General features: G+C 39.0%; 1 protein-coding gene and 7 non-coding genes across 8 annotated transcripts; 7 read left to right on the top strand and 1 right to left on the bottom strand.

The window, feature by feature from the left end:
• The first annotated feature begins 69,534 nt into the window (after positions 1–69,534).
• Positions 69,535–69,642, top strand: LOC148565431 (small nucleolar RNA R71). The gene has a single exon (XR_015884789.1). It is a non-coding gene; the product is annotated as a small nucleolar RNA R71 (small nucleolar RNA).
• A 6,594-nt stretch (positions 69,643–76,236) lies between these two features.
• On the bottom strand, positions 76,237–76,344 carry LOC148565430 (small nucleolar RNA R71). Its single transcript, XR_015884859.1, has one exon. It is a non-coding gene; the product is annotated as a small nucleolar RNA R71 (small nucleolar RNA).
• Positions 76,345–89,695: 13,351 nt separating this feature from the next.
• On the top strand, positions 89,696–89,799 carry LOC148565429 (small nucleolar RNA R71). Its single transcript, XR_015885349.1, has one exon. It is a non-coding gene; the product is annotated as a small nucleolar RNA R71 (small nucleolar RNA).
• A 5,052-nt stretch (positions 89,800–94,851) lies between these two features.
• On the top strand, positions 94,852–94,960 carry LOC148565428 (small nucleolar RNA R71). The gene has a single exon (XR_015885577.1). It is a non-coding gene; the product is annotated as a small nucleolar RNA R71 (small nucleolar RNA).
• Positions 94,961–99,423: 4,463 nt separating this feature from the next.
• LOC148565427 (small nucleolar RNA R71) lies at positions 99,424–99,527 on the top strand. The gene has a single exon (XR_015884031.1). It is a non-coding gene; the product is annotated as a small nucleolar RNA R71 (small nucleolar RNA).
• Positions 99,528–118,650: 19,123 nt separating this feature from the next.
• On the top strand, positions 118,651–118,758 carry LOC148565426 (small nucleolar RNA R71). Its single transcript, XR_015883836.1, has one exon. It is a non-coding gene; the product is annotated as a small nucleolar RNA R71 (small nucleolar RNA).
• A 7,770-nt stretch (positions 118,759–126,528) lies between these two features.
• Positions 126,529–128,923, top strand: LOC110268597 (uncharacterized). Its single transcript, XM_021115112.2, has 6 exons — positions 126,529–126,612; positions 127,193–127,245; positions 128,212–128,273; positions 128,371–128,416; positions 128,674–128,707; positions 128,795–128,923. The coding sequence occupies exons 1-6, from the start codon at positions 126,529–126,531 to the stop codon at positions 128,921–128,923; spliced, it is 408 nt and encodes a 135-aa protein (XP_020970771.1).
• Positions 128,924–133,982: 5,059 nt separating this feature from the next.
• Positions 133,983–134,090, top strand: LOC148565425 (small nucleolar RNA R71). The gene has a single exon (XR_015884670.1). It is a non-coding gene; the product is annotated as a small nucleolar RNA R71 (small nucleolar RNA).
• Positions 134,091–144,179: the final 10,089 nt, after the last annotated feature.

Here is a 144,179-nt window from a genome sequence, read left to right as displayed (position 1 = left end):
TCATATTTAGGGTGTTTAAGTTTCTATTTTATTTTTCTGTCTTTCAATTTGACGAATTGCATAAGCATTAATAATAATTTAGTTTTATTTCCGTCAATTAGTTATAAAATATTCCTCTTATCATCATCAAACTTGAATAAAATAATGATTTTTTTAGAAGAATTAGAGATGTACGAATTTTTGAGTTATAATAAGAATAGTCAATTATTTTGATGTGGTGGCATTACTTTTATTTTCTGAATGAATGAATGAACAATGCATATTTGAAATTGGAATTAAGAATGTTGGCTCTTGAAAGAATGATGAAAAAGAAAAAGTATTATTGGTAATCTGAAAAATAAAAAGAAATTGATTTTTGAAGCAAGAAAAAGCAGCAAAAAATAAGATGCAAAAAAAAAAAAGAAGGGATAGAAAAAGCCAATAACTCTTTAAACCAAAAGGCAAGAGAAAAAAGCCAATAGCTCTTTAAACCAAAAGGCAAGAGCATGGGTCCAAGATTTTGAGCATCAACAGTTAGGAGGGCCAAAAAGAAACAAAATCTTGGCCTAAGCACTCCAAAGGAACAATGTCCCTAACTATATGCTTGTGGTGTGAAGGTGTCAAGTAAAAAAGCTTGAGACTGAGCAGTAAAGTCATGATCCAAATCAAAAAGAGTGTGCTTAAGATCTCTGAACACCTCTATCTAGGGATTCTAGCAAAGCTGAATCATAATCTGAAAGGATTCATCCAGTTAAGTGTCTGTGAAATTTATGTATCCAGTGGTAATATTGGAAAACAAAGTGCTTAGGGCCATGGCCAAGACTCTAAAAGCTATGTTCAAAAATAAAAAAGAACTAAACTAGGAGAGTCAATAACATCATCTGGATTCTAAGTTCCTAAGGATGCCAACACTTCTGAACTTTAATGGATAGTGAGATGCCAAAACTATTCAGAAGCAAAAAGCTACTAACTCTCGCTCATCTAATTGAAACTCAACTTCATTGAAAACCCTGAGATTTATTGTATCTTACTCTTCTTTTTTATCCTACTTTATTTTTAGTTGCTTGGGGACAAGCAACAGTTTATGTTTTGTATTGTGATGAGCGGATATTCTATACGCTTTTTGACATCATTTTCATATAATTTTTGTTATGTTTTATTAACTTTTATTATATTTTCATAGTTTTTAGTGTAAAATTCATATTTTTGGATTCTACTATGAGTTGTTGTGTTTTATGGTGATTTCAGGTATTTTTTGGCTGAAATTTGAGAGTTTTGAGTTTTGACAAAGTTTGATTCAGAGGCAAAGAAAGCATAGCAGATGTTATCAGGATCTGACCTCCGTACATTCAAACAAGCATTTTTGGAGCTAAAGTTACCCAAATGGAGCGTTCTCAATAGCTATGGAAAGCTAACATCCAGGGCTTTCCAGCAATATGTAATAGTCCATACTTGTCTTGGAGATGAAGGCCCAAAACTGGCGTTCAATGACAGCCATCTAGCCCCTTTCTGGCATTGGACCCCCAAAAGGGAGCAGCTGGCGTCCAACGCCCAAAAAGGTGTCCCAAGTAGGCGTTCAACGCCCAAAGATCCTACTAGCACGTGGAGACACCCTTATATCAGCCCAAACACTCACCAAGTGGGCTCCAGAAAGTGGATTTTTGCACTACAAGCCTAAGCCTATCATATGTATGTAATCCTTAGTTATTAGATTAGTATATATAGGAGAAGATCACCCTTGTTTAAGGATCTTCACCCACCAGAGAACATTATTTCATATTTTCGAGTTTCATTGTACAGTATGAGCCACTAAACCTCTTAGGTTAAGGTTAGGAGCTATGCTGAGTTTTATGGATTAATAAAAGTACTACTGTTCTATTCCAATACGTGTTTGATTCTCTCCAAAGATGTATCTTCGTTCTTCAACCTTATGAATGAGTTGAACCATCACAAGTTATCTCTATTCTACATGGGTTCAGTGAGCGTCTTTCATCGGATATTGCTGAACCACTAGCTAGAGGATACGTCTCTTAGAAGGCTAATTCATGACTTCGTTGGAGACTTCTCGAGACATCAGTTCAGCCGAGGTATGGGGAGATTAGGGTCTTTGTGGTAAAGGCAAGAACCAAGGCACAGCATTCTCTAATCCGAAAGATTCGATCCTGTCTGTGGTGTTTTGAGTAGGATCTCCAAGGGGATGAACTGCAGGAGCTTCACCCTCATTCAGACTGGATGCGCACTAAACCTGGTGTTTAGCTTAGAGGAAGATTGGTAGCCTCTCAACCAGCGTTTATCACATACAGCCTGCTATAGAAAAAATCATTCACAATTGGAGTAGACAGTAAGAAAGGATTGATCCAAAAGAACATAGCATATCCATGGCCTTAACCATTTTCTTATCATTGAATTCACAAGCACTGAGTAACGTTATCTTTATTTTACTTTTATGCGCTTAAACAACTAAACAAATTTTCTATCCGCCTAACTAAGATCAAGATAACCACTGACTTACCTCAGGTATTACTTGGACGACTCAGTGCACTTGCTGGTTCAGTTGTGCGAAGTTAAATTTCGGGCACCACATTTCCAACGCCCAGGAATTGATTTCTGGCATTGGCTCAATTGAGCGCCCTTTAAAATGGGCGTTGCTGGCACTTGTCATGTGTACGCGTGACCACTATTCGCAGGCATCAACCATAACGACGCCAGTTAAACGTTCGCGTTGCCAACGCCAGAGTCATCTTCCCAGGGGCAAAATCTCATCCTCACACGTACACGTCGTCCACGCATACGTGTGGCCTTCACTTCTGGCATTGTTGAAAGCATAACACCAGTATAACCTGGCGTTCCCAACGCCAGAACCCTTCCTCGAGGTGCAAAAATCTGATCCTCATGCGTACGAGTCATCCACGCATACGCGTGGCCTTCATTTCTGGCATTTGTTGAAAGCAACGCCCATTCAAACTTGGTGTTGCCAATGCCAGGTCCTCCTTCCAGGGTCATGTCCTGGCGTTGTTGGAGGCAACGCCCTTTTATCTTGGCGTTGCCAGTGCCAACTTTCCTTCATGCATTGGCGTTGTTGGATCCAACTTCAGAATATCCTGGCGTTGCCAATGCCAGCCTACTCCCAGACTTCTTCATTCTTGGCGTTGTCCAGGGTAACTCCAGGAAATCATGGAGTTGCCAACGCCCTATGTCTTGCTTCAAGGCTCTGCTTTAGGGCTCTACTTTGTGCTCTGCATGCTTTTCTCATTACTGCCTCTCAAGCATTGAACATCGTGCATCAAAGTAATATACAAAATGACTTAGCATACTAAGTCTAATAATAATGTTTATGATGACAACTTCACTTAATGCATCAAATTCACCTTGTATATTCATGAAATAGCTACAAATTCCCTCATACTTGATGATTCATTACATGTAGAGATATTTCATGAATTCACTTGTTATTAACTAAATTTGCATGAAAACAAACTAAAAACTACAAAAAAACAAGTAAAAACTACCAATGATGCACATGCATCAGGATATCATTTCCACGAGAATTAATAGATTGAGATAGAAATGATTAATTGATTATTCTAATTAGACAGATTGAAAACTTGGTTGAGATAAATTAAGCGTCAAAACAAATAACTTAAAGAAAGCAATTATGGATGATTGGGGAAAGTAATTTGAATAAATATGTTAAGGCTTTGGAGATGTTTAAACTTCAGGAGAAACACCTCTTGCTATCTACTTTGATCATGTAGAGATGTATTCATGGCAAACCGTAAATAATTAAACCCTAATCCCTTGGTGATTTAATTTCTCTTAAGCTAACCAACTATCAATTCCTTGATCTATCAATTATGATAAGAGTTTAAGCATACTTTCTAATTTAAACCCCATGACGGAGGAAAATCGTCAGTTCGGAATTTCACAAAATAATTCCATTGAATCTAAACCAACAGAGAACTCTCAATCAAAGTTTAATTTGTTTGTCACTTAAGTCAAACTAATAAAAACCAAGAGTATTTAAACCTCAGGTCGTCTCTCAAAGGAATTGCAGGAAAATGTGCATATTATTGGTTATGTGAAATTTTTGGGGGGTTTTTAGTATGATGAATGAGAAATGTAAAATGCGAGAAAGTAAAGCTAGTAACTAAAATAATATAAATGCTAAAAGACACTCATGGCAAGGATTAAGAGTCAAAGTTTTCTATCCTAGATCATTGACTATAACATGGTAATTACAAAGGGTTAATTCCACTTAGTTATCCTCTAACATTGGAGGGTGAAGTCAAGTGGGCATAATTGATTCTAAAACCAACTAACAACCCTAAATTATCAATCACACTGGACATCAATGACATCAAAGAACCTAAGTCCTCAATCTCAAGCCAAGAGTGCTAAAAATCTACCATTAAACTAAGCCAAGCATTTTATCAAACACTTGGAAGGCATAAAATGAAAGTATGGTAAAATTGCAAGAGTAATAAAATCTAAAGCTACCAGATGTAAGATAACAATAATAACAACTCAATTAAACAGCAATCAACACAAGAACATCAAATTACATTAAATAAAAATTAAAATCAACAAGGGTTCATAAGATCAAAAGCAACAAAATAAAGAAAATAACAAGTAAAACTAAGAGAGAAAGGATGTAGTAATAAGAAATTGCAAGAAAAACCTAAATCTAAGAGGTAATTAAGCTAAATCTATAACACCCTAATTACCCTAATTACCCTAAGCCTTACCTCATGCTGTAAAGCAAAGGTTAATCAAAGGTTACGACAATTCTAAGGCTTGTACAATAATATATATATATATAGAAAGAAATAGTAATTCTAGAAGCCCAATGAAGAAATAAGCTCAAAAACAGAGTTTCAAAAGCGCAAAATATTCACACGAAACTAAAAGCATAAGATACAAGGTATAGATACAAGATAATAGAACATATATAGATATAAGAGTATAATAGTTATAAGATACTAGCCTCACCCCGTGGAGTTTAGGACGACTAGTTATATACAGACATACAGAGTTTCGAAAGTTAGAACAGTTTATACAATAGCTCTCTCAAAGCAAGCCTCTAAGGTAAATATAAATACAAAAATATGAGTACTAAACAAAATATCCAAAAGACTCCAAAAGATATTCAAGATCCTCCGCTCTGTCACCATCTCGCAACTCACCGAGGTGGGTTACGACCTGCATCTGAAAAACAACAACAGAATATGTTATGAGAACCGGAGGTTCTCAGTATGGTAACAGTGCCCAATAATGTAAGATGTAAGATTCTGAGACGCCAGAGGCAAACCCTAGAACTTCACATCAAGCATAAGATTCAAGCTTAAAGCATAACTAAAATTTAAAACCATAACTTTAAAACCTTAATAAAATAAGGTATTATATCTTAAGGGATTTCTAAACTAACAGATACACCGTTGTCCCACAGCCTTCACCATCCTAACTGCCATGCGATCCCATCACCACCGCCTACCGATCCTCCTCAATCCCAGTAGAAAACACAAGTAATTCATGCAAGTAAAGCACAAGTAATTTTCAAGTATAGCAGGTAAATCAAGAAGCACTTAAGCATGTTATACAATTTGGCGTATTATGCAAGTAAATAAAGCAAGCAACCATATAGAAGATGCACATGATGAATGCCTGCCCTATTGGCTGTGATATCACATTGTCGATTCAACTGCCAACCCGTCACATCCCTATGGAGATGTTGCCTTTTGGTCAAGAATAAAATGGGGTATTGATGAGTGGATATTTTATACTCTTTTTGGTACTATTTTCTTAATGTTTTTAGCTATATACATTTTAGTATATTTTAGTAGGTTTTAGTGAAAAATTCACCTTTTGGATGCTACTTTGAGTTTTTGTGTTTTTGTTATGATTTCAGGTGATTTTTGGGTGAAATTGGCAAGTTTTGGTAAAGTATGATTCAGAGGCAAAGAAAGGACAACAGATGCTGTCAAATCCTATCCTCCTTGCATTCTAACGAGCATATATTAAGCGACAGAGATCCAATTGACGCGTTCTCAACGGCGTTCAAAAGCTAACTTCCAGGGCTTTCCAGCAATATATAATGGTCTAAACGTTTCATTGGAGAGGACTACTCAAAATGGGTGTTGAACGCCGAATTTACCCCCTTTTTGGCGTTCAACGCCCCCAAGGTAGTACAAGGCAGCGTGGACACGCCCCTGATGGGCGTTCAATGCCCATTTCTAAAATTGGACGCCAAGCTCAGCCCAAACACTCACCAAGTGGGCCCAAAAGTGGATTTTCGCACCCTTAGCTTAGTTTATCTCATTTTTGTAATTTTTAATTATTAGATTAGTATAAATAGAACAAGGATCACCCTTGTTCAGAACCTTTTGATACTTTACACGTTTTTCATATTATTTCTGTAAAGTATGAGCAACTAAACCTCCTAAGTTAAGGATAGGAGCTCTGCTAATCCCCATGGATTAATATTATTGCTTTTCTACTTTAATACATGTTTGATTCCATTTTATGATATATTTTTTGTTCTTCATCTTTATGAATCTAGGGTGGAACGAGAGTATGATCCCTTATTCTACATGGGCTCTTGCGGATCCTTAGCCGGACAGTATTGAGCTGCAGCTTGAGAATACATCACAGGTTCCAAGAGAGTATTTGGGCTAATTGGGATACGTGACATAAAATCTCGTTAGTTATGGGTAGTTGAGGTCTCTGTGGCGCTAAGGCTAGAATCATAGAGTTTCATTCTCCGATCCAGAAGATCCGACCTTGTTTGTAGCGTTTTGAGTAGGATCATCAGAGATTGAATTGTATGCGCTTCACCCTTGTTCAGATTGGATGACCATTAGCATCGGCGTTTGATCTGGATCAGAGGAGATTAATGACCACTAGCCCCGGCTTTAATCACTTACAGCCTTACCATTGAATGAATCACTCATTGTTAAAGTAGTTAGTAAAAAGTATTAATCCGGAAGGATAAGCATCTCCAAGGCCTTAACTGATTTCCTATCATTGTTTCTACACCAGTTTGGTATTGCTTTCTTTATTATTCTGTTTTAAGCGTTTACAACAACTACCTTTCCTATTCTCCTGACTACGTCCAGCAAGATAACCATTGCCTGCTCAATTCGATAATCCTCGTAGGATTGACCCTCATTCACTTGAGGTATTACTTGGACGACCCGGTGCACTTGCCGGTTCAATTGTGAAAAAATCAATTTTTCTGCACCAAATTTTTGGCACCATTGCTGGGGATTGTTCAAGAGTGACAAACTACCGGTTGTCTTGCTGCTTAGATCAGGTACTTTTTACTGTTTTTTTTCTTTTTGTATTTCTGATTTTCTTTTTTTAAATTTTTCAAAAATATTTCATCTTTAGTCCTCTTTTTCTTTTGTTTGAGTCTTGTGTCATGTCTTAAGTTTGGTGTCCCTTTGGTTTTTGTTTCTTTTCTTGAATCTTTGAAAATTGTTCTTGTTGTCTTTTTTTGAGTTCGAATTTTTCTTTGTATTTTTCCTTGTTTGATTTCAAAATTTTTAAATTTGGCATCTTTTAGTATTTTTCTCTTTCTATTTTTGAAATTTGTGTCATTTAATTTTAAAATTTTTAAGTTTAATGTCTTTTAATATTTTTTATAAGACCCAAAATTTTTGAAAATTAAATAATTAGCTATTTATGAGTTAATATATTACATTGATATTTTATTTTTAAAAAAATTATTTTTTAACAAAAATAATTAAATATAATTTTATGATTATTGAAGTTTAATTTAATCATAATTTATTCTATTAAATTTGAATTATTTAATAAAAAATATTTTGATAAAACAAAAATTATTATTATTATTATTATTATTATTATTATTATTATTATTATTATTATTATTATTTCTATATTATTATTACTAATATATAACTAATTTCCTCAATTTATTATCATTACTATACTATATTATTATTTATGCTTTCTATTTGGCCGAAGAAAGAGAAAAAGAAAGGAAGTAAAATAAGATGGCTAAGATTGCTTATATGAATACATGTGTGCATATACACAACGGTGGATCATATTAAGCATGGCACCTAATCATTCCCATTATACTAATCATTATCATCTAGCCTAATTTGGATTCATTGCATGCACGGTGAGAAAGAAAGAAAGAAGTGACCAGAAGGGAAAGAGAGAAAACCGTAACACTCTTGAATCTTCCAATTCTAATTTTTTGTGATATGTAATTTCAATAAAAAATTTAATCTGATAAAAATGTTTGTATTCTCCTCTTCTACACATTAGAGTTATTTTTGTTCGGTGGAAGCTAATGGTGATATAGTTCTCCTTCCTCTTGAGTTCGGCCAACTGAAGTTTTAAAAGGTACAGACGATTTCTGACATTTTCTTCTTCAGCGGTTCGGTCAGAAAACTTCTCCGGTGTATCCGTTGATTTGATTTCACACGGAGGTAGGGTTTGGTAATTTTATAATAATTAAATGTGAATTTGATAAGTGAATGTTGATTTGGTTGATAATTGTTTGAGTTTAAATAAGTTTATGTTGAATTATTGTTGTTGCCTGTAATTTGATGGTTTGGCTTTGAAAAATAGCTCAGCGGTGGTTGTTCTAATGATTTTGAAACTGTTTTGATATGATATTTTTGAAAAAATTGATGAGATTTGGAAGTTGAAAGATTAAATTAAAAACTGAGAAAAAATTGGTAATAGAAAAGCTTAAAAAATGGACTTAAAACTCAAGTTGAAAACTTGAAGAATTTTAAAAATGAGATTCAGTTCTTTGATAAAGCTATAATCAAGGAATTAAGATTATATTTGAGAATAAAATAGTAATTTAATAAAAAGTTGAAGTTAATTTTATAATTATATACGTGTTTCGGAAATTTTAGTATGCATATGCTCTTACATCTTGTTGAACCATTGATTTTTGATTGTTTTCATATATGCATTTCACTTGGTTCAAGTGTTACAATTATCTCATTGATGATTGATTGTTCAACTCATAACCTTGCTTGATCCTCTTTTCAGGATGGCAATAAGCCAAGGAAAGGAACCGGCCACCTGACCTAAGAAACCGGTCGAGAATGTGATAGTACTCTGAAGCCCCAATTTGGCCATACCGGCTCAAGATCCAATCAGATTTGCCAATCGATATTGTGCTCTACAGTATGAAAAGTTCCATGAGAACAAAAAACTGCATATGGAGCGGCAACTACAAATGCATAAGCTACCTCCCAACCTTCGGAAACTAGTGAATGAGCACATTGAAAGCCGTGGTTGGAGCTTTTTAGAGAGGGATTTGGTAGAAGCTAATAAACCTTGGGCATTAGAATTCTATGCAAACTACCACAACACCAACCTCAAATCCCTCCTCCTCCGGGGCAAGCAAATCCCCATTACTAAAGCCGCAATAGCTGATATCCTTAAAATCCCACCTAAGCTGAAGGGGTGGAGTGCCTTTGCGAAGGCACAAGCTGACTGCAAATTGGATACTTTGTTTTGGGACAAGGTGTTGGAAAAGATTGCTATTCCTGGATCGACATGGGTGAGGAGTACTGAGCAGGTTCCGAAACCTATTGAACTTCATGTTAGGCAGCTCACTCAGGAGGCTCGCATATGGCAACAACTGCTTAATACCTATGCCATACCAAGCATTCACGAGACGACCATCACATGGGAGTTGGCTGTCCTAGTTTAGGCTGTTTTGGAAGGAGAACCGGTAAACATGCCCAAAATCATCAATAACTCAATGTGGAAAGTGCTTGTTTCCCTTAAGAGGATGGCAGCCTTCCCTGTTATGATTATTGAGATGATTGCCAAGGCTGACCTTGAATGGAAGGATGACGATTTCCCACCTACCATACCCAACAAGGACTTATACATCCCCTACGACAACTAGCTGAAGGAGAAGCTAGCCACTAGTATCTAGAGGAATCGGAAGAGTAGAGTATCCAAGGAGGATCGAGCCAACCGCCGGAAGCTCCTTCCAAAATAGATGCTCTAATCCCATGATGCAATCCAAAATTGAAGTTATCAATCCCTACAAAATAATCACAACTAAACTCCAAACCAAGAGGGTGATAACTCATAGAGGAAATAGAAAATAAAAACTAAAAACATCAATTAACAAAATAAACAAAATCCTAATTACCAACAAAAGCAAACAAACAACCAAAAAGTATCTATTCACAGTATTCACATATTCACAATAACCAAAATCATGGCACTCATGGCGCTAGTTCCCCAGCAACGGCGCCAAAAACTTGATGGATGGGATTCGTGCCGGTTTGGATTTTCACACGGAAGATAACTTCCGTTGTAAGTATAGACCAAACCGGCAATTTAAATCCCAAACATCAAAGTTTAAAATTTCTAATTAACCGAGAATAATCAAACCTCGGGTCGTCTTCCCTAGGAACTAATGCCAACAAGTGCACAATTTTGGTTGCAAGAACAAAGGGGTTTTCAACGATTGAAATAAACAAATAAAGAGATAAAAGAACAAGACAAAATTTGCAATTAATAAACTAATGAAAGAACAAAAGAACTATGTGTGTAATATAAACAAGTAAGACTCAAAATTGATGGAAAATGGTTTAAAACGTAAATGAAACCTTGACTTGGGATGAGTCATGGAATCTCTTCCTTGCCATAACCACAACTATGATAATTGTGATGGATTAATCTCTCTAAGTGATGACAAGTCATCTTATGCTAGTTTTACAAGCATTTTTCATTAGTTTCATTTGGATTTTATGCACTTTCTTGCATAATAAGTAAGTAATTGGAGTGGATTTTCATCATTATGTTGAATCAATCAAATATCATTTATTTTACACAAAATCATAGGTTTTATTCAAGAATTAATTGATTTCATGAAAGATGCAAAGACCTTGTGAATTTAGTGATACTTTGATTAGTTATTTGGTTGCTTGTAAGTGAAGAAATGAGAAACAAAAGGCAGCGTTCAATGAATGAACGTAGCGTTCAAAGAGTGAACGCCCATGAAGAAAGAAGCGCTCAACCAAATCACACAAGAAGCAGCGTTCAAGAAAGTGAATGCCACGTTCACTTTAGTGAATGTTTTTGGGCTTGGAACCAAAGGAAGCAAGGCGTAGCATCAAAGCAACAAGGGTAGCGCTAAAAATTTTAAACGTAGCGTTCACTTTTGTGAACTTTCTCGTGACTCTTGGGCGAGAATGCAAGGCAACATCAAAGCAACTAGGAGCGTTCAAGGTTTTGAACGTAGCACACTAAGGAACCAAGGCGCATGCCAAGAAGCCACGTTCAGCAAAATGAACGCTACGTTCACTATAGACAACGTTTTCGTGCTTCTCTTGGGAGGAAGGCTCAGCATCAAGTGTAGCGCTCACAATTTGAGCGCGGCGTTCAGAAATTGAATGCTATAGGCAAGAAGCAATGCGCACGTGAAGAGCCACAAGAGTGAATGCCAAGTTCACTAAACTCAACGGAGCGCTCCACTGGAGCATGCCTCCAACCCAAATTTCAACAAAATCCACCCAGACCCACTTTTCTTCAAATCCAAGGATCAAAAGGCCCACTCCAAGCTTTGAAGACCAAAATAGAAAGTGTATAAATAGGAGTTAATTTGATTTGTAAAGGACCTTTTTTGCTCATTTTTAGTTTTTCACTTTTAATTTTCATTTGTTTTGAATTTGGGAATTGGGATTAGATCTAATTTGCTTTCTGTTTTCATTTTTCTTTCTTCTGCAACTTCTACTTTCTGTTTTAGGTTTTGAATTGAGATTGAAGAACTCCATTGAATTTCTTGATCTGAAAATCATCTTTGCTTTTCTTTTATAAGGTTATGAGAATTGGAGAATTGGATCTGAATTTCCTTTGCTGTTTTTATTTTCATTTCTTCTGCAATTTCTTTTCTGATTGATCAAGGGAGTAATTGAGATCTAGATCTGCTTTCTGATCTCATTGCTCTTCTTCGATCTTCAATTTCTCTTTTAGAATTTTATAATTGTACTAAGTTTTCTCACTGTTTATTTCTTCAAGTAATTTTCCATTTCTGTTTTGCTACTGAGCTGAATCTCTTCATCTCATAGCTCTCTGAATTACTTTAGTTTACATTTTCTGGTTCAATTTGAATCCCAACACCCAAATCCCTTTACTCTTAATGCAATTTACATTTTCCAGCAATTTAGATTCAGCAATTTAAGTTTCTTGCACTTTAAGTTTCAGTTATTTACTTTTCTTGCAATTTAAGTTTCAGCTCTTTTACTTTCTTGCTCTCTAAGTTTCTACAATTTACTTCTTCAGCACCCTTAGATTCAGCCAATTTTCATTCTGCACTTTTATTTTCTCGCAATTTAGCTTCTGTTAATCAATTTTCACTCAAATCATCAAATATTCGCTTAACTAAATTTATCACCTAATTAAAATTGCTCAATCCATCAATCCCTGTGGGATCGACCTCACTCTTGTGAGTTATTACTACTTGATGCGACCCGGTACACTTGCCGGTGAGTTTTGTGGGGAATCATTTTTCCCTCATCAAGTTTTTGGCGCCGTTGCCGGAGATTGATTTAGATTGACAATGATTAAGTAGGGTGATAATCTAGATTAAGCATTTTCTTTTTATTTTTACTAAGCACACTAACTATTTGAGTTTTTGTTTAAACTAACATTCATCTCACTCTAGTAGTAGAGTGAATTACTTTTGGTTTTTCTGGTTTTGTGTTTTATGTCAGGAGGAAGAAGAGGTGAATCCACATATTTTAACCTTGACAAGAGAACCCTCCGAAGATTGAGAAGAGAAGCAAGAGGGAAAAGAGTTATTGGAAAAGAGAAATCAGAGGAGGAAGATCAAGTGAAGGAGGATAACATCCCAGTTCACGCTGATGGTATGGCCAACAACAACGGCCAGCCTCAGAGGAGAGTCTTAGCCTCCTACACCATCCCCAACCCAAAGAATTGTGAGAGTAGCATCCTAACCCCCAATGTCCATGCTAATAACTTCGAACTTAAGCCTCAATTGATTACCCTGGTTCAAAATAATTGTCAATATGGAGGAAGTGCTGTTGAGAATCCAAACCAACACCTCTCTATATTTTTGAGAATCTGTGACACTGTCAAAATCAATGGAGTCCACCCTGACATCTACAAGCTTCTTTTATTCCCATTTTCACTGAGAGACAAAGCCACATGGTGGTTAGAAACCTTCCCTAAAGAGAGCATTACCAGCTGGGATGATTTGGTTGGCAAATTTCTAGCCAAATTCTATCCACCCCAAAGAATCATGAAGCTAAAAATGGATGTGCAAACCTTCAGACGGCAAGAAGGAGAGTCATTGTATGAAGCTTGGGAGAGGTATAAAGCTCTAATCAGAAGATGTCCAGAAGGAATGTTCAGTGAATGGGTGGAGTTGCAGAATTTTTATGAAGGCTTATCCTTACCTTCAAGGAAAGCTTTGGATTATTCATCAGGAGGATCTTTGCAAATGATGAAAACTGCTCAAGAGGCACATGATCTCATAGACATGATGGCCAACAATGAGTATTTCTATTCCTCTGAAAGGCAAGCAGCTCCAAAGAAAGGTGTATTTAAGCTTGAAGGAGTTGATACCATACTAGCTTAGAACAAACTCATGCACCAGAAACTTCAAACAGCAAATTGAAACAATGTCAAAGAGGATGGATGGATTGCAACTTGCAGCAGTAAGCACAACTAACCAGCCATCAGTGGTGTGGGGACAGCAGAAGGAAAGTTATGAGGAGCAGCAGCCTGAACAAGTGCAGTACATGCATAATCAAGGTTCTGAATCAACTGACTTCCATGGAGACACTTACAACTCATCCTGGAGAAATCACCCCAATCTGAAATGGGGAGAGAACCAAAACTAGCAACCTTGGTAAAGAAACTCAAACCAAAACAACTTCAGAAACACAAACTATCAAAACCATCAAAACACTAACCAAAACCAATACAGAAAACCATAAAATAATCAACCCTAATCCAACTACTATCCACCCAACAACCTATCCACTAACTAAAATAACTACCATTCACCCTCAACATCCTATAATCAACCACAACCACCCCAAGAATCTCAAAGGATCTCCAACTTGGAGATATTGATGGAGAAGATGATCAAGCATCAAGAGTTGGCCAACAAAAACCATGAAGCTTCAATGAGGAATTTGGAAAGGCAGATTGGCCAGTTGTCTAAGCAAGCAGTGGCTGAAAGAGCACCTAATGCACTACCAAGTAACACCATTCCCAATCCCAAAGAAGAATGCAAAGTAATCCAATTAAGGAGTGGAAAAACCTTGGCAAATGACAAAGAAACTACCAAGAGGCCAACTGAGAATGATGAAGCTAGCAGCAAGGAAGAAGTGACACTCAAAGCCAAGCAAGACCAAGAGAATGCCAAGAAAGAGGAACAGCCACAAGCTTCAAAGAAGGGCAAGCAAAGTATAGAGGAGCCTCCACAAGCCTCTAAGGAGGAGGAGAAGCCATACACTCCTCCCATTCCATATCCTCAAAGGTTTAACAAGGAGCTAAAGGATCAACAGTTCCCAAAGTTTTTAGAAGTTTTTAAGAAGCTGGAGATCAATATTCCACTTGCTAAGACTCTAGAACAAATGCCTCTATATGCAAAATTCCTCCAAGAGCTCATCAACAAGAAAAGGAACTGGAATGAGAAGGAGACAGTGATCCTAACGCAGGAATGTAGTGCTGTCATTGAAGAGAGAACTTTTGCATGGTCTAGAAATTCGCAGATAAATCCTCGTTGCAAGTATAGCTTCTAAACCAACAAAAGTCCTTTCTTACAAAAGTTTTGGTTGTCACAAGTAACAAACCCAATAAAATTTATAAACCGAAATATTCAAACCTTGGGTCGTCTTCTCAAGGAACTACAGAGAGGTGTTCTTATTATTGGTTATGAGTTTTGTAAATTGGGGGTTTTGAAAGTAAGGAACAAGTAATTTAAATGACAAGTAAAATAAATAAATAACTGTAAAATAAACTCTTGGCAAGATATGAAAATTCGGAAGTCCTATCCTAGTTACTCTTATGAGAATTGAGTTTAACCCCACTTAGTTAACCTTTACAAAAGTAAAGGAAAGTCAAATAGACTAATTAGTTAGATTCCCAAGTCCTAGCCAACTCCTAAGGAAAGACTAGAATTAGTGGAATTCCAGTCAATTAGAAAAATTAATTAACAATCATGATAAGTTTAATAACTCAAGAGCCTCCAGTTAATTAATTAAAGCCAAGAATATAAAAAAAAAAGCTAAATAAAAATCATAAATCTGAAATACCTCAATTTATATTAAATAAAGAAAATCCTAACATGAATGGTTCATAAGCCAATTTGGATAAGAAGAGAATCAATAAGAAAAATAAATAAACTAGAGTACTAGAACAAATAAAAGTAGAAGAGAAGTTAAATTAAAGGAACATTGAACCTGTGATGAAGAAGAAATAATCCTAATAAATCCTAAAACTAAATCCTAAGAGAGAGGAGAGAACCTCTCTCTCTAAAAACTACATCTAATCCTAAAATTATGAATTATGAAAAGCATGATTGTGAATGGATACATTCTCCCACTTTATAGCCTCTAATCTGTGTTTTCTGGGCCGAGAACTGGGTCAGAAACAACCCAGAATTCGCTGGTTTCGAATTCAAACACGCTGGTTTTTTTCGTCACTGCGATGCGTTCGTGTAGATCACGCGTTCGCGTCACTTATCATCAGGGAAACTATGAAAAATTATATATCAAATCGAATTTCCAGATGTTAGCTTTCCAACACAACTAGAACTGTATCATTTGGACCTCTATAGCTAAAGTTATATCCGTTTGAGTGCGAAGAGGTCAGGCTGGACAGCTTAGCAATTTCTCCAACTTCTTGTATTCCTTCCACTTTTGCATGCTTCCTTTCCATCCTCCAAGCCATTCCTGCCCTATAATCTCTAAAAAAAATTAACACACATATCAAGGCATTGAATGGTAATAAGAAAGGATTAAAATTAGCTAAATTAAGATCAAAGAAACATGTTTTCAATCATAGTACAAAATCAGGAAGGAAAACGTAAAACATGCGATTAGTATGAATAAGTGGGTAAAGAGTTGATAAAAACCACTCAATTGAGCACAAGATAAACCATGAAATAGTGGTTTATCAACCTCTCCACACTTAAACATTAGCATGTCCTCATGTTAAGCTCAAGAGAAACTATAAAGGGGTGAAGAGGAATGGTAGAATGTATGAAATACAACCTATCTATATGAATCCAACTACATGAAGAATGCTTTTTCCTACTTGGTTTAAAAGTAAATAAATTCTCCAAGAATAAATATGAACTGGATTTCACTAATTCAAATCATAAAAATGAAGTACAAATAGACTTGTAGAAGAAAATAGCTCATGAAAGCCGGGAACAAAGAATCGAGCATCGAACCCTCACTGGAAGTGTATGCACTCTAATCACTCAAGTGTTTTAGGTTCGATTCTCTTAATTCTCTACTAACCTTGCTTTCTAAGGCTTGCTCTTCATCTAACAATCAACATAAATTTAATGCACAGATACACATATCTAGAGGACTTTTAAGGGTTGTAATGGGGTTAGGGTCAAGGTAGGATTGTATTTGGCCAAGTGGACTAAAATCTGAATCCTTAATTAACTTAAACTTTTCACCTAACTTTAGACAATACATGTAATACATCTAACTATCCATTAACCATGTTTTCCACATATTCATGCATTTTGTCCCCTTTCTGCTTAATTGCTCTTTTTTCTTTTCTTTTTCTCATTTTTTTATTTTATATATATATATATTTTTTTTCTTTTCTTTTATTTTTCTCAATGCATATGATTAAATTATTGGATGCATGAATCATGTCCTAAACATTTTTTTTCACATTTTTAGAAAATTCTAACATACTCAATTCTCAAACCAAATGTTTCCAAATTCAATTTCTCCAGAAATAAATCATAAGCACTCTCACTAGTCTAAGCTAACCAAGGATTCAAATTAAGGGCATTATTGTCTTTCGCTTAGAGTTAATGATGTGCTAAAGTAAAGAACAAAGAGGTATAATAGGCTCAACATTGGTTTGCAAAGAATAATGAAAGGGTAAGGCCATATGGGTATGTAACCTCAGTGAAACAAAGGCCTCAATCATGTAAGTGTATGCATACATCAAATAATGGAAATATAGAATTAAGCAAGACAAAGATCACAATTTTAGAGAGAACAACACACACCAAAAATAAAATTTTGGTTGATAAAATGCAACCAATTCAAATAGGCTAAAAAATCTCACAGGTTTTGTGTGTTCGAGCTCTAAACCATGTTCTAGTATAATATTTCTTCAAACAAGTGTAACATTAAATTTTATTCAAATTAGTGGAATGCTCTAAAAGTTTTTTTTTTTTTGAAAAAAAAGAAAATATTTCTTCAACCAAGTGATAAAATATGCACAAAATCAAACAAAAATGCAATCAAATATGTAAATGCAACAACTAACAAGGAAAATAAACCATTGGTGTTGAGATAGAAGAGTAACTAACCCATGGAGATCGATATCAACCTCCCCACACTTAAAGATTGCACCGTCCTCGGTGCATGCTAAGATGTACAAGTGGATGGGTGGCTCCAACTGATGCTTTTCTCTGAAGATTTTGCAGATAGACTTGTCTGTCTCCCCATGTAAACGTCTTCCAGTTCCCTTCCGGGTGGTGATGAGCAGATAATTTATACGCTTTTTGGCATTGTTTTTAGTATGTTTTTAGTATATTTTAGTTAGTTTTTGTTATGTTTTTATTAGTTTTTAAATAAAAATTACATTTCTGGACTTTACTATGAGTTTGTGTGTTTTTTTGTGATTTCAGGTATTTTCTGGCTGAAATTAAGGGACCTGAGCAAAAATCTGATTCAGAGGCTGAAAAAGGACTGCAGATGCTGTTGGATTCTGACCTCCGTACACTCGAAGTGAATTTTCTAGAGCTACAGAAGCCCAATTGGCGCGCTCCCAATTGCGTTGGAAAGTAGACATCCTGGGCTTTCCAGCAATATATAATAGTCTATACTTTTCCCGAGATTTGATGGCCCAAACAGGCGTTTCAAGTCAGCTTAAGAATTCTGGCGTCAAAATGCCAGAACTGGCACAAAAGCTGGAGTTAAACGCCCAAACTGGCACAAAAGCTGGCGTTTAACTCTAAGAAAAGTCTCTACACATGGAAGCTTCAATGCTCAGCCCAAGCATACACCAAGTGGGCCCAGAAGAAGATTTCTGCATTAATTACCTATTTCTGTAAACCCTAGGCTACTAGTTTTCTATAAATAGGACCTTTTGCTATTGTATTTTCATCTTTTAATCATCTTTGAATCATGTTTTGATGATTGAACCCTCTTTGGGAGGCTGGCCATTCGGCCATGCCTAGACTTTGTTCTTATGTATTTTGAACGGTGGAGTTTCTACACACCATAGATTAAGGTGTGGAGCTCTGCTGTTCTTCATGAATTAATACAATTACTATTGTTCTTCTATTCAATTCACGCCTACTTCTTCTCTAAGATATTCATTCGTTCTTCAACCTGATGAATGTGATGATTCGTGACACTCATCATCATTCTCACCTATAAACATGTGCCTGACAACCACCTCTGTTCTACTAGCAATGGCTTGAATGCGTATCTCTTGGGTTTCTAATCTAAGATTGGAACCTTCGTGGTATAGTCTAGAATTATTGGCGGTCATTCTTGAGATCCAGAAAGTCTAAACCTTGTCTGTGGTATTCTGAGTAGGATCTGGGAAGGGATGACTGTGATGAGCTTGATAAACCACTGTTTTATGGTTTATAATGTGTTTAATTGTGTGGTTTTATCATGATCTTTACCCACTTATTCATATGATAAGCATGCATTTATATTTACTTCCTAAAATTATTACATGATTAAAAACTTGCCTCCTAGAGACTTTTAATTATGTATTTTAATTCTCCTTTATTCCATTCGATGCCGTGATCTGTGTGTTAAGTGTTTTAGGCTTTATAGGGCATGATTGAGTTGGAGATTGGAAAGGAAGCTTGCAGAAATAGAAAGAACACAAGAAATTAAGGAGATGACCAGCGAGAAGTGACGCGGCCACATGGCTCACGCGACTGCGCGGAAGAGAGGAAATTGCAGTGACGCGGCCGCATGGCTCACGCGACCGCGCGGATTGGAATAGCACAAGTGACGCGGAGGCGTGGACGACGCGCCCGCGTGGGAAAGCAAAACGCCGCATGACACGTCCGCATGAATGACGCGATCGCGTGACATGCGCGATCTGCATAATCTGCAGAATTCGCTGGGGGCGATTTTGGGCCCTGTTTTGACCCAGTTTTCGTCCCGGAAAAGCAGACTAGAGCCAGAGGACATGCAGAAACCAAAAACAACATTCATTCTACACAGTTTTAGTTTTGAAATCTAGTTTTACTCGTCCTCTAGGTTTTCGCTCTACACACTCATAGTTCTTAGGATTTTTATTTTCTATTGTTCTTTGCATTGGGATATCTAGAAGAGTTATTACCTCATCAAGAGTTCGTCATTCTAGTTCGTTTTCTTTACTTGGATTTACTCTTCCATGTCCTTTAATTTACTCAATTATACTATTGGATTATTTTATAATTTATTAATACAAGAGTTAATTTTATTTTTAATTGATTCCTTTGAGTTTATTTATCATGTCTTTCTTTAATTTCCTTTCCTATGTTATGTGTTCCATATTCACAATGAGCGAGTAGTCCCCTAACTTGATGGGGAGTTGATTGAAAGGAACCCTTGAGTTGGAATACTCAAAAGAGAGATTGTAATTGGGTTTACTGTTGGATGGCTCTCTAGTCACTAACGCCAGTCCTTCCAAGTAAGCGGATTGGGACTTGTGAGTAGAAACATCATTCCAACTTGTTTGACTTTCCCTTATTTAGTAAGGGATAACTAAACAGAACGACCTTCAATTATCAATTAATCTTGAGAGTACTGCAACAAGAATAGGGCTTCCAACTAATCTACTCCCAGTAAAGGCTTTTATTTAAATTACTTAATTTCCCCAATTTAATTTCCTGTTTATTCAACTCAAACTCTTTCTGAAAATATCTGATTAATAAAATAGCACACCTTTCTGCAACTCGTTGAGAGACAACCTGGGATTCATACTTCCAGTATTTTAATTTTAATTTTTGTGACAACCTTTCTAAATTGATAAGCGGATTTCTGGTTGGTTAAGAACTATACTTGCAACGCACAACTTATATCAATACTTAATTAGCCAATTTCCACCACGTCAATTTTTGGCGCCGTTGCCGGGGAGTTGCAATAGAGTGCTAAAGTTATTAATTGGATTTTATTTATTTGCATTTTATTTTATCTTGCTACCATGAGCTGCTTGTTTCTTTCGTTAGATGACGCATTCACTTCCTGATCCAAACTTGCTAGTATTCGATCCTGAGATTGAAAGAACTATTTCATGAATAAGGCAAGCTCGGCGTCGGTTAGTCCTCTCTGAGGGTGGATCTAAAATGTCACTTGAGAAAGAAACCAGCCCCCGTTCTACTGATTTGGTTGACTTACGTGTAGGTAACATGGCAGCAGCTAGGAGAGTTACTATCCAGGAGGCTGGAGCCCCTGATTTTACAATGCAACCATTTCAAGTGCATCAGCCAGCGGTGGCTACAGACTTTGAAATAAAGACTGCACTGCTCAATTTGATGCCCAAGTTTCATGGCTTGGCTGCTCAAGAGCCTATCAAGCACTGAGAGATTTTCAAGCAGCCTGTTCTACTGTCAGGCGTGATGGTGCAGATGAAACTTCAATTTTGCTGAAAGCTTTCCCATTTTCTCTTGAGGGAAAGGCAAGAGAGTGGTACTACACTCAACCAGCAGCAACTGTATCCAACTGGGATACACTGAGAAGAAAATTCTTGGAAAAATTTATTCCAGCTGAAGTTACTGATAAACTGAGGAAAGACATTTCCATGATTGTTCAGGATGAATCTGAGACTCTCTATGAATACTGGGAGCGCTTCAATAATCTTCTGGAAGCATGCCCCCACTATATGATTGATAAGATAGTATTACTCGGTTACGTCACACAAGGCATGAGGCCCCAAGATAAGACCACATTGGAAAGTGCTAGCAATGGGTCTATGAAAAAGTACAAGACCACTGATGAGGCATGGCAATTGATCAGTGACTTAGCTGAAACTACTCGGAATCACAGGCAGAAACAAGGCCGTTCAAAAGCCGTTGCAGAAGTATCCTCTAGCAGAGAGACTGCTGCTCTGACTCAGAGTATCTGTGAAATGACCAACTTACTGAAGCAGATGCAATTGAATCAATAACAGGTTCAGCAAGCTCAACCTTCTCCGCCACAGCAAAATCAACAGTTAGTCCCACAGAGGGTTTGTGGAATCTGTGCTGATTATAGCCACTATACTGATGAGTGTCCGCAGCTCCAGCAGGATGACAACACCGTAGCAGCCACTCATAACTTCTATGACCGCCCCACCCAAGGGTACAATCAAGGTGGCAACTACAACCATGGATGGCAGGACAATTCTAACCAGAATTGGAGGGACAACAACAATAACAGAGGAAGCAGAGACAATTAGAGAAATCAGAGGTGGAATAATAACAACAACAGGCAGTAGAACCAGAACCAGCCTTACAGAGCACCTCACCTGAGATAGTCCCAAGGACCACAGAATACCCAACAGTAGACCTCTCAAATTACTTATCCTTCCTCATCTTCTAATGATGATTTACTACAATCCATTGATCGGAGACAACAGACCATGGAAAATAACATTAATGCCACTCTAAATGGTATGAACACTACTTTGCAAGCTCTTGTCTCACAGATTGGATCAATGAATAACTCCAATAACCAGCCTTTGAGCTCCAGTGGAATCCCCTCTCAACCATTACCCAATCCCAAGGGTGGCCTTAATGCCATCACCCTAAGGTCCGGAACCACATTGCAGGAGAGGAATCAGGAGGAGCCAAGCCTACCAGAACATACCTCAGCTGAAGAGGTAGTGGAAATAGAAGATGCTGAAGAGGAAGAGGACATACAGGACATAGCTGAAAAAGAAGAAGTTCAACCACAGGAGGAAGCACCACGGGGCGCAGATACTGCAGGAGACACCACTGCTATTCCATTTCCACAACTTGCAAGGAAGCCCAGGAAGCAGCTGGAACCTGATCCCAAAATGGTAGAGATATTCAAAAAGGTTGAGGTAACTGTTCCTCTTTTTGATGTTATTCAACAGGTACCTAAATATGCAAAGTTTCTAAAAGATTTATGTATACACAAAGACAAAATTAATGAATTAGAAACTATTCCTTTAGGTAGTTCCATATCTGCTTTAATGGGAGGTTTATTGATAAACCACTATTTTATGGTTTATATTGTGTTTAATTGTGTGGTTTTATCATGATCTTTACCCACTTATTCATTAAATTAGCATGCATTTATATTTCCTTCCTAAAGTCATTACATGATTGAAAACTTGCTTCCTAGAGACTTTTAATTATGTATTTTAATTCTCCTTTATTCCATTCTATGCCGTGATCTGTGTGTTAAGTGTTTCAGGCTTTATAGGGCATAAATGAGTTGGAGATTGGAAAGGAAGCTTGCAAAAATAGAAGGAACACAAGAAATTGAGGAGATGACCAGCGAGAAGTGACGCGGCCGCATGGCTCACGCGACCGCGCGAAAGAGAGGAAATCGCAGTGACGCGGCCGCATGGCTCACGCGACCGCGCAGATGGAATAGCACAAGCGACGCGGAGGCGTGGACGACGCGTCCGCGTGGAGAAGCAAAACGCCAAAAGACGCGTCTGCATGAATGACGCGATCGCGTGACATGCACGATCTGCATAATCTGCAGAATCGCTGGGGGCGATTTCGGGCCCTATTTTGACCCAGTTTTTGGCCCAGAAAAGTATACTAGAGCCAGAGAACATGCAGAGACCAACAACAACATTCATTCCACATAGTTTTAGTTTTTCAGATCTACTTTTCCTCTCCTCTAGGTTTTCTTTTCTCTCTACACATTCATAGTTCTTAGGATTTTTATTTCTATTACTTTTTGCATTGGGATTTTGAGAAGAGTTATTACCTCATCAAGACTTCGTCATTCTAGTTCGTTTTCTTTACTTGGCTTTACTCTTCCATGTCCTTTAATTTACTTAATTTTACTATTGGATTATTTTAGAATTTATTAATACAAGAGTTATTTTTATTTTTAATTAATTCCTTTGAGTTTTATTTATCATGTCTTTCTTTAATTCCCTTTCCTATGTTATGAATTCCACATTCACAATGAGTGAGTAGTTTCCTAACTTGATGGGGAGTTGATTGAAAGGAACCCTTGAGTTGGAATGCTCAAAGGAAAAATTGTAATTGGGTTTATTGTTGGATTGCTCTCTAGTCACTAACGCTAGTCCTTCCAAGTAAGCGGACTGGGACTTGTGAATAGAAACAGCATTCCAACTTGTTTGACTTTCCCTTACCTAGTAAGGGATAACTAAACAGAACAACCCCCAATTATCAATTAATCTTGAAAGTATTGCAACAAGAATAGGGCTTCCAGCTAATCTACTCCTAGTCAAGGCTTTTATTTAAATTACATTAATTCTCTGATTTAGTTTCCTGTCATTCAACTCAAATCTTTTTTGAAAACCATCTGATTAATAAAATAGCACACTTTCCTGCAACTCGTTGGGAGACGACCTAGGATTCATACTCCCAGTATTTTAACTTTAATTTCTGTGACACCCTTTTTAAATTGATAAGCGGATTTCTGGTTGGTTGAGAACTATACTTGCAACGCATATCTTATAACAATTCTTTACTCGCCAATTTCTGTCACCATCATTTACCTGAAAAGTGTAGTGACCCAGGCCCTTGTATAGTTAATTGTACTATTGGTGGTGTGATAATTTCTGACTGCATGTGTGATTTAGGAGCATGTGTGAGTATAATGCCTTTGTCTATATATGATATTTTGAGGCTCCCTCCCTTAAAAAGGTCGGCAGCTCGTTTTGTGTTAGCAGATAAGAGCATTATTACAGTGGTTGGAGTTGCTAAAGATGTATTAGTGGGCATTAAGGGACTCACATTCCCCACTGATTTTTATATTCTGGAGATGCCCCAAAATGACTCAGAGAAGCCATCATCAATCCTACTTGGAAGACCTTTCCTGAAGACATCAAAGTTCAAATTGGATGCTTTTTCAGGAACATACTCTTTTGAAATAGATGGCCGATTAGTAAGTTTCAATCTGAATGGAGTTATAAAGCACCCTTCAGAAGATCATTCTATCTTCCAGTGTGACATTATAGATGAAACCGTGGCTGAATTTCACCAGGAGGAGTTAGAAGAGAAGCACACAGGACAAGGTCCAAGTGTGGGGACATTCTCAGAGGACAATGACAGTGCTTTTCCATTGCTACAAACTCCAGACAACCCAGAGCCTAACCATGATCAGAAGTTAGAATTAAAACCCCTTCCTCCATACCTCAAATATGCTTACCTTGAAGATGGGCAGAGGTTTCCAGTTATCATTGCAAGGGAACTTACTTCTCAACAAGAAGAGCAGTTACTTAGTGTGCTGAGGAGGCACAAGAAGGCGATTGGTTGGAGTTTGGCAGACATAGTAGGCATTAACCCTCAAGTATGTGAGCACAGAATATTTTTAGAAGAGGGAGCAAGACCTATCCGTCAACCCTAGAGAAGACTTAACCCCACTATCTTAAAGGTTGTCAAGAAGGAAGTGACCAGACTACTGGAGGCAGATATCATCTATCCCATCTCAGACAGTGAATGGGTGAGCCCAGTACAAGTGGTGCCAAAGAAGTCTGGAGTCACTGCAGTGAAGAATGAGCATGGAGAGCTCCTGACAACCAGAGTTCAGAACGCCTGGAGGGTCTGCATTGATTACAGACGCCTCAACTAAGCAACCCGCAAGGATCACTATCCTCTTCCATTCATTGATCAAATGCTGGATCGCCTGTCAGGTAAATCACATTATTGTTTTTTAGATGGTTACACAGGTTATTTCCAGATTCATATAGCTCCTGAGGATCAGGAAAAGACTACTTTTACATGTCCTTTTGGGACTTATGCTTACAAGAGAATGCCCTTTGGCTTGTGTAATGCACCAGCTACTTTTCAGAGGTGCATGATGAGTCTTTTCTCTGATCTTATTGAGGACTGTATGGAGGTTTTTATGGATGATTTTAGTGTATACGGTGATTCCTTTAGCCTTTGCTTAGATGGATTATCTAGAGTATTAGATAGATGTGTCAGTACAAACCTTGTATTAAATTTTGAGAAATGTCACTTTATGGTAAAACAAGGTATTGTACTAGGACATGTTGTGTCTAATACTGGCATTTTTGTAGATCCAGCAAAGGTGGATGTCATTTCTAGTTTACCTTACCCCTCTTCTGTGAGAGAAGTCCGTTCATTTCTTGGCCATGCAGGTTTTTACAGGAGATTCATTAAGAACTTCAGTAAGGTAGCACTTTCCTTATCCAGACTACTGCAGAAAGATATTGAGTTTGAGTTCAGTGAAAATTGTAAACAAGCGTTTGATAAGCTGAAGACCGCCCTGACTCAAGCTCCAATTGTGAGAGGACCAGACTGGAGACAACCATTTGAAATAATGTGTGATGCTTCCAACCATGCCGTAGGAGCAGCACTAGCTCAGCATGAAGGTAAGGATCCTTTTGTTATTGCTTATGCGTCTAAAACTTTAGATGCCGCTCAGTCCAATTACACTACTACTGAGAAAGAGCTTCTTGCTATTGTTTTTGCTCTGGATAAATTCTGAGCCTATTTACTTGGTACTAAAGTAGTAGTGTATTCAGACCACGCAGCTCTAAAGTATTTATTAGCTAAAAAGGAGTCCAAACCAAAGCTTATACGTTGGATACTGCTATTACAAGAATTTGATTTGGAAATTAAGGATAGGAGTGGTAACCAGAATCTAGTGGCAGACCACTTGAGCGGCCTTGAGCACATTACAGATGACCCCACTCCTATAGCTGATAATTTCCCATTTGATAACCTGCAGGTAGTATCTGAGATAGTCCCTTGGTATGCATCTGTAGCTAATTATCTAGTTAGCCGCACCTTTCCTCCAAACTTTTCTAAGCATCAAAGAGACAAGCTGAAAAGCGAGTCTAAATATTATATATGGGATGGCCCATATTTTTGGAGATGTGGCGCTGACCAGGTAATTAGATGGTGTGTGCCTCAATCAGAATTCCAGTCCATCTTAGAGGCCTGTCACTCATCTGAGAGTGGAGGATATTTTGGCCCTCAAAGAACTGCTAGAAAAATCTTAGACTGTGGATTCTGGTGGCCTACTCTTTTTAGAGATGCTACTGAATTTTGTAGATCTTGTTTCCCATGCCAGAAATTTGGTAATATATCCAGGAGGGATGAGATGCCTCAACAAATTATGCTTTTCTGTGAAATTTTTTATGTTTGGGGCATTGACTTCATGGGTCCATTTCCAAATTCTAATGGTTATTTTTATATATTGTTAGTTGTAGATTACGTTTCCAAATGGGTGGAAGCAATTCCTACCTGCACTGATGATGCTAACACTATTGTTTCCTTTGTGAGAAACCATATTATTTGTCGCTTTGGATCATCACGAGCAATCGTGAGCGATCAAGGCACCCATTTTTGTAACAGAAGACTAACCGGATTAATGAAGAAGCATGGGATAATTCATAAGGTTGCAACAGCATACCACCCTCAGACTAATGGGCAAGCCGAGGTGTCAAATAGAGAAATAAAGCGTATCTTGCAGAATATAGTCAAACCTCATAGAAGAGGCTGGAGCACCAGGCTATAAGATGCACTTTGGGCGTACAGAACCGCATACAAAACACGCATTGGGATGAGTCCTTTCCGCTTAGTTTATGGAAAGGCTTGTCATCTCCCTGTTGAAGTAGAGCACAAAGCCTTTTGGGCAGTAAAGGAATGCAACATGGGAATTGAGGAAGCCCGAGTTGAAAGGAAATTGCAACTACAAGAATTAGAAAGCCTTCGCCTGGAAGCTTATGAGAACTCGAGACTATACAAGGAGAAGATGAAGGCTGTACATGATCAGCACATCAGAAGGAAAGAGTTTCAACCTGGGGATTTGGTCCTCCTTTACAAATCTCGACTGAGGCTCATGCCAGGCAAGTTGAGATCAAGATGGGAAGGTCCATACAGAGTAGAGAAGGCCGAACTGTACGGAGTTTATCACCTAAGCCATCCTTCAAGCTCTGAACTTATCAAAATTAATGGACATCGTTTAAAGCTGTACCATGGCGAGCAGCTGAAGAAAAACAAGGAGCTCGAGATCTTCCTCTTGGAAGATCCCCACATAGCCGAAGACTGAGCTAGTGGAGCGTCCAACTTACGGACGTTAAAGCAAAGTGCTAGGTGGGAGACAACCCACCATGGTATGATCGTTCTTTTCCTTATTTTTAATTTTCTTATTCAATAACTCTTCTCTTTATTAGTACATTTCGTGCATCTGCATTTGCATATTTTTATTTAAAAAAAACGTTATGCGACGTGACCGCATCATTGACGCGTCTGCGTCGCAAGGAGATGGGAGAAAATAATAAACAAACAGAGAGTCACGCAGGAGCGTGGCTCGAGGTGTGCCCGTGGCACAAATCGTCCCACGCGACCGCGTCGAATGGGAATATTGGCCTCCACGCGACCGCGTGCCACACTCGGCCGCGTGACCTGGATTTCGACGTAACAGGGGTACACGACCGAATGTTATGCTAGAGTGGTGCTGGATTGGTGCTGAGCGCATAATCCTTCCCACACGGCCGCGTGAGCTACGCGACCGCGTCAAATCCTTCTAAAAGCCCACTCACGCGATCGCATGCCCCACGCGATCGCGTCACCCAAAATTTGGCACTAATATGATTTTGAACAGAGAGTTGTGCGAGTGCGAGGCTACCCTCGCGCCATTAGCCTAAAACGGGTCACGCGACCGCATGACCGACGCGACCGCGTCAATCAGTTTCAACGTAAGTCGCGCGACCGCGTCGCTTGCGCCGCACAGTTTTCCTAATTTGCCAATTATCTTATCTTTTTCTCCCCAAATCCTATTTTCTCTTTTCCCTCCTTATTTCTTTTTCTTCCCTTCTTCCTTCTTCCTTCTTTCTCACTTTTTACACACACTCTCTCTCTCACCCCATTAACAAGGTTTTTCTTTTTCTCCTTCCCTCCTTACTTTTCTATTATTCTTTTTATTTTTATATGTATCTTCTTTTCTTTACGTTTTACCTTCATTATTCATATTTTCTTTTTCTTTCTTTTTCCTTTTTATTTGGTGTTATAAATTTATGTGAGTTATTATTTCTCATTATATGCTTGTGGACTGTTATAAATTTGTTTGCCAATTATATATTACTTTTTCAAGGGATGCTTGCATGTTCAAATTCATGCTTTTATATACACAATTTTAGAATTAGATATAGTTTTAGAGAGAGAGAGGTTCTCTCCTCTCTCTTAGGATTAGGATTAGGATTTTATTTTCTGCAATCACAGGTTCAATGTTCCTTTTATTTATTTTTCCAATTTAATTTATGAATATCCATGTTAGATTTAATTTCTTTTTTGAATGCAATTCGAGGTATTTTCAGATTTAATTTTGCTTTGCTTTATTTATATGAATGCTTTTAATTTAATTTAGATATTTTTCCTTTTGGCTTTGGTTAAATAATTGGTGACTCTTGAGTTATCAAACTCATTGTTGATTGAAAATTGGAATTCTTCAAGAATTAATTCGAATTCCAATAACTCTAACTTTTCCCAAGGGAAAGACTAGGACCTGAGGAATAAAAATTAATTCAATAACTTAACCATCATGCATGCTATGTGTTTGTGAAAAGGCTCATATGGCATTAAGTATTTTTTCTACTTTATTCTACTTTTCAATGCTTGCTTTTCACAAAACCCTTTTTATATTTTATTAATTTAATATAATTGTTATTACAAACAAATTGTTAGTTTGAAAGACTTGGTAATCTCACTTGGACATTGAATTCTTGATCTATGCTACTCATGCCTTTTCCTGCATGCCAATAAACCCCTTGCATTTAATTGTCCCCACATGCACTTGCTATATTTTCATTGATGAACTTTTCACATGTAGTCATGACCATGTGTTAACGTCGTTCTTCTTTATTGTGGATTGATTACCACTTTTCCCGCCCTCTTCCTTGCTCTATCTCTTTGAATTTAATTTACTTTCTCTTTCCTTTTTCAGGATGGCCACCAAGAAAGGAAAGGAGAAAGCTACTCCTAAACAACCAGCAAGAAGAGGAATCAAGAGAGCATTAATGGCATAACCCTCTTCAACTGCAGTAAATCCCTCAACAAAGAAAATTAAGAAGATTATAAAAGTTGACGATAAAGAAAGACCCTTCCCAGCAAAGGACACTGCACGATTTCCCAATCGCTACTGTGAGCAGATGTTTCCCATCCTGGCAGAAAGGAGTTACAACAACGAATACCTTCTTCTCCTCCCGCCCAATATTGCTACCTTTGTTGAGCCACAGATTGCCCGAAGACAATGGGAATTCTTATAGAGACAGCCAAGGCAGGTCAATCTTTCTTGGGTAGTCGAGTTCTACTCCAACTTCCACCTACCAACCCTGCAGTCTGTCTATGTCCGTCAGAAACAAGTCCCCATTACAGAAGAGGCCATTCAAAAAGTTCTAAGTCTTCCCCCTATTCCAGCAGGATTGAACGCCTTTCAAGAAGCTGCACTCAAGCGCCAGATGTACCAATTTGACTGGGACGTTGTTCTCAGAGTTATCGCACTACCTGGCAGCCGATGGATCTACGGATACCATCGTACCCGCCCTAAGGGAATTTTGACTTCAGCACTTACCTTGGAGGCTCGCGTATGGGCACAGATCATGTCCCATTACATCTTTCCGAGCACTCACGAATTCTCCTTCACTGCGGACATGGCCGTTCTTCTATGGTGCATCCTTACAGACCAACCTTTGAATCTACCAAGACATATCCGGAATGCCATGGGACACGTACAAATTGCAGGCAACTTAGCTTTCCCCGCCCTGATCTCAGATCTTGTCTCAGCCGCCGGAGTCTCCTACAGAGCTGGGGACACCAAAGCCATGCTTCCCCGGGATGATCAGTATGTCCCTAACGGGAAGTACCTTAGACTTCCAGCAGCCACTACTAGCCAGCCTACTGAACCAGTTGAAGATATTCCTTCTTCAACACTACAAGTGACCTACTACTGACCAACTGCTCCAGCAGATACTTGCAAGGTTGGATCGGCAGGAACAGAAAGCTAAGATGAGAGAGCGCCATAACAAGCGCCGATTCACATACCTCAAGGAGCTGATTATGGGAAAATTCAAGGACTCAGACACCCCGGACTCCACTTCCTTTACCAGCACAGGGAGCCGTGATGGTCCCGACTGTGGAGATACTGCTACCAACCCACCTTTGTTTTTGACAGATGGCACCGAGGACGGTGCAAAGCCTTAAGTGTGGGGAGGTCGGTCAGTACCTGACTTCTGCAGGTAATTTCTCTTCACTAAACACCAATAAATTAGGATATTTAGTTAGATTTTTCTTATGTAGAATAGGATAAATTGCATAGTAATAGGTTAGTTGCATGCATGTTCTGCTTGATTGAAAAGGCAATAAGTTTCTTCTAAGTCCCTATCTTTGGAACAAAATTTCACTAATTTTAATCAAAACTTCTATGTTAAATTTGCTTGAAGTTGTATTTGGAACATAATTTTTGAGCTAAAGAACACACAACCTGTGAGATTTGAGCCTTTATGAATGGTTACATTATTTAACCATAATTGTTTTATTCATGTGTGTTTACTTCTCAATAATTGTAATTTATATTTTGTTTCATCCTATATGTCCAATGTTTATTATATTTATATGTTGGCATATGATTGAGGCCATTATTTGTTTAGCCTACTTATCCAAATTAAGCCTACCCCTTTCAATTTCCTTTGTTAGCCACTTTAAGCCTTTAAATTCCATTTGTTTTATATTTTACCACATTACTAGCCTTAAGCGGAAAAACAATTATATATCCCAAATTGAATCTTTGGTTAGCTTAAGATAGAATTGTGTGTGTCAATCAAGTATGGGAAATTGTGAGAACAAAAGATAATAAGGGAATGTGTCATGATAATATAATGGGAATTTGGGTACCTATTCATGTGAAACTATAAGAATTAAAAATCTATGCGCATTGATAAGCTATGTCATTTTTATATTTTTATGTTAAAAAAAATCTAAAAATATTCAATAAATAAATAAGGGGACAAAATTACCCCAATGCTGAGTTAAGAATTCAAGGATCAATGCATGTATGATAAAATTAAAATAAAAAGTTGAAACATGAGTATAGAATGTGAAAGAGATTTCTGGGTAGCTAGGTGTGAATTCTAAAGTTATATAGAATATATATAGGTTATGTTGAAGCTTGGGTTAAATTAAGATTCAATTTAAAAGCTTACTTAGCCATATATATATCCTTACCCTTACCTTGGCCCCATTACAACCTTGGAAAGACCTCATGATGTTTGCATTGGTGTATTAAATGTTGTTGATTGGTTAGGAGAAGAACAAAAATTAGAAAGCATGATTAGAGAAGGATAGAGTGATGACCCTATACACTAGAGAGACTAGAGTGTACATACATCATCAGTGAGGGTTCCATGCTTGAAATTCTATGTTTCCTGCTTTCATGAGCTATCTTCTTGCATTTTTATCTGTTCTTACTGTATAAGAATTGAGTTAGTGGAATTTGGTTTGTAATTATTTTGACGAGCTTACTTACTTTTGATCAAGTGGACAAGAATCATATAGTTGCATTCACATATATAGGTTGCATTGCATTGCATGAGTTCTACATGTTCCTACTCATTCATTTTATCTCCTTCAACTAAGCATGAGGACATGCTAATGTTTAAGTGTGTGTAGGTTGATAAACTACTATTTTATGGTTTATATTGTGTTTAATTGTGTGATTTTATCATGATCTTTACCCACTTATTCATTAAATTAGCATGCATTTATATTTCCTTCCTAAAGTCATTACATGATTGAAAACTTGCTTCCTAGGGACTTTTAATTATGTATTTTAATTCTCCTTTATTCCATTCGATGCCGTGATCTGTGTGTTAAGTGTTTCAGACTTTATAGGGCATAAATGAGTTGGAGATTGGAAAGGAAGCTTGCAAAAATGGAAGGAACACAAGAAATTGAGGAGATGACCAGCGAGAAGTGACGCGGCCGCATGGCTCACGCGACCGCGCGAAAGAGAGGAAATCGCAGTGACGCGGCCACATGGCTCACGCGACCACACGGATGGAATAGCACAAGCGACGCGGAGGCGTGGACGATGCGTCCGCGTGGAGAAGCAAAACGCCGAATGACGCGTCCACATGAATGACACGATCGCGTGACGTGCGCGATCTGCATAATCTGCAGAATCGCTGGGGGCGATTTCGGGCCCTATTTTGACCCAGTTTTTAGCCCAGAAAAGCAGACTAGAGCTAGAGAACATGCAGAAACCAACACAACATTCATTCTACATAGTTTTAGTTTTTCAGATCTAGTTTTCCTCTCCTCTAGGTTTTCTTTTCTCTCTACACATTCATAGTTCTTAGGATTTTTATTTCTATTGCTTTTTACATTGATATTTTGAGAAGAGTTATTTCCTCATCAAGACTTCGTCATTCTAGTTCGTTTTCTTTACTTGGCTTTACTCTTCTATGTCCTTTAATTTACTTAATTTTACTATTGGATTATTTTAGAATTTATTAATACAAGAGTTATTTTTATTTATAATTAATTCCATTGAGTTTTATTTATCATGACTTTCTTTAATTCCCTTTCCCATGTTATGAATTCCACATTCATAATGAGTGAGTAGTTCCCCAACTTGATGGGGAGTTGATTGAAAGGAACCCTTGAGTTGGAATGCTCAAAGGAAAAATTGTAATTGGGTTTATTGTTGGATTGCTCTCTAGTCACTAACGCTAGTCCTTCCAAGTAAGCGGACTGGGACTTGTGAATAGAAACAGCATTCCAACTTGTTTGACTTTCCCTTACCTAGTAAGGGATAACTAAACAGAACAACCCCTAATTATCAATTAATCTTGAAAGTATTGCAACAAGAATAGGGCTTCCAACTAATCTACTCCCAGTCAAGGCTTTTATTTAAATTACATTAATTCTCTGATTTAATTTCCTGTCATTCAACTCAAATCTTTTTTGAAAACCATCTGATTAATAAAATAGCACACTTTCCTGCAACTCGTTGGGAGACGACCTGGGATTCATACTCCCAGTATTTTAACTTTAATTTCTGTGACACCCTTTTTAAATTGATAAGCGGATTTCTGGTTGGTTGAGAACTATACTTGCAACGCATATCTTATAACAATTCTTAACTCGCCAATTTCTGCCACCATCATTTACCTGAAAAGTGTAGTGACCCAGGCCCTTGTATAGTTAGTTGTACTATTGGTGGTGTGATAATTTATGACTGCATGTGTAATTTAGGAGCATGTGTGAGTATAATACCTTTGTCTATATATGATATTTTGAGGCTCCCTCCTTTAAAAAGGTCGGCAGCTCGTTTTGTGTTAGCAGATAAGAGCATTATTACAGTGGTTGGAGTTGCTAAAGATGTATTAGTGGGCATTAAGGGACTCACATTCCCCATTGATTTTTATATTCTAGAGATGCCCCAAAATGACTCAGAGAAGCCATCATCAATCCTACTTGGAAGACCTTTCCTGAAGACATCAAAGTTCAAATTGGATGCTTTTTCAGGAACATACTCTTTTGAAATAGATGGCCAATTAGTAAGTTTCAATCTGAATGGAGTTATGAAGCACCCTTTAGAAGATCATTCTATCTTCCAGTGTGACATTATAGATGAAACCGTGGCTGAAGTTCACCAGGAGGAGTCAGAAGAGAAACACACAGGACAAGGTCCAAGTGTGAGGACATTCTCAGAGGACAATGACAGTGCTTTCCAATTGTTGCCAGCTCCAAACAACCCAGAGCCTGACCATAACCAGAAGTTAGAATTAAAACCCCTTCCTCCACCCCTCAAATATGCTTACCTTGAGGACAAGCAAAAGTGTCCAGTTATCATTACAAGGGAACTCATTTCTCAACAAGAAGAGCAGTTACTAAGTGTGCTGAGGAGGCATAAGAAGGCAATTGGGTGGAGTTTGGCAGATATAGTAGGCATCAACCCTCAAGTATGTGAGCACAAAATATTTTTAGAAGAGGGAGCAAGGCCCGTTCGTCAACCCCAAAGAAGACTGAACCCCACTATCTTAGAGGTTGTCAAAAAGGAAGTGATCAGACTGCTGGAGGTAGATATCATCTATCCCATCTCAGACAGTGAATGGGTAAGCCCAGTACAAGTAGTACCAAAGAAGTCTGGAGTCACTACAGTGAAGAATGAGCATGGAGAGCTCATAGCAACCAGAGTACAGAACGCTTGGAGGGTCTGCATTGACTACAGATGCCTCAACCAAGCAACCCGTAAGGATCACTATCCTCTTCCATTCATTGATCAAATGCTGGATCACCTGTCAAGTAAATCACATTATTGTTTTCTAGATGGTTACACAGGTTATTTCCAGATTCATATAGCTCCTGAGGATCAGGAAAAGACTACTTTTACATGTCTTTTTGGGACTTATGCTTACAAGAGAATGCCCTTTGGCTTGTGCAATGCACCAGCTACCTTCCAAAGGTGCATGATGAATCTTTTCTCTGATCTTATTGAGGACTGTATGAAAGTTTTTATGGATGATTTTAGTGTTTATGGCAATTCCTTTAGCCTTTGCTTAGATGGATTATCTAGAGTATTAGATAGATGTGTCAGCACAAACCTTGTATTAAATTTTGAAAAATGTCACTTTATGGTTAAACAAGGGATTGTACTAGGACATGTTGTGTCTAATACTGGTATTTCTGTAGATCCAGCAAAGGTGGATATTATTTCTAGTTTACCTTACCCCTCTTCTGTGAGGGAAGTCCGCTTGTTCCTTGGCCATGTAGGTTTTTACAGGAGATTCATTAAGGACTTCAGTAAGGTAGCACTTCCCTTATCCAGACTACTGCAGAAGGATATTGAGTTCGAGTTCAGTGAAGATTGCAAACAAGCGTTTGATAAGCTGAAAAACACCCTGACTCAAGCTCTAATTGTGAGAGGACCAGATTGGAGCCAACCATTCGAAATAATGTGCAACGCTTCCAACCATGCAGTAGGAGAAGCATTGGCTCAGCGTGAAGGTAAAGATCCTTTTGTTATTGCTTATGCGTCTAAAACTCTAGATGCAGCATAGTCCAATTACACTACTACTGAGAAAGAGCTTCTTGCTATTGTTTTTGCTCTGGATAAATTCCGAGCCTATTTACTTAGTACGAAGGTAGTAGTGTACTCAGACCATGCAGCTCTAAAGTATCTATTAGCTAAAAAGGAGTCCAAACCAAGGCTTATACGTTGGATACTGCTATTACAAGAATTTGATTTAGAAATTAAGGATAAGAGTGGTAACCAGAATTTAGTGGCAGACCACTTGAGTCGCCTTGAGCACATTTCAGATGACCCCACTCCTATAGCTGATAATTTCCCGTTTGATAACCTGCAAGCAGTATCCGAGGTAGTCCCTTGGTATGCACCTGTAGCTAATTATCTAGTTAGCCGCACCTTTCCTCCAAACTTCTCTAAGCATCAAATAGACAAGCTAAAAAGCGAGTCTAAATATTATATATGGGATGACCCATATTTATGGAGATGTGGCACTGACCAGGTAATTAGATGGTGTGTGCCTCAATTAGAATTCCAGTCCATCTTAGAGGCCTGTCACTCATCTGAGAGTGGAGGACATTTTGGCCCTCAAAGAACAGCTAGAAAAATCTTAGACTGTGGATTCTGGTGGCCTACACTTTTTCTAGACGCTGTTGAATTTTGTAGATCTTGTTTCCCATGCCAAAAATTTGGTAATATATCCAGGAGGGATGAGATGCCTCAACAAATTATGCTTTTCTGTGAATTTTTGACGTTTGGGGCTTTGACTTCATGGGTCTATTTCCAAATTCTAATGGTTATTTTTATATATTGTTAGCTGTGGATTATGTTTCCAAATGGGTGGAAGCAATTCCTACCCGCACTGATGATGCTAACACTATTGTTTCCTTTGTGAGAAACCACATTATTTGTCGCTTTGGATCACCACGAGCAATTGTGAGCGATCAAGGCACCCATTTTTGTAACAGGAGACTAACAGGATTAATGAAGAAGCATGGAATAATTCATAAGGTTGCAACAGCATACCATCCTCAGACTAATGGGCAAGCCGAGGTGTCAAACAAAGAGATAAAGCGGATCTTGCAGAAGATAGTCAAACCTTATAGAAGAGATTGGAGCACCAGGCTACAAGATGCACTTTGTGCGTACAGGACCGCATACAAGACACCCATTGGGATGAGCCCTTTCCGCTTAGTCTATGGAAAGGCTTGTCATCTCCCTGTTGAAGTCGAGCACAAAGTCTTTTGGGCAGTAAAAGAGTGCAACATGGGAATTGAGGAAGCCGGAGCTGAAAGGAAATTGCAACTGCAAGAATTGGAAAGCCTTCGCCTAGAAGCTTATGAGAATTCAAGACTATACAAGGAGAAGATGAAGGCTGTACATGATCAGCACATTAAGAGAAAAGAGTTTCAACCTAGAGACTTAGTCCTCCTTTACAAATCTCGACTGAGGCTCGTGCCAGGCAAGTTGAGATCAAGATGGGATGGTCCATACAGAGTAGAGAAGATCGAACCGTACAGAGTTTATCACTTAAGCCATCCTTCCAGCTCTGAACTTATCAAAGTTAATGGACATCGTTTAAAGCTGTACCATGGAGAGAGGATGCAGAAAAACAAGGAGCTCGAGATCTTCCTCTTGGAAGATCCTCACATAGCCGAAGATTGAGCTAATGGAGCATCCAACTTACGGACGTTAAAGCAAAGTGCTAGGTGGGAGACAACCCACCATGGTATGATCGTTCTTGTCTTTATTTTTAGTTTTTTTCTATTTAATAACTCTTCCCTTTATTAGTACATTTCGTGCATCTGCATTTACATACTTTTATTTAAAAAAAAAAGGGTTACGCGACGCGACCGCATCATTGACGCGTCCGCGTCGCAAGGAGATGGGAGAAAATAAAAACAAACAGAGAGTCACGCAGGAGCATGGCTGGAGGCGTGCCAATGGCACAAATTGCCCCACGCGACCGCGTCGCCGACCCGTCCGCGTCACATAGGAACATTTGCCTCCCACGCGACCGCGTGACCCACGCGGCCGCGTGCCCTAGAATTCGACGTCAAAAGGGTGCACGACCGAAAGTTGTGCTAGAGTGGTGCTGGATTGGTGCTGAAAGCACAATACTCCCCACGCGGCCGCGTGACCGACGCGACCGCGTCATATCCTTCTAAATGGCCACTTACGCGATCGCATGCCCCATGCGATCGCGTCACCCAATATTTGGTAATTAATGATTTTGAACATAGAGTTGTGCGAGTGCGAGGCTGCCCTCGCGCCAGTGGCATAAAACGGGTCACGCGATCGAGTGACCGACGCGACCGCGTCAATCAGTATCAGCACAAGTCGCGCGAACGCGTGCCCCACGCGACCGCGTCGATTGCGCCGCACAGCTTCCCTGATTTGCCACTTATCTTATCTTTTTCTCCTCAAATCCTATTTTCTCTTTTCCCTCCTTATTTCTCCCTTCTTCCTTGTTCCTTCTTCCTTCTTCCTTCTTCCTTCTTTCTCACTTTTTACACCCTCTCTCTCTCTCTCCCCCATTAACAAGGTTTTCTTTTTTCTTCTTCTCTCTTTACTTTTCTATTTTTCTTCTTATTTTTCTATTTTATCTTCTTTTTTTTATTTTTACTTTCATTATTCATATTTTCTTCCTTTTTACTTGGTGTTAGATATTTATTTGAGTCATTATTTCTCATTATATGCTTGTGGATTGTTCTAAATTTGTTTGGAAACTATATATTACTTTTTAAAGGGTTACTTGCATGTTCAATTTAATACTTTCCATACATTATTTCACCATGCATGCTATGTGTTTGTGAAAAAGCCCATATGGTATTTTGCACTTTTTTCCGTTATTCTACTCTATTATTAAATGCCCGTTTTTCACAAAACCCCTTTTATATTTTATTCGTTATAAATAATTGTCAATACAAACGTGATGGTTTGTTACGAGTGATGCTTGGTCTATGCTACTCATGCCTTTGCCAGCATGCCAATAAACACCTTGCATTCACTTGTCATCATATGCACTAACTATTTTTTATTGATGACTTTTCACACGTAGTCATGACCATGTGTTAACATCATTTACCTTTTACTGTGTATTCATAACCACCCTTTTCCGTTCTCTTCCTTGCTCTATCTCTTTGAATTTAATTTACTTTCTCTTCCCTTTTTCAGAATGGCCACCAAGAAAGGAAAAGAGAAAGCTACTCCCAAATCCACAGCAAGAAGAGGAACAAAAAGAGCATTAGTGGAAGAACCCTCTTCAACTGCGGTTAAATCCTCAACAAAGAGACTTAAGAGGATTATAAAGGTTGATGATAAAGAAAAAGCCTTTCCAGCAAAGGACACTGCACGATTTCCCAATCGCTACTGTGAGCAGATGTTCCCCATCCTGGCAGAAAGGAGCTACAACAACGAATACCTTCTTCTCCTCCAAAACCATATCGCTACCTTTGTTGAGCCGCAAATTGCACAAAGACAATGGGGTTTCCTACAGAGAGAGCCGAGGTAGGTCAATCTTTCTTGGGTAGTCGAGTTCTATTCCAATTTCCACCTGCCAACCCTGCAATCTGTCTTTGTCCGTCAGAAGCAAGTCCCCATTACAGAAGAGGCCATTCAAAAAGCTCTAGGTCTTCCCCCTATTCCAGAAGGTTTGGACGCCTTTCAAGAAGCCGCACTCAAGTGCCAGATGTACCAATTTGACTGGGATGCCGTTCTCAGAGTTATCGCACTACCAGGCAGCCGATGGATCTACGGATACCATCGTACCCGCCCTAATGGTATTTCGGCTTCGGCACTTACCTTGGAGGCTCGTGTATGGGCACAGATCATGTCCCATTACGTCTTTCCGAGCACCCACGAGCCCTCCTTCACTGCGGACATGGCCGTTCTACTATGGTGCATCCTTACAGACCAGCCTCTGAACCTACCAAGACACATCCGGAATGCCATGGGACACGTACAAATCGTGGGCAACTTACCTTTTCCCGCCTTGGTCTCAGATCTCGTCTCAGCAGCTGGAGTCTCCTTCAGAGCTAGGGACACCAAAGCCATACTTCCACGGGATGATCAATATGTCCCAAATGAGAAATATATAAGACCCTCAGCAGCCACTACAAGCCAGCCCATTGAACTGGCTCAGGATATTCCTCCTTCCGTACCACAAGCACCTACCACAGACCAACTGCTCCATCAGATACTCGAAAATATGGATCGGCAGGAACACAAAGCTAAGATGAGAGAGCGCCGCAACAAGCGTCGATTCACACACCTCAAGGAGCTGATCATGGGAAAATTCAAGGATTCATACACCCCGGACTCCACTTGCTTTACCATCACAGGGAGCCATGATGGCCCCGACTGTGGAGATACTGCTACCAGCCTACCCCTGTTCCTGACAGATGGCACCGAGGACGGTGCAAAGCCTTAAGTGTGGGGAGGTCAGTCAGTACCTGACTTTCGGAGGTAATTTCTCTTCCCTAAACACCAATAAATTAGGATATTTTAGTTAGTTTTTCTTTTATAGAATAGGATAAATTGCATAGTAATAGATTAGTTGCATGCATGTTCCACTTGATTGAAAAGACAATAAGTTTCTTCTAAGACTTTATTTTTGGAACAAAATTTCACTAATTTTCATTAAATTTTTATGTTAAATTTGCTTGAAGTTGTATTTGGAACATGATTTTTGAGCTAAAGAACACAAAACCTGTGAGATTTGAGCCTTTATGCATGGTTACATTATTTAACCATAATTATTTTATTCTTGTGTGCTTACTTCTCTATGATTGTAATCTATATTTTGTTTCATCATATATGTCCAATATTTATTATATTTATATGTTTGCATATGATTGAGGCCATTAATTGTTTAGCTCACTTATCCAAATTAAGCCTTGAAAGAGCAGAAGATTGATGGTTTAGAGGTTATAAAAACTCTCGTTGTGAGTATAGTTACTAAACCAAGCAATCAACCTTTCTTACAAACATGTTGGTTGTCACAAGTAACAAACCCCTTTAAAAATTGTTAACCGAGTATTCAAACCTCGGGTCGTCTTCTCAAGGAACTGCGAGGAAGTGTGTTCTTATTATTGGCTATAAAGGTTGTAATCGGGTTTTAGAAGGTGAGAAGCAAGTAATTTAAATGATGAGTGAATTAAATGGCAAGTAAAAATAAATAATAACTGTAAAACAACTTTTGGCAAGATAAGGGAAATTAGAAGTCCAACTTAGTTACCCTTCTCAACAATAATGAAAGTTGTATCTTAATTCCACTTGGTCAACCTTTACCGGAGCAAAGGAAAGTCAAGGGACTAATTAAATTGACCTTTGAATCCTAATTATTTCCTAAGAAAAGGTTGGGATTATTTAAGTTCAACTTAATTAGCAAGATAACGATTATCAATTATGTTGAGTTTAATAACTCTTGAGTTACTGAATTCTTAACCAAAACCAAAAGCGGAAAAAGTAATTTGCTGAAATAATAAAAGTGTCCTTAGATGGGAAGCAATGGCAACTTAAATCAAGAGAACAATCATAAACTGAAAATACCTCAAATTATCATTAATTCAATTAGAAATCTGTAACATGGAATAATTCTTAGATCAATTTATAATAATAATCAATTCAAATGTTGGAATAAATAAATAGAAGTAATACTAAAAGAACATTAAACCTGGATCCAGAGTTACTCTTAAAACAAGAAGAAATCCTAAATACTAAAAGAGAGAGAGAGAAGATCTCCCTCTCAACTAAATCTAAATCATTGAAAGGTGAAAATATGCGAGCTCTCTTTGAATGGAAGCATTCCCACACTTTATAACCTCTGGTCTATGCTGTCTGTACTTGGATCTGGGCCAAAAAGGGCTTCAGAATTCGCTGGGGACGTATTCTGTAATTTCTGGTGCGTGGTCTCTGTCACGCGTCCGCGTGGGTCACGCGGTCGCGTAATTCGGAGCTTTTCCTTGCCACGCGGTCGCGTCAGTCATGCGACCACGCCATGTGTATTCTGCGTGAGGCACGCGGTCGCGTCAGGCATGCGGCCGCGTCGCTGCTGATTCGTGCTTGGCACGCGATCGCGTCATCCATGCGATCGCGTGGATAGCAGTTTCTTTAAAGCTCCGTTTTGCTTCCTCCTTCCATTCTAGTATGTTTCCTTTTTCCATCCTTTTAAGTCATTCTGCCTTTAGAAAATCTGAAACTACTCAACACACTAATCACGGCATCGAATGGAAATAAAGGTAATTAAAATGATTAATTTTTAAAGCTTGGAAAACATGTTTTTCATTATATGACATAATAAGGAAGGGAAAGTAAAACTATGCAATTAATGTGAATAAGTAGGTGAAGAGTTGAATAAATCACTCTAATTAAGCACAAAAGAACTCATGAAATATGGGTTTATCAACCTCCCCACACTTAAACACTAGCATGTCCTCATGCTAAATCCAAGATAAATAATTAAGGTTAAAGTGATGGAGTATTATGAAATGCAACCTATGCTAAATGCATCTACCTAATGAGTCATGCAATTCTAATTCATCCACTCATATATAAAGTTTACATGTAGCTAAGTTAATTCACATTCTCAAGGGGTTAATAAAGTACTTTAGCAAATGAGATGGGAAAGAAAATATTGTACAAACTTGCAAAACAATTAGTAAATTTTGAGCACAGATATATGTTGATGAGTTATTGAACCCTCACTGGATTTTGTGTTTACTCTCTAGTCACTCAGTGTTTATTGGGTTTATTCCCTTTATTTTTCTTTTTATTCTTAATTTCTACAGCTTTGTTTTTCATCTAACCAATCAACAATTATAGAATATAGTCATACCAAAAAGTCCTGAGGTCTTAATTAAGGTTGTAATGTGGTTAAGGTAAAGGTAAGGATTTATGTATAGGGTCAAGTGAGCTAATAAATGAATCCTAAATTAGACTAAGATCTCACCTAACATACATATTCAGCAAGATAAAACTTCTTTACCTATTTTCCCATAATTTCCCACTTATTGTTACATGCTCATATTTCACTTTTTATCAATTTTTTTCCATGTGCATTGTTTTTATTTTGCATTGGGGAATATCTTTTGTATCCCCTTTTATTTAAATGCTGAAAAAATTAACTTTTTTTTTAATGCACATGATAATTGAATCATTTAGATTTTCTCATGAGCATGCTTCCCAAATTTTATTTTATTCCTTTTAACTTCTCTACCTTTTGTTTCTATCATCCCTGTTCCCAAAAGGTTTCCCACATTTAACTCTATTTATAATTTTCTATCTTAAGCTAACTAAGGATTCACTTGGGATTTTATTTTGTTTTTCTGCTTAAGGCTAGTAATTTGGCTAAATAGAATAAAGGGGTTTTGAAAGGCTCAAGGGGGCTAACAAGGGTAATGTAAAAGGTAGGCTGATTTGGGGTGAGTGAGCTAAAATCAAATGATGGCCTCAATCATTCTCTTGGTATGTATCTATTATATATTCTATAATTGGACATATAGATTAAAGCAAAGTAAAGAACATCAGAATAAAAAGAAATGTGACACACAGAAATGAAATTATGGTTTGAATGCAACCACACAATTTAAGCTCAAGACTCACAGGCTGTGTGTTCTCTAACTCAAGCATCATATATCATTCATATATTGTATGCAGGTTTAGTTAAAAATTCCCATTATTCTTTTGAAAAAATTATTTAGGGTAGCTTTTAAAGTTTTAATGTTCCTCCTTGATGAAATGTTGTCAACTAACATGTAATGCTATATATACAAGGTGTGGGTTGTTTTGATTCTGTTAAAGTTTCTAGTTTACTTCCTTTTTATATTTTTCTTATTTAAACTATACTATCTTATGCTAAAAAGGGTAAACTATACTAATTAATCCACTAATAAATCAGAATTGCAAACTAAACTAAATAACTAAAATAAACTAAATGGCTAAAGTATGAACTAAAGATGCAAAATGCAGCACATAGAGTAAAATACACAAGTAGCAATGTATAAGTACTCAGAAAATAACAATAAAAGAAAAAGAGAAAAATACAGAAAAATATCCAAAATAAAAGAAAAAGTATGTAGTGGTTCACCAAAATAAACGCCAGAGATGGCGACCTCCCCACACTTAAAATGAAGCATCGTCCTCGATGCTCAATCAAGCCTGGTGTGAAGGAGTGTCATCAATGGTAGGGATGGTAGCTGGGGTCTCCGTGGTGGTGGTGGGCTGAGGGTCTGGCTACTGTGGAGGTGGGATGGACTGGAGCGGGATCTCCGGATCTGCAGCCTCTATCTGGGGCATAACTTCCTGATGCGGGGCAGCCTGCTTTGTGGCTGCCTGCTGATGAGTCTCCGCCTAGGAATGAGGCTCCTCTTCGTGCTCATCCTCCTCCTCGTGCTCATCCTCTGATGGCTCTGAAGGGGTGTCGGACTCGGAGGGGATGTCGGTGCCCTGTCTGATCATTAGCTTCAGATGGGAATAGCGTCGCCTGCTGCGGCACTCTAATCTCTCATACCGGCGCCTGTTATGGTGCTCCATCTGATCAAGCTGGCGGAATAGACGGTGCACGAGGCGATAGACCGGCTCAGAGGTGGGTGGAGGTGCAGTGGTGGCAGCAGGGGCAGCTAGGGCAGTTGTGGATGAAGAAGGTCCAGCAGACGGAGGGGCTGTCTCATCAGTAGTAGTGATAGGTAGTGGTTTGTAGCCCAAAGCAAGGAAGTTTCTGCTGTGCGGGATGATCTTCCTGCAGTCCGCTGCTGTGGTCTGTCATCGGCATCCTCCCAAGGCACATCAGCCTGACGGCCTAGCCGTGTAACCAGGTAAGGAAAGGAGAGGGTGCCTCGTACGTGGGCCCTGGCCATATAATGCCGGATAAAACGAGGTAAGTATATGTCCTTACCCTCCAGCACGCACCAAAGGAGGGTGATCATGGTAGCCGGGATCTCCGTCTCGTGAGTACTCGGCATCACAAAATTACTCAAGATCTGATGCCATAGCCGAGCCTCATCATTTAAGTACACTCTCTTGATCCATCTAGGCATAGTGGTGTTCTGACCCATCTCCCAAGGAACAACAGGGTCGAGAGCTATCCGTGCCTTTACGGCATCCCAGTCAAACTGCATCTGGCCCATGTCCTCCTCAGCTTGTGCAAAACCATCTGGCTGATCGGACTTGGCTGGGAGCTGGAGAATGGTCTCTATGGCTTCCTCTGTGACCAGAATTTGCTTTCCCCCCAGGTTCACTGCATCTAGGGTAGTAAGGTAGTAGTTGCAATAGAATTTCCGGACCCAAGATGCATTGACCTCTGTCAGTGGTCTCTCCAGAAAATACCAGCCCCTTTGCTTGATTTGCTTAGTAGTGTACTGCTGGAGGGCTTCTGGAATCTTCAAGGTACGTTCCAGGTATAGATTTCTGGAGTTTGCAAAAGCCGGGTACTTCAGTTCACAGTACCGGTTTGCAAATTTTATAGGATCATTTGCAGGAAGCAGCTGGTTAGCTTTCTCCTGTGGTGTGAAGTTCTTCTCCCGCCATGAGGTATCGTGCATTAGAGAAATGATGGACTGGGAAGAATTTCCTCTCTTGCGCTTGCCAGTGGCCTTGCCTTTACCTTTCCTGTGTGAGGCAGACATCCTGAAAAACAGAAAATCAGGAATGGATAAAAAAATTGGAAAGCAAATAGGCAATTAAACAAAGGAAACTCAAAGCGGTAGGGGAGAAATAGAATAAGGAAAATGAGTAATTGAAATGTGATTGAATTTATGTTAAATGGAAAAAAATAAGCAATATGCCATGGTTAGAAAGTTAGAGGAAAGTGAAAATAATCAGAAAAGAGACCAAAAGGGTTGGTATGGTTAGGATTTGAAAAAGAAATTAGTAATTTAAAATCAGTGAGTTAGGAAGGTAAGTGGCATAGAAAAATTCCATGTAACAAGGATTCACAGGTAAGAATAGAAGTACTCATAATTGAACAAGCAGTTTATGAACCAGGAAATCAAAAAGGATGAGAAAGTCTGCCATAGCATGCATGTAAAGGTTTGGGTAAAGCAAAGTAAAATAGATTTCAGAAATGCCAAACCAAAACATGAATAATTTAAAAAAATTTTGGGCAGCATTCCGGCTAAAATTGGATTGTCCCGGAAAATAAACAGCAATTTGATCAGTTCATATGAATTAAAAAAAATCAAGCCGCATGTACATAGATATAAAATAAACATAAAAACTCAATGTAAACAGCAGCAACATACAAGAAAGCAACATATGAATCATGATTATAGCAGCAACAGATTTGCACATAGGGTAAAACAGAAGTAAGAACAGTGCAAGTAAACAGACCTAGATCCACTAACCACAGCCTAAGCTACCTAACAACCTAAAAATCCACTACAACATGCAAGTCTAACTATCCTAATTATGAACATAAACGGAATAAAAAATACAGAAAAGTGACGAACAGATAAAAAAAATGGTTGCTTGTTGCGGAACCTGGTAAGCGGAAGGGGTGGAACAGGGAAGAAGGTGGCTGCGGCGGCGTCCGGCACGGTGGTGGTGCACGGCGACGCGGTGGTGGCGGCGGAGGGGTCGGTGTCGGAGAAAGGGTTTAGGTGGTGGGTGGTGGTTGGAGGGAGAGGATAGGGGTGGGAGGTTGTGGTTGGGGTTGCTGGCTGAAGGGGTGGGGCGCGGTGGATAGCCGACGGTGGTGGGCGGTGGTGGCGGCGAGCAGCGGTGGAAAGGGAAGGAGAGAGGAAGAAGGAAGGAGAGAGTAGGGGAGGGGGTGGTACGGCGGCGGTGGCGGGTCGGCGGCGGCGTCTGGGTGATGGTGCGGTGGCGGCTGGAAGGTGGTGGGTGGTGGTTGGAGGGAGAGGAGGCAGAGAAGGGGAAGAGGGTTGGGGGTGAGGGCTGCGCGACTGATAGGGTTCGCGAGCTGGGGGGTTATATTTTCAAATCCACGCGGCCGCGTGGGGCACGCGGTCGCGTGGTTGGTACAAGAATAGGAGTGACGCGATCGCGTGGGGTGCGCGATCGCATGCGAGGGGGAAAGAAGGGTGACGCGATAGCATGGGTCGCGCGATCGCTTCGCTGGAAGTCATGCTAAACGCACGACTCCAGCGCCATTTTAGCGCAACTCTCTGTCTCCTTTTGGGGCGATGTGCAATCCATGCGACGTGATCGCGTCGCTCACGCGGTCGCGTGGGATTCGTATTGGGTAAGTGACGCGATCGCATGGGGCATGCGATCGCGTGGGCCAATTTGTGCGCAACGCACAAGGGCCGCACGATTCCAGCCCAACTTTCTGTTCATTGGATCCTTACGCTGATATATATATCACGCGGCCATGTGGGTCTCGCGGTCGCATGGGTGGTGTTTTTCGCGATATGACGCGATCGCATGGGGCATGCGGTCGCGTCGTGCAACCACTTTTTTTTTTATGCATGAAAAGTACAGAATGCAATGACTATCATGGATGCTTATGCATGATTCCAGGTTTAATAAATTAAAATGAAAAAGGAAAAATTGAAAGCAATTAACAAGAAATAAATTGAAAAAGAAGCGACCATACCATGGTGGGTTGTCTCCCACCTAGCACTTTTAGTTAAAGTCCTTAAGTTGGACATTGGAAGAGTATCCTGTTATGGTGGCTTGTGTTTAAATTCGTCCAAAAATCTCCACCAGTGCTTGGAATGCCAATAGCCTCCGGGGTCCCAAACTAGGCATGTAAAGCTTCTGCACAGCTTTAAACAGATATCCAGCCTCCCGGGATGACGAATGTCAGAACATAATCCATGATCCCAAGCTGTGTTTTTAGATCCGCCTCCGTTTTGATTTGTAAGTTTCCATTCGAGCGGGTTAAAGAGTAGAATCTCACCGTGGCGACCAAACGTCCTCTGTGATCCATGCAATTGAGCATGATACCAATCTGTGTACTTCGAGGTGAAGCGTGGAATCTTATTGAACCTGGTGCACCAGCTCTGAATACGAGCCATTTCCCTCTTACTCTTAAAGCCGCAGAGAGCTCTAAGCTGGCCATCTGTTTCAAGCAAACCATATTCAAGTGAATAAGTAAAATTATAAGTTAAGGATTGTACCCACTTGAAGCTTGTATTGGGTGGCAATGGCCTTGGGATAGGTGTTTTTGGTGGTTCTGCAAGTTCCGTTTCCTTGTGCTCTTCTGTGAATTCTTCCACTTCCTTGCAAAGATCTTCGATTGTATCTGTATTCTGGTCAAAGTCTTCTGCATCTTCCTCATCACTTGAGTCATAGATTGGAGGTTGAGAGAAATCTACCTCCGCATCATATTCATATTCACTTGGGGAAGATTCTTTGATCTCAGAGAATTCACTTGCGGACGCAAGTTCATCACTAGGAGCACTAGACTTGTGACTATCATCATCAAGGAAATTTGCTTCTTGGATTATTCCGTCTGATTTTTCGTAAACGACTTGCCTTGGAGATTGTACGGTATCCTCCTTAGCATCAACTGTAGTGTCTTGGACGGAGTTTTCCTCAATTCTGTATTCCCAAGGAAGTTCAGCATCGCCTAGATCTTCAACCAACTCTTCTTTTTGAACAATGACAGCTTCTTCCACTTGTTCTAGTACGAATTCATTTTCTGTCTTGTCCACTGGAGTCTCTAGTATTTCTTTCATGCTATGCTCTTCATTGGGCTGTCCACATGGAGCTGTGGTTGATCCTTGTATATTTGAGCACCTAGTGGCCCATTGAATTAGTGCTTGCTCCAGTTGTTGAATGGTTGTTTGAAATTTAATCATTGTTTCTTTCAGGCGATCCCTTGCTTCGCGGTTTGCCAGACTTGGACATGATACAAAGGAAAGTGGTGATGATTGGGAACGATTGGATTGGTATTGGGGTAAGGAAGGATCATATGATGGCGAATGGTGAAGAGAAGCTTGTGAGTGTGGTGGTTCGAGGTTATGTTGAAAGGATGGTTCATATGCACGGGGTGGGGCTTGTTGGTAGTTACAAAGTTGTCCACCATGTCTTACAGCTGGGTATGCACGGTAGAATGGTCTTTGTCCAGGATATCTCGGAGGGTGTTGCCGCCAAAAGGGTTGATTAGATCCTCTTGGTTCCATCCATCCTTGATTGGTCTGACCTTGATGCACATTCCTGCTATAACTTCTATTTCCTTTAACAATATTAGAACCAAACTCAAAGCGAGAGGGGTGAGAGTTCATAGTAGCAAATAAAGAGAAAAAGGAAAAACAACAATAATTAAACAAGCAAAAGAAAAATATTTACAATAACCAATAATAAGGCAAACGTTAGCAGTTCCCCGGCAACGGCGCCATTTTGAAAGAGCAGAAGATTGATGGTTTAGAGGTTATAAAAACTCTCGTTGTGAGTATAGTTACTAAACCAAGTAATCAACCTTTCTTACAAACATGTTGGTTGTCACAAGTAACAAACCCCTTTAAAAATTGTTAACCGAGTATTCAAACCTCGGGTCGTCTTCTCAAGGAACTGCGAGGAAGTGTGTTCTTATTATTGGCTATAAAGGTTGTAATCAGGGTTTAGAAGGTGAGAAGCAAGTAATTTAAATGACGAGTGAATTAAATGGCAAGTAAAAATAAATAATAACTGTAAAACAACTTTTGGCAAGATAAGAGAAATTAGAAGTCCAACTTAGTTACCCTTCTCAACAATAATGAAAGTTGTATCTTAATTCCACTTGGTCAACCTTTACCGGAGCAAAGGAAAGTCAAGGGAGTAATTAAATTGACCTTTGAATCCTAATTATTTCCTAAGAAAAGGTTGGGATTATTTAAGTTCAACTTAATTAGCAAGATAACGATTATCAATTATGTTGAGTTTAATAACTGTTGAGTTACTGAATTCTTAACCAAAACCAAAAGGGGAAAAAGTAAATTGCTGAAATAATAAAAGTGTCCTTAGATGGGAAGCAATGGCAACTTAAATCAAGAGAACAATCATAAACTGAAAATACCTCAAATTATCATTAATTCAATTACAAATCTGTAACATGGAATAATTCTTAGATCAATTTATAATAATAATCAATTCAAATGTTGGAATAAATAAATAGAAGTAATACTAAAAGAACATTAAACATGGATCCAGAGTTACTCTTAAAACAAGAAGAAATCCTAAATCCTAAAAGAGAGAGAGAGAAGATCTCCCTCTCAACTAAATCTAAATCATTGAAAGGTGAAAATATGCGAGCTCTCTTTGAATGGAAGCATTTCCACACTTTATAACCTCTGGTCTATGCTGTCTGTACTTGGATTTGGGCAAAAAAGGGCTTCAGAATTTGCTGGGGGCGTATTCTGTAATTTCTGATGCGTGGCCTTTGTCACGCGTCCGCGTGGGTCACGCGGTCACGTCATTCGGAGCTTTTCCTTGCCACGCGGTCGCGTCAGGCATGCGGCCGCGTCGGTGCTGATTCGTGCTTGGCACGCGATCGCGTCATCCATGCGATCGCGTGGATACCAGTTTCTTTAAAGCTCCGTTTTGCTTCCTCCTTCCATTCTAGTATGTTTCCTTTTTCCATCCTTTTAAGTCATTCTGCCTTTAGAAAATCTGAAACTACTCAACACACTAATCACGGCATCGAATGGAAATAAAGGTAATTAAAATGATTAATTTTTAAAGCTTAGAAAACATGTTTTTCATTATATGACATAATAAGGAAGGGAAAGTAAAACTATGCAATTAATGTGAATAAGTAGGTGAAGAGTTGAATAAATCACTCTAATTAAGCACAAAAGAACTCATGAAATATGGGTTTATCAAGCCTACCCTTTCAATTACCTTTGTTAGCCACTTTGAGCCTTTAAATCCCATTTGTTCTATATTTTACCACAATACTAGCCTTAAGCGGAAAAACAATTATATATCCCAAACTGAATCTTTGGTTAGTTTAAGATAGAATTATGCGTGCTAATTAAGTATGGGAAATTGTGGGAACAAAAGATGATAAGGGAATGTGTCATGATAATAGAATGGGAATTTGGATACCTACTCATGTGAAACTATAAGAATTAAAAATCTATGTGCATTGATAAGCTATGTTTATTTTTATGCTTATATAAATAATAATAATAATAATAATAATAATAATAATAATAATAATAATAATAATAATAATAATAATAATAATAATAATAATAATAATAATAAATATAAAAAATATTCAATAAATAAATAAGGGGACAAAATTACCCCAACATTAAGTTAAGAATTCAAAGGTCAATGCATGTATGATAAAATTAAAATAAAGGTTGATACATGAGTATGGAATGTAAAAGAGAAATTCTGGGTAGCTAGGTATGGATTCTAAAGCTATATAGAGTATATATATAGGTTATGTTAAATCTTGGGTTAATTAAAGATTCAGTTTATAAGCTTACTTAGCCATATATGTTTCCTTACCATTACCTTGGCCCCATGACAACCTTGAAAAGACCTCATGATGCTTGCATTGGTATATCAAATGTTGTTGATTGATTAGGAGAAGAACAAAAATTAGAAAGCATGGTTAGAGAATGATAGAGTGATTGCCCTTTACACTAAAGAGATTAGAGCGTACATACATCATCAGTGAGGGTTCAATGCTTAAAATTCTATGTTCCCTGCTTTCATGAGCTGCCTTCTTGCATTTTTATCTGTTCTTACTGCATGAAAATTGAATTAGTGAAATTTGATTTGTAATTGTTTTGAAGAGCTTATTTATTATTGACCAAGTGGACACAAAAAATCATACAGTTGCATTCATATATATAGGTTGCATTGCATTGCATGAGTTTTACATGTTCCTACTCATTTATTTTTATCTCCTTCAACTAAGCATGAGGACATGCTAATGTTTAAGTGTGGGGAGGTTGATAAACCACTGTTTTATGGTTTATAATGTGTTTAATTGTGTGGTTTTATCATGATCTTTACCCACTTATTCATATGATTAGCATGCATTTATATTTCCTTCCTAAAATTATTACATGATTAAAAACTTGCCTCCTAGAGACTTTTAATTATGTATTTTAATTCTCCTTTATTCCATTCGATGTCATGATCTGTGTGTTAAGTGTTTCAGGCTTTATAGGGCATGAATAAGTTGGAGATTGGAAAGGAAGCTTGTAGAAATGGAAAGAACACAAGAAATTAAGGAGATGACCAGCGAGAAGTGACGCGGCCGCATGGCTCACGCGACCGCGCGGAAGAGAGGAAATCGCAGTGATGCGGCCGCATGGCTCACGCGACCGCACGGATTGGAATAGCACAAGTGACGCGGAGACGTGGACGACGCGCCCGCGTGGCAAAGCAAAACGCCACATGACGCGTCCGCATGAATGACGCTATCGCGTGACATGCGCGATCTGCATAATCTGCAAAATTCGCTGGGGGCGATTTTTGGCCCTGTTTTGACCCAGTTTTTGGCCCGGAAAAGCAGACTAGAGCCAGAGGACATGCAGAAACTGTTTCGAGGGTTACCTGAAACTGGAGGTCGATCTCGGACGAGATCTTCTGTACTGGTCGGAGATAACGTGTCCGGCTGGCTGATGGCAGCCGGAGCTGTCGTATCCGACTTGTTGGATTTACAGCACTGCTGATCCTTGGTCACCGAAGGGTGGGGGATACCTGCAAGAGACTCCGATGCTTAAGTTAGCACGGGTATTAAGCAGGTTTTATGTAGAATCAGAGTATGAGTTATACCTGGGTGCTCTAGTGTATTTATAGAGGTGTAGAGTGACCTTCTTCGATAAGATAAGTTAGTTATCTTATCTTATCTTATCTTTGAGTGAGGTCATCTTATCTTCTGGGGAACCACCTTTATCTTTCTAGGCTTTGACTGCCTTTAGATTGGGCTGTGTCCCTTCGTTTGGGCCTGCTTGGGCCTCTTACGGCGATTTGGCCGAGCTCTTTGTGAAGAGGTCGGGAATTGGCCGAGCTCTTTGAGAAGAGGTCGGATAGTCTGACCTGAAGAGGTCGGTCGGCTTGTCGCTAAATATCCTGGGTCGGACATCTTGACCCAGGGTATGAACAGTGCCCCTGCTTGAGTTCGATCTTTCTGTGAGATCGTGCTTTTCAGAGCTTCGTTTTCTTTGGAAGTCGTGCTCAAGCATCTGTCTGGCTTGTTTCTTCATTTCTTTGCAATCTTTTACAGATTTTCTAGAGGCTTGGTACTTCACAGTCCGTCCTCTTTTGAGTGGTAGTGTGGGTTTTCTACCCTTGACTTCTGGATCACGCCTTGCTTTTGTGTTGACAACCCTTTGCTTTGTCGAAGTTATCCTTGCGGCTTGATATCCGGGCTTTTAGTGACTTGTCCAATGACTTTTTAGTGTTCTTTTATATTGAACCTTTTTAGCCTCGAATGACGTATGTAGCCCTGTTTGAGATTGTGCCTTCTTTGAGTGGAGTTGTATCCCTTTTAGCTAAGCACATTTGAGCCTTAAGTTGTTTCTCAACCTTTTGGCTTGTTCTTTTTTGAGATCGTACTTGCGCCTCTTCTTAGCTGACGTCGACCTATACGACTTTGCCCCTGCTTGAGTTTGGACTTTTCCGCGAGATCGTGCTTTCGGAGCTTCGATCTCTTTGAGGAAGTCGTGCTCAAGCATCCTGACTTTGGTCGATCTTGAGTAGTTTCTCCTTTGTGCTAGTCTGGTATTGCCTTTTTTAGTTTGTTGAGAGGTCTTTTCAGCCTTCTTCCCACTTATTTGTCTTCACTGTTCGGACTTTTTAGTCATAATCCAACAACTTTTTAGGCATAGTTTGTTTGGACGACTTCTTAGCTCTGTCTTTGAGGCCGTGCTTTCCGCTTTTTAAGTAGTGTCTTTTTTCAAGACTTCGTACCTTTCAGCAAAGCACTTCTGGCTTTGGTTTTTTGACCTTTTCCTTGGCCTTTGTGAGATGTTTATAGAGTGTTGATACTTTGCTGTCCGACCTCTTTTTGTTTTGTCCACTTTCTGCTTGGTCGAGGTGGTCCTTTGGGGCTAGCTTGTCTGACAACTTTTTAGTGTTCTGATGCCAGGGCATTTTGGCCAGTTTCACTGACCTTTTCTTTACTATTTTTAGGGTAGTTTCATGTATTTCCTTAGGAAATAAGCTAGTTTTGGGTAGATATTCACTTACATCTTGATTCAAGCATACATTGTGCACTTTACATGATTTCATGAGGATTTTGCATGAATTTAAGGACAAATTGGATGTTGCATTTCCCATGACTTGGACTAGAACTTTGATGCACTTTATTGCTTGATTTTAGGACAAAGGAAGCAAAGAAGAACCACATTAGTGGCTACGTTAGTTACACTAACGTTAACACTAACGTGGAATGGGAGTAACTTGCAAAGTTAATGAGAAAAGTGATTGCCAATAACGCTCTCGAAGCCATCATTACCCACGTTGAGAGTCACGTTAACTAAGTTAACATGAACTCTAACGTGGAAGAAAGGAAATGGAGCCAACGTTGGACCAAGCTCATGAGTGGCCACGTTAGTCACCACGTTAACTTAGTTAACGTGGCCTCTAACGTTAAGAAGAAAGGGGGGAAGTCAACGTTAGTGATATTCAACATTATCACTAACGTTGGCCAAGTCACACTAGGCCACGTTAACTCCCACGTTAACCTAGTTACCATGGAAGCCAACGTGAGGAAAGGAGGTGACGCCAACGTTAGTGACACCCAACATTGTCACTAACGTTGGAAGGAGCCCACACATGCCACCATGAGCCACGTTAACTCCCACATTAACTTAGTTAACGTGGAAGCTAACGTGGATAAGGGAATGTTGAGCCAACGTTAGTGACACTCAACTTTGTCACTAACGTTGGAGATGGCTAAGCATGGCCACGTAAGAAGCCACGTTAACCTAGTTAACGTGGACTCTAACGTGGGAGCTAAGTGGCACATTGGAACGTTAGTGACAATGTTAAGTGTCACTAACATTCTCGAAGGTTGGCAAGCTTACGTTAAAAGAGCCACGTTAACTAAGTTAACGTGGACTCTAACGTAGGGAAGGGGGAGGCTTCTCAACGTTATTGGGAAAGTTGAGTCCCAATAACGTGCGTGAAGGACAAAGAGGCAACGTTAGTGGCAACGTTTGTGCCACTAACGTTGAGGTTAACGTGGCTCTTACTTGGGTAAGGAACGTTAGTGAAAAAGTTGAATGTCACTAACGTTCTCGAACCCATATTTTCACTGAACGTTAACACCACTAACGTCTTGAGCTAAAGTCTCTGCCCACTTCACACTTTCTCTCTGCAAGTAAAGCCAAGCCCAATGAAGAAGATAACTGCTTCAAACTCAAGATCCAAAGGCCCAGACCCAAGACTTGAAGAACCAACTAGAAGAGTAGAAGAGTAGTATATATAGGAGTAGCTTTGAATTATTAAGGGAGGTTGAAAATATAGGGAGCCTGTTGGCATAGAATTACTCTCTGTATTTACTTTCTCTGCACTTCTAGTATCATCATGTATTCTCCATCTTTGTTTTCATTTTTCAGAGCTATGAACAACTAAACCCCTTTCATTGGGTTAGGGAGCTCTGTTGTAATTTGATGGATCAATACTAGTTTTCTTTATTCTTCTTCTATCTTTTCTCTTGATTTTACTTGAAAGCTTTCGATCTTCATCCAATTGGGTAGTTATCTTGGAAAAGAAGCTATTCATACTTGGATCTCTTCTGAATCTTGAAAGAGGAATGAAGAGATCATGCTAGAAATGCTTTCTCATGCTGAACCAAATTGGGTGTGGATGGATATGTGACTATAATCCTTTCAACACTTGATTTGGGAAATGCATGTGGTATAATCAGTGACCATACTTCATCTCTTCTCATGAGCAATTGACCAAGGAATTGGCTATTGATCAAGATTTGAGAGATTAAATTACAAGAAACTGTAATTCAATCACTTAAGATTGCCAAGGAGATCAATGAGTGCATTGATTGAGGAAGAGATGAAAATGAAATTGATCCGGAGAATGCAACATCTCCTAAGCCCAATGAACTCCCCATTTCTGATCTTACCCATTCTCTTTAATTTCTGTTATTTACTCTTATGAGCAATTCCCCCATTCCCATTTACAATTCTGCAATTTACTTTAGTAATTTACTTTCAGTTCTTTAATTCTAGCATTTACTTTTTCTGTCATTTACCTTCCCGCCATTTTATTTTCTGCAATTCTAAACTAAAATCCTGGAATCGCTCAACTAGAACATTCCTCTAATTAAATTTGCTTGATCAATCAATCCTTGTGGGATTCGACCTCACTCTATTGTGAGTTTTTACTTGACGACAAATTGGGTACACTTGTCGAAGGAAATTTGTTAAGAGACAAGTTTTCCGTGCATCAAGTTTATGGCCCCTGTTCATACCCTGGGTCGAGCTACCCGACCTGGGATGACTGGCGACAAAGTGACCGACCTCTTCAGGTCAGGCTACCCGACCTCTTCTGAGGAGGTCGGCCAAATCAACAGGAGAGCCCAATAAAGGGCCCAAATAGAGGAACACGACCCAAATCCAAAGGCAATCCAAGCCTATAGAGATAAAGACGGTTCCATAGAAGATAAGCTGACTTCACCCAAAATAAAGATAAAGATAAGATAAGATAACTAACTTATCTTATCAGAAAGGTCAGCCCCATCTACTATAAATACACTGGAGCACCCAGGTATAACTCATACTCTGATTCTACATAAAAAACCTGCCTAATACCCATGCTAACTTAAGCATCGGAGTCTCTTGCAGGTACCCCCCACCCTCCGGTGGCCAAGGATCAGTAGTGCAGCAAGTCCAACAAGTCGGACACAACAGCTCTGGTCGCCTCCAGCCAGCCAGACACGTTATCTCCGACCAGTACCGAAGATCTCATCCGAGATCGACCTCCAGTTTCAGGTAACCCTCGGAACATTAGCGCCGTTGCCGGGGAACCTGAAAGTCATCCCAAAACCATGGCGGACGGCCATGACAACGACCACGACTCGGATATAGAGAACAGAACACCGCACAAGAACGCGGACACTACGCTAAAGGATACTCCGGAATCCAACGGGAACAAAAACTCATCAAATCCGGGAGCCATGGAAGCACTTCAAGATCGCTTAAAGCAACTTGAGAAAGAAACCCAGCAACAACGAGAGATCGGAAAGGATCTACAAAGAGAGGTACGACGACGTCGAGAACTAGAAGAAAAACTATAGCAATTAGAGGCCGACCTCAAAGCAAAAGCTCCTCGGACCACTCCTGAGGAAAATTCACACAAAGAACAGGATCCATTCACCAGGGAAATCATGAAGACCAAAATCCCAAAGGATTTCAAGCTCCCGGATATGGTTTTGTATGATGGCACTACAGATCCCAACCATCATCTCAGCAATTTTAGAAGCAGAATGTACCTTACCGACGCCTCAGATGTCGTTCGCTGCAAAGCTTTTCCAACAACTCTTACGAAAACGGCGATCAGATGGTTCGACAACTTACCTCCAAAGTCCATCTCAAACTTCGACGACCTGGCCAAAAAGTTCCTGGCCAGATTCTCTATCCAGAAAGATAAGGCCAAGCACGCACCCAGCTTACTAGGGATCAAGCAAGGAGATCAAGAGAGCCTCCGCAACTACATGGAAAGATTCAACAAAACATGCATGGACATACAAAGTTTACCAACAGAGGCTGCCATCATGGGGCTTATTAATGGGTTACGATAGGGACCTTTCAGCCAATCTATATCAAAAAAGTATCCCACCTCCTTGGACGAAGTACAGGAGCGAGCAGAAAAATACATCAACATGGAAGAGAACGCTCGGCTAGGAGAAACCTCAAAATTCGGAACCTCCTACCGAGACAAAGACAAGGACTCCAAAAGGAAAGAAGATCGACAGGGTGAGAAAATAAAAAAATACCACAACTACACTCCTCTCAAAGCATCCCTGGTCGACGTGTACAAAGAAGTCTGCCATACAGAAAAAATCCCCCCAGCACGACCACTCAAAGGCAAAAGGGGAGGAGGAAATCGAAAGGAATATTGTGAATACCATCGAATTCGAGGGCACTCTACCAACGAATGCTTCGACTTGAAAAATATCATAGAAAAATTGGTAAGAGAAGGAAAATTAGATCGATTTCTGGCCACCCGGGATGATGACCAAAGAAAAAGACGGAGAGACGAAGATGATGGACGAGCTGAACGGTCACCTCGGACACTAGAAAGACACGTCCACATGATACACGGCGGATTCACAGGAGGTGGGATCTCCAAATCGTCCCGAAAGAGATATCTCAAAGAAGTATATCATGTTGAGGGAAAGGAGGAAGCACCCGACATCCCGGCGATAACATTTACTAAAGAGGACACATCCGGCATCATCTCGGGACACGACGATCCCATGGTCATCACTGTTATACTGGCAAACGCCAATCTACACCGCACACTAGTAGACCAAGGGAGTTCTGCCGACATCTTATTCAAAATAGCCTTCGACATGCTCGGTTTAGACGAAAAGGAACTTAAAGCATACCCGAACAATCTTTTTGGACTAGGAGACAGTCCGATACAACCATTGGGATACGTATCGCTACACACTACTTTTGGAAAAGGAAACCAAACTAGGACCCTCAAAATAGACTACATTGTGGTCGACATAAGTTCAGCCTACAATGCTCTCATAGGTCGGACAACACTCAATCAACTCGGCGTAATAGTCTCAACTCCGCATCTATGCATGAAATTTCCAACTACAGAAGGGATAGCCACGATAAAAGCAGATCAAAAGATGGCACATCGCTGTTACAACGAGAGCTTAAACCTCAAAGGCAGAGGAGAAGAGTTTCATACAATTGAGCTTGGCGGAGCTCAGCGTCGAGAAGAACTCCGTCCACACCCAGAAGGTGAGGTAGAGAAGGTTCAGATTGGAAACACCTCGGACAAAACGACTAATATTGGCACGGTCCTAAGAGGAGACTCAAAAGAATTACTGATACAATTCTTACGAGATAATGTCGACCTCTTCGCATGGAAAGCCGCAGACATGCCAGGCATAGACCCTAAGCTAATGTGCCACAAGTTGGCGGTCTATCCAGGATCTCGGCCGGTGCAGCAGAAGCGAAGAAACCTCGGACCAGAACGGTCCCAAGCTGTGGAAGAACAAGTACAAACGTTACTGGAGGCAGGATCCATAAGAGAAGTCAAGTACCCACTATGGCTAGCCAACGTCGTCTTGGTGAAAAAATCAAACGGGAAGTGGCGCATGTGTACCGATTACACCGATCTCAACAAAGCTTGCCCAAAAGATCCATACCCACTCCCAAGTATTGACGCTCTGGTAGATGCTTCCTCCGGATATAGATACCTTTCGTTTATGGACGCCTATTCGGGATACAACCAAATCCCCATGTATCCACCAGATCAAGAAAAGACCTCGTTCTTAACATCAAAGGCGAACTACTGCTACATCGTGATGCCTTTCGGTCTCAAGAATGCGGGAGCTACTTATCAAAGACTAATGAATAAAGTCTTCTCAGATCACATCGGAAAAATCATGGAAGTCTATGTAGATGACATGTTGATAAAAACACAAAGCGAAGATACATTATTGTGCGACCTGGCTCAAGTGTTTGACACTATAAGGAAGCATAACATGCGACTCAACCCCGCAAAATGCACCTTCGCAGTTGAAGCAGGCAAATTCTTGGGTTTCATGCTCACACAAAGGGGAATTGAAGCAAATCCAGACAAATGTCAAGCTATACTCAACATGAAGAGCCCAACCTGTGTCAAAGAAGTACAACAACTCAATGGAAGACTGGCCGCCCTATCCTGATTCTTAGCAGGAGCTGCGATAAGATCTCTCCCCTTCTATGCTACTTTAAGAAAGGGAAAACAGTTCGAATGGATGACAGAATGTGAGCAAGCTTTCCGAGACTTCAAGGAGTTCTTAGGACGGCCACCTACCCTATCTCGACCACGAGAAGGAGAACCACTCATATTATATCTCGCAGTAGGAAGCCGGGCGATAGCCTCAGCACTAGTCAGAGAAGACGAAAATGGGCAACAACCCGTATACTTCATTAGTAAAGCACTACAGGGATCCGAGCTAAATTACCAGAAAATAGAAAAATTTGCCTATACTCTCATCCTAATATCTCGACGACTCCGCCCATACTTCCAGGCTCACACCATTAAGGTTAGAACTAACTAGCCCATAAAAGGAATATTGCAGAAAACAGATTTAGCAGGCAGAATTCTACAATGGGCAGTCGAGTTGTCAGAATTTGACCTCCAATACGAAGCTCGGACGGCCATCAAGTCACAGTATCTGGCCGACTTCATCGCAGAATTCACAGATACCCTGGTGATGAGCGGATAATTTATACGCTTTTTGACATTGTTTTTAGTATGTTTTTAGTAGGATCTAGTTAATTTTAGGGATGTTTTCATTAGTTTTTATGTTAAATTCACATTTCTGGACTTTACTATGAGTTTGTGTATTTTTCTGTGATTTCAGGTATTTTCTGGCTGAAATTGAGGGACTTGAGCAGAAATCAGATTCAGAGGTTGAAAAAAGGACTGCTAATGCTGTTGGATTCTGACCTCCCTGCACTCAAAGTGGATTTTCTGGAGCTACATAATTTCAAATGGTGCGCTTCCAATTGTGTTGGAAAGTAGACATCCAGGGCTTTCCAGAAACATATAATAGTCCATATTTTGGCCAAGAATAGACGACGTAAACTGGCGTTCAACGCCAGCTTTCTACCCAAATCTGGCGTCCAGTGCCAGAAAAGGAGCCAAAACCAGAGTTGAACACCCAAACTGGCACAAAAGTTGGCGTTCAACTCCAAGAAGGACCTCTACACATGCAACACTCAAGCTCAGCCCAAACACACACCAAGTGGGCCCAGGAAGTGGATTTATGCATCAATTACTTACTCATGTAAACCCTAGTAGCTAGTTTATTATAAATAGGACCCTTTACTATTGTATTAGACATCTGGGGATTACCTTATGATCCTTTGATCACGTTTTGGGGGCTGGCCATCTCGGCCATGCCTGGACCTTTCACTTATGTATTTTTAACGGTAGAGTTTCTACACTCCATAGATTAAGGTGTGGAGCTCTGCTGTTCCTCAAAGATTAATGCAAAGTACTACTGTTTTCTATTCAACTCATCCTATTTCGCTTCTAAGATATCCATTCGCACCCAAGAACGTGATGAAGGTGATGATTATGTGTGACGCTCATCACCATTCTCCCCTATGAACACGTGCCTGACAAACACCTCCGTTCTACATGAAATAAGCTAGAATGAATATCTCTTAGATCTCCTAACCAGAATCTTCGTGGCGTAAGCTAGAATGATGGCGGCATTCAAGAGAATCCGGAACGTCTAAACCTTGTCTGTGGTATTCCGAGTAGGATTCAATGATTGAATGACTGTGACGAGCTCCTAACTCGCGATTGCAGGGCGTTAGTGACAGACGCAAAAGGATAGTAAATCCTATTCCAGCATGATCGAGAACCGACAGAGAATAGCCGTGCCGTGACAGGGTGCGTGAGCATATTATTCACTGAGAGGATAAGATGAAGCCATTGGCAAGGGTAATGCCTCCAGACGATTAGCCGTGCCGTGACAGGACATTGGATCATTTTCCCGAGAGATGACCGAAAGTAGCCATTGACAGTGGTGATGTATCACATAAAGCCAGCCATGGAAAGGAGTAAGACTGATTGGATGAAGATAGCAGGAAAGCAGAGGTTCAGAGGAACGAAAAGCATCTCCATTCGCTTATCTGAAATTCCTACCAATGAATTACATAAGTACCTCTATCCCTATTCTATTATTTATTATTCGAAAACATCATTATCAATTTATATCTGCCTGACTGAGATTTGCAAGGTGACCATAGTTTGCTTCATACCAACAATCTCCGTGGGATTCGACCCTTACTCACGTAAGGTATTACTTGGACGACCCACTGCACTTGCTGGTCAGTTGTATCGAAGTTGTAACAAATTATGAATGTGTAATCACGATTACGCGTACCAAGTTGCTCACGTGCCAGGAATAGTTTGAGCCTGGACATCACAATTTCGTGCACCAAGTTTTGACCCTTAAAACCAAAAGGCAACGGCAAATAAAAAGGATCCCAAGGCTTTGAGCATCAGTGGATAGGAGGGCTTAAAGGAATAAAATCCTGGTCTAAGCGGCTAAACCAAGCTGTCCCTAACCATGTGCTTGTGGCGTGTAGGTGTCAAGTGAAAACTTGAGACTGAACGGTTAAAGTCAAGGTCCAAAGCAAAAAAAGAGTGTGCTTAATAACCCTGGACACCTCTAATTGGGGACTTTAGCAAAGCTGAGTCACAATCTGAAAAGGTTCACCCAATTATGTGTCTGTGGCATTTATGTATCCGGTGGTAATATTGGAAAACAAAGTGCTTAGGGCCATGGCCAAGACTCATAAAGAAGCTGTGTTCAAGAATCATCATACTGAACTAGGAGAGTCAATAACACTATTCGAAATCTGAAGTTCCTATAGATGCCAATCATTCTGAACCTCAATGGATAAAGTGAGATGCCAAAACTTTTCAAGAGGCAAAAAGCTCTGAGTCCCGCTCATGTGATTGAAGCTCTGTTTCACTGATAGTTTGGAATTTATAGTATATTCTCTTCTTTTTATCCTATTTGATTTTCAGTTGCTTGGGGACAAGCAACAATTTAAGTTTGGTGTTGTGATGAGCGGATAATTTATACGCTTTTTGACATTGTTTTTAGTATGTTTTTAGTAGGATCTAGTTACTTTTAGGGATGTTTTCATTAGTTTTTATGTTAAATTCACATTTCTGGACTTTACTATGAGTTTGTATGTTTTTCTGTGATTTCAGGTATTTTCTGGCTGAAATTTAGGGACTTGAGCAGAAATCAGATTCAGAGGTTGAAAAAAAGACTGCTGATGCTGTTGGATTCTGACCTCCCTCCACTCAAAGTGGATTTTCTGGAGCTACAGAATTCGAAATGGTGCGCTTCCAATTGCGTTGGAAAGTAGACATCCAGGGCTTTCCAGCAATATATAATAGTCGATATTTTGGCCAAGAATAGACGACGTAAACTGGCGTTCAACGCCAGCTTTCTACCCAAATCTGGCGTCCAGCGCCAGAAAAGGAGCCAAAACCAGAGTTGAACGCCCAAACTGGCACAAAAGTTGGCGTTCAACTCCCAGAAGGACCTCTACACGTGCAACACTCAAGCTCAGCCCAAACACACACCAAGTGGGCCCAGGAAGTGGATTTATGCATCAATTACTTACTCATGTAAACCCTAGTAGCTAGTTTATTATAAATAGGACCCTTTACTATTGTATTAGACATCTGGGGATTACCTTATGATCCTTTGATCACGTTTTAGGGGCTGGCCATCTCGGCCATGCCTGGACCTTTCACTTATGTATTTTTAACGGTAGAGTTTCTACACTCCATAGATTAAGGTGTGGAGCTCTGCTGTTCCTCAAAGATTAATGCAAAGTACTACTATTTTCTATTCAACTCATCCTATTTTGCTTCTAAGATATCCATTCGCACCCAAGAACGTGAAGAAGGTGATGATTATGTGTGACGCTCATCACCATTCTCCCCTATGAACACGTGCCTGACAAACACCTCCGTTCTACATGAAATAAGCTAGAATGAATATCTCTTAGATCTCCTAACCGGAATCTTCGTGGCGTAAGCTAGAATGATGGCGGCATTCAAGAGAATCTGGAAAGTCTAAACCTTGTCTGTGGTATTCCGAGTAGGATTCAATGATTGAATGACTGTGACGAGCTCCTAACTCGCGATTGTAGGGCGTTAGTGACAGACGCAAAAGGATAGTAAATCCTATTCTAGCATGATCGAGAACCGACAGATGAATAGCCGTGCTGTGACAGGGTGCGTGAGCATATTATTCACTGAGAGGTTAAGATGAAGCCATTGGCAAGGGTGATGCCTCCAGACGATTAGCCGTGCCGTGACAGGGCATTGGATCATTTTCCCGAGAGATGACCGAAAGTAGCCATTGACAGTGGTGATGTATCACATAAAGCCAGCCATGAAAAGGAGTAAGACTGATTGGATGAAGATAGCAGGAAAGCAGAGGTTCAGAGGAACGAAAAGCATCTCCATTCGCTTATCTGAAATTCCTACCAATGATTTACATAAGTACCTCTATCCCTATTCTATTATTTATTATTCGAAAACATCATTATCAATTTATATCTGCCTGACTGAGATTTGCATGGTGACCATAGTTTGCTTCATACCAACAATCTCCGTGGGATTCGACCCTTACTTACGTAAGGTATTACTTGGACGACCCAGTGCACTTGCTGGTCAGTTGTATCGAAGTTGTGACAAATTATGAATGTGTAAGCACGATTACGCATACCAAGTTGCTCACGTGCCAGGAATAGTTTGAGCCTGGACATCACAATTTCGTGCACCAAGTTTCTGCAAAAACTTGGTGCACGAAATTGTGATGTCCAGGCTCGAACAGTCCCTGGCAACGGCGCCAAAAACTTGGTACGCGTAATCGTGATTACACTTTAATTATGTAAAATTCATGGCTCTTTCTTTCCCTGGCAATAGCGCCAAGAACATGGTGCCAATACCATGGTTCACAACTTCGATACAACTAACCAGCAAGTGCACTGGGTCGTCCAAGTAATACCTTACGTGAGTAAGGGTCGAATCCCACGGAGATTGTTGGTATGAAGCAAGCTATGGTCACCTTGCAAATCTCAGTCAGGCAGATATAAATTGATAATGCTGTTTTCGAATAATAAATAATAGAATAGGGATAGAGGTACTTATGTAAATCATTGGTAGGAATTTTAGATAAGCGAATGGAGATGCTTTTCGTTCCTCTGAACCTCTGCTTTCCTGCCATCTTCATCCAATTAGCCTTACTCCTTTCCATGGCTGGCTTTATGTGATACATCACCACTGTCAATGGCTACTTTCGGTCATCTCTCGGGAAAATGATCCAATGCCCTGTCACGGCACGGCTAATCGTCTGGAGGCATCACCCTTGCCAATGGCTTCATCTTATCCTCTCAGTGAATAATATGCTCACGCACCCTGTCACGGCACGGCTATTCATCTGTCGGTTCTCGATCATGCTGGAATAGGATTTACTATCCTTTTGCGTCTGTCACTAACGCCCTGCAATCGCGAGTTAGGAGCTCGTCACAGTCATTCAATCATTGAATCCTACTCGGAATACCACAGACAAGGTTTAGACCTTCCGGATTCTCTTGAATGCCGCCATCATTCTAGCTTACACCACGAAGATTCTGGTTAGGAGATCTAAGAGATATTCATTCTAGCTTATTTCATGTAGAACGGAAGTATTTGTCAGGCACGTGTTCATAGGGGAGAATGGTGATGAGCGTCACACATAATCATCACCTTCATCACGTTCTTGGGTGCGAATGGATATCTTAGAAGCGAAATAAGATGAATTGAATAAAAAACAGTAGTACTTTGCATTAATCTTTGAGGAACAGCAGAGCTCCACACCTTAATCTATGGAGTGTAGAAACTCTACCGTTGAAAATACATAAGTAAAAGGTCCAGGCATGGCCGAGATGGCCAGCCCCCTAAAACGTGATCAATAGTCTCCTAAGATGAACAATGAATTAAAACTGAGACCAAAGATACCTAATACAATAGTAAAAGGTCCTATTTATAATAAACTAGCTACTAGGGTTTACAGAAGTAAGTAATTGATGCATAAATCCACTTCCAGGGCCCACTTGGTGTGTGCTTGGGCTGGGCTTTGAGTGTTACACGTGTAGAGGTCCTCCTTGGAGTTGAACGTCAGCTTTTGTGCCAGTTTGGGCGTTCAACTCTGGTTTTGGCTCCTTTTCTGGCGCTGGACGCCAGATTTGGGTAGAAAGCTGGCGTTGAACGCCAGTTTACGTCGTCTATTCTTGGCCAAGGTATGGACTATTATACATTGCTGGAAAGCCCTGGATGTCTACTTTCCAACGCAATTAGAAGCGCGCCATTTCGAATTCTGTAGCTCCAGAAAATCTACTTTGAGTGTAGGGAGGTCAGAATCTAACAGCATCAGCAGTCCTTCTTCAACCTCTGAATCGGATTTTTGCTCAAGTCCCTCAATTTCAGTCAGAAAATACGTGAAATCACAGAAAAACACACAATCTCATAGTAAAGTCCAGAAATGTGAATTTAACATAAAAACTAATGAAACATCCCTAAAAGTAACTAGATCCTACTAAAAACATACTAAAAACAATGTCAAAAAGCGTATAAATTATCCGCTCATCACAACACCAAACTTAAATTGTTGCTTGTCCCCAAGCAACTGAAAATCAAATAGGATAAAAAGAAGAGAATATACTATAAATTCCAAACTATCAATGAAACAGAGCTTCAATTATATGAGCGGGACTTATAGCTTTTTGCCTCTCGAATAGTTTTGGCATCTCACTTTATCCATTGAGGTTCAGAATGATTGGCATCTATAGGAACTTCAGATTTCGAATAGTATTATTGATTCTCCTAGTTTAGTATGATGATTCTTGAACACAGCTTCTTTATGAGTCTTGGCCGTGGCCCTAAGCACTTTGTTTTCCAGTATTACCACCGGATACATAAATGCCACAGACACATAATTGGGTGAACCTTTTCAGATTGTGACTCAGCTTTGCTAAAGTCCCCAATTAGAGGTGTCCAGGGTTCTTAAGCACACTCTTTTTTTGCTTTGGACCTTGACTTTAACCGCTCAGTCTCAAGTTTTCACTTGACACCTACACGCCACAAGCACATGGTTAGGGACAGCTTGGTTTAGCCGCTTAGACCAGGATTTTATTCCTTTAGGCCCTCCTATCCACTGATGCTCAAAGCCTTGGGATCCTCTTTATTTACCCTTGCCTTTTGGTTTTAAGGGTCATTGGCTTTTTGCTCTTGCCTCTTGGTTTTAAGAGCTTTGGCTTTTTCTGCTTGCTTTTTCTTTTTCTTATTATTTTTTTTTCGCCTATATATTTTTTTTCTGCAAGCTTTGTTCTTTGCTGCTTTTTCTTACTTCAAGAATCATTTTTATGATTTTTCAGATTATCAAATAACATGTCTCCTAGTCATCATTCTTTCAAGAGCCAACATATTTAACATTCTTAAACAACAACTTCAAAAGACATATGCACTGTTCAAGCATACATTCAAAAAACAAGAAGCATTGTCACCACATCAATATAATTAAGCTAAGTTCAAGGATAAATTCGAAACTCATGTACTTCTTGTTCTTTTGAATTAAAACATTTTTCATTTAAGAGAGGTGATGGATTCATAGGACATTTATAACTTTAAGACAAAGTTACTAACTACTAATGATCATGTAATGAAGACACAAACATAGATAAGCACATAACATAGAAACGAAAAACAGAAGAAATAAGAACAAGGAATGAATCCACCTTAGTGATGGTGGCGTTTCCTTCTTGAGGAACCAATGATGTCTTTGAGCTCTTCTATGTCTCTTCCTTGTCTTTGTTGCTCCTCCCTCATTGCTTTTTGATCTTCTCTTATTTCATGGAGCATGATGGAGTGCTCTTGATGTTCCACCCTTTGTTGCTTCCAATAATTGTGTGGAAGAAAATGTCTCTCCTGAGGTATCTTAGGGATCTCTTGATTTGCAGTTAAATGTTCTACCACTGAGCTATAGACCCTTGATGGAAGCTTTTGTCTTCCCTTTCCTCTTTCTAGAGGTTTCTCTAGCCTTAGGTGCCATCAATGGTTATGGAAAAAACAAAAAAGCTATGCTTTTACCACACCAAACTTAGAATGTTGCTCGCCCTCGAGCAAAAGAAGAAAGAATAGAAGAAGAAGAAGAAGATATGGAGGAGATGGATGGGTGTGTGTATTCGGCCATATGGGTGGGATTGGGTGAGAGAGAGATGTTGAATTTTGAAGGTAAGTGGGTGTATGGATGTGAGTGGTAAAGGGTTAATAGGGAAGAGTGTTTATTGGGAATAGAGGATGATTGAGAAGAGAGAAGAGAGTGAGTGGAGGTAGGTGGGGATCCTGTGGGGTCCACAGATCCTGAGATGATCCTGTGAGGTCCACAGATCCTGAGGTGTCAAGGCATTTACATCCCTGCACCAATTTAGGCATGTAAAATGCCTTTGCACCCAACTCTAGGCGTTCAGCGCCAGGTTGGTGGCCTTTTTGGGCGTTCAGCGCCCATTTGTGTGCCATTTTTGGCGTTGAACGCCAGAACCATGCCTGTTCTGGCGTTCAGCGCCCAGAAGCTGCCCATTTTGGGCGTTCAGCGCCAACACCATGCTCTGTTCTGGCGCTGAACGCCAGACAGATGCTCCTCCAGGGTGTGATTTTTCTTCTGCTGTTTTTGATTCCGTTTTCAATTTTTATATTTATTTTGTGACTCCACATGATCATGAACCTACAAAGACATATAACTAAGGAAAATATAGTTAGATAAATAAAAATTGGGTTGCCTCCCAACAAGCGCTTCTTTAATGTCAATAGCTTGACAGTGGGCTCTCATGGAGCCTCACAGATGTGCAGAGCTTTGTTGAGACTCTCCAACACCAAACTTAGAGTTTGGTTGTGGGGGCTCTGGTTGACTCTGCTTTGAGAGAAGCTTTTTCTGCTTCCTCTCCATGGTTGCAGAGGGAGATCCTTGAGTTTTAAACACAAGGGAGTCCTCATTCCATTGAAGGACTATTTCACCTCTGTCAACATCAATCACAGCTCTTGCTGTGGCCAGGAAAGGTCTTCCTAGGATGATGGATTCATCCTCTTCCTTTCCAGTATCCAGGACTATGAAATCAGCAGGGATGTAAAGGCCTTCAACCTTTATGTCCTCTACTTGTCCATAAGCCTGTTTTCTTGAACTGTCTGTCATCTCTAATGAGATTTTAGCAGCTTGCACCCCATAGATTCCCAGTTTCTCTATTACAGAGAGGGGCATGAGGTTTATTCCTGAACCAAGGTCACACAGAGCCTTAAAGATCATGGTGCCTATGGTACAGGGTATTATGAACTTTCCAGGATCCTGTCTCTTCTGAGGCAATGTCAGTTGATCCAGATCACTTAGTTCATTGATGAACAAGGGAGGTTCAACTTCCCAAGTATCAATGCCAAATAGTTTGCCATTCAGCTTCATGATTGCACCAAGAAACTTGGCAGTCTGCTCTTTAGTAACATCCTCATTCTCTTCAGAAGAGGAATACTCATCAGAGCTCATGAAGGGCATAAGGAGATTCAATGGGATCTCTATGATCTCTAGATGAGCCTCAGAGTCCTTTGGTTCCTCAGAGGGAAGCTCCTTATTGATCACTGGACGTCCCAGGAGGTCTTCCTCCTTGGGATTCACGTCCTCCACTCCCCTTGTAGGTTCGGCCATGGTGCTTATGTCAATGGCCTTGCACTCTCCTTTTGGGTTCTCTTCTGTATTGCTTGGGAGAGTACTGGGAGGGATTTCAGTGATCCTTTTACTCAGCTGGCCCACTTGTGCTTCCAGATTTCTAATGGAAGATCTTGTTTCATTGATGAAGCTCACAGTGGCCTTGGATAGATCAGAGACTAGATTTGCTAAATTAGAAGCATTTTGTTCAGAGTTCTCTGTCTGTTGCTGAGTGGATGATGGAAAAGGTTTATTATTGTTAAACCTGTTTCCTCCACCATTATTAAAGCCTTGTTGAGGCTTTTGATCCTTCCATGAGAAATTCGGATGATTTCTCCATGATGAGTTATAGGTGTTTCCATAAGGTTCACCTAAGTAATTCACCTCTGCTATTGCAGGGTTCTCAGGATCATAAGCTTCTTCTTCATAAGAAGCCTCTTGAGTACTGTTGGATGCAGCTTGCATTCCATGCAGACTCTGAGAGATCATATTGACTTGCTGAGTCAATATTTTATTCTGAGCTAATATGGCATTCAGAGTATCAACTTCAAGAACTCCCTTCTTCATAGGCGTCCCATTACTCACAGGATTCCTTTCAGAAGTGTACATGAACTGGTTATTAGCAACCATGTCAATGAGTTCTTGAGCTTCTGCAGGCGTTTTCTTTAGTTGAATGGATCCACCTGCAGAAGTGTCCAGTGACATCTTTGATAGCTCAGATAAACCATCATAGAATATATCCAGGATGGTCCATTCTGAAAGCATGTCAGAGGGACACTTTTTAGTCAATTGTTTGTATCTTTCCCAAGCTTCATAGAGGGATTCACCTTCTTTCTGTCTGAAGGTTTGAACATCAGCTCTAAGCTTGCTCAGCTTTTGAGGAGGAAAGTACTTGGCTAAGAAAGCCGTGACCAGCTTATCCCAAGAGTTCAGGCTGTTTTTGGGTTGAGAATCCAACCATAATCTAGCTCTGTCTCTTACAGCAAAAGGGAAAAGCATGAGCCTGTAGACTTCAGGATCTACTCCATTAGTCTTAACAGTATCACATATCTGCAAGAATTCAGTTAAGAACTGAAAAGGATCTTCAGATGGAAGTCCATGAAACTTGCAGTTCTGCTGCATCAGAGAAACTAATTGAGGTTTCAGCTCAAAGTTGTTTGCTCCAATGGCAGGAATGGAGATGCTTCTTCCATGTAAATTGGAATTAGGTGCAGTAAAGTCACCAAGCATCTTCCTTACATTATTATTATTTTCGGCTGCCATCTCCTCTTCCTGTTCGAAAATTTCTGAAAGGTTATCTCTGGATTGTTGTATTTTAGCTTCTCTTAGTTTCCTTTTCAGAGTCCTTTCAGGTTCTGGATCTGCTTCCACAAGAATGTTCTTATCCTTGCTCCTGCTCATATGACAAAGAAGAGGGCACAGAAAAATAATAATAATAATAGAGATCCTTTATACCACAGTATAGGGATCCCTGTGTGAGTAAAAGAAGAGGGGGAGACAAAGAATGTAATATAATGGAAGAAACACAACTGTGAGGATGGCAGAGGTGTGAGATGAGATGTTAGGATATGAATGAATAAATAGAATGAGATGGGAGAGGGAGAATTTTCGAAAATATTTTTGAAAAAGAGTTAGTGATTTTCGAAAATGGTTTTTGAAATTAAAAATAAAAATAAGAATAATTAGCAAATTAAAAAGAAATTTTTGAAAAAGAGGGAAGATATTTTCGAAAATTAGAGAGACAGAGTTAGTTAGGTAGTTTTGAAAAAGTTAAGAAACAAACAAAAAGTTAGTTAGTTAGTTGAAACAAATTTTGAAAAGATAAGAAGTTAGGAAGTTAGAAAAGATATTTTTGAAAGAGATAAGATAAGAAGATATTTTAGAAACTAATTTTGAAAAAGATTTGATTTTTAAAATCTCAATTAATGACTTGATTCACAAGAAATCACAAGATATGATTCTAGAATTTAAAGTTTGAATCTTTCTTAACAAGCAAGTAACAAACTTCAAATTTTTAAATCAAAACATTAATTTGATTATGTTATTTTCGAAAATTTGATTTAAAAATAAGAAAAAGATTTTTGAAAAATATTTTTGGAATTTTCGAAAATAACTAAGAATTTTGAAAAAGATTTGATTTTTGAAAAAGATTTTGAAAAAGATAAGATTTTCAAATTGAAAATTTGATTTGATTCATGAGAAACAATTTGATTTTTAAAACTTTTGAAAAAGTCAACTCAAATTTTCGAATTTGATGAGAGAAAAAAAGGGAAAGATATTTTTTGATTTTTGAATTTTTATGATGAGAGAGAAAAAACAACAAAAAGACTCAATGCATGAAAATTTTGAATCAAAACAATGAATGCATGTATAAATGATATGAATGTCAAGATGAACACCAAGAACACTTTGAATGTCAAGATGAACATCATAGACACATTTTTGAAAAATTTTTAATGCAAAGAAAACATGTAAGACACCAAACTTAGAATTCTTTAATGCTTAGGCACTAAGAATTCAAGAATGCATATGATTAACATGAAAAGACACAAAACAAAAAATCATCAAGATCAAACAAGAAGACTTACCAAGAACAACTTGAAGATCATGAAGAACACTATGAATGCATGAAATTTTCGAAAAATACAAGATGCATATGCAAGTGACACCAAACTTATAACATGACTCAAGACTCAAACAAGAAACAGAAAAATATTTTTGATTTTTATGATTTTCTAATTTTTTTGGATTTTTTTCGAAAATTATATGAAAAAGAAAAATAAGGATTCCAAAATTTTTAACATGAATTCCAGGAATCTTGCATTGTTAGTCTAAAGCTTCATTCCAGGAATTAGACATGGCTCACTAGCCAGCCAAGCTTTCAATGAAGGCTTCAGTCCAAAACACTAGACATGGCCAATGGCCAGCCAAGCTTCAGCATTTAACACCAGAGTATATTGCTCTTGATAACAAATTGCAAGCCTCAGTCCAAATAAATTTAGACATGGCTTTACAGCCAGCCAGGCTTCACATGCTTCATGAAACACTAGAATTCATTCTTAAAAATTTTGAATAAAAATTTTTTTGAAAACATTTTTTATTTTTTTTCGAAAACAGATGAGAAAATTTTAGAAATATTTTTGAAAAGAAAACAAAAAGAAAATTACCTAATCTGAGAAACAAGATGAACCGTTATTTGCCCTTGCCTTTTGGTTTTAAGTGATGAGCGGATAATTTATATGCTTTTTGACATTGTTTTTAGTATGTTTTTAGTAGGATCTAGTTACTTTTAGGGATGTTTTCATTAGTTTTTATGTTAAATTCACATTTCTGGACTTTACTATGAGATTGTGTGTTTTTCTGTGATTTCAGGTATTTTCTGACTGAAATTGAGGGACTTGAGCAAAAATCAGATTCAGAGGTTGAAGAAGGACTGCTGATGCTGTTGGATTCTGACCTTCCTGCACTCAAAGTGGATTTTCTGGAGCTACAGAACTCGAAATGGCGCGCTTCCAATTGCGTTGGAAAGTAGACATCCAGGGCTTTTCAGCAATGTATAATAGTCCATACTTTGGCCAAGTATAGATGACGTAAACTGGCGTTCAACGCCAGATTTCTACCCAAATCTGGCGTCCAGCGCCAGAAAAGGAGCCAAAACCAGAGTTGAACGCCCAAACTGGCACAAAAGCTGACGTTCAACTCCAAGGAGGACCTCTACACGTGTAACACTCAAAGCCCAGCCCAAGCACACACCAAGTGGGCCCCGGAAGTGGATTTATGCATCAATTACTTACTTCTCCCTAGTAGCTAGTTTATTATAAATAGGACCTTTTACTATTGTATTATGTATCTTTGGTCTCAGTTTTAATTCATTGTTCATCTTAGGAGACTATTGATCACGTTTTAGGGGGCTGGCCATCTCGGCCATGCCTGGACCTTTTACTTATGTATTTTCAACGGTAGAGTTTCTACACTCCATAGATTAAGGTGTGGAGCTCTGCTGTTCCTCAAAGATTAATGCAAAGTACTACTATTTTCTATTCAATTCATCTTATTTCGCTTCTAAGATATCCAGTCGCACCCAAGAACGTGATGAAGGTGATGATTATGTGTGACGCTCATCACCATTCTCCCCTATGAACACGTGCCTGACAAACACTTCCGTTCTACATGAAATAAGCTAGAATGAATATCTCTTAGATCTCCTAACCAGAATCTTTGTGGTGTAAGCTAGAATGATGGCGGCATTCAAGAGAATCCGGAAGGTCTAAACCTTGTCTGTGGTATTCTGAGTAGGATTCAATGATTGAATGACTGTGACGAGCTCCTAACTCGCGATTGCAGGGCGTTAGTGACAGACGCAAAAGGATAGTAAATCCTATTCCAGCATGATCGAGAACGGACAGATGAATAGCCGTGCCGTGACAGGGTGCGTGAGCATATTATTCACTGAGAGGATAAGATGAAGCCATTGGCAAGGGTGATGCCTCCAGACGATTAGCCGTGCCGTGACAGGGCATTGGATCATTTTCCCGAGAGATGACCGAAAGTAGCCATTGACAGTGGTGATGTATCACATACAACCAGCCATGGAAAGGAGTAAGACTGATTGGATGAAGATAGCAGGAAAGCAGAGGTTCAGAGGAACGAAAAGCATCTCCATTCGCTTATCTGAAATTCCTACCAATGATTTACATAAGTACCTCTATCCCTATTCTATTATTTATTATTCGAAAACATCATTATCAATTTATATCTGCCTGACTGAGATTTGCAAGGTGACCATAGTTTGCTTCATACCAACAATCTCCGTGGGATTCGACCCTTACTCATGTAGGTATTACTTGGACAGCCCAGTGCACTTGCTGGTTAGTCGTATCGAAGTTGTGAACCATGTTATTGGCACCATGTTCTTGGCGCCATTGCCAGGGAAAGAAAGAGCCATGAATTTTACATAATTAAAGTGTAATCACGATTACGCGTACCAAGTTGCTCACGTTGCCAGGGATTGTTCGAGCCTGGACATTTGACGGTTCATCCTGTTGCTCAGATTAGGTAATTTTCTTTTTATTTTATTTTCAAAAATTTTTCAAAAATATTTCTAAAATTTTCTCATCTGTTTTCGAAAAATAATAATAAAAAAAAAATGTTTTCAAAAATTTATTCAAAATTTTTAAAGAATGAATTATAGTGTTTCATGAAGCATGTGAAGCCTGGCTGGCTGTAAAGCCATGTCTAAATTCTTTTGGACTGAGGCTTCCAACCATCAGCTCTTATACGACTGTAGGGTATGTCAGGCATGTCATGTCTGAATTACATGCTAAAGCTTGGCTGGCCATTGGCCATGTCTAGTGTTTTGGACCGGAGCTTTCATTGAAAGCTTGGCTGGCTAGTGAGCCATGTCTAATTCCTGGACTGAAGCTTTAGACTAAGAATGCAAGATTCCTGGAATTCATGTTAAAAATTTTGGAATCCTTATTTTTTCCTTCTCATATAATTTTCGAAAAAAAAAATCCAAAAAAATTTTAAAAAAAATCATAAAAATCAAAAATATTTTTTGTGTTTCTTGTTTGAGTCTTGTGTCATGTTATAAGTTTGGTGTCAATTGCATGTGCATCTTGCATTTTTCGAAAATTCATGCATTCATAGTGTTCTTCATGATCTTCAAGTTGTTCTTGGTAAGTCTTCTTGTTTGATCTTTGCATTTGCATGTTTTGTGTCTTTTCTTGTTTTACATGTGCATTTTTCGTTTCTTAGAGTCTAAACATGAAAGATTTCTAAGTTTGGTGTCTTACATGTTTTCTTTGCATAAAAAATTTTTCAAAAATATGTTCTTGATGTTCATCTTGACATTCAAAGTGTTCTTGGTGTTCATCTTGACATTCATATCATTCATGCATGCATTCATTGTTTTGATTCAAAATTTTCATGCATTGAGTATTTTTGTTGTTTTTCTCTCTCATCATAAAAATTCAAAAATCAAAAAAAAAATATCTTTCCCTTTCTCTCTCATCAAATTCGAAAATTTGAGTTGACTTATTCAAAATTTTTAAAAATCAAGTTGTTTCTTATGAGTCAAATCAAATTTTCAATTTGAAAATCTTATCTTTTTCAAAATCTTTTTCAAAAATCAAATCTTTTTCAAAATTCTTAGTTATTTTCGAAAATTCCAAAAATATTTTTCAAAAATCTTTTTCTTATTTTTATACCAAATTTTCGAAAATAACAATAACAATTAATGTTTTGATTCAAAAATTTGAAGTTTGTTACTTGCTTGTTAAGAAAGATTCAAACTTTAAGTTCTAGAATCATATCTTGTGATTTCTTGTGAATCAAGTCATTAATTGTGATTTTAAAAATCAAATCTTTTTCAAAACTAATTTCAATCATATCTTTTCAAAAATATCTTCTTATCTTATCTTTTTCAAAAATATCTTTTCAAAATATCTTTTCTAACTTCCTAACTTCTTATCTTTTCAAAATTTGTTTCAACTAACTAACTAACTTTTTGTTTGTTTCTTAACTTTTTCAAAACTACCTAACTAACTCTCACTCTCCAATTTTCGAAAATATCTTCCCTCTTTTTCAAAAATTTCTTTTTAATTAACTAATTATTCTTATTTTTATTTTTAATTTAAAAAAAAATTTCGAAAAAAAATACTAACAATTTTCAAAAACCATTTTCGAAAATCACTAACTCTTTTTCAAAATAATTTTCGAAAATTATCCCTCCCCCATCTTATTCTATTTATTCATTCATATTCTAACATCTCATCTCACATCTCTGCCATCCTCACAGTTGTGTTTCTTGTATTATATTACATTCTTTGTCTCCCCCTCTTCTTTTACTCACACAGGGATCCCTATACTGTAGTATAAAGGATCTCTATTATTATTATTATTTTTCTGTGCCCTCTTCTTTGTCATATGAGCAGGAGCAAGGATAAGAACATTCTTGTGGAAGCAGATCCAGAACCTGAAAGGACTCTGAAAAGGAAACTAAGAGAAGCTAAAATACAACAATCCAGAGATAACCTTTCAAAAATTTTCGAACAGGAAGAGGAGATGGCAGCCGAAAATAATAATAATGTAAAGAAGATGCTTGGTGACTTTACTACACCTAATTCCAATTTACATGGAAGAAGCATCTCCATTCCTGTCATTGGAGCAAACAACTTTGAGCTGAAACCTCAATTAGTTTCTCTGATGCAGCAGAACTGCAAGTTTCATGGACTTCCATCTGAAGATCCTTTTCAGTTCTTAACTAAATTCTTACAGATATGTGATACTGTTAAGACTAATGGAGTAGATCCTGAAGTCTACAGGCTCATGCTTTTCCCTTTTGCTGTAAGAGACAGAGCTAGATTATGGTTGGATTCTCAATCCAAAGACAGCCTGAACTCTTGGGATAAGCTGGTCACGGCTTTCTTAGCCAAGTACTTTCCTCCTCAAAAGCTGAGCAAGCTTAGAGCTGATGTTCAAACTTTCAGACAGAAAGAAGGTGAATCCCTCAATGAAGCTTGGGAAAGATACAAACAGTTGACCAAAAAGTGTCCCTCTGACATGCTTTCAGAATGGACCATCCTAGATATATTCTATGATGGTTTATCTGAGCTATCAAAGATGTCACTGGACACTTCTGCAGGTGGATCCATTCACCTAAAGAAAACGCCTGCAGAAGCTCAAGAACTCATTGACATGGTTGCTAATAACCAGTTCATGTACACTTCTGAAAGGAATCCTGTGAGTAATGGGACGCCTATGAAGAAGGGAGTTCTTGAAGTTGATACTCTGAATGCCATATTAGCTCAGAATAAAATATTGACTCAGCAAGTCAATATGATCTCTCAGATAAATAGAAATTGGGTTGCCTCCCAACAAGCGCTTCTTTAATGTCAATAGCTTGACAGTGGGCTCTCATGGAGCCTCACAGATGTGCAGAGCTTTGTTGAGACTCTCCAACACCACACTTAGAGTTTGGATATGGGAGTTCAATACCAAACTTAGAGTTTGGTTGTGGCCTCCCAACACCAAACTTAGAGTTTGACTGTGGGGGCTCTGGTTGACTCTGCTTTGAGAGAAGCTTTTTCTGCTTCCTCTCCGTGGTTGCCGAGGGAGATCCTTGAGTTTTAAACACAAGGGAGTCCTCATTCCATTGAAGGACTATTTCACCTCTGTCAACATCAATCACAGCTCTTGCTGTGGCCAGGAAAGGTCTTCCTAGGATGATGGATTCATCCTCTTCCTTTCCAGTATCCAGGACTATGAAATCAGTAGGGATGTAAAGGCCCTCAACCTTTACTAGCACATCCTCTACTTGTCCATAAGCCTGTTTTCTTGAGTTGTCTGCCATCTCTAATGAGATTCTAGCAGCTTGCACCCCATAGATTCCCAGTTTCTCTATTACAGAGAGGGGCATGAGGTTTATTCCTGAACCAAGGTCACACAGAGCCTTAAAGATCATGGTGCCTATGGTACAGGGTATTATGAACTTTCCAGGATCCTGTCTCTTCTGAGGCAATGTCAGTTGATCCAGATCACTTAGTTCATTGATAAACAAGGGAGGTTCAACTTCCCAAGTATCAATGCCAAATAATTTGGCATTCAGCTTCATGATTTCACCAAGAAACATGGTAGTTTGCTCTTCAGTAACATCCTCATTCTCTTCAGAAGAGGAATACTCATCAGAGCTCATGAAGGGTATAAGGAGGTTCAATGGAATCTCTATGGTCTCTAGATGAGCCTCAGAATCCTTTGGTTCCTCAGAGGGAAGCTCCTTATTGACCACTGGACGTCCCAGGAGGTCTTCCTCCTTGGGATTCACATCCTCTCCTCTCCTCACAGGTTCGGCCATGGTGCTTATGTCAATGGCCTTGCACTCTCCTTTTGGATTCTCTTCTGTATTGCTTGGGAGAGTACTTGGAGGGATTTCAGTGATCCTTTTACTCAGCTGGCCTACTTGTGCTTCCAAATTTCTAATGGAAGACCTGGTTTCATTCATGAAACTCACAGTGGCCTTAGATAGATCAGAGACTAGATTTGCTAAATTAGAAGCATTTTGTTCAGAGTTCTCTGTCTGTTGCTGAGTGGATGATGGAAAAGGCTTGTTATTGCTAAACCTGTTTCTTCCACCATTATTAAAGCCTTGTTGAGGCTTTTGATCCTTCCATGAGAAATTTGGATGATTTCTCCATGATGAGTTATAGGTGTTTCCATAAGGTTCACCTAAGTAATTCACCTCTGCTATTGCAGGGTTCTCAGGATCATAAGCTTCTTCTTCATAAGAAGCCTCTTGAGTACTATTGGATGCAGCTTGCATTCCATGCAGACTCTGAGAGATCATATTGACTTGCTGAGTCAATATTTTATTCTGAGCCAATATGGCATTCAGAGTATCAACTTCAAGAACTCCCTTCTTCATAGGTGGTGCACGAAATTGTGATGTCCAGGCTCAAACAATCCCTGGCAACGTGAGCAACTTAGTGCTCTGATCTCAATACATAATTGTCACAACTTCGATACAACTAACCAGCAAGTGCACTGGGCCGTCCAAGTAATACCTTACGTGAGTAAGGGTCGAATCCCACGGAGATTGTTGGTATGAAGCAAGCTATGGTCACCTTGTAAATCTCAGTCAGGCAGATATAAAGTGATAATGGTGTTTTCGAATATTTTATAATAAAATAGGGATAGAGATACTTATGTAAATCATTGGTAGGAATTTCAGATAAGCGAATGGAGGTACTTTTCGTTCCTCTGAACCTCTGCTTTCCTGCTATCTTCATCCAATCAGTCTTATTCCTTTCCATGGCTGGCTTTATGCAAGGGCATCACCGTTGTCAGTGGCTACATCCCCTCCTCTCAGTGAATAATATGCTCACGCACCCTGTCACGGCACGGCTATTCATCTGTCGGTTCTCTATCATGCTGGAATAGGATTCACCCTCCTTTTGCGTCTGTCACTAACGCCCAGCACTCGCGAGTTTGAAGCTCGTCACAGTCATTCAATCATTGAATCCTACTCGGAATACCACAGACAAGGTTTAGACTTTCCGGATTCTCTTGAATGCCGCCATCATTCTAGCTTAAGCCACGAAGATTCTGGTTAGGAGATCTAAGAGATACTCATTCTAGCTTAATTCATGTAGAACAGAAGTGTTTGTCAGGCACGCGTTCATAAGGGAGAAGGATGATGAGCGTCACACATAATCATCACCTTCATCACGTTCTTGGGTGCGAATGGATATCTTAGAAGAGAAATAAGAAGAATTGAATAGAAAACAGTAGTACTTTGCATTAATCTTTGAGGAACAGCAGAGCTCCACACCTTAATCTATGGAGTGTAGAAACTCTACCGTATGAAAATACATAAGTGAAGGTCCAGGCATGGCCGAGATGGCCAGCCCCCTAAACGTGATCACAGGATCAAAATACAATCCAGGATCCAAAGATGGTCAAAAAGACGTCTAATACAATAGTAAGAGGTCCTATTTATAATAAACTAGTCACTAGGGTTTACATGAGTAAGTAATTGATGCATAAATCCACTTCCGGGGCCCACTTGGTGTGTGTTTGGGCTGAGCTTAAGTGTAGCACGTGCAGAGGCCATTTGTGGAGTTGAACGCCAGTTTCTGTGCCAGTTTGGGCGTTCAACTCTGGTTTTGGATCCTTTTCTGGCGCTGGACGCCAGATTTGGGCAGAAGGCTGGCGTTGAACGCCAGTTTACGTCGTCAATTCTTGGCCAAAGTATGGACTATTATATATTGCTGGAAAGCCCTGGATGTCTACTTTCCAGAAAATCCACTTTGAGTGCAGGGAGGTCAGAATCCAACAGCATCAGTTGTCCTTTTTCAACCTCTGAATCTGATTTCTGCTCAAGTCCCTCAATTTCAGCCAGAAAATACCTGAAATCACAGAAAAACACACAAACTCATAGTAAAGTCCAGAAATGTGAATTTAACATAAAAACTTATGAAAACATCCCTAAAAGTAACTAGATCCTACTAAAAACATACTAAAACAATGCCAAAAAGCGTATAAATTATCCGCTCATCACAACACCAAACTTAAATTGTTGCTTGTCCCCAAGCAACTGAAAATCAAAATAGGATAAAAAGAAGAGAATGTACTATAAATTCCAAACTATCAATGAAACAGAGCTTCAATCATATGAGCGGGACTTATAGCTTTTTGCCTCTTGAATAGTTTTGGCATCTCACTCTATCCATTGAAGTTTAGAATGATTGGCATCTATAGGAATTTCAGATTTCGAATAGTGTTATTGACTCTCCTAGTTCAGTATGATGATTCTTGAACACAGCTTCTTTATGAGTCTTGGCCGTGGTCCTAAGCACTTTGTTTTCCAGTATTACCACCGGATACATAAGTGCCACAGACACATAATTGGGTGAACCTTTTCAGATTGTGACTCAGCTTTACTAAAGTCCCCAATTAGAGGTGTCCAGGGTTCTTAAGCACACTCTTTGTTTGCTTTGGACCTTGACTTTAACCGCTCAGTCTCAAGTTTTCACTTGACACCTACACGCCACAAGCACATGGTTAGGGACAGCTTGGTTTAGCCGCTTAGACTAGGATTTTATTCCTTCAGGCCCTCCTATCCACTGATGCTCAAAGCCTTGGGATCCTTTTTATTTGCCCTTGCCTTTTGGTTTTAAGGGTTATTGGCTTTTTCTGCTTGCTTTTTCTTTTTCTTTCTATTTTTATTTTTTTTTTCGCCTATTTTTTTCTCTTTTTTTTTTTTTCTGCAAGCTTTGTTCTTTGCTGCTTTTTCTTGCTTCAAGAATCATTTTTATGATTTTTCAGATTATCAAATAACATGTCTCCTAGTCATCATTCTTTCAAGAGCCAACATATTTAACATTCTTAAACAACAACTTCAAAAGACATATGCACTGTTCAAGCATACATTCAGAAAACAAGAAGCATTGTCACCACATCAATATAATTAAGCTAAGTTCAAGGATAAATTTGAAACTCATGTACTTCTTGTTCTTTTGAATTAAAACATTTTTCATTTAAGAGAGGTGATGGATTCATAGGACATTCATAACTTTAAGACAAAGTTACTAACTACTAATGATCATGTAATGAAGACACAAACACAGATAAGCACAAAACATAGAAAACGAAAAACAGAAGAAATAAGAACAAGGAATGAATCCACCTTAGTGATGGTGGCGTTTCCTTCTTGAGGAACCAATGATGTCCTTGAGCTCTTCTATGTCTCTTCCTTGTCTTTGTTGCTCCTCCCTCATTGCTTTTTGATCTTCTCTTATTTCATGGAGCATGATGGAGTGCTCTTGATGTTCCACCCTTAGTTGTCCCATATTGGAACTCAATTCTCCTAGGGAGGTGTTGATTTGCTCCCAATAGTTTTGTGGAGGAAAGTGCATTTGAGGCATCTCAGGGATCTCATGGAAGTGAGCTTCTTGCGCCTCTGGAGCTCCATGACTGGGCTCTCTTGCTTGCTCCATCTTTTTCTTAGTGATGGGCTTGTCCTCTTTGATGAGGATATCTCCCTCTATGTCAATTCCAGCTGAATTGCATAGGTGGCAAATGAGGTGAGGAAAGGCTAGCCTTGCCATGGTGGAGGATTTGTCAGCCACCTTGTAGAGTTCTTGAGGTATAATCTCATGAACTTCCACCTCTTCTCCAATCATGATGCTATGGATCATGATGGCCTGGTCTATAGTAACTTCAGACCGGTTGCTAGTGGGAATGATTGAGCATTGAATAAACTCCAACCATCCTCTAGCTATAGGCTTGAGGTCCAATCTTCTTAGTTGAACCGGCTTGCCTTTGGAGTCAATCTTCCATTGAGCTCCTTCTACACATATGTCCATAAGGACTTGGTCCAACCTTTGATCAAAGTTGACTCTCCTTGTGTAGGGGCGTGCGTTCTCTTCCATGTATGGCAAGTTGAACGCCAACCTCACATTCTCCGGACTAAAATCTAAGTATTTCCCCCGAACCATTGTAACATAGTTCTTTGGATCCGGGTTCTTACTTTGATCATGGTTCTTGGTGATCCATGCATTGGCATAGAACTCTTGAACCATTAGGATGCCGACTTGTTGGATGGGATTTGTTAGAACTTCCCAACCTCTTCTTTGAATTTCATGTCGGATCTCCGGATACTCATTTCTTTTGAGTTTAAAAGGGACCTCAGGGATCACCTTCTTCTTGGCCACAACATCATAGAAGTGGTCTTGATGGGCTTTGGAGATGAACCTTTCCATCTTCCATGACTCGGATGTGGAGGCTTTTATCTTCCCTTTCCCTCTTCTAGAGGATTCTCCGGTCTTAGGTGCCATCAATGGTAATGTAAAAACAAAAAGCTTATGCTTTTACCACACCAAACTTAGAATATTGCTCGCCCTCGAGCAATAAACAAAAGAATAGAAGAAGAAGAAGAAGAAGTATGGAGAGGGAGAGGGAGATGTGGCCCAGAAACCTCTTTCAAAAAGTGGCGTTTAAGTTGAAGTTTAAGTTTCAGTTTAAGGTTAAACTGAAACTTAAACGTGGAAATGGAAGAAAGCAACCCAGGAGTGTGAAATGTCGAACACGTTTAAGCTTCAGTTTAAGGTTGAACTGAAGCTTAAACGTGGAAATGAAGAAAGCAACCCTGGAGGAGCAATTGGGTCGAACACGTTTAAGCTTCAGTTTAAGGTTAAACTGAAGCTTAAACGTGGAAATGAAGAAAACAACCCTGGAGGGGAGAAATAGTCGAACACGTTTAAGCTTCAGTTTAAGGTTAAACTGAAACTTAAACGTGGAAATGAAGAAAGCAACCCTGGAGGGGAGAAACAGTCGAACACGTTTAAGCTCCAGTTTAAGGTTAAACTGGAGCTTAAACGTGGAAATGCTCCTGGTGCCTTTCTTACTTCTGGCGTTTAACCTCCAGTTTAAGGTTAAACTGGAGGTTAAACGTGGAAATGCTTCTTTGGTGAGACTTTGTGTCGAACACGTTTAAGCTCCAGTTTAAGGTTAAACTGGAGCTTAAACGTGGAAATGCTCCCATGGTGAAATTCTCATTCTGGCGTTTAACTTCCAGTTTAAGGTTAAACTGGAGGTTAAACGCCAGTTCCAGCATTTCCTAGCCTTCATGATTCTGGCGTTTAAGCTCCAGTTTAGGCTTAAACTGGAACTTAAACGCCATTTCCAGCTTTATATGGCTTGGTAGTTTAAGTTCCAGTTTAAGCTTAAACTGGAACTTAAACTCCACATGTGATATTCAAGCTTCCTTTATTGATTTTGTTGCTTCCTTGCCTAGCCTCTTCTTCCCTGAAATCATCCAAACAATTGCATCAAAGTCTTGCAAAATTTCATGAGAAATCTTCCATTCATAGCATTTAAGTAATATAACTAAAAACTCATGGAATTTGCATCAAAAATCATACTGTTTGGATGGTTCATTGCTTTGTTATTCATTTAACCATTCTTGGTTACTTTAAGCTCAAGAAAATGCATAAAACAACTAAAACTAACAAAAAAAATGCTAGTGAAACTAGCCTAAGATGCCTTGGCATCACAACACCAAACTTAATACTTGCTTGTCCCTAAGCAAGTCCTGAGTTATTTGAGAAGAAAGTATGAAACAGAAAGCAATTACATTGGCTATATTAGCAAGCATTTGAAGTTCATCAGAAGGGTTTTATGCAAAAAGTTGCAGCATCACTTTTTCATTCTTATCAGGTAAGATTATCACTTTTTCATTGCATCCATCAAACACTGCTATGGCCTCTTGTTATTCTTATGTCCTTGGCACTTTTCTCTTCTTTGCTTCTCTTTTCTTTTTCTTAGAGCTCCTTTGCTCCTTGTTTGCTTAGTGTCATGTGTTGCACAAGCCTTTGGCATTTTCTTTTTCTTATCAATGCACTACACATATCCACTCCAGGCATTTTAGTTCACATTTCTTCTTGAGACATTGGTGCCCAGCACCTCTTTGTGTGACTAAATGTTTTGTATTTAGGTTGCTCTTGATAATGGACTTTTGGTTGATAATCCCGGGTTAGTTAACCCAAGTTACCAAGTGTTGAAACACTCCTCAGAACCTATTCATCCAAGCATATCCTTAATACATAAACACCATAGACATTTGTCTCAGAAGTTCAAACCATTAGTGCCTAGCTTATTTTCTCAATTTTTTTTTTTTTGCTTTTTGGTTGCCCTTTTTTCAGTGGCTTTTTCTTCTTCTTTTTCTTTCTTTTTCATGGCCAAAGACATTTATTCATCAAGATCCATAGACAGTTTTCAAATTCTACACAAAAAATGATAATTCTACACTCTATTTCCAGTGATCTGACTAAACAATCAAGCATGCATACCACCACTTAATTCTACTTGATTTGTCACTAATTGAGCCAAGTTACTTTTGTTCAAACTTTTCTTTTATTTTTGGAAACAGAACAAGCATGGCAAGCATTTGTTTAAGAAGGTGAAGTTATATCCAAACATCTAGGCATTCACTTTATTCAAAGCAATAAACAGACAAACATACTAGTAACTTCACATTCCAGAAAGATTCAACAATTACAGTTTAAACCAGAACAAGCATGCTTTTGTTTGCCCTTTTTAAAGAATTGTCAAGGAACAACACCACCTTGTGAAATTTCTTGTTTTCTCTTTGTTGCCAGGAAACAATTTGATTTCTCCTTCTTCTCCTAGTTGTTGCTTCATGTTCTTTCTAAGATCCTTGTTTCCTTTCCTGTAAAGAGTGATGAAGTTGCTTGCTTCTCAAGCACTTGAGTGGTTAGCTCAACTATGTATGGGCAAGTGTCTGAGTCTTAAGTTGGTGTGTGAACACCAAACTTAGTCTCCTACTTACTTCTCTGTTCTTTGAATCCTTGAGTTCTCCTTGGAATGAAGTTGCTGCTAAGGATTTTAAGCATTTCTGTGATTGCTTAGAATGGTTGTTCCTTTCATATAATTCAAAGGTTGTTGTGTTCAGTTGATCTTTATGGTGGAACACCAAACTTAGGGTCACACATTCCCCTTTGAATTATTGATCCACGAATTCATTGTTTGGTGTGAAACACCAAACTTAATTCTTTGCAATGCACAGAAACTACTTCACCCTTTTTATTGAAACAAATAAAAGAAACAGCAAAGGGGTATTACCTCAGGTTGGGTTGCCTCCCAACAAGCGCTTCTTTAACGTCATTAGCTTGACGGTTGTCTTCCTCAGTTGAGGTGATATTTAACCTTGTCCTTCTCCTCCACATCTCCCAAGTAATGTTTGAGTCTTTGACCGTTCACAGTGAAGGTTCGTTGTGACTTTTCTTCCATGATTTCTACTTGTCCATATTGGGAGACCTTGGTGACAAGGAATGGTCCAGACCACCTTGATTTTAGCTTCCCTGGAAATAGCTTCAGCCTAGAATTGTAGAGCAATACTTTTTGTCCTTCTTCAAATTTCCTTGGGGCTATGTTGCTGTCATGCTTCTTCTTTGCTCTTTCTTTGTAAATTTTGGCATTCTCATAAGCTTCAGCTCTGAATTCTTCCAACTCTTGAATTTGCAACATCCTTCTTTCTCCAGCAGCTTTGCTGTCCAAGTTCAAGATTTTCAAGGCCCAGAATGCCTTGTGCTCCAACTCCAGTGGCAAATGGCAAGCTTTTCCATATACTAGTTGGTAAGGGGACATTACAATTGGTGTTTTGAAAGCTGTCCTATATGCCCAAAGAGCATCATCTAGCTTAATCGACCAGTCTTTCCTTGAAATTCCCACAGTCTTTTCCAGGATTCTTTTGAGTTCTCTATTAGATATTTCGGCTTGCCCACTTGTCTGTGGATGGTATGGTGTGGCTACCTTGTGTTTGACTCCATATTTTAGAAGCAATGCCTCTAATGGTTTGTTGCAGAAGTGGCTTCCTCCATCACTGATGATTGCTCTTGGAACCCCAAAACGGCAAAAAATGTGTTTTCTGAGGAAGTTCATGACTACCTTATTATCATTGGTTGGAGTTGCTATTGCTTCAACCCATTTGGAGACATAGTCTACTGCTACAAGAATGTAATTATTTGAATATGAGGTGGGAAAGGGTCCCATAAAATCTATCCCCCATACATCAAACAATTCAAGTTCCAGAATGAATTGTTGTGGCATTTCATTTCTTCTTGGCAGGTTCCCCGCTTTCTGGCATTCATGGCAGTGCTTTACTAGTTCCTTTGCATCTTTGAAGATAGTGGGCCAATAAAAACCACACTGCAACACCTTAGCTGCTGTTCTTTCTCCTGCAAAATGTCCTCCATAAGTGGAGCCATGGCAGTCCCATAAGACTTCCCTTCCTTCTTCCTCTGATATGCATCTTCTGAGTATGCCATCCGAACATTTTTTGAACAAGTATGGTTCGTCCCAGATGAAGTATTTGGCATCATTTACCAATTTCTTCCTTTGATGCTTGTTAAATTCCAACGGCAAACTCCCAGTGGCCTTGAAGTTTGCTATGTCTGCAAACCAGGGTGCTTTGTGAATTACCATGAGTTGTTCATCAGGAAAGCACTCATTTATATGTGTGCTTTGTGCGCTTCCTTCTTCACATGGTATCCTTGATAAATGGTCTGCCACCTTGTTCTCTACACCCTTCTTGTCTTTGATTTCAATGTCAAATTCCTGCAACAAAAGAACCCATCTAATAAGTCTTGGTTTGGATTCTTGTTTAGCAAGTAAGTATTTTAAAGCTGAATGATCAGTGAAGACAATGACTTTAGATCCAATGAGATAGGATCTAAATTTGTCAAATGCAAAGACTATTGCCAAGAGTTCTTTTTCAGTGGTTGTGTAATTCCTTTGGTTATCATTCAAGACTTTACTGGCATAATAAATCACATGTACCAAATTGTCTTTCCTTTGTCCTAACACTGCCCCAATAGCAAGGTCTGATGCATTACACATCAGTTCAAAAGGTAAGTTCCAATCAGGTGGGGCAATGATAGGTGCAGAGGAAAGTTTTTGCTTCAAAAGTTCATAGGCTAGCATGCAATTTTTATCAAATACAAAGGGTGTATCAGAGACAAGCAAGTTACTCAAAGGTTTGGCTATTTTAGAAAAGTCTCTAATAAACCTTCTGTAAAAACCAACGTGTCCCAAAAAACTCCTAACTGCCTTGACATTACTTGGTGGAGGTAGTTTTTCGATGAGTTCCACCTTAGCTCTGTCCACCTCAATGCCTCTATTAGAGATTTTGTGGCCAAGGACTATTCCTTCTGTGACCATGAAATGACACTTTTCCCAGTTTAATACTAGGTTGGTCTCTTGGCACCTCTTAAGCACCAAGGCAAGGTGGTGTAGGCAGCTAGGAAAAGAATCTCCAAACACAGAAAAATCATCCATGAAGACCTCAATAAATTTTTCAATCATGTCCGAAAAGATGGACAGCATGCATCTTTGGAAAGTGGCAGGTGCATTGCACAATCCAAAGGGCATGCGTCTATAAGCAAAAACTCCATATGGACAAACAAATGATGTTTTCTCTTGATCTCTAGGATCAACTACTATCTGATTATAGCCTAAGTATCCATCCAGAAAGCAATAGTAAGCATGTCCTGCAAGCCTTTCAAGCATCTGATCCATGAATGGGAGTGGGAAATGATCTTTTCTGGTGGCTTCATTGAGCTTCCTGTAGTCTATGCACATCCTCCACCCAGTGACAGTTCTTGTGGGTATGAGTTCGTTCCTCTCATTTGGCACCACAGTTATGCCACCTTTCTTGGGAACTACATGGATGGGACTAACCCATGGGCTATCAGAAATGGGGTAGATTACCCCTGCCTGCCATAACTTCATGACCTCCTTTTGTACCACTTCTTTCATGACGGGATTCAATCTTCTCTGAGCTTGGATGGAGGGTCTAGCATCCTCTTCTAATAAGATTTTATGCATGCATATGGATGAACTTATCCCCTTCAAATCAGCTAGGGTCCATCCAATGGCATCTTGATGAGTTTGTAGCACCTTGATCAATTCTTCTTCCTGTTCTTGACTCAGGGCAGAGCTAATGATAACAGGATGACTCTCATCACTACCCAAGTATGCATACTTGAGATTAGGGGGCAGTGCTTTGAGCTCAGGTTTTGGTGCTTCCTTCTCTTCTTTCACTCTCTCTGGCATGCTTGGCATGGTTGTTTCAGCAGCCTTGATGTCACTAACTTCTATGTCCTTGGTGAACTCCTCCTCTGCCACTTCATTTGTTGTTTCCTCAAAGGTTTCTTGTACTGCAATGTCCACTACATCCACCCTCATGCATTCCCTTAGTGATTCTGATGGATAGCTCATTGCCTTGAATACGTTAAACACCAATTTCTCATCATGTAGTCTAAGAGTGAGTTCACCCTTTTGTACATCTATGATGGCTCCAGCAGTAGCCAAGAAGGGTCTTCCCAGAATTATTGAAGCTTTGGCTTCTTCCTCCATATCTAACACCACAAAATCAGCAGGAAATATAAAATCTCCCACTTTCACCAACAAATCCTCAACTATCCCATGAGGGAATTTAAAAGTTCGATCTGCCAATTGGAGGGCCATTCTTGTTGGTTTGGCTTCCTCAATCTTCATTCTTCTCATCATTGTTAGAGACATCAAATTGATACTGGCCCCTAAGTCACACAAGGCCTTCTCCACCATGACTTCTCCTATGATGCAGGGGATTTGGAAACTGCCTGGATCCTTCAATTTCTGAGGCAATTTGTGCTGAATGATGGCACTGCATTCTTCAGTTAACAACACAGTTTCCTCATTTCTCCAGCTTCTCTTCTTGGTCATTAATTCCTTTAAGAATTTTGCATAGAGTGGCATTTGCTCTATTGCCTCAGCAAACAGAATGTTGATTTGAAGCTTCTTGAAAATCTCCAAGAATCTGGAGAATTGGCCATCCTTTTCACTTTTCATCAAACGTTGAGGATATGGTGCTTTAGGTGTATAAGGCTTCAGGACCTCTTTTTCTTTTTCTTTTGTTGCAGACGGTGTAAAAGATTGCCCTTGTTCCTTGTCTCTCACATTTTCCTTTGCTTCATCCTCTGTGGTTTCCTTTGAGATCTCCTTTAGATTCTTTCCACTTCTGAGGGTTATGGCTTTACATTCTTCCCTTGCAATAGTCTTGGCAGCATGAGAAACGCTTGGCCCAGGGGTTTGCTTAGACAAATACACTATTTGATTTTCTAGCTTCTGGATGGCAGCTCCTTGGTTTTGCAGGTTAGAATTTACTTCTTCCTTAAAGGCTTTTAATTCGGTTATGTCTTGACTCATGGTTGCAAGCATTCCTTCTATCCTGTTTAATTGATCTTGAAATTGTTGGTTCGGATTAGGTTGGGTAGGTTGATTATTTTGGCCATGATATGATGGTTGAGAGTAAGTGTTTTGTGTGGCTTGGTATGATCTTTGGTTGGAGTTTTGGTATGTGGAATTGTTGTGTTGGTTGTGGTTGTAAGGTTTGTGGTTTTGTGGTTGGGTTTGTTGGTTCCCCCACCCAAAGTTTGGGTGGTTTTTCCATCCTGGGTTGTAAGTGTTGGAATGTGGATCATAGGATTGCCTTTGTTGGTTTCCCACATAGTTGGCCTCTTCCCAATCACCTCCTTCAGTGCTTACTTCCTCTTGATCTTGTGTGTGTATTGCGGCCACTTGCTTTGTTTCTAATTTCCTGGTGAGCTCTGCTAGTTGCTTGGCAAACACCTTGTTTTGGGCTAAAATTGTATCAACATGGTTCAGCTCCATGACTCCCTTATTGTTGTGTCTCTCTGAAGCATAGTAGTACTCATTCTCAGCCACTGTCTCAATCACTTCAATGGCTTCTTCCACAGTCTTTTTCTTGTTCAGTGAACCTCCTGATGAATGATCTACAGCCTTCCTTGATTCATAAGAAAGTCCATCATAGAAAATATGCAATTGCACCCAGTCATGGAACATGTCTGGTGGGCATTTCCTTGTCAAATCCTTGAATCTCTCCCATGCCTCGTAGAGAGTTTCACCATCTTGTTGTCTAAACGTCTGAACCTCAGATCGAAGCCTATTGACCTTTTGTGGGGGGTAGAAACGTGCCAGAAACTTGCTTTCCACCTCATCCCAGGTTGTTAGGCTCCCCCTTGGGAATGATTCCAGCCACTTAGCTGCCTTGTCCCTAAGTGAAAATGGGAACAAGAGCAGTTTATAGGTATCTTCCTGGACTCCATTGGACTTCACAGTGTCGCAAATTCTCAGGAATTTTGTGAGATGTTGGTTTGGATCTTCATTAGCACTCCCACCAAATGAACAATGATTCTCCACAAGTGATAGTAGCTGTGGTTTGAGTTCAAAATTGTTGGCCTGAATGGGTGGTTTCTGAATGCTGCTACCACAATTCCTAGAGGTTGGGTTTATGTATGAACCAAGAACCCTCCTCTCGGGAATGGCATTGTTTCCATCAGCTCTCTCATGGTTGTGAACTTCTCTATCCATGTTGAGATCTAGAGCTTCTTCAAAATTGTCCTCAGATTCTCCTTCAGATTCTTCTTCTCCCAGTACTCTCTTCCCTCTTGCTTCCCTTCTAAGTCTATGAAGGGTCCTCTCTGGTTCGGTATATGGAGGAGTTGATGTCTCTCCTCTCCTACCTGTCATACAAGAACACAGCACATGCAACAAACAAGTGAAATACTCTTGGTTAATGGAAGAGTATGGTTAGAGTAGTTGAGGAATTAATTCAAATAGTTAGTGAGTCAGTGAGTTAGTTGCTTGAATTTAAAGGCATAAAGAAAGAAAGCATGTAACAGAGTGCAGAAATTAAAAATTCAACAAGTAACTTGAACTGAATTAACAAAGCAAGAAAAATGCTCAATCTAGTTAACTTCCAATTTGAGAATTGTCAATCAAAAACCAATCCCCGGCAACGGCGCCATAAACTTGATGCGCATAAACTTGTTATGCTACGATTTAGGAAATTGCACATCCGGCAAAATTCCTTCCGGCAAGTGCACCGGTTATCGTCAAGTAAAAACTCACAATAGAGTGAGGTCGAATCCCACAAGGATTGGTTGAGTGAGCAATTCGGATTAGAAGTATGTTCTAGTTGAGCGGAATCAAGATTTAGATGAGAATTGCAGAATGTAAAATTGCATGAATTAAAGAGCGAGAAGCTAAATTGCTGAAATTAAAAGGGATGGGGGTGATTGCATGAATTTAATTGCAGAATGTAAAGAGAAAGTGGTAAATCAGAAATGGGGAGTTCATTGGGTGTTAGGAGATATTGAGATCTCCGAATCAAAACAACTTTTATCCCTTCCTCAACCAATGCATTCATTGAATTTTGCTTGGCAATCTTATATGATTGGATCCCAATCCCTTGGCTCACCAATTCTCTCTAAAAACAAACAAATTCCCAATCCCTTGGTTTAAATGTTCATAAGAAGAGATGATGCTCGATCACTGATTATACCACACAGTTTCATGAACCACAATTTGGTAGGATTACATGTCACAATATCCATCCAAACCCCAATCCAATTCACTGTGAGAAAGCTTCTCTAGCATGAATCCTCCATTCCTTTCCCAAGGTTCCGAAGGATTCCAATTATGGGTAGTTTCTTTCCCAAGACAACTACCCAATGGAATTAGATCGAGAAGCTTTCTAACAAAATTCAAGAGAAAAGATTGAAGAAGAAGATAAAACTATTATTGATTCATTAAATTACAATAGAGCTCCCTAACCCAATGAAAGGGGTTTAGTGAGTCATAGCTCTGAATTCAATTACAAAACTAAAAGAAAATGATCCAAAGTTCTCTCCCGATGATCCTAACTAACTTAAATTCTATCCTATTTATACACTTTCTAAATTGAGCTTCTGTTGTGTTTCTTGGGCTTTGAGGCCTTTCCCTGATTTCCTTTTGCTTTGGGTTTATGGTCCATAATCCTGATGAGGCTGTGATCCAATTCTGTAACATTCATTGAGCAAACTTAGTGATAAACAAGTAATGACACAAGACTCAACAAATTAAAGCTCCAGACTCATCAATTCTTCAGGCCCAATCCCATAAACCATGATATTCAATTGGGTTTCATACCATAATACGTTTAAGTTAATGTTTGTGCTCAAATGCTAACTTAAACTTCAATATATTTGGCCCAGAAACCTCTTTCAAAAAGTGGCGTTTAAGTTGAAGTTTAAGTTTCAGTTTAAGGTTAAACTGAAACTTAAACGTGGAAATGGAAGAAAGCAACCCAGGAGTGTGAAATGTCGAACACGTTTAAGCTTCAGTTTAAGGTTGAACTGAAGCTTAAACGTGAAAATGAAGAAAGCAACCCTGGAGGAGCAATTGGGTCGAACACGTTTAAGCTTCAGTTTAAGGTTAAACTGAAGCTTAAACGTGGAAATGAAGAAAACAACCCTAGAGGGGAGAAATAGTCGAACACGTTTAAGCTTCAGTTTAAGGTTAAACTGAAGCTTAAACGTGGAAATGAAGAAAGCAACCCTGGAGGGGAGAAACAGTCGAACACATTTAAGCTCCAGTTTAAGGTTAAACTGGAGCTTAAACGTGGAAATGCTCCTGGTGCCTTTCTTACTTCTGGCGTTTAACCTCCAGTTTAATGTTAAACTGGAGGTTAAACATGGAAATGCTTATTTGGTGAGACTTTGTGTCGAACACGTTTAAGCTCCAGTTTAAGGTTAAACTGGAGCTTAAACGTGGAAATGCTCCCATGGTGAAATTCTCATTCTGGCGTTTAACTTCCAGTTTAAGGTTAAACTGGAGGTTAAATGCCAGTTCCAGCATTTCCTAGCCTTCATGATTCTGGCATTTAAGCTCCAGTTTAGGCTTAAACTGGAACTTAAACGCCATTTCCAGCTTTATATGGCTTGGTAGTTTAAGTTCCAGTTTAAGCTTAAACTGGAACTTAAACTCCACATGTGATATTCAAGCTTCCTTTATTGATTTTGTTGCTTCCTTGCCTAGCCTCTTCTTCCCTGAAATCATCCAAACAATTGCATCAAAGTCTTGCAAAATTTCATGAGAAATCTTCCATTCATAGCATTTAAGTAATATAACTAAAAACTCATGGAATTTGCATCAAAAATCATACTGTTTGGATGGTTCATTGCTTTGTTATTCATTTAACCATTCTTGGTTACTTTAAGCTCAAGAAAATGCATAAAAAAACTAAAACTAACAAAAAAAATGCTAGTGAAACTAGCCTAAGATGCCTTGGCATCACTCCTCCAAGGTGTGATTTTTCTTCTGCTGTTTTTGATTCCGTTTTCAATTTTTATATTTATTTTGTGACTCCACATGATCATGAACCTAAGAAAACATGAAAAACAATAAAAATAAGAATTAGATAAACATTGGGTTGCCTCCCAACAAGCGCTTCTTTAATGTCAATAGCTTGACAGTGGGCTCTCATGGAGCCTCACAGATGTGCAGAGCTTTGTTGAGACTCTTCAACACCAAACTTAGAGTTTGGATATGGGAGTTCAACACCAAACTTAGAGTTTGGTTGTGGCCTCCCAACACCAAACTTAGAGTTTGACTGTGGGGGCTCTGGTTGACTCTGCTTTGAGAGAAGCTTTTCAAGCTTCCTCTCCATGGTTGCAGAGGGAGATCCTTGAGTTTTAAACACAAGGGAGTCCTCATTCCATTGGAGGACTATTTCACCTCTGTCAACATCAATCACAGCTCTTGCTGTGGCCAGGAAAGGTCTTCCTAGGATGATGAATTCATCCTCTTCCTTTCCAGTATCGAGGACTATGAAATCAGTAGGTATGTAAAGGCCCTCAACCTTTACTAATACATCTTCTACTTGTCCATAAGCCTGTTTTCTTGAGCTGTCTGCCATCTCTAGTGAGATTTTAGCAGCTTGCACCCCACAAATTCCCAGTTTCTCTATTACAGCGAGGGGCATGAGGTTTATTCCTGAACCAAGGTCACATAGAGCCTTAAAGATCATGGTGCCTATGGTACAGGGTATTATGAACATTCCAGGATCCTGTCTCTTCTGAGGCAATGTCAGTTGATCCAGATCACTTAGTTCATTGATGAACAAGGGAGGTTCAACTTCCCAAGTATCAATGCCAAATAATTTGGCATTCAGCTTCATGATTGCACCAAGAAACTTGGCAGTTTGCTCTTCAGTGACATCCTTATTCTCTTCAGAAGAGGAATACTCATCAGAGCTCATGAAGGGCATAAGGAGGTTCAATGGAATCTCTATGGTCTCTAGATGAGCCTCAGAGTCCTTTGGTTCCTCAGAGGGAAGCTCCTTATTGATCACTGGACGTCCCAGGAGGTCCTCCTCCTTGGGATTCACGTCCTCTCCTCTCCTCAGAGGTTCGGCCATGGCGCTTATGTCAATGGCCTTGCACTCTCCTTTTGGGTTCTCTTCTGTATTGCTTGGGAGAGTACTAGGAGGGATTTCAGTGATCCTTTTACTCAGCTGGCCCACTTGTGCTTCCAGATTTCTAATGGAAGACCTTGTTTCATTCATGAAACTTACAGTGGCCTTAGATAGATCAGAGACTAGATTTGCTAAATTAGAAGCATTTTGTTCAGAGTTCTCTGTCTGTTGCTGAGTTGATGATGGAAAAGGCTTGCTATTGCTAAACCAATTTCTTCCACCATTATTAAAGCCTTGTTGAGGCTTTTGATCGTTCGATGAGAAATTTGGATGATTTCTCCATGTTGAGTTATAGGTGTTTCCATAAGGTTCACCTAAGTAATTTACCTCTGCTATTGCAGGGTTCTCAGGATCATAAGCTTCTTCTTCAGAAGAAGCCTCTTGAGTACTGTTGGATGCAGCTTGCATTCCATGCAGACTCTGAGAGATCATATTGACTTGCTGAGTCAATATTTTATTCTGAGCCAATATGGCATTCAGAGTATCAACCTCAAGAACTCCCTTCTTCATAGGCGTCCCATTACTCACAAGATTCCTTTCAGAAGTGTACATGAACTGGTTATTAACAACCATGTCAATGAGTTCTTGAGCTTCTGCAGGCGTTTTCTTTAGGTGAATGGATCCACCTGCAGAGGTGTCCAGTGACATCTTTGATAGCTCAGATAAACCATCATAGAATATATCCAGGATGGTCCATTCTGAAACCATGTCAGAAGGACACTTTTTGGTCAACTGTTTGTATCTTTCCCAAGCTTCATAGAGGGATTCACCTTCTTTCTGTCTGAAGGTTTGAACATCAGATCTAAGCTTGCTCAGCTTTTGAGGAGGAAAGTACTTGGCTAAGAAAGCCGTGACCAGCTTATCCCAAGAGTTCAGGCTGTCTTTGGGTTGAGAATCCAACCATAATCTAGCTCTGTCTCTTACAGCAAAAGGGAAAAGCATGAGCCTGTAGACTTCAGGATCTACTCCATTAGTCTTAACAGTATCACATATCTGCAAGAATTCAGTTAAGAACTGGAAAGGATCTTCAGATGGAAGTCCATGAAACTTGCAGTTCTGCTGCATTAGAGAAACTAATTGAGGTTTCAGCTCAAAGTTGTTTGCTCCAATGGCAGGAATGGAGATGCTTCTTCCATGTAAATTGGAATTAGGTGCAGTAAAGTCACCAAGCATCTTCCTTACATTATCATTATTTTCGGCTGCCATCTCCTCTGCCTGTTCGAAAATTTCTGAAAGGTTATCTCTGGATTGTTGTATTTTAGCTTCTCTTAATTTTCTCTTCAGAGTCCTTTCAGGTTCTGGATCTACTTCCACAAGAATGTTCTTGTCCTTGCTCCTGCTCATATGACAAAGAAGAAGGCACAGAAAAATAATAATAATAATAGAGATCCTTTATACCACAGTATAGAGATCCCTTTGTGAGTGGAAGAAAAGAGGGGGAGACAAAGAATGTGATGTAAAGGAAGAAACACAACTGTACGGATGGAAGAGATATGAGATGAGATGTTAGGATATGAATGAATAAATAGAATAGGATGGGGGAGGGATAATTTTCGAAAATTATTTTGAAAAAGAGTTAGTGATTTTTGAAAAATGGTTTTTGAAAAGATGTTAGTAATTTTCGAAAATTTTTGAAATAAAAAATAAAAGATAAAAATATTTAGTTAATTAAAAAGAAATTTTTGAAAAAGAGGGAAGATATTTTCGAAAATTAGAGAGAGAGAGAGTTAGTTAGGTAGTTTTGAAAAAGTTAAGAAACAACCAAAAAGTTAGTTAGTTAGTTGAAACAAATTTGAAAAGATAAGAAGTTAGGAAGTTAGAAAAGATATTTTGAAAAGATATTTTTGAAAAAGATAAGATAAGAAGATATTTTTGAAAAGATATGATAGAAATTGTTTTTGAAAAAGATTTGATTTTTTTTTAAAATCACAATTAATGACTTGATTCACAAGAAATCACAAGATATGATTCTAGAACTTAAAGTTTGAATCTTTCTTAACAAGTAAGTAACAAACTTGAAATTTTTGAATCAAAACATTAATTATTTATGTTATTTTCGAAAATTTAATACAAAAATAAGAAAAAGATTTTTGAAAAATATTTTTGGAATTTTCGAAAATAACTAAGAATTTTGAAAAAGATTTGATTTTTGAAAAAGATTTTGAAAAAGATAAGATTTTCAAATTGAAAATTTGGTTTGACTCATGAGAAACAATTTGATTTTTAAAAATTTTTGAAAAAGTCAACTCAAATTTTCGAATTTGATGAGAGAAAAAGGGAAAGATATTTTTTTGAATTTTTTATTTTTTTATGAAAAACATGAAAATTATGCAATGCATGAAATTTTTAGATCAAAACAATGAATGCATGCAAGAATGCTATGAATGTCAAGATGAACACCAAGAACACTTTGAATGTCAAGATGAACATCATAGACACAATTTTGAAAAATTTTTAATGCAAAGAAAACAAGCAAGACACCAAACTTAGAATTCTTTAATGCTTAGGCACTAAGAATTCAAGAATGCATATGATAAACATGAAAAGACACATAACAAAAAATCATCAAGATCATACAAGAAGACTTACCAAGAACAACTTGAAGATCATGAAGAACACTATGAATGCATGATATTTTCGAAAAATGCAAGATGCATATGCAAGTGACACCAAACTTATAATGTGACTCAAGACTCAAACAAGTAACAGAAAATATTTTTGATTTTTATGCTTTTCTAATTTTTTTGGATTTTTATTTTATATTTTTTTCGAAAATTATATGAAAAAGAAAAATAAGGATTCCAAAATTTTTAATATGAATTCCAGGAATCTTGCATTCTTAGTCTAAAGCTTCAGTCCAGGAATTAGACATGGCTCACTAGCCAGCCAAGCTTTCAAAGAAAGCTCCGGTCCAAAACACTAGACATGGCCAATGGCCAGCCAAGCTTCAGCATTTAACATCAGAGTATATTGATCTTGATAGCAAATTGCTGCTCATCATTTACCAAGTATGTAACTTACCTCTGATAGTTTGGAAGCCTCAGTCCAAAAGAATTTAGACATGGCTTTACAGCCAGCCAGGCTTCACATGCTTCATGAAACACTAGAATTCATTCTTAAAAATCTTGAATAAAAATAATATTTTTGAAAACATTTTTTTTTTCGAAAACAATTGAGAAAATTTTAGAAATATTTTTGAAAAATTTTTGAAAATAAAATAAAAAGAAAATTACCTAATCTGAGCAACAAGATGAACCGTCAGTTGTCCAAACTCAAACAATCCCCGGCAATGGCGCCAAAAACTTGGTGCTGTTGCCGGATCAAAAGGGAATCTGGCACTGATGTTACCGGACCAAAAGCTTGCCGAAAACTCAAACAATCCCCGGCAACGGCGCCAAAAACTTGTTGCACGAAATTGTGATGACCAGGCTCAAACAATCCCTGGCAACGTGAGCAACTTGGTGCTCTGATCTCAATACATAATTGTCACAACTTCGATACAACTAACCAGCAAGTGCACTGGGTCGTCCAAGTAATACCTTACGTGAGTAAGGGTCGAATCCCACGGAGATTGTTGGTATGAAGCAAGCTATGGTCACCTTGTAAATCTCAGTCAGGCAGATATAAAGTGATAATGGTGTTTTTGAATATTATATAATAAAATAGGGATAGAGATACTTATGTAAATCATTGGTAGGAATTTCAGATAAGCGAATGGAGGTACTTTTCGTTCCTCTGAACCTCTGCTTTCCTGCTATCTTCATCCAATTAGTCTTATTCCTTTCCATGGCTGGCTTTATGCAAGGGCATCACCGTTGTCAGTGGCTACATCCCCTCCTCTCAGTGAATAATATGCTCACGCACCCTGTCACGGCACGGCTATTCATCTGTCGGTTCTCGATCATGCTGGAATAGGATTCACCCTCCTTTTGCGTCTGTCACTAACGCCCAGCACTCGCGAGTTTGAAGCTCGTCACAGTCATTCAATCATTGAATCCTACTCGGAATACCACAGACAAGGTTTAGACTTTCCAGATTCTCTTGAATGCCGCCATCATTCTAGCTTAAGCCCCGAAGATTCTGGTTAGGAGATCTAAGAGATACTCATTCTAGCTTAATTCATGTAGAACAGAAGTGTTTGTCAGGCACGCGTTCATAAGGGAGAAGGATGATGAGCGTCACACATAATCATCATCTTCATCACGTTCTTGGGTGCGAATGGATATCTTAGAAGAGAAATAAGAAGAATTGAATAGAAAACAGTAGTACTTTGCATTAATCTTTGAGGAACAGCAGAGCTCCACACCTTAATCTATGGAGTGTAGAAACTCTACCGTATGAAAATACATAAGTGAAGGTCCAGGCATGGCCGAGATGGCCAGCCCCCTAAACGTGATCACAGGATCAAAATACAATCCAGAATCCAAAGATGGTCAAAAAGACGTCTAATACAATAGTAAGAGGTCCTATTTATAATAAACTAGTCACTAGGGTTTACATGAGTAAGTAATTGATGCATAAATCCACTTCCGGGGCCCACTTGGTGTGTGTTTGGGCTGAGCTTAAGTGTAGCACGTGCAGAGGTCATTTGTGGAGTTGAACGCCAGTTTCTGTGCCAGTTTGGGCGTTGAACTCTGGTTTTGGATCCTTTTCTGGCGCTGGACGCCAGATTTGGGCAGAAGGCTGGCGTTGAACGCCAGTTTACGTCGTCAATTCTTGGCCAAAGTATGGACTATTATATATTTCTGGAAAGCCCTGGATGTCTACTTTCCAACGCAATTAGAAGCGCGCCATTTCGAGTTCTGTAGCTCCAGAAAATCCACTTTGAGTGCAGGGAGGTCAGAATCCAACAGCATCAGCAGTCCTTTTTCAACCTCTAAATCTGATTTCTGCTCAAGTCCCTCAATTTCAACCAGAAAATACCTGAAATCACAGAAAAACACACAAACTCATAGTAAAGTCCAGAAATGTGAATTTAACATAAAAACTTATGAAAACATCCCTAAAAGTAACTAGATCCTACTAAAAACATACTAAAAACAATGCCAAAAAGCATATAAATTATCCGCTCATCAATAGGCGTCCCATTACTCACAGGATTCCTTTCAGAAGTGTACATGAACTGGTTATTAGCAACCATGTCAATGTGTTCTTGAGCTTCTGCAGGCATTTTCTTTAGGTGAATGGATCCACCTGCAGAAGTGTCCAGTTACATCTTTGATAGCTCAGATAAACCATCATAGAATATATCCAGCATGGTCCATTCTGAGAGCATGTCAGAAGGACACTTTTTGGTCAACTGCTTGTATCTTTCCCAAGCTTCATAGAGGGATTCACCTTCTTTCTGTCTGAAGGTTTGAACATCAGCTCTAAGCTTGCTCAGCTTTTGAGAAGGAAAGTACTTGGCTAAGAAAGCCGTGACCAGCTTATCCCAAGAGTTCAGGCTGTCTTTGGGTTGAGAATCCAACCATAATCTAGCTCTGTCTCTTACAGCAAAAGGGAAAAGCATGAGCCTGTAGACTTCAGGATCTACTCCATTAGTCTTAACAGTATCACATATCTGCAAGAATTCAGTTAAGAACTGAAAAGGATCTTCAGATGGAAGTCCATGAAACTTGCAGTTCTGCTGCATCAGAGAAATTAATTGAGGTTTCAGCTCAAAGTTGTTTGCTCCAATGGCAGGAATGGAGATGCTTCTTCCATGTAAATTAGAATTAGGTGCAGTAAAGTCACCAAGCATCTTCCTTACATTATTATTATTTTCGGCTGCCATCTCCTCTGCCTGTTCGAAAATTTCTGAAAGGTTATCTCTGGATTGTTGTATTTTAGCTTCTCTTAGTTTCCTTTTTAGAGTCCTTTCAGGTTCTGGATCTGCTTCCACAAGAATGTTCTTATCCTTGCTCCTGCTCATATGACAAAGAAGAGGGCACAGAAAAATAATAATGGAAATCCTTTATACCACAGTATAGGGATTCCTTTGTGAGTGAAAGAAAAGATGGGGACAAAGAGTGTGATGTAAAGAAAGAAACACAACTGTGAGGATGGCAGAGGTGTGAGATGAGATGTTAGGATATGAATGAATAAATAGAATGAGATGGGAGAGGGAGAATTTTCGAAAATATTTTTGAAAACGAGTTAGTGATTTTCGAAAATGGTTTTCGAAAAAAATGTTAGTAATTTTCGAAAATTTTTTTTGAAATTAAAAATAAAAATAAGAATAATTAGTTAATTAAAAAGAAATTTTTGAAAAAGAGGGAAGATATTTTCGAAAATTAGAGAGAGAGAGTTAGTTAGGTAGTTTTGAAAAAGTTAAGAAACAAACAAAAAGTTAGTTAGTTAGTTGAAACAAATTTTGAAAAGATAAGAAGTTAGGAAGTTAGAAAAGATATTTTGAAAAGATATTTTTGAAAGAGATAAGATAAGAAGATATTTTAGAAACTAATTTTGAAAAAGATTTGATTTTTAAAATCTCAATTAATGACTTGATTCACAAGAAATCACAAGATATGATTCTAGAATTTAAAGTTTGAATCTTTCTTAACAAGTAAGTAACAAACTTCAAATTTTTGAATCAAAACATTAATTTGATTATGTTATTTTCGAAAATTTGATTTAAAAATAAGAAAAAGATTTTTGAAAAAGATTTTTCGAATTTTCGAAAATAACTAAGAATTTTGAAAAAGATTTGATTTTTGAAAAAGATTTTGAAAAAGATAAGATTTTCAAATTGAAAATTTGATTTGACTCATGAGAAACAATTTGATTTTTAAAACTTTTGAAAAAGTCAACTCAAATTTTCGAATTTGATGAGAGAAAAAAAGGGAAAGATATTTTTTTATTTTTGAATTTTTATGATGAGAGAGAAAAAACAACAAAAAGACTCAATGCATGAAAATTTTGAATCAAAACAATGAATGCATGTATGAATGATATGAATGTCAAGATGAACACCAAGAACACTTTGAATGTCAAGATGAACATCATAGACACATTTTTGAAAAATTTTTAATGCAAAGAAAACATGTAAGACACCAAACTTAGAATTCTTTAATGCTTAGGCACTAAGAATTCAAGAATGCATATGATAAACATGAAAAGACACAAAACAAAAAATCATCAAGATCAAACAAGAAGACTTACCAAGAACAACTTGAAGATCATGAAGAACACTATGAATGCATGAAATTTTCGAAAAATGCAAGATGCATATGCAAGTGACACCAAACTTATAACATGACTCAAGACTCAAACAAGAAACAGAAAAATATTTTTGATTTTTATGATTTTCTAATTTTTTTGGATTTTTTTCGAAAATTATATGAAAAAGAAAAATAAGGATTCCAAAATTTTTAACATGAATTCCATGAATCTTGCATTGTTAGTCTAAAGCTTCAGTCCAGGAATTAGACATGGCTCACTAGCCAGCCAAGCTTTCAATGAAGGCTTCAGTCCAAAACACTAGACATGGCCAATGGCCAGCCAAGCTTCAGCATTTAACACCAGAGTATATTGCTCTTGATAACAAATTGCAAGCCTCAGTCCAAATAAATTTAGACATGGCTTTACAGCCAGCTAGGCTTCACATGCTTCATGAAACACTAGAATTCATTCTTAAAAATTTTGAATAAAAATTTTTTTGAAAACATTTTTTATTTTTTTCGAAAACAGATGAGAAAATTTTTGAAATATTTTTGAAAATTTTTTGAAAAGAAAACAAAAAGAAAATTACCTAATCTGAGCAACAAGATGAACCGTTAGTTGTCCAAACTCAAACAATCCCCGGCAACGGCGCCAAAAACTTAGTGCACGAAATTGTGATGTCCAGGCTCGAACAATCCCTGGCAACGTGAGCAACTTGGTACGCGTAATCGTGATTACACTTTAATTATGTAAAATTCATGGCTCTTTCTTTCCCTGGCAATGGCGCCAAGAACATGGTGCCAATACCATTGTTCACAACTTCGATACAACTAACCAGCAAGTGCACTGGGTCGTCCAAGTAATACCTTACGTGAGTAAGGGTCGAATCCCACGAAGATTGTTGGTATGAAGCAAACTATGGTCACCTTGCAAATCTCAGTCAGGCAGATATAAATTGATAATGATGTTTTCGAATAATAAATAATAGAATAGGGATAGAGGTACTTATGTAAATCATTGGTAGGAATTTCAGATAAGCGAATGGAGATGCTTTTCGTTCCTCTGAACCTCTGCTTTCCTGCTATCTTCATCCAATCAGTCTTACTCCTTTCCATGGCTGGCTGTATGTGATACATCACCACTGTCAATGGCTACTTTCGGTCATCTCTCGGGAAAATGATCCAATGCCCTGTCACGGCACGGCTAATCGTCTGGAGGCATCACCCTTGCCAATGGCTTCATCTTATCCTCTCAGTGAATAATATGCTCACGCACCCTGTCACGGCACGGCTATTCATCTGTCGGTTCTCGATCATGCTGGAATAGGATTTACTATCCTTTTGCGTCTGTCACTAACGCCCTGCAATCGCGAATTAGGAGCTCGTCACAGTCATTCAATCATTGAATCCTACTCGGAATACCACAGACAAGGTTTAGACCTTCCGGATTCTCTTGAATGCCGCCATCATTCTAGCTTACACCACGAAGATTCTAGTTAGGAGATCTAAGAGATATTCATTCTAGCTTATTTCATGTAGAACGGAAGTGTTTGTCAGGCACGTGTTCATAGGGGAGAATGGTGATGAGCGTCACACATAATCATCACCTTCATCACGTTCTTGGGTGCGAATGGATATCTTAGAAGCAAAATAAGATGAATTGAATAGAAAATAGTAGTACTTTGCATTAATCTTTGAGGAACAGCAGAGCTCCACACCTTAATCTATGGAGTGTAGAAACTCTACCGTTGAAAATACATAAGTAAAAGGTCCAGGCATGGCCGAGATGGCCAGCCCCCTAAAACGTGATCAATAGTCTCCTACGATGAACAATGAATTAAAACTGAGACCAAAGATACCTAATACAATAGTAAAAGGTCCTATTTATAATAAACTAGCTACTAGGGTTTACAGAAGTAAGTAATTGATGCATAAATCCACTTCCGGGGCCCACTTGGTGTGTGCTTGGGCTGGGCTTTGAGTGTTACACGTGTAGAGGTCCTCCTTGGAGTTGAACGTCAGCTTTTGTGCCAGTTTGGGCGTTCAACTCTGGTTTTGGCTCCTTTTCTGGCGCTGGACGCTAGAATTGGGCAGAGAACTGGCGTTGAACACCAGTTTACGTCGTCTATTCTTGGCCAAAGTATAGACTATTATAGATTTCTGGAAAGCCCTGGATGTCTACTTTCCAACGCAATTGGAAGCGCGCCGAGTTCTGTAGCTCTAGAAAATCTACTTTGAGTGCAGGGAGGTCAGAATCCAACAGCATCAGCAGTCCTTTTTCAGCCTGAATCAGATTTTTGCTCAGCTCCCTCAATTTCAGCCAGAAAAATACCTGAAATTACAGAAAAACACAAAACTCATAGTAAAGTCCAGAAATATGAATTTTTCCTAAAAACTAATGAAAATAGACTAAAAACTAACTAAAACATACTCAAAACTATATGAAATTAACTCCAAAAAGCGTATAAAATATCCGCTCATCACAACACCAAACTTAAACTGTTGCTTGTTCTCAAGCAACTAGACAAATAAAATAGAAGACTAATAGGTTGAGAAGCAATAATATCTCAGAGTTTTTGATTGAAGCTCAAATTCTAATTAGATGAGCGGGACTAGTAGCTTTTTGCTTCTGAACAGTTTTGGCATCTCAATTTATCCATTGAAGCTCAGAGTGATTGGCATCTATAGGAACTCAGAATTCAGATAGTGTTTTTGATTCTCTTAGTTCAGCGTGATGATTCTTGAACACAACTTCTTTAGGAGTCTTGGCTGTGGCCCTAAGCACTTTGTTTTCCAGTATTACCACTGGATACATAAATGCCACAGACACATAATTGGGTGAACCTTTTCAGATTGTGACTCAGCTTAGCTCAAGTCCCCAGTTAGAGGTGTCCAGGGTTCTTAAGCACACTCTTCTTTTCGCTTGGACCTTGACTTTAACCGCTCAGTCTCAAGTTTTCACTTGACACCTTCACGCCACAAGCACATGGTTAGGGACAGCTTGGTTTAGCCGCTTAGGCCAGGATTTTATTCCTTCGTGGCCCTCCTATCCACTGATGCTCAAAGCATTGGGATCCTTTTCATTACCCTTGCCTTTTGGTTTTAAGGGCTATTGGCTCTTTGCTCTTGCCTCTTGGTTTTAAGAGTTTTTGGCTTTTTCTGCTTGCTTTTTCTTTTTCTTTCTATATTTTTTTTCGCTTTTTTTTTTTGTTTTCTGCAAGCTTTGTTCTTTGCTGCTTTTTCTTGCTCCAAGAATCATTTTTATGATTTTTCAGATTATCAATAACATGTCTCATGTTCATCATTCTTTCAAGAGCCAACATATTTAACAGTCTTAAGCAACAAATTCAAAAGACATATGCACTGTTCAAGCATTCATTCAGAAGACAGAAAGCATTGCCACCACATTTAACTAATTAGAATTTCTCTTATTAAAACTCGAAATTTTATTGCCTCTTATTCAAAAGATCTACTACTTTATTCATGTTTGCTGATGATGAGAAAAATAAACTATAGCTTAATTGGAGATAAAATCAAAATAGATACTAATTACTACTATATGACTCCTAAGGTAAACTTCTATAAGGACACTGTCACAGAGTTAAGGCAGAAATTGGAAATTAACAACCTTTATTCTGGGGGAATGGGGGTTCCTCTGATCCTTGGGGTGCTTGGTCCTACAAGAGAAGACTTTTGGCGCTTCAATTCTCTTAAGTCACGCCCTTGCTCCTCTTGTTCTTTAAACATATAGGTCAGCATTTGACTGTGTTCCTTCTGTTCTTTTATTATTTGCTCCATAGCTTCCCGTATCTTGGTAACAGACGTCTCAATATACTCCCAGTATTCAGCTTGAGGGATCTCTGGGAGGAATTCCTGTGCTCTCTTTTTGATGGGATCCTCCTGTGCTTGTTGTTTTTCCATTGATGCTTTGGTGATTGGCTTTTCAATTAGGATATACTCAGTTATTCCCATCCTTACTCCAGTGTCCTTGCAGAGCAGAGAAATCACGTTTGGATAAGCCAACCTGGCCTCTTTTGAATTTTTGTTAGCAATCTTGTAGAGTTCAGTTGAAATCAGCTGATGAACCTCCACTTCCTTTTCCATCATGATGCAATGGATCATCACTGCTCTTTTAACTGTGACTTCAGAACGGTTTCTAGTAGGCAACAGAGAACGCCCAATGAAGTCCAGCCATCCTCTGGCGACTGGTTTGAGATCCTCTCTCTTGAGTTGATTTGGGACACCCTTTGTATTGGTGGTCCACCTGGCTCCAGGGATACATATGTCCTCTAGAATCTTATCCAGGTCAATGTCTGCTCTCATCATCCTCCTGTTGAAGGAGTCTGGATCATCCTTTAGCTGAGGTAGCTTTAAGATCTCTCTGATCTTGTCAGGGGTGGTATGAACAATCTTCCCTCTGACCATGGTCCGAAATTCATAGAAGGCAGTTCCAGATAGTTTTTGCTTGTCAGTCTGCCACATATTAGCATAGAACTCCTGGACCATGTTCCTTCCCACTTTCGTTTCAGGATTAGCTAGGACTTCCCAGTTCCTGATTCGAATTTGCTCCTGGATCTCCGGATATTCATCTTCTTTTAGATCGAATCTAACTTCCGGGATCACTGATCTCAGACCCATTACTTTAAGATAATGGTCTGAATGTTCTTTAGATAAGAACTTCCCTTGATTCCAAAGTGGTTTTGGAACGCTCTCTTTCTTGCCTCTTGGAGTGGGTTGTTTTCCTTTAGGAGCCATGATCTTAGTGATCTCGGATAAACACACCAAACTTAGAGGTTTGCTATGCTTGTCCTCAAGCAAAAGAAAAGAAAGGAGAGGGATAGAAGGAGAGCTAGGTGCAATTGTTGATGGAGGAGGAGGGAGGCCGAACCCAAATATAAAAGGGATGGGGGGTGGTTTTTTCAAAAAATTGGAAAAGATAAGATAAGAAGATTAAGTTAAAAAAGATAAGATAGAAGATATAGTTTAATTTTGAAAAGATATGATAGATTTTTGAAAAAGATAAATCTGAATTTTGAAAAAGATAAATCTGAATTTTGAAAAAGATAATATGGAGATTTGAAAAAGATATCGATTAGTTGAAAAGATTTTTGAGTGAAAAAGATAGATTTGTTTTCAGAAAAGTTTTGAAAAGAGTTTGGATTGAATTTGGAAAGAGGGATTTTTAGAAATTAGGGTTCTTAACATGTTTATGTAAAAATCATGCATTGAAACATAAAATTTGAAATTAAAATGGAAATACGTGTGGAAAAATGAATTTGGCTCCTCCCTGCTGTCCTGGCGTTTGAACGCCCAAACACTGCCTTTTTTGGCCTTTCAGCGCCCAAATGCTGCTCTCCTGGGCGTTCAACGCCCAGCTGCTGCCATTACTGGCATTCAACGCCCAGTGGGTGCCCCTTTCTGGCGTTGAACGCCCAGCTGCTACCATCACTGGCGTTCAGCGCCCAGTGGATGCCCATTTTGGGCGTTGAACCCCCAAAATGCACTTTTACTGGCGTTTTCTTGCCAGTGAGATCTTTTTCTCTGTTTTGTGTGCCAAGGTCTTCTGTAAATGATTATTTACCTTGTTATCAATGAACTCTATATAAACAAATAAAAATAAAAATAGAAATAGGGCAAAAATTCTTAGAGGATTGTTGCCCCATGGCTGGGTTGCCTCCCAGCAAGCGCTTCTTTATTGTCTTTAGCTGGACCTTGCTGAGCTTTTAATCTAGCTTCAGCCTTGAGCATTCTTGCTCAATGTTGCCTTCAAGATAATGCTTGATTCTCTGTCCATTGACAATGAACTTCTTATCAGAATCAATATCTTGAAGCTCCACATAACCATATGGTGACACACTTGTAATCACGTATGGTCCCCTCCACCGGGATTTCAGTTTCCTGGGGAATAGCCTGAGTCTAGAGTTAAACAACAGGACCTTCTGTCCTAGTTCAAAATATCTAGATGACAGCTTTCTGTCATGCCATTTTTTTTATTTTTCTTTATAAAGCTTCGCATTTTCGAAAGCTGTGAATCTGAATTCCTCTAGCTCATTTAGCTGGAGCAATCCTTTTTCTCCTGCTAATTTGGCATCAAAGTTTAGGAATCTGGTTGCCCAATAGGCCTTATGTTCCAGTTCCACGGGCAGGTGACATGCCTTACCATACACGAGTTGGTATGGAGATGTCCCTATGGGGGTCTTGAATGCTGTCTTGTAAGCCCACAGAGCATCATCCAGGCTCCGTGCCCAATCCTTTCTACGGGTGTTTACTGTCCGTTCCAGGATTCTCTTTAATTCTCTGTTAGAGACTTCAGCTTACCCATTGGTTTGTGGATGATATGGAGTGGCCACCTTGTGGCGAATTCCATACCGAACCATGGCAGAGTAAAGCTGTTTATTGCAGAAGTGAGTGCCCCCATCACTGATTAGTACTCTAGAGACACCAAACCTGCTAAAGATATGTTTCTGGAGGAACTTCAGCACTGTTTTAGTATCATTGGTGGGTGTGGCAATAGCCTCAACCCATTTTGATACATAGTCAACTGCCACCAGAATATAAGTGTTTGAGTATGATAGTGGGAAAGGTCCCATGAAGTCAATTCCCCATACGTCAAACAACTCAATTTCCAAGATTCCTTGTTGAGGCATGGCGTAACCATGAGGCAGGTTACCAGCTCTTTGGCAACTGTCACAATTACGTACAAACTCTCGGGAATCTTTATAGAGTGTGGGCCAATAGAAGCCACATTGGAGGACCTTGGTGGCTGTTCGCTCACCTCCAAAATGGCCTCCATATTGAGATCTGTGGCAATGCCACAAGATCCTCTGTGCTTCTTCTCTAGGCACACACCTACGGATAATTCCGTCTGCACATCTCTTAAAGAGATAAGGTTCATCCCACAAGTAGTACTTTGCATCAGTAATTAATTTCTTCTTTTGTATCCTGTTGTACTCCTTGGGTATGAACCTTGCAGCTTTATAGTTTGCAATATCGGCAAACCATGGTGCTTCCTGAATGGCGAATAAATGCTCATCAGGAAACGTCTCAGAGATCTCAAGAGAAGGGAGGGACGTCCCTTCCACTGGCTCTATTCGGGACAGATGATCAGCCACTTGGTTCTCTGTCCCTTTTCTGTCTCTTATTTTTATATCAAACTCTTGCAGAAGCAATACCCATCTGATGAGCCTGGGTTTTGAATCCTGCTTTGTGAGTAGATATTTAAGAGCAGCATGGTCAGTATACACAATCACTTTTGATCCTACTAAGTATGATCTGAACTTGTCAATGGCGTAAACCACTGCAAGTAGTTCTTTTTCTGTGGTTGTGTAATTTTTCTGGGCATCATTTAGAACGCGACTGGCATAATAAATGACATGCAGAAGCTTGTCATGCCTCTGTCCCAATACTGCACCAATGGCATGATCACTGGCATCACACATTAGCTCAAATGGTAATGTCCAGTCTGGTGCAGAAATGACTGGTGCTGTGACCAGCTTAGCTTTCAGCGTTTCAAACGCCTGCAGGCACTTTGTGTTAAACACAAATGGCGTGTCAGCAGCTAGCAGATTGCTTAGAGGTTTTGCGATTTTTGAAAAATCCTTTATAAACCTCCTATAGAATCCTGCATGCCCCAGAAAGCTTCTGATTGCCTTAACATTGGCAGGTGGTGGTAATTTTTCAATTACCTCTATTTTTGCTTGATCCACCTCTATTCCCTTGTTTGAGAATTATGAATCACACTTTTCACAACTCGTACCACTGACCAGCAAGTGCACTGGGTCGTCCAAGTAATACCTCACGTGAGTAAGGGTCGAATCCCACGGAGATTGTTGGTTTGAAGCAATCTATGGTTATCTTGTAAATCTTAGTCAGGAAGTCAATTATGTTTATCAGTTGAATTGCAAATAAACAATAGAGCATGGATTAAAGATTACTTGTTATGCAGTAATGGAGAATATGTTGGAGTTTTGGAGATGCTTTGTCTTCTGAATCTCTGCTTTCCTCTGTCTTCTTATTCACGCACGCACGTCCTCCTATGGCAAGCTATGTGTTGGTGGATCACCGTTGTCAATGGCTACCTTCCATCCTTCCAGTGAAAACTACGCTCACGCGCTCTGTCACAGCACGGCTAATCACCGGTTGGTTCTCGATCCGGTTGGAATAGGATTTACTATCCTTTTGCGTCTGTCACTAACGCCCAGCCTTCAGGAGTTTGAAGCTCGTCACAGTCATTCAATCCTTGAATCCTACTCGGAATACCAAAGACAAGGTTTAGACTTTCCGGATTCTCATGAATGCCGCCATCAGTTCTAGCTTATACCACGGAGATTCTGATTAAGGAATCTAAGAGATACTCATTCAATCGTATATAGAACGGAGGTGGTTGTCAGGCACACGTTCATGATTTGAGGAAGGTGATGAGTGTCACAGATCATCACCTCCATCACAGTTAAGTGCGAATGAACATCTTAGATAGGAACAAGCGTGTTTGAATGGAAAACAGGAATACTTGCATTAATTCATCGAGACACAGCAGAGCTCCTCACCCCCAACAATGGGGTTTAGAGACTCATGCCGTCAGAGAATACAAAGTTTAGATCTAAAATGTCATGAGATACAAAATAAGTCTCTAAAAGTTGTTTAAATACTAAACTAGTAGCCTAGGTTTACAAAAATTGAGTAGACTATGATAGGTGATGCAGAGATCCACTTCTGGGCCCACTTGGTGTGTGCTGGGGCTGAGATTTAAGCAAGTCACGTGCAGAGGCCATTTGTGGAGTTGAACGCCAGTTTTTGTGCCAGTTTGGGCGTTCAACTCCAGCTTTTGATCCTTTTCTGGCGCTGGACGCCAGAATTGGGCAGAGAACTGGCGTTGAACGCCAGTTTACGTCATCTATCCTTGTGCAAAGTATGAACTATTATATATTGCTGGAAAGCCCTGGATGTCTACTTTCCAACGCAATTGGAAGCATGCCATTTTGAGTTCTGTAGCTCCAGAAAATCCACTTTGAGTGCAGGGAGGTCAGAATCCAATAGCATCAGCAGTCCTTTTTCAGCCTGAATCAGATTTTTGCTCAGCTCCCTCAATTTCAGTCAGAAAAATACCTGAAATTACAGAAAAACACACAACTCATAGTAAAGTCCAGAAATATAAATTTTTCCTAAAAACTAATGAAAATAGACTAAAAACTAACTAAAACATACTCAAAACTATATGAAATTAACCCCAAAAAGCGTATAAAATATCCGCTCATCACAACACCAAACTTAAACTGTTGCTTGTCCTCAAGCAACTAGACAAATAAAATAGAAGACTAATAGGTTGAGAAGCAATAATATCTCAGAGTTTTTGATTGAAGCTCAGATTCTAATTAGATGAGCGGGACTAGTAGCTTTTTGCTTCTGAACAGTTTTGGCATCTCACTTTATCCATTGAAGCTCAGAGTGATTGGCATCTATAGGAACTTAGAATTTAGATAGTGTTATTGATTCTCTTAGTTCAGTGTGATGATTCTTGAACACAGCTTCTTTATGAGTCTTGGCCGTGGCCTTAAGCACTTTGTTTTCCAGTATTACCACCGGATACATAAATGCCACAGACACATAATTGGGTGAACCTTTTTCAGATTGTGACTCAGCTTTGCTAAAGTCCCCAATTAGAGGTGTCCAGAGTTCTTAAGCACACTCTTCTTTTCGCTTTGGATCTTGACTTGAACCGCTCAGTCTCAAGTTTTCACTTGACACCTTCATGCCACAAGCACATGGTTAGGGACAGCTTGGTTTAGCCACTTAGACCAAGATTTTATTCCTTTAGGCCCTCCTATCCACTGATGCTCAAAGCCTTGGGATCCCTTTTATTTGCCCTTGCCTTTTGGTTTTAAGGGTTATTGGCTTTTTCTACTTGCTTTTTCTTTTTTTTTTTTTTTGCAAGCTTTGTTCTTTGCTGCTTTTTCTTGCTTCAAGAATCATTTTTATGATTTTTCAGATTATCAATGACATGTCTCATGTTCATCATTCTTTCAAGAGCCAACATATTTAACAGTCTTAAGCAACAAATTCAAAAGACATATGCACTGTTCAAGCATTCATTCAGAAGACAGACAGCATTGCCACCACATTTAACTAATTAGAATTTCTCTTATTAAAAGTCGAAATTTTATTGCCTCTTATTCAAAAGATCTACTACTTTATTCATGTTTGCTGATGATGAGAAAAATAAATTATAGCTTAATTGGAGATAAAATCAAAATAGATACTAATTACTACTATATGACTCCTAAGGTAAACTTTTATATGGACACTGTCACAGAGTTAAGGCAGAAATTGGAAATTAACAACCTTTATTCTGGGGGCACGGGGGTTCCTCTGATCCTTGGGGTGCTTGGTCCTACAAGAGAAGACTTTTGGCGCTTCAATTCCCTTAAGTCACGCCCCTGCTCCTCTTGTTCTTTAAACATATAGGTCAGCATTTGACTGTGTTCCTTCTGTTCTTTTATTATTTGCTCCATAGCTTCCCGTATCTTGGAAACAGACGTCTCAAGATACTCCAAGTATTCAGATTGAGGGATTTCTGGGAGGAATTCCTGTGCTCTCTTCTTGATGGGATCCTCCTGTGCTTGTTGTTTTTCCATTGATGCTTTGGTGATTGGCTTTTCAATTAGGATATACTCAGTTATTCCCATCCTTACTCCAGTGTCCTTGCAGAGCAGAGAAATCACGTTTGGATAAGCCAACCTGGCCTCTTTTGAATTTTTGTTAGCAATTTTGTAGAGTTCAGTTGAAATCAGCTGATGAACCTCCACTTCCTTTCCCATCATGATGCAATGGATCATCACTGCTCTTTTAACTGTGACTTCAGAACGGTTGCTAGTAGGCAACAGAGAACGCCCAATGAAGTCCAGCCATCCTCTGGCGACTGGTTTGAGATCCTGTCTCTTGAGTTGATTTGGGACACCCTGTGTGTTGGTGGTCCACCTGGCTCCAGGGATACATATGTCCTCTAGAATCCTATCCAGGTCAATGTCTGCTTTCATCATCCTCCTGTTGAAGGAGTCTGGATCATCCTTTAGCTGAGGTAGCTTTAAGATCTCCCTGATCTTGTCAGGGGTGGTATGAACAATCTTCCTCTGACCATGGTCCGAAATTCATAGAAGGCAGTTCCAGATAGTTTTTGCTTGTCAGTTTGCCACATATTAGCATAGAACTCCTGGACCATGTTCCTTCCCACTTTCGTTTCAGGATTAGCTAGGACTTCCCAGTTCCTGATTCGAATTTGCTCCTGGATCTCCGGATATTCATCTTCTTTCAGATCGAATCTAACTTCCGGGATCACTGATCTCAGACCCATTACTTTAAGATAATGGTCTGAATGTTCTTTAGATAAGAACTTCCCTTGATTCCAAAGTGGTTTTGGAACGCTCTCTTTCTTGCCTCTTGGAGTGGGTTGTTTTCCTTTAGGAGCCATGATCTTAGTGATCTGGGATAAACACACCAAACTTAGAGGTTTCCTTGTCCTCAAGCAAAAGAAAAGAAAGGAGAGGGATAGAAGGAGAGCTAGGTGCAATTGTTGATGGAGGAGGAGGGAGGCTGAACCCAAATTTAAAGGGATGGGGGGGTGGGTTTTCGAAAAATTGGAAAAGATAAGATAAAAAGATTGAGTTGAAAAAGATAAGATAGAAGATATAGTTTAATTTTGAAAAGATATGATAGATTTTTCAAAAAGATAAATCTGAATTTTGAAAAAGATAATATGGAGATTTGAAAAAGATATGGATTAGTTGAAAAGATTTTTGAGTGAAAAAGATAGATTTGTTTTCAGAAAAGTTTTGAAAAGAGTTTGGATTGAATTTGGAAAGAGAGATTTTTAGAAATTAAGGGTTTTAGAAATCAGGGTTCTTAACATGTTCATGTAAAGATCATGCATTGAAACATAAAATTTGAAATTAAAATGGAAATACGTGTGGAAAAATGAATTTGGCTCCTCCCTACTGTCCTGGCGTTTGAACGCCCAAATACTGCCTGTTTTGGGCGTTCAGCGCCCAAATGCTGCTCTCCTGGGCGTTCAACGCCCAGCTGCTGCCATTACTGGCGTTCAATGCCCAGTGGGTGCCCCTTTCTGGCGTTGAACGCCTAGATTGCTACCATTACTGGCGTTCAACGCCCAGTGGATGCCCATTTTGGGCGTTGAACGCCCAGATTGCTACCATTACTGGCGTTGAACACCCAAAATATACTTTTACTGGCGTTTTCTTGCCAGTGAGCTCTTTTTCTCTGTTTTTTGTGCCGAGGTCTTCTGTAAATGATTATTTACCTTGTTGCCAAAACAAATAAGAATAAAAATAGAAATAGGGCAAAATGCTTAGAGGATTGTTGCCCCATGGCTGGGTTGCCTCCCAGCAAGCGCTTCTTTATTGTCTTTAGCTGGACCTTGCTGAGCTTTTAATCTAGCTTCAGCCTTGAGCATTCTTGCTCAATGTTGCCTTCAAGATAATGCTTGATTCTCTGTCCATTGACAATGAACTTCTTATCAGAATCAATATCTTGAAGCTCCACATAACCATATGGTGATACACTTGTAATCACGTATGGTCCCCTCCACCGGGATTTCAGTTTCCCGGGGAATAGCCTGAGTCTAGAGTTAAACAACAGGACCTTCTGTCCTGGTTCAAAGATTCTAGATGACAGCTTTCTGTCATGCCATTTTTTTTATTTTTCTTTATAAAGCTTGGCATTTTCGAAAGCTGTGAATCTGAATTCCTCTAGCTCATTTAGCTGGAGCAATCGTTTTTCTCCTGCTAATTTGGCATCAAAGTTTAGGAATCTGGTTGCCAAGTAGGCTTTATGTTCCAGTTCCACGGGTAGGTGACATGCCTTACCATACACGAGTTGGTATGGAGAGGTCCCTATAGGGGTCTTGAATGCTGTTCTGTAAGCCCACAGAGCATCATCCAAGCTCCGTGCCCAATCCTTTCTACGGGTATTTACTGTCCGTTCCAGGATTCTCTTTAATTCTCTGTTAGAGACTTCAGCTTGCCCATTGGTTTGTGGATGATATGGAGTGGCCACCTTGTGGCGAATTCCATACCGAACCATGGCAGAGTAAAGCTGTTTATTGCAGAAGTGAGTGCCCCTATCACTGATTAGTATTCTAGGGACACCAAACCTGCTAAAGATATGTTTCTAGAGGAACTTCAGCACTGTTTTAGTATCATTGGTGGGTGTGGCAATAGCCTCAACCCATTTTGATACATAGTCAACTGCCACCAGAATATAAGTGTTTGAGTATGATGGTGGGAAAGGTCCCATGAAGTCAATTCCCCATACGTCAAACAACTCAATTTCCAAGATTCCTTGTTGAGGCATGGCGTAACCATGAGGCAGATTACCAGCTCTTTGGCAACTGTCACAATTACGTACAAACTCTTGGGAATCTTTATAGAGTGTGGGCCAATAGAAGCCACATTGGAGGACCTTGGTGGCTGTTCGCTCACCTCCGAAATGGCCTCCATATTGAGATCCGTGGCAATGCCACAGGATCCTCTGTGCTTCTTCTCTAGGCACACACCTACGGATAATTCCGTCTGCACATCTCTTAAAGAGATAAGGTTCATCCCACATGTAGTACTTTGCATCAGTAATTAATTTCTTCTTTTGTATCCTGTTATACTCCTTGGGTATGAACCTTGCAGCTTTATAGTTTGCAATATCGGCAAACCATGGTGCTTCCTGAATGGCGAATAAATGCTCATCAGGAAACGTCTCAGAGATCTCAAGAAAGGGGAGGGACGTCCCTTCCACTGGCTCTATCCGGGACAGATGATCAGCCACTTGGTTCTCTGTCCCTTTTCTGTCTCTTATTTCTATATCAAACTCTTGCAGAAGCAATACCCATCTAATGAGCCTGGGATTTGAATCCTGCTTTGTGAGTAGATATTTAAGAGCAGCATGGTCAGTATACACAATCACTTTTGATCCTACTAGGTATGATCTGAACTTGTCAATGGCATAAACCACTGTAAGTAATTCTTCTTCTGTGGTTGTGTAATTTTTCTGGGCATTATTTAAAATGTGACTAGCATAATAAATGACGTGCAGAAGCTTGTCATGCCTCTGTCCCAATACTGCACCAATGGCATGATCACTGGCATCACACATTAGCTCAAATGGTAACGTCCAGTCTGGTGCAGAAATGACTGGTGCTGTGACCAGCTTAGCTTTCAGCATTTCAAACGCCTGCAGGCACTCTGTGTCAAACACAAATGGCGTGTCATCTGCTAGCAGATTGCTTAGAGGTTTTGCGATTTTTGAAAAATCCTTTATAAACCTCCTATAGAATCCTGCATGCCCCAGAAAGCTTCTGATTGCCTTAACATTGGCAGGTGGTGGTAATTTTTCAATTACCTCTATTTTTGCTTGATCCACCTCTATTCCCTTGTTTGAGATTTTATGCCCAAGAACAATTCCTTCAGTCACCATAAACTGACACTTTTTCCAGTTTAAAACTAGGTTGGTCTCTTGGCATCTTTTCAGAAAAAGTTTCAGGTGATCAAGACAGGAGCTGAATGAGTCTCCATATACCGAGAAGTCATCCATGAAGACTTCCAGAAATTTTTTCCACCATATCAGAGAAAATAGAGAGCATGCATCTCTGGAAGGTTGCAGGCGCATTACATAGCCCAAATGGCATCCTTCTATAAGCAAACACTCCGGATGGACATGTGAATGCTGTTTTCTCTTGATCCTGGGGATCTACTGCAATTTGGTTATAACTTGAGTAGCCATCCAAAAAGCAGTAATAATCATGACCTGCTAGTCTTTCTAGCATCTGGTCTATGAATGGTAAAGGAAAATGATCCTTTCTGGTGGCTGTATTGAGCCTTCTGTAGTCAATACACATGCGCCACCCCGTAACTGTTCTTGTAGGAACCAGTTCATTTTTTTCATTATGAATCACTGTCATGCCTCCCTTTTTTGGGACGACTTGAATAGGGCTCACCCAGGGGATATCAGAAATAGGATAAATAATCCCAGCCTCTAGTAACTTGGTAACCTCTTTCTGTACCACTTCCTTCATGGCTGGATTTAGCCGCCTCTGTGGTTGAACCACTGGTTTGGCATTATCCTCCAATAGGATTTTGTGCATGCATCTAGCTGGGCTTATGCCCTTAAGGTCACCTATGGACCACCCAAGAGCTGTCTTGTGTGTCCTTAGCACTTGAATAAGTGCTTCCTCTTCCTGTGAATTTAAAGCAGAGCTTATGATCACTGGAAAAGTGTCACCTTCTCCCAGAAATGCATATTTCAAGGATGGTGGTAGTGGCTTAAGCTCGGGTTTAGGAGGTTTTTCCTCTTTCAGAAGAAAGTTTAGAGGCTCTTTCATGTCCCCTGAATCCTCCAAATCAGGCTGAACATCTTTAAAGATGTCTTCCAACTCTGATTCGAGACTCTCAGCCATGTTGATCTCTTCTACCAAAGAGTCAATAAGATCAACTTTCATGCAGTCTGTTGATGTGTCTGGATGCTGCATGGCTTTGACAGCGTTCAACTTGAACTCATCATCGTTGACTCTCAGGGTTATTTCCCCTTGTTGGACGTCAATGAGGGATCGTCCAGTTGCTAGGAAGGGTCTTCCTAGAATGAGAGTAGCACTCTTGTGCTCCTCCATTTCCAGCACAACAAAGTTAGTGGGAAAGGCGAATGGCCCAACTTTGACAATCATGTCCTCAATCACGCCTGATGGGTATTTAGTGGAACCATCAGCAAGTTGGAGACATATCCGGGTTGGTTTAACTTCTTCAGTTAAGCCAAGCTTCCTGATAGTGGATGCAGGTATTAGGTTGATGCTTGCCCCAAGATCGCATAAAGCTATCTTGGTGCAATTATCTTCTAATATGCATGGTATCAGAAAGCTCCCAGGGTCTTTAAGCTTTTCAGGAAAGCTCTTCAGAATGACTGCACTGCATTCTTCAGTGAGGAGAACTCTTTCTGTTTCTCTCCAATCCTTCTTATGACTCAAGATCTCTTTCATGAACTTGGCATAAGAAGGTATTTGCTCAAGTGCTTCTGTAAATGGAATCTTTATTTCAAGAGTCTTGAGGTAATCTGCAAAGCGAGCAAATTGCTTATCCTGCTCCTCTTTCTGGAGTTTTTGAGGATAAGTTATCTTGGCTTTATATTCTTCAACCTTAGTTGCTGCAGGTTTATTGCCTACAGAAGTGGTTGAAGAAGCCTTTTTAGAGGGGTTGTTATCAGTATTTGTGTGTGTCTGATCCCTCACTGGAACTTGAGTGCCAGAGTTAGAAGCTAGAGTGAAACTGGACGCCAGTTCCTTGTCTGCTCCCGGCGTCTGAACGCTAGAACTGTGCTCTTTCTGGGCGTTCAGCGCCAGATCCTGCCCATTTCATAAGTTGTGAATTCAGTAACATCCTCATTCTCTTCAGAAGAGGAATACTCATCAGAGCTCATGAAGGGTATAAGGAGGTTCAATGGAATCTCTATGGTCTCTAGATGAGCTTCAGAATCCTTTGGTTCCTCAGAGGGAAGCTCCTTATTGACCACTGGACGTCCCAGGAGGTCTTCCTCCTTGGGATTCACGTCCTCTCCTCTCCTCACAGGTTCGGCCATGGTGCTTATGTCAATGGCCTTGCACTCTCCTTTTGGATTCTCTTCTGTATTGCTTGGGAGAGTACTTGGAGGGATTTCAGTGATCCTTTTACTCAGCTGGCCTACTTGTGCTTCCAAATTTCTAATGGAAGACCTGGTTTCATTCATGAAACTCACAGTGGCCTTAGATAGATCAGAGACTAGATTTGCTAAATTAGAAGCATTTTGTTTAGAGTTCTCTATCTGTTGCTGAGTGGATGATGGAAAAGGCTTGCTATTGCTAAACCTGTTGCTTCCACCATTATTAAAGCCTTGTTGAGGCTTTTGATCCTTCCATGAGAAATTTGGATGATTTCTCCATGATGAGTTATAGGTGTTTCCATAAGGTTCACCTAAGTAATTCACCTCTGCTATTGCAGGGTTCTCAGGATCATAAGCTTCTTCTTCATAAGAAGCCTCTTGAGTACTGTTGGATGCAGCTTGCATTCCATGTAGACTGTGAGAGATCATATTGACTTGCTGAGTCAATATTTTATTCTGAGCCAATATGGCATTCAGAGTATCAACTTCAAGAACTCCCTTCTTCATAGGCGTCCCATTACTCACAGGATTCCTTTCAGAAGTGTACATGAACTGGTTATTAGCAACCATGTCAATGAGTTCTTGAGCTTCTGCAGGCGTTTTCTTGAGCTTCTCCAGTGACATCTTTGATAGCTCAGATAAACCATCATAGAATATATCCAGGATGGTCCATTCTGAAAGCATGTCAGAAGGACACTTTTTGGTCAACTGCTTGTATCTTTCCCAAGCTTCATAGAGGGATTCACCTTCTTTCTGTCTGAAGGTTTGAACATCAGCTCTAAGCTTGCTCAGCTTTTGAGGAGGAAAGTACTTGGCTAAGAAAGCCGTGACCAGCTTATCCCAAGAGTTCAGGCTATCTTTGGGTTGAGAATCCAACCACAATCTAGCTCTGTCTCTTACAGCAAAAGGGAAAAGCATGAGCCTGTAGACTTCAGGATCTACTCCATTAGTCTTAACAGTATCACATATCTACAAGAATTCAGTTAAGAACTGAAAAGGATCTTCAGATGGAAGTCCATGAAACTTGCAGTTCTGCTGCATCAGAGAAACTAATTGAGGTTTCAGCTCAAAGTTGTTTGCTCCAATGGCAGGAATGGAGATGCTTCTTCCATGTAAATTGGAATTAGGTGCAGTAAAGTCACCAAGCATCTTCCTTACATTATTATTATTTTCGGCTGCCATCTCCTCTGCCTGTTCGAAAATTTCTGAAAGGTTATCTTTGGATTGTTGTCTTTTAGCTTCTCTTAGTTTCCTTTTTAGAGTCCTTTCAGGTTCTGGATCTGCTTCCACAAGAATGTTCTTATCCTTGCTCCTGCTCATATGACAAAGAAGAGGGCACAGAAAAAATAATAATAATAATATGGATCCTTTATACCACAGTATAGGGATCCCTTTGTGAGTGGAAGAAAAGAGGGGGAGAAAGAGTGTGATGTAAAGAAAGAAACACAACTGTGAGGATGGCAGAGATGTGAGATGAGATGTTAGTAGATGAATAAATAAATAGAATAAGATGAGAGAGAGAGAATTTTTCGAAAATTATTTTTGAAAAAGGGTTCGTGATTTTTGAAAATAATTTTTGAAAAAGGTTAGTAGTTTTCAAAAATTAAAATTAGAAATTAAAATAATTAATTAATTAAAAAGAAATTTTGAAAAAAGGGGGGAAGATATTTTCGAAAATTACAGAGAGAGTTAGTTAGGTGGTTTTGAAAAAGATAAGAAACAAACAAAAAGTTAGTTAGTTAGTTGAAACAAATTTTGAAAAGATAAGAAGTTAGGAAGTTAGAAAAGATATTTTGAAAAGATATTTTTGAAAAAGATAAGATAAGAAGATATTTTAGAAACTAATTTTGAAAAAGATTTAATTTTTAAAATCTCAATTAATGACTTGATTCACAAGAAATCACAAGATATGATTCTAGAATTTAAAGTTTGAATCTTTCTTAACAAGCAAGTAACAAACTTCAAATTTTTGAATCAAAACATTAATTGATTATGTTATTTTCGAAAATTTGGTATAAAAAATAAGAAAAAGATTTTTGAAAAATATTTTTGAAATTTTCGAAAATAACTAAGAATTTTGAAAAAGATTTCATTTTTGAAAAAGATTTTGAAAAAGATAAGATTTTCAAATTGAAAATTTGATTTGACTCATGAGAAACAATTTGATTTTAAAAATTTTTGAAAAAGTCAATCCAAATTTTCGAATTTGATGAGAGAAAATGGGAAAGATATTTTTTTGATTTTTGAATTTTTATGATGCAAGAGAAAAACACTAAAAAGATGCAATGCATGAAATTTTTAGATCAAAACAATGAATGCATGCAAGGATGCTATGAATGTCAAAATGAACACCAAGAACACTTTGAATGTCATGATGAATATCAAGAACATATTTTTGAAAAATTTTTAATGCAAAGAAAACATGTAAAACACCAAACTTAGAATTCTTTAATGCTTAGACACTAAGAATTCAAGAATGCATATGAAAAACACTGTACAACACAAAACAAAAAATCATCAAGATCAAACAAGAAGACTTACCAAGAACAACTTGAAGATCATGAAGAACACTATGAATGCATGAAATTTTCGAAAAATGCAGGATGCACATGCAAGTGACACCAAACTTATAACATGACTCAAGACTCAAACAAGAAACAGAAAAATATTTTTGATTTTTATGATTTTCTAATTTTTTTGTATTTTTTTCGAAAATTAATTGAAAAAGAAAAAATAAGGATTCCAAAATTTTTAATATGAATTCCAGGAATCTTGCCATGTTAGTCTAAAGCTTCAGTCCAGGAATTAGACATGGCTCACTAGCCAGCCAAGCTTTTAATGAAAGCTTCAGTCCAAAACACTAGACATGGCCAATGGCCAGCCAAGCTTCAGCAGATATGGATACTTTTCATGTATAGAGCAACTAAGTGTGTGAGAATCTCTTCATTTGTGATGGTAAGTTGAAACCCCAGTCCAAAAATTAGACATGGCTTACAACCAGCCAGGCTCCAACAAATCATCATGAAACACTAGAATTCATTCTTAAAAATTTTGAATAAAATTTTTGAAAACATTTTTATTTTAAATTTTTTTTTTGAAAACACAGGAGAAAATTTTTGAAAGATTTTTGAAAAATTTTTGAAAAGAAAACAAAAAGAAAATTACCTAATCTGAGCAACAGGATGTACCGTCAGTTGTCCAAACTCGAACAATCCCCAGCAACGGCGCCAAAAACTTGGTGCACGAAATTGTGATGTCCAGGCTCAAACTATTCCTGGCACGTGAGCAACTTGGTACGCATAATCGTGATTACACATTCATAATTTGTCACAACTTCGATACAACTGACCAGCAAGTGCACTGGGTCGTCCAAGTAATACCTTACGTGAGTAAGGGTCGAATCCCACGGAGATTGTTGGTATGAAGCAAACTATGGTCACCTTGCAAATCTTAGTCAGGCAGATATAAATTGATAATGATGTTTTCGAATAATAAATAATAGAATAGGGATAGAGGTACTTATGTAAATCATTGGTAGGAATTTCAAATAAGCGAAGGGAGATGCTTTTCGTTCCTCTGAACCTCTGCTTTCCTACTATCTTCATTTAATCAGTCTTACTCCTTTCCATGGCTGGCTTTATGTGATACATCACCACTGTCAATGGCTACTTTCGGTCATCTCTCGGGAAAATGATCCAATGCCCTGTCACGGCACGGCTAATCGTCTGGAGCCATCACCCTTGCCAATGGCTTCATCTTATCCTCTCAGTGAATAATATGCTCACGCACCCTGTCACGGCACGGCTATTCATCTGTCGGTTCTCGATCATGCTGGAATAGGATTTACTATCCTTTCAACGCCCTGCAATCGCGAGTTAGGAGCTCGTCACAGTCATTCAATCATTGAATCCTACTCGGAATACCACAGACAAGGTTTAGACCTTCTGGATTCTCTTGAATGCTGCCATCATTCTAGCTTACGCCACCAAGATTCCGGTTAGGAGATCTAAGAGATATTCATTCTAGCTTATTTCATGTAGAACGGAGGTGTTTGTCAGGCACGTGTTCATAGGGGAGAATGGTGATGAGCGTCACACATAATCATCACCTTCATCACGTTTTTGGGTGCGAATGGATATCTTAGAAGCGAAATAAGATGAGTTGAATAGAAAACAGTAGTACTTTGCATTAATCTTTGAGGAACAGCAGAGCTCCACACCTTAATCTATGGAGTGTAGAAACTCTACCGTTAAAAATACATAAGTGAAAGGTCCAGGCATGGCCGAGATGGCCAGCCCCCAAAACCTGATCAAAGGATCATAAGGTAATCCCCAGATGTCTAATACAATAGTAAAGGGTCCTATTTATAATAAACTAGCTACTAGGGTTTACATGAGTAAGTAATTGATGCATAAATCCACTTTCTGGGCCCACTTGGTGTGTGTTTGGGCTGAGCTTGAGTGTTGCACGTGTAGAGGTCCTTCTTGGAGTTGAACGCCAGCTTTTGTGCCAGTTTGGGCGTTCAACTCTGGTTTTGGCTCCTTTTCTGGCGCTGGACGCCAGATTTGGGTAGAAAGCTGACGTTGAATGCCAGTTTACGTCGTCTATTCTTGGCCAAAATATGGACTATTATATATTGCTGGAAAGCCCTGGATGTCTACTTTACAACGCAATTAGAAGCGCGCCATTTCACTACAAAAAAAAGAGTTTAAAATGGCATTTATATTACGGCGGTTTTAAAGACCTGCCATAATGTTCAGATATTATGGCATTTTATAATGCTGCCATAATTAATTTGTATAAAATAGCGATTTTGGTGATTCTGGCGGTTTTAACCGCCATTATCAAAACCCATCATTTGAAAAAACAAGCCCAAATAAAACACTTCTCCAACACCTAACCCGAAAACCCATTATTCCTGAACCTAACGCGCGTTGCCACCAAACCCAAAAACAAAGACCTGTGCTCTACTCCGGGGACGATCTGCTCCAGCATCTACTCCGACGACGATCTGCTCCAGCGGTTGCTCCATTGACGATCTACTCCAGCGGCTAATCCGGCGACGATATTCTCAGTGGCGATCTTCTCAGTGGCGTTATCCTCTGACGAGATTGTGTGCTCTCTCCAGTGACGATCTGCTCTAGAAGGTTCTCCTCCGGTGGCGTGTTCGCCTCCAGCTACAATTTCTGTGTGAGAGCAAGGTTGATCTTCTTTCTCTCTCTCAACTTTCTACTGTTGTGAAAAATACCTAAAAATTTGAAATGGAAAATCAAGTTGCAGAAACTTCATAAAACTACGAGGATCTGTTGCGCAAGTGTTTCCTCCGACGATCTTCTTCGGCGGCGATCTCCTCCATCAACGCTTCTCTTCCATTGATGAGATCTGTTGCGCAAGTGTTTTCTACGGCATCGAGTTGTGTTCTGCGATTTCTCCATCTCCATCGAGCTTCATTGAGCATCTAGGTTAGTGTACAAATTTGTATTATCTTCTTCTGTTTACTCATGATTAATAAATATGCCATGTTCTATGCTAACAATGACTACGTCTTTTTCTTTAATTCTAGGTTTTTTATTTTCTTCCTTGTTAGAAGAAATTGGAGGTGAGGCATTCCCTCCTCTGTTCTATTCTTCTCCCCTCTGTTATTACAAGAAACTGTGATTTATGCTATTCTAATCTTAAAGTGTGCTGATAAAATTCATCATCTGTTATGTTTTTATGCATATTTTTTCCATGTCTTGAGATCTGTAAAATTTTTTCATATAATATGTTGGACCTGAACCTGAATACAAACAATACATAGGAATATGCATGCGTATATGTACAGTAACTGTATTTTATTAAATAGGTGATTGGTATCTTTGAGGAGTTCCTTTCTTCTCAAGATAGTGGTGCTCATCAATTGTCAGAAAAAGGAGTCTTGCAAGTTTTGTTAGATGTAAAATTTGCCACTGATATACTGTCTGGTGGTGATTCAAATGTGATTGGGGAATTACATAGAAACGCAAAGGCAAAAGTATCTGTCAGGAGGAAGCAGGACCAAAGTTCGAAGACCTCAGCCATTAGAGAACATTCAGATCAGTTATTAAACCGCCTTTCTCAGAGGCTTGATCCTATTGACTGGCTTATGTAAGTTTTCTTATTCTTTTGTTCAAGTTTTTTCATTTTTTCGCCTTGTAAATAATATTTGATGGAAGCAATTTACAATCCATAAATAGATGGTTTATGATAACTAAATTTGTTAAATTACTAATCCTGATTTTGAAGATGTCATGATTTGTCAAGCAACATCCACCATTTAATGCTTATATGGTAGCAGATACTGCTAGATACTTAGGCTCCATGGTTTAAATATGGGAGGTTGAAATGTAGTTTTTGTTTGTTTTCTTGTCTCGAGAGAATTTGTAGTATCCTTCTTTCTGTTGGTCTGGTAATGATTCTTTTATCTGATTTCATATGTGAAGGTATCAACCATATCTATGGGAGAATGAGCGGCAGTCATATCTGCGACATGCTGTGCTGTTTGGTTTCTTTGTGCAACTTAACCGGAAGTACACTGACACTGTTCAGAAACTGCCCACTAATTCCAAGTCTAATATTCTTAGGTGTTCTACGGTTCCCATTTCAAGTACCTCCCCATCAGGTCCGTGTGATTGTATATCTTAACCTAGATGCAATTGTTTATGCAATGACTATTTTCATTTTAGTCTTACTGAGAAGTTCATTAATTTTTACTAAAGTTAATATTTAAAAATAAATCTTATTACAAACATAATAATAATTACTGTAACCCCTTGAGGTTGGTGCTGCTGCTATGCTTCAAGTGCACTTGGGAGCATGAAACTTCAAACAAGTGGCCATGCTTCCCTCTCTACCAAGCACTCAACACTGACCTCAATTTGTTCTTTTCTCTTATTTTGTCTTCATTTGTCATATAACTCCTCAATTTGCAGAGGTGAAATTGTTGACCAGTCTCTCCTAATAATTACTAATATATACTACTCCCATCCTAACATGTATATCCACAATTTGCTGTGTAATTATATATTCTTGTTAATGAGGTTTGCCTATCTATTAGTGTAATTCTTATATAATGTTGATAGTTACAACATATCAACTGGTATTTTTGATGGTGTTTCTGTGAAATATGTTTTCTGGTCAAGAGAGGTAAACTAATTACTAGTATATTGCTTTCTTCTCAAGGGTGTCATTGTTCTTTTATAATGAATAATTTCTTTCAGTGTATTTTGAAAATATTATTAAATTTTGGGATTATAGAAGATCTGTGCAATATAAAATTAGGCAGATAATTCCTTCCGAGTATTTTTGTTTGCTGAAGTAGGAGATCTTATGTTATGTTTTGATATTTGATTTGGTAATTGAAAGTTGAAACACTTGCCTGATTTGCTTTCTATATGCATGTATGTACTATAATATAATTGCAAGAATATAATTGGATCTTATGGAAAATCAATTCTACATAGCTTTTGGTGCACTTGGTCATGTCAATTTCTGGTATTTGGTCTTGCCTTGAATAACTGAGTTCACCAACATGTTCCATGTTACTATAAGTGAACTAGATTCCTTGTCATCGTAAGTAATTTGAGTTCATCTTAACATCTGTGTAAATTGCATGCTCAGAGAAAGAAAAATAAAAAATTTAGTTGTCATTGTTAAATCCTTTCAATTTTTTTTCATTGCTTCTGGTTTTTAAATGAAAATCTCTTGGAGCAATCCAGCAGGTTTTAAATTCCTTTCTCTTTTCTTTATTTTACTAGAGAAGGTGAATGCAGCAATCAAATTCACTTCTGTAGAGTACATTCTTTAAATTCTTGATAATTTGTTCTATTTGTTCATGAAGTTGGCAACACTAACTGTGAGTATTCTTGCCTATCCATATCAAATTTGCTTTAATTCTTCCAAAAAAGAAAAAAAAAAGTGAATCCATGATTATTTATTTGTTTCCATTCTTACATTATAAATGTTCTGTTTTGCTATTCAACAATTCACTTCTGATAATGATTATGTCCTTTTCTTTTATTTCATTTGATTTGATATAATTTGGTACTTCTAATGTTGCTTGTAATTTTTAATTTTTCATTGATTCTTAATATGAAAGCTCATGCTTTATATCTTACTATGTGGTGGATTGTTTTATTGAAAGCTTTAAATTTTGGTGACGTGGGACAAGGGCAACCGTGGTCGAGATTGCTTCAGGAATCTGCTGCCAAAGAATATGGCAAGTCTGGAGACCCCTTTCTTCATTCAATCCCATTTCAGGTGTGACCCTTATAATCTCCTGTTCCTTCATGTTGAACTTTAGAAGGAGAAGGAGGAGTATTAATATATTTGGAAGTTTAGTTAGCATCAGCAGTAATTTAGATTTAATGGAGACTTTAGACACCCTTTCTATTGATAAAAAGATTTAGAGTTTGATTTGACTCCTAAAAGAAAATTTCATTAGACACCCTTTCTATTGATAAAATCTATGTGAATTTCTCCATGTATAACTAATATATTTTTCTATGTGAATTCATTTTTATTTTACTAGCACACAACATGCCCGATGAAATGCTTCAACTAAATTCTGCCCTTATCAATGCTTTTATGACAGAACTGGAACCTGATTCTCCGATTATCCAGGTGATAACTATGATCTTCTTAAGAGGTTATTTTAGTTATTTAAAAGTTTACTTTATGTTATCAACTAATGTTTTTCCATTGCAGTGTGATTATGATCGTCTTCAATTGTCAACTAGTTCATTAATGGAGTATAAATTTTGATTCCACTTACATATTATGGAGTTTAGCCTTTACTCATGAAAGTATTTTATCAGTTTAGCTTTAACTGATGACCAATGTTAATTTTGAAAAGTAGGATATAATATTATTTGATTTGGAAGAACCAGTATTTCTTATTTGATCTCAAATTTGTGGAGCATTGAAATGTACATTTTAGATAGTATTTCTTGAGAGTGAGTAGTAACCTTTATTTTTTCTTCAATCCTTCTGATTTGGTGATTTAATTGGGGCAGCTGATTCTTCAATTTTGGTTATATTTTTCAATTTTGGTATATTTATCTCAATTTTGGTTATATTTTTCAATTTTGGTGAAAGGTTACTTATCTCAATCGGGTAAGATTCTTCAATTTTGGTATATTTATCTATTTGATTTGTTGTTACCTTTTAATATTTGAAGGTACATTATGTTTGAACTTTGCAGATTCGACCTGGTTCTGGTAGTATTTTTCTGGGGCTGCTGACAAAATTCAGCTGGTAGTATTTCTTAAATTTTCTCATTCATCTCCAATTGGATCCTTCTTATTCCACTTGGTCCATATGCACAACTAACTGGTAGTATATATATATGTTGTTCATATCCCTTTTGAAGAATTCACATTCATATAAACATGAAGAAGAATATTTATGTTATCTATATATAGCTCATCAGCTAGTTTTTTGAGACCATATATATGATATCTACATACGTAATTAGTCTGGCCCCATTTAATCTAATCAATTGTTTAGAAAGAGATATAGCTAGCTAGCACTACCACTGTACATATATATATACATGTTCACATTTGATGAAGCCGTCAATTATAATATGATTGTTGTTCTTACCAAACTTTTATCGTGCTACAAAATATATATATATATATATATACATCAACTTTTGGGACCTTGACAAGCTACTGGAATTGGCTAGGAACATATTTTAGGCGTGAAAGCTAACAATCAAATTAAACCAAGTAAGTAGTGAATAATTCAGTTAGATCGACATAGAATATAATTGGTCAACCAAGACTCTTCTGATCTACAAAATTGTTAATAGGAAAGGGTCAATACATGGAAGCTTGACCTCCTAAATTCTTTAACAATATCAATTCCAATGGAGGCTTCACTAGCGATTAGAATTTAATGATGCTACTTCCTCTTTTTTTTCTGTTTTTTTATTTTTATTTTTTTGTTTGCTTCTCAAATTCTGAAGAAAGTGATTGATATTCACACCTGAAGATTCTGGTGATGGCTTTTTTTTTATTGATTTTGGTTATCATGATTCCATTCACAGGAACTAAAAAGGTTATCACAAAAATATTAAAAAGTCTTGTTTTGCAGGTAAAGTCTTGTTCTTGATTGGGTTCTTGGAACTCATGGTTATCCATAGAGTAAAATGTCCTTGATGCAAATGTTGCATTTGTTCTTCTATGAATTTGAGTTAAATAGTTGAATTTGTTGCAGGCTCTTGCTAGCTGTTCTTCATAGGGTGATTACAGAATGTGGGACTCAGGACTTGGATGAAAGCATGCCTCTTGCACTTTCTTTAGCTTCTTTATTACAAGGTAGCACCTTGTTAATTTATTTCTCATTGTATAACTTGTCCATGTTATATATTTGCAGAGCTTGGTTCAGTTTGTGAAGAAAGGTTACTCTTAGTCCATGAAAGGTGATGCTTACTGTGACTCATTACATTCCAAACTTTAATCTGACAAACTAGTAGGTAGAATTTTGATACTTAAATGCTGTAATGATCGAATGATGCTTTAAGTTTCTGTATTATTTATTCTTAGTTGTATGTCTTGTAGGATGCTTTAGGTTTTTGTGTGATTGGAAATAGACATTATGAATTTTAAGTTGAATGAAGTAGTTAGTGTTCCATTGACATTTTCTTTTAAATTGATCATCTTGTGTTACTTTTTGCAGGGATCTTGATAACTCTAATCTATCTGGACATTTGGTATCTAAACTTGGGAAGCTTAAGCATTTTATAATATCTATATGCTATATATACTATGGTTAAAATTTTCTGTGTTTTGTTGTTCAGGGGTATTGCTTGGGGACTGGTGAAACTGTGGCTATAAAGAAGGTTCTTCAAGACAAGAATTTGAAGAGGTTTAAAATCAGTGGAAAGTCAAAGAAAGTTCTTTGGAGACTAGGAATTCTGGTGGGTTAATTTCTCAAGCTCATGCCAATGCTACTAGAAATGTTATGATGCCAGAAGTCAACTTTTTAGCTCACAGCTCATGTCCTTCGAGCTCCTTTTTTTGCATGCCTATGCTAATACTTCTCAAAGTAATAGTTAGTGGATATAATTTGCTTAATTATTTGTATAGAAAAAGTAATAGTTAGTGGATATAATTTGCTTAATTATTTGTATAGAAATTATTACTTTTGATTTCTAATACTAATAAAAAAAATTATATATTATGTTTGATATTTTATTTGAGTTAGGTAATATTTTGTTTATGGGTTTGATTTTTTGTTATTATAAAATTTTAAACAAAAAATTGTTTGTTTCACGTGGTAAAAATAATTGTTAAAAATTCCTTTTTAAACGATAAAAAATGTCATTTTTATTCAGTAAAAACAGCAGTTTATGAATGTCGTTTTAAACATGAAATGCCATTTTAACTCGATAAAAATGTCGGTTTCAAATGTCGTTTTAACCAATTAAAAAATACCATTTTATCTGAAAATAATGACGGTTTGAACCGCCGTTTTAACTAACTAAAAAAATGTTGTTTTATCCGGAAATAACGGCGGTTTGAACCGCCATTTTAACCAATTTAAAAACGCCATTTTTTCGGAAATAACGGCGGTTTGAACCGCCGTTTTAACCAACAAAAAAAACGCCGTTTTATTCGGAAATAACGGCGGTTTGAACAGCCGTTTTAACCTGTTAAAAAACCGCCATTTTAACCAAGGGAATTGTGGCGGTTTTTTAAAAACCGCCGTAATAACCAAATGGCGCTTAGAATTCTGGCGGTTTTTCTTAGTCGCCATTCAAGGTAATAATGGCGGTTCAAACCGCCGTAATAACCCTAAAAAACCGCCATAATTACCAAGTTTTTTTGTAGTGTTTCAAATTCTGTAACTCCAGAAAATCCACTTTGAGTGCAGGGAGGTCAGAATCCAACAGCATTAGCAGTCCTTTTTTCAACCTCTGAATCTGATTTCTGCTCTACTCCCTCAATTTCAGCCAGAAAATACCTGAAATCATAGAAAAACACACAAACTCATAGTAAAGTCCAGAAATGTGAATTTAACATAAAAACTAATGAAAACATCCCTAAAAGTAACTAGATCCTACTAAAAACATACTAAAAACAATGTCAAAAAGCGTATAAATTATCCGCAAATCACAACACCAAACTTAAATTGTTGCTTGTCCCCAAGCAACTGAAAATCAAATAGGATAAAAAGAAGAGAATATACTATAAATTCCAAACTATCAGTGAAACAGAGCTTCAATCACATGAGCGGGACTTATAGCTTTTTGCCTCTTGAATAGTTTTGGCATCTCACTTTATCCATTGAGGTTCAGAATGATTGGCATCTATAGGAACTTCAGATTTCGAATAGTGTTATTGACTCTCCTAGTTCAGTATGATGATTCTTGAACACAGCTTCTTTATGAGTCTTGGCCGTGGCCCTAAGCACTTTGTTTTCCAGTATTACCACCGGATACATAAATGCCACAGACACATAATTGGGTGAACCTTTTCAGATTGTGACTCAGCTTTGCTAAAGTCCCCAATTAGAGGTATCCAGGGTTCTTAAGCACACTCTTTTTTTGCTTTGGACCTTGACTTTAACCGTTCAGTCTCAAGTTTTCACTTGACACCTACACGCCACAAGCACATGGTTAGGGACAGCTTGGTTTAGCCGCTTAGACCAGGATTTTATTCCTTTAGGCCCTCCTATCCACTGATGCTCAAAGCCTTGGGATCCTCTTTATTTACCCTTGCCTTTTGGTTTTAAGGGTCATTGGCTTTTTGCTCTTGCCTCTTGGTTTTAAGAGCTTTGGCTTTTTCTGCTTGCTTTTTCTTTTTCTTATTATTTTTTTTTCGCCTATATATTTTTTTCTGCAAGCTTTGTTCTTTGCTGCTTTTTCTTGCTTCAAGAATCATTTTTATGATTTTTCAGATTATCAAATAACATGTCTCCTAGTCATCATTCTTTCAAGAGCTAACATATTTAACATTCTTAAACAACAACTTCAAAAGACATATGCACTGTTCAAGCATACATTCAGAAAACAAGAAGCATTGTCACCACATCAATATAATTAAGCTAAGTTCAAGGATAAATTCGAAACTCATGTACTTCTTGTTCTTTTGAATTAAAACATTTTTCATTTAAGAGAGGTGATGGATTCATAGGACATTTATAACTTTAAGACAAAGTTACTAACTACTAATGATCATGTAATGAAGACACAAACATAGATAAGCACATAACATAGAAAACGAAAAACAGAAGAAATAAGATCAAGGAATGAATCCACCTTAGTGATGGTGGCGTTTCCTTCTTGAGGAACCAATGATGTCCTTGAGCTCTTCTATGTCTCTTCCTTGTCTTTGTTGCTCCTCCCTCATTGCTTTTTGATCTTCTCTTATTTCATGGAGCATGATGGAGTGCTCTTGATGTTCCACCCTTAGTTGCTTCCAATAATTGTGTGGAAGAAAATGTATCCCCTGAGGTATCTCAGGGATCTCTTGATTTGCAGTCAAATGTTCTGCCACTGAGCTATAGACCCTTGATGGAAGCTTTTGTCTTCCCTTTCCTCTTCTAGAGGTTTCTCTGGCCTTAGGTGCCATCAATGGTTATGGAAAAAAAACAAAAAAAGCTATGCTTTTACCACACCAAACTTAGAATGTTGCTCGCCCTCGAGCAAAAGAAGAAAGAATAGAAGAAGAAGAAGAAGATATGGAGGAGATGGATGGGTGTGTGTATTCGGCCATATGGGTGGGATTGGGTGGGAGAGAGATGTTGAATTTTGAAGGTAAGTGGGTGTATGGATGTGAGTGGTAAAGGGTTAATAGGGAAGAGTGTTTATTGGGAATAGAGGATGATTGAGAAGAGAGAAGAGAGTGAGTGGAGGTAGGTGGGGATCCTGTGGAGTCCACAGATCTTGAGATGATCTTGTGAGGTCCACAGATCCTGAGGTGTCAAGGCATTTACATCCCTGCACCAATTTAGGCATATAAAATGCCTTTGCACCCAACTCTGGGCGTTCAGCGCCAGGTTGGTGGCCATTTTGGGCGTTCAGCGCCCAGAAGCTGCCCATTTTGGGCGTTCAGCGCCAGCACCATGCTCTGTTCTGGCGTTTGAACGCCAGACAGATGCTCCTCCAGGGTGTGATTTTTCTTCTGCTGTTTTTGATTCCGTTTTCAATTTTTTTATTTATTTTGTGACTCCACATGATCATGAACCTATAAAGACATATAATTAAGAAAAATATAGTTAGATAAATAGAAATTGGGTTGCCTCCCAACAAGCGCTTCTTTAATGTCAATAGCTTGACAGTGGGCTCTCATGGAGCCTCACAGATGTGCAGAGCTTTGTTGAGACTCTCCAACACCAAACTTAGAGTTTGGATATGGGAGTTCAACACCAAACTTAGAGTTTGGTTGTGGCCTCCCAACACCAAACTTAGAGTTTGACTGTGGGGGCTCTGGTTGACTCTGCTTTGAGAGAAGCTTTTTCTGCTTCCTCTCCATGGTTGCAGAGGGAGATCCTTGAGTTTTAAACACAAGGGAGTCCTCATTCCATTGAAGGACTATTTCACCTCTGTCAACATCAATCACAGCTCTTGCTGTGGCCAGGAAAGGTCTTCCTAGGATGATGGATTCATCCTCTTTCTTTCCAGTATCCAGGACTATGAAATTAGCAGGGATGTAAAGGCCTTCAACCTTTACTAACATGTCCTCTACTTGTCCATAAGCCTGTTTTCTTGAACTGTCTGCCATCTCTAATGAGATTTTAGCAGCTTGCACCCCATAGATTCCCAGTTTCTCTATTACAGAGAGGGGCATGAGGTTTATTCCTGAACCAAGGTCACACAGAGCCTTAAAGATCATGGTGCCTATGGTACAGGGTATTATGAACTTTCCAGGATCCTGTCTCTTTTGAGGCAATGTCAGTTGATCCAGATCACTTAGTTCATTGATGAACAAGGGAGGTTCAACTTCCCAAGTATCAATGCCAAATAGTTTGGCATTCAGCTTCATGATTGCACCAAGAAACTTGGCAGTCTGCTCTTCAGTAACATCCTCATTCTCTTCAGAAGAGGAATACTCATCAGAGCTCATGAAGGGCATAAGGAGGTTCAATGGGATCTCTATGATCTCTAGATGAGCCTCAGAGTCCTTTGGTTCCTCAGAGGGAAGCTCCTTATTGATCACTGGACATCCCAGGTGGTCTTCCTCCTTGGGATTCACGTCCTCCACTCCCCTTGTAGGTTCGACCATGGTGCTTATGTCAATGGCCTTGCACTCTCCTTTTGGGTTCTCTTCTGTATTGCTTGGGAGAGTACTGGGAGGGATTTCAGTGTTCCATTTACTCAGCTGGCCCACTTGTGCTTCCAGATTTCTAATGAAAGATCTTGTTTCATTCATGAAGCTCACAATGGCCTTGGATAGATCAGAGACTAGATTTGCTAAATTAGAAGCATTTTGTTCAGAGTTCTCTGTCTGTTGCTGAGTGGATGATGAAAAAGGTTTATTATTGTTAAACCTATTTCTTCCACCATTATTAAAGCCTTGTTGAGGCTTTTGATCCTTCCATGAGAAATTCGGATGATTTCTCCATGATGATTTATAGGTGTTTCCATAAGGTTCACCTAAGTAATTCACCTCTGCTATTGCAGGGTTCTCAAGATCATAAGCTTCTTCTTCATAAGAAGCCTCTTGAGTACTGTTGGATGCAGCTTGTATTCCATGCAGACTCTGAGAGATCATATTGACTTGCTGAGTCAATATTTTATTCTGAGCTAATATGGCATTCAGAGTATCAACTTCAAGAACTCCCTTCTTCATAGGCATCCCATTACTCACAGGATTCCTTTCAGAAGTGTACATGAACTGGTTATTAGCAACCATGTCAATGAGTTCTTGAGCTTCTGCAGGCGTTTTCTTTAGGTGAATGGATCCACCTGCAGAAGTGTCCAGTGACATCTTTGATAGCTCAGATAAACCATCATAGAATATATCCAGGATGGTCCATTCTGAAAGCATGTCAGAGGGACACTTTTTGGTCAACTATTTGTATCTTTCCCAAGCTTCATAGAGGGATTCACCTTCTTTCTGTCTGAAGGTCTGAACATCAGCTCTAAGCTTGCTCAGCTTTTGAGGAGGAAAGTACTTGGCTAAGAAAGCCGTGACCAGCTTATCCCAAGAGTTCAGGCTGTCTTTGGGTTGAGAATCCAACCATAATCTAGCTCTGTCTCTTACAGCAAAAGGGAAAAGCATGAGCCTGTAGACTTCAGGATCTACTCCATTAGTCTTAACAGTATCACATATCTGCAAGAATTCAGTTAAGAACTGAAAAGGATCTTCAGATGGAAGTCCATGAAACTTGCAGTTCTGCTGCATTAGAGAAACTAATTGAGGTTTCAGCTCAAAGTTGTTTGCTCCAATGGCAGGAATGGAGATGCTTCTTCCATGTAAATTGGAATTAGGTGCAGTAAAGTCACCAAGCATCTTCCTTACATTATTGTTATTTTCGGCTGCCATCTCCTCTTCCTGTTCGAAAATTTCTGAAAGGTTATCTCTGGATTGTTGTATTTTAGCTTCTCTTAGTTTCCTTTTCAGAGTCCTTTCAGGTTCTAGATCTGCTTCCACAAGAATGTTCTTATCCTTGCTCCTGCTTATATGACAAAGAAGAGGGCACAGAAAAATAATAATAATAATAGAGATCCTTTATACCACAGTATAGGGATCCTTGTGTGAGTAAAAGAAGAGGGGGAGACAAAGAATGTAATATAATGGAAGAAACACAACTGTGAGGATGGCAGAGATGTGATATGAGATGTTAGGATATGAATGAATAAATAGAATAAGATGGGGGAGGGATAATTTTCGAAAATTATTTTGAAAAAGAGTTAGTGATTTTCGAAAATGGTTTTTGAAAATTGTTAGTATTTTTTTCGAAATTTTTTTTAAATTAAAAATAAAAATAAGAATAATTAGTTAATTAAAAAGAAATTTTTGAAAAAGAGGGAAGATATTTTCGAAAATTGGAGAGAGAGAGTTAGTTAGGTAGTTTTGAAAAAGTTAAGAAACAAACAAAAAGTTAGTTAGTTAGTTGAAAGAAATTTTGAAAAGATAAGAAGTTAGGAAGTTAGAAAAGATATTTTGAAAAGATATTTTTGAAAAAGATAAGATAAGAAGATATTTTTGAAAAGATATGATTGAAATTAGTTTTGAAAAAGATTTGATTTTTAAAATCACAATTAATGACTTGATTCACAAGAAATCACAAGATATGATTCTAGAACTTAAAGTTTGAATCTTTCTTAACAAGCAAGTAACAAACATCAAATTTTTGAATCAAAACATTAATTGTTATTGTTATTTTCGAAAATTTGGTATAAAAATAAGAAAAAGATTTTTGAAAAATATTTTTGGAATTTTCGAAAATAACTAAGAATTTTGAAAAAGATTTGATTTTTGAAAAAGATTTTGAAAAAAATAGGATTTTCAAATTGAAAATTTGATTTGACTCATAAGAAACAACTTGATTTTTAAAAATTTTGAAAAAGTCAAATCAAATTTTCGAATTTGATGAGAGAGAAACGGAAAGATATTTTTTTTTATTTTTGAATTTTTATGATGAGAGAGAAAAACAACAAAAATACTCAATGCATGAAAATTTTGAATCAAAACAATGAATGCATGCATGAATGATATGAATGTCAAGATGAACACCAAGAACACTTTGAATGTCAAGATGAACATCAAGAACATATTTTTGAAAAATTTTTGATGCAAAGAAAACATGTAAGACACCAAACTTAGAAATCTTTCATGTTTAGACTCTAAGAAACGAAAAATGCACATGTAAAACAAGAAAAGACACAAAACATGCAAATGCAAAGATCAAACAAGAAGACTTACCAAGAACAACTTGAAGATCATGAAGAACACTATGAATGCATGAATTTTCGAAAAATGCAAGATGCACATGCAATTGACACCAAACTTATAACATGACACAAGACTCAAACAAGAAACACAAAAAATATTTTTGATTTTTATGATTTTTTTTAAATTTTTTTGGATTTTTTTTTTTGAAAATTATATGAGAAGGAAAAAATAAGGATTCCAAAATTTTTAACATGAATTCCAGGAATCTTGCATTCTTAGTCTAAAGCTTCAGTCCAGGAATTAGACATGGCTCACTAGCCAGCCAAGCTTTCAATGAAAGCTCCGGTCCAAAACACTAGACATGGCCAATGGCCAGCCAAGCTTTAGCATGTAATTCAGACATGACATGCCTGACATACCCTACAGTCGTATAAGAGCTGATGGTTGGAAGCCTCAGTCCAAAAGAATTTAGACATGACTTTACAGCCAGCCAGGCTTCACATGCTTCATGAAACACTAGAATTCATTCTTTAAAAATTTTGAATAAATTTTTGAAAACATTTTTTTTTATTATTTTTTTTCGAAAACAGATGAGAAAATTTTAGAAATATTTTTGAAAAATTTTTGAAAATAAAATAAAAAGAAAATTACCTAATCTGAGCAACAGGATGAACCGTCAGTTGTCCAAACTCGAACAATCCCCGGCAACGGCGCCAAAAACTTGGTGCACGAAATTGTGATGTCCAGGCTCGAACAATCCCTGGAAACGTGAGCAACTTGGTACGCGTAATCGTGATTACACTTTAATTATGTAAATTTCATGGCTCTTTCTTTCCCTGGCAATGGCGCCAAGAACATGGTGCCAATACCATGGTTCACAACTTCGATACAACTAACCAGCATGTGCACTGGGTCGTCCAAGTAATACCTTACGTGAGTAAGGGTCGAATCCCACGGAGATTGTTGGTATGAAGCAAAATATGGTCACCTTGCAAATCTCAGTCAGGCAGATATAAATTGATAATGATGTTTTCGAATAATAAATAATAGAATAGGGATAGAGGTACTTATGTAAATCATTGGTAGGAATTTCAGATAAGCGAATGGAGATGCTTTTTGTTCCTCTGAACCTCTGCTTTCCTGCTATCTTCATCCAATCAGTCTTACTCCTTTCCATGGCTGGCTGTATGTGATACATCACCACTGTCAATGGCTACTTTCGGTCATCTCTCGGGAAAATGATCCAATGCCCTATCACGGCACGACTAATCGTCTGGAGGCATCACCCTTGCCAATGGCTTCATCTTATCCTCTCAGTGAATAATATGCTCACGCACCCTGTCATGGCACGGCTATTCATCTGTCGGTTCTCGATCATGCTGAAATAGGATTTACTATCCTTTTGCGTCTGTCACTAATGCCCTGCAATCACGAGTTAGGAGCTCGTCACAGTCATTCAATCATTGAATCCTACTCGGAATACCACAGACAAGGTTTAGACCTTCCGGATTCTCTTGAAAGCCGCCATCATTCTAGCTTACACCACGAAGATTCTGGTTAGGAGATCTAAGAGATATTCATTCTAGCTTATTTCATGTAGAACGGAGGTGTTTGTCAGGCACGTGTTCATAGGGGAGAATGGTGATGAGCGTCACACATAATCATCACCTTCATCACGTTCTTGGGTGCGAATGGATATCTTAGAAGCGAAATAAGATGATTTGAATAGAAACCAGTAGTACTTTGCATTAATCTTTGAGGAACAGCAGAGCTCCACACCTTAATCTATGGAGTGTAGAAACTCTACCGTTAAAAATACATAAGTGAAAGGTCCAGGCATGGCCGAGATGGCCAGCCCCCAAAACGTGATCAAAGGATCATAAGGTAATCCCCTGATGTCTAATACAATAGTAAAGGGTCCTATTTATAATAAACTAGCTACTAGGGTTTACATGAGTAAGTAATTGATGCATAAATCCACTTCCTGGGCCCACTTGGTGTGTGTTTGGGCTGAGCTTGAGTGTTGCACGTGTAGAGGTCCTTCTTGGAGTTGAACGCCAGCTTTTGTGCCAGTTTGGGCGTTCAACTCTGGTTTTGGCTCCTTTTCTGGCGCTGGACGCCAGATTTGGGTAGAAAGCTGGCGTTGAACGCCAGTTTACGTCGTCTATTCTTGGCCAAAATATGGACTATTATATATTGCTGGAAAGCTCTGGATGTCTACTTTCCAACGCAATTGAAAGCGCGCCATTTCGAATTCTGTAGCTCCAGAAAATCCACTTTGAGTGCAGGGAGGTCAGAATCCAACAGCATCAGCAGTCCTTTTTTCAACCTCTGAATCTGATTTCTGTTCAAGTCCCTCAATTTCAGCCAGAAAATACCTGAAATCACAGAAAAACACACAAACTCATAGTAAAGTCCAGAAATGTGAATTTAACATAAAAACTAATGAAAACATCCCTAAAAGTAACTAGATCCTACTAAAAACATACTAAAAACAATGTCAAAAAGCGTATAAATTATCCGCTCATCACCAAAAACTTGGTGCACGAAATTGTGATGTCTAGGCTCGAACAATCCCTGGCAACCTGAGCAACTTGGTACGCGTAATCGTGATTACACTTTAATTATGTAAAATTCATGGCTCTTTCTTTCCCTGGCAATGGCGTCAAGAACATGGTGCCAATACCATGGTTCATAACTTCAATACAACTAACCAGCAAGTGCACTGGGTCGTCCAAGTAATACCTTACGTGAGTAAGGGTCGAATCCCACAGAGATTGTTGGTATGAAGCAAGCTATGGTCACCTTGCAAATCTCAGTTAGGCAGATATAAATTGATAATGGTGTTTTCGAATAATAATTAATAGAATAGGGATAGAAATACTTATGTAAATCATTGGTGAGAGTTTCAGATAAGCGAATAGAGATGCTTTCGTTCCTCTGAACCTCTACTTTCTTGCTATCTTCATCCAATCAGTCTTACTCCTTTCCATGTCTGGCTTTATGCAAGGGCATCACCGTTGTCAGTGGCTACATCCCCTCCTCTCAGTGAAAAATATGCTCACATGCTCTGTCACAGCACGGCTAATCATCTGTCGGTTCTCGATCATGCTGGAATAGGATTCACCCTCCTTTTGCGTCTGTCACTAACGCCCAGCACTCGCGAGTTTGAAGCTCGTCACAGTCATTCAATCATTGAATCCTACTCGGAATACCACAGACAAGGTTTAGACTTTCCGGATTCTCTTGAATGCCGCCATCATTCTATCTTACGCCACGAAGATTCTGGTTAGGAGATCTAAGAGATATTCATTCTAGCTTATTTCATGTAGAACGGAAGTGTTTGTCAGGCACGTGTTCATAGGGGAGAATGGTGATGAGCGTCACACATAATCATCACCTTCATCACGTTCTTGGGTGCGAATGGATATCTTAGAAGCGAAATAGGATGAATTGAATAGAAAACGGTAGTACTTTGCATTAATCTTTGAGGAACAGCAGAGCTCCACACCTTAATCTATGGAGTGTAGAAACTCTACTGTAAAAATACATAAGTGAAAGGTCCAGGCATGGCCGAGATGGCCAGCCCTCAAATGTGATCTAAGATAGCATACAACTGATCAAAGATACCTAATACAATAGTAAAAGGTCCTATTTATAATAAACTAGCTACTAGGGTTTACATGAGTAAGTAATTGATGCATAAATCCACTTCCGGGGCCCACTTGGTGTGTGCTTGGGCTGGGCTTGAGTGTTGCACGTGTAGAGGTCCTTCTTGGAGTTGAACGCCAGTTTTTGTGCCAGTTTGGGCGTTCAACTCTGGTTTTGGCTCCTTTTCTGGCGCTGGATGCCAGATTTGGGCAGAGAGCTGGCGTTGAACGCCAGTTTACGTCGTCTATCCTTGGCCAAAGAATGGACTATTATATATTGCTGGAAAGCCCTGGATGTCTACTTTCCAATGCATTTGAAAGCGCGCCATTTAGAGTTCTATAGCTCCAGAAAATCCACTTTGAGTGCAGGGAGGTCAGAATCCAACAACATCAGCAGTCCTTCTTCAACCTCTGAATCTGATTTCTGCTCAAGTCCCTCAATTTCAGCCAGAAAATACCTGAAATCACAGAAAAACACACAATCTCATAGTAAAGTCCAGAAATGTGAATTTAACATAAAAACTAATGAAAACATCCCTAAAAGTAACTAGATCCTACTAAAAACATACTAAAAACAATGCCAAAAAGCGTATAAATTATCCACTCATCACAACACCAAACTTAAATTGTTGCTTATCCCCAAGCAACTGAAAATCAAATAGGATAAAAAAAAGAGAATATACTATAAACTCCAAACTATCAATGAAACATAGCTTCAATCAAATGAGCGGGACTTATAGCTTTTTGCCTCTTGAATAGTTTTGGCATATCACTTTATCCATTGAGGTTCAGAATGATTGGCATCTATAGGAACTTCAGATTTCGAATAGTGTTATTGATTCTCCTAGTTCAGTATGATGATTCTTGAACACAACTTCTTTATGAGTCTTGGCCGTGGCCCTAAGCACTTTGTTTTCCAGTATTACCACCGGATACATAAATGCCACAGACACATAATTGGGTGAACCTTTTCAGATTGTGACTCAGCTTTGCTAAAGTCCCCAATTAGAGGTGTCCAGGGTTCTTAAGCACACTCTTTTTTTTTTTTGCTTTGGACCTTGACTTTAACCGCTCAGTCTCAAGTTTTCACTTGACACCTACACGCCACAAGCACATGGTTAGGGACAGCTTGGTTTAGCCGCTTAGACCAGGATTTTATTCCTTTAGGCCCTCCTATTCACTGATGCTCAAAGCCTTGGGATCCTTTTTATTTGCCCTTGCCTTTTGGTTTTAAGGGTTATTGGCTTTTTGCTCTTGCCTCTTGGTTTTAAGAGCTTTTGGCTTTTTCTGCTTGCTTTTTCTTTTTCTTTCTATTTATTTTTTTTTTTTGCCTATATTTTTTTTTCTGCAAGCTTTGTTCTTTGCTGCTTTTTCTTGCTTCAGGAATCATTTTTATGATTTTTCAGATTATCAAATAACATGTCTCCTAGTCATCATTCTTTCAAGAGCCAACATATTTAATATTCTTAAACAACAACTTCAAAAGACATATGCACTGTTCAAGCATACATTCAGAAAACAAGAAGCATTGTCACCACATCAATATAATTAAGCTAAGTTCAAGGATAAATTCGAAACTCATGTACTTCTTGTTCTTTTGAATTAAAACATTTTTTATTTAAGAGAGGTGATGGATTCATAGGACATTCATAACTTTAAGACAAAGTTACTAACTACTAATGATCATATAATGAAGACACAAACATGGATAAGCACACAACATAGAAAACGAAAAACAGAGAAAGTAAGAACAAGGAATGAATCCACCTTAGTGATGGTGGCGTTTCCTTCTTGAGGAACCAATGATGTCCTTAAGCTCTTCTATGTCTCTTCCTTGTCTTTGTTGCTCCCTTCTCATTACTTTTTGATCTTCTCTTATTTCATGAAGTATGATGGAGTGCTCTTGATGTTCCACCCTTAGTTGTCCCATATTGGAACTCAATTCTCCTAGGGAGGTGTTGATTTGCTCCCAATAATTTTGTGGAGGAAAGTGCATTTGAGGCATCTCTGGGATCTCATGTAAATGAGCTTCTTGTGCCTCTTGAGCTCCATGACTGGGATCTCTTGCTTGTTCCATCTTTTTCTTAGTGATGGGCTTGTCCTCTTTAATGAGGATATCTCCCTCTATGTCAATCCCAGCCGAATTGCATAGGTGGCAAATGAGGTGAGGAAAGGCTAACCTTGCCATAGTGGAGGACTTGTCAGCCACCTTGTAAAGTTCTTGAGGTATAATCTCATGAACTTCCACCTCTTCTCCAATCATGATACTATGAATCATGATGGCCTGGTCTATAGTAACTTCAGACCGGTTGCTAGTGGGAATGATTGAGCATTGAATGAACTCCAACCATCCTCTAGCTACAGGCTTGAGGTCCAATCTTCTTAGTTGAATCGGCTTGCCTGTGGAGTCAACCTTCCATTGAGCTCCTTCTACACATATGTCCATAAGGACTTGGTCCAACCTTTGATTAAAGTTGACCCTTCTAGTGTAGGGGCGTTCATCTCCTTGCATCATGGGCAAGTTAAACGCCAACCTCACATTCTCCGGACTAAAATCCAAGTATTTCCCCCGAACCATTGTAACATAGTTCTTTGGATCCGGGTTCTTACTTTGATCATGGTTCTTGGTGATCCATGCATTGGCATAGAACTCTTGAACCATTAGGATGCCAACTTGTTGGATGGGATTTGTTAGAACTTCCCAACCTCTTCTTTGAATTTCATGTTGGATCTCCGGATACTCATTTCTTTTGAGTTTGAAAGGGACCTCGGGGATCACCTTCTTCTTGGCCACACAATCATCATAGAAGTGGTCTTGATGGGCTTTGGAGATGAACCTTTCCATCTCCCATGACTCGGATGTGGAAGCTTTTGTCTTCCCTTTCCCCTTTCTAGAGGATTCTCCGGTCTTAGGTGCCATCAATGGTAATGGAAAAACAAAAAGCTTATGCTTTTACCATACCAAACTTAGAATATTGCTCGCCCTCGAGCAATAAAAGAAAGAATAGATGAAGAAGAAGAAGAAATGGAGGAGAGGGAGAGGGTGATGTGGTTCGGCCAAGAGGGGTGTAGAGGGGTGTGTTGTGTGAATTTGATGAAGAATGGAGGGCTTTATATAGGGAAGGGAGGGGGGAAAGGTTTCGGCCATATGGGTGGGTTTGGGTGGGAAATTGGTTTTGAATTTTGAAGGTAGGTGGAGTTTATGAGGTAGGTTTATGGGGAAGAGTGGATGGATATGAGTGGTGAAGAGGTGATGGGGAGGAGAGTTTGAGGTGATTGGTGAAGGGTTTTTGGGGAAGAGTGTTTATGGGGTTGTGTGAAAGAGAGTGGTGAGAAGAAGTGAGTGGAGGTAGGTGGGGATCCTGTGGGGTCCACAGATCCTGAGTGGATCCTGTGGGGTCTACAGATCCTGAGGTGTTCAAGGATTTACATCCCTGCACCCATTAGGCATGTAAAAATGCCTTTGCACCCAACTCTGGGCGTTCAGCGCCAGGTTGGTGGCCATTTTGGGCGTTCAACGCCCATTTGTGTGCCATTTCTGGCGTTGAATGCCAGAACCATGCTTGTTCTGGCGTTCAGCGCCCAGAAGCTGCCCATTTTGGGCGTTCAGCGCCAGCACCATGCTCTGTTCTGGCGCTGAACGCCAGACAGATGCTCCTCCAGGGTGTGATTTTTCTTTTGCTGTTTTTGATTCCGTTTTCAATTTTTATATTTATTTTGTGACTCCACATGATCATGAACCTATAAAGACATATAATTAAGAAAAATATAGTTAGATAAATAAAAATTAGGTTGCCTCCCAACAAGCGCTTCTTTAATGTCAATAGCTTGACAGTGGGCTCTCATGGAGCCTCACAGATGTGCAGAGCATTGTTGAAACTCTCCAACACCAAACATAGAGTTTGGATATGGGAGTTCAACACCAAACTTAGAGTTTGGTTGTGGCCTCCCAACACCAAACTTAGAGTTTGACTGTGGGGGCTTGGGTTGACTCTGCTTTTAGAGAAACTTTTCATAATTCCTCTCCCTGGTTACAGAGGGAGATCCTTGAGTTTTAAACACAAGGGAGTCCTCATTCCATTGAAGGATTATTTCACCTCTGTCAACATCAATCACAGCTCTTGCTGTGGCCAGGAAAGGTCTTCCTAGGATGATGGATTCATCTTCTTCCTTTCTAGTATCCAGGACTATGAAATCAGCAGGGATGTAAAGGCCTTCAACCTTTACTAACACGTCCTCTACTTGTCCATAAGCCTGTTTTCTTGAACTGTCTGCCATCTCTAATGAGATTTTAGCAGCTTGCACCCCATAGATTCCCAGTTTCTCTATTACAGAGAGGGGCATGAGGTTTATTCCTGAACCAAGGTCACACAGAGCCTTAAAGATCATGATGCCTATGGTACAAGGTATTATGAACTTTCCAGGATCCTGTCTCTTCTGAGGCAATGTCAGTTGATCCAGATCACTTAGTTCATTGATGAACAAGGGAGGTTCATCTTCCCAAGTTTCAATACCAAATAATTTGGCATTCAGCTTCATGATTGCACCAAGAAACTTGGCTGTTTGCTCTTCAGTAACATCCTCATTCTCTTTAGAAAAGGAATACTCATCAGAGCTCATGAAGGGCATAAGGAGGTTCAATGGAATCTCTATGGTCTCTAGATGAGCCTCAGAGTCCTTTGGTTCCTCA

This window comes from Arachis ipaensis, chromosome B5, assembly GCF_059453495.1.
Source record: "Arachis ipaensis isolate K30076 ecotype BB chromosome B5, ASM5945349v1, whole genome shotgun sequence".
Lineage (NCBI taxonomy): Eukaryota > Viridiplantae > Streptophyta > Magnoliopsida > Fabales > Fabaceae > Arachis > Arachis ipaensis.
This window is presented reverse-complemented; position numbering and strand designations above follow the sequence as displayed.

Coding starts and splice junctions, on each gene's coding strand:
- LOC110268597 (XM_021115112.2), top strand. CDS start 126,529: ATGCCCGATGAAATGCTTCAACTAAATTCTGCCCTTATCAATGCTTTT. Junction 126,613..127,192: donor CTGATTCTCCGATTATCCAG/GTGATAACTATG, acceptor TGAACTTTGCAG/ATTCGACCTGGTTCTGGTAG. Junction 128,274..128,370: donor GACTCAGGACTTGGATGAAA/GCATGCCTCTTG, acceptor ATATATTTGCAG/AGCTTGGTTCAGTTTGTGAA.